A 117,625-nucleotide genomic window follows, 5' to 3' on the forward strand; every position below is an offset into this window, starting at 1 on the left:
GTAGGTAAAGAACTTGGCAGTTGGTTCTCCGAGCCGCCTTATTCCACGCTATGTGGGGTCGGGAGTTGACATCAAGTTCAACTTGCAGACGTATTGTTGTGGATTTGGTATTTTTTTTACAACAACATAAAATATTCCTAGAGAGCAGTGGTGTATAGAGGGTATGCACAGGGTATGCAGATGATATAAACTGAGTACAAGTTATTAATACTGAAGGGTAGGCTTTTAATAACTCATACAATGCCTATCCTTAAGTTTTTCATAAATTTTACTGAAGATTTTCTTCACTTTATATCATCTGCATAACCTATGCACGCCACTGCTAAAGAGGATTGACGTTAGCCCCTAAAGTCAACTCTCTTGAGGATTAGTTTTTATTCGTGCATTAACCGCCACAATTCGGTTCAAATAGTAAATAAGTAACAACTGCGTAATTAGGTGTTACCTTGTACCACTTTTATGTAACAGCAATAAATTCGTGACTAACTTCAATCCGGTCAACAAATTGAACGTAGGTGCTGTCAGGGACTTTTGTGCCCTTGTTTTTGGATTCAACATTTCTAGTAAACTCAAATATGATTTCTTGTAGAGAAGTTGTAGTATTTCAATTTCGCACCGATATGGCAGCTTAATTGAATTGGTCATCATCATCTCCAACCCATAACCAGCCCAATTTAGAGTACCAGCCTTCTCTCAGAATAAGAAGGGTTTAGGCCGGAGTCTACCATGCTGGCCAACTGCGGATTGGTAGACTTCACACGCCTTCGAATACTACCTATGGAAAACTCTGAGGCATGCCGGTTCCCTCATGATGATGTTTTAAGTTGTATTTACTATTAAATATTATATAGGACGGTATACCTACCTATTTTGTTTAATAAGAAAGGCCTTCCTTTAATGGTTTCACAACTCTCCATTACAGAATCGCTCGGTCGCTTGTATGCACCCAAAAATCAGGAATGCCCTTCTAGCTTCCGTTTTCCGTGGTAGCTATAATATCGGTACCCACAATCTTATCAAGAGGGCTGCATAATCACATTCATATCGCTTGTCTATCTTATTTTGTATTCAGTTTAAAAAATATTTAAAACTGAAATAAAAAGACCTTCGAAATCAACTACCGAATTGTATGCAAGCGATACCAGACCCTAGTTTAGTGGTTAGGCTTAGGGCTCCAGCCTCGTTATCGGGGGACCGAATTCCATCCAAGACACGCACATCTAACTTTATTTTTTATTACTTAATTAAGGCGATTAAATGTCACTTGTTTTAGGAAAGCGTCGTGATAATACCTACTTGCATGCGTGAAAGTTAAAAACGTTCTCAAAGATGTGAAAAGGCTACCAATCCGCAGCTTGGCCATTGTGGTGGACTACGGCCTAAACCGTTCTGAGTGAGGTAATGGCTCTACAAGATCCTTATCAATAAAAGCTCCTAATGCTTACTTATATTAAATGCACCTTCACACTAAGCGATCAATTAACTTGATATTTGGCATAGAGTTAGTTGAAAGGACAGAGAGTAACAAAGGCTACTTTTGATCCCAGGAAAACAAACGGTTCCCTCGAGATTTGCAAAAGACCGTTATGGGTGTGAACCATAGAAGTGAGAAATAGACAAATAATACGGATCAAGATAATAATATAATGTATTGGTATATACCTAAACCATTTAATAATTATCGCCAGAACCTGACTAATATCAATTCATATTTAAGTAGGTACCTAACTAACTTACCTAACCGCAGGGCGTGCACAGGGTCCTTGACCGTGCTAGGACTAGACAGACACGGATAACCAATGGAAAAATCCATCCAGGTTCTTTTAAATAACAATTATTTAATATTATTTTAGACCGGTGCACACTAGAGCACGCGCACGTGCACACGCTGCTATGGACGCGTCACTTTAGAACGCATATTTATTATACCATCTTTGTTCCCATTACTGTTATCACGAAGTTAAATATTACAACTAACACACGAATCGCTCGCGATCTCATCCACACTAAGAGTATGTTTTTACGGTGCACAAAAAACGACGTGGGTAGTGCGCGTGCGCAGCTGTAGATCCATCTATGGACAAGCAGTCCGTTTGTGCATGTATGCACTGCCTGCCCCTGCCTTCAGGGTACCTACCTAAACTTATTCCTATGGTGTGGTAATATTTTAAATGATTTTAAAACTGTATTCGCTCTCTTACCTACTAACTTTTGTTTTTATTGCTTTTCTGTTTTTTCCAGTTAGTGCTGTACAGTGGTTGGTGTGGATTTAACGGAGTTCTATAAACATAAGATAATGTGCTGTTCAATTTTTATTTTATGCAAATTGTTATTAGCAAAAAAAATTCACGAAAAGCCAATGTTTTGTTTGTATTCTCATTGGACTAAGCGTAAGAGGATGACGACAAAAACCCAAGATAAAAATCAAATGAACCACTATTTAGAGCTCCACAATCTACAGAAGATAACAGTAGGAATTATACTATGCGCATACGCTTGATAAATTTTCAAACTGTTTAGAGAATATAAACAGTAAGTTAAACTTCTTAGGACTACTCGAAGACCAAAAAGCAGTCTTTAAGTGAGCTGCAATTGCTTAACTGGATACGAAGAAAGCCTATCTTCTCGTCTTGAGCGCTACTTACAATGAGATGTTTAAATAAAGCAATAAAACATTACACGTATTTTTATTTTCCCTTGGCCGGCATTATTATAATCTCCTAAGTCCAAATTACAAAAAATCTTAAATGTAGAGAATTCGACCCGTTACAGTTCTATAGTAAATATAGACTACCTGTAAAGCCGAATCATTTCAAACTCTTGGCCGGCAGCTCAACCTTAGTACAGCATCAATGCCATGCTTGTATAATAAACATGTAGAATAAACATTATATAGACACAGTTGAACGTTTTTGCAAAATTTCGTGTTAATGCTCTTAGCCGTTAAAGAGTTCTTCGTCAAGAGATAACCCTGAGGGTAGCAGCCATGTCATGTAGGTTCTTAGAATGGACTGTTATAATTGAAAGCATAAACAAATTTTGGTGTCTGTGCTTTTCGCCGTTAAGGAGTTCTGCACCGGGAGCAAACCTATAGTGCAGCATCAACGCCATGGTAATATCAGGAATAGACTGCCATAATTGAACATTATTGCAAAATTTCATGCGAATGCTCTTAGCCATTGAAGAGTTCCTCGGCAGGAGACAACCCTAAATGCTGCTGACATGTCATGGTGGTATCTAAATAGATCGTAGATAAGATCTCATTGTAACTAATAAACGAGTTTAAACTCGATACACATTTCCAATTAATGTCATATGTTTTGAGGTAAACTATATTTCCTTGTCAAAATATTGCAGTCACAAACTAGTTTAGTCTAGTTTAGGCATTCGACTAAAGTATCATTTTTTTTGGTTTGCTTTACTAACTGATATTTAAAATCAAAGTCAAGCCATGCCTTTAATTTTTTTACGCGTCAACATTAGTTTGTAACAAACTAACTCTTATTGCATTGTGTTAAAGAATTGAGGGCAACAACAAATTGTATCAAAGAAATACAGACGATTACTTTGACTAAGTTGCTTATCACTCTAAAACTACCGACGGGAATATAAACACTGACCTGTATTACATTGGTAATAATAAAGGTCAGTGTTGCAAGTAAAATGAACTGCCGGGTTATGTTAAAGACTTTGACATTTCCATTTGACGTCAGTCTGTCATAATGAAAATGTCAATGTATCATGTCACATGTGACGTTAAGTTGTAAAGGTTTAATTTTTATAGGTTAGCAAAACCTACAATTGGGATTGTTATTAAGTATTTTGTTTTAGTATCGTCATAGCAAAATGGAGCCAACGGAATTCGATTCCGCTCTAGGCGGAACAGAACTTCTGCCACATTCGGCAAACAGCTTAAAGTTCGCTGCATCTAGAAGTATAGAAATTGCAGCAATGACCGAAAGTATCGTTAACCCCAGTAAAACTAAGTTAATATTCCAATGCTTACCGGTACATATGCGACGAAGAGTTATGAGCCACAATTGTAAACGCCTTCCACGTCGGTTACGAAAAGGTCACTTAGAACAGCTTAAAAAAAGCGGACTGCCTCCAAAACAGAAACGTCCTTCACGTAAATACAGACGACGTGCTACAAACATGTTAGACGAATACAACAGGAGGCAACGGAGACATGTTTGGTTAGAAACACACATTTGGCATGCAAAGAGGTTTCATATGATAGAGCGATGGGGGCATCGGATAGCATACAGACCTTGTGACAAAGCCTTCAGAGCTTGCTATAGAGCAAGCTCTGCACACTGTCTCATTCAAGATATATCATATTACACACCATTTCAAATTAAAGGATCAATTGAAACTATAAAAGATATGTTTAGTAGCCTTACAAGTAGTCAGTGTGGGCTGGGTATTTGTGCTAAAGCTTATTTAAACGGGAATAGAAAAGGAATAATTAATTTATACATGCCAGAATCATATCCATTCAAATTTATAGGAAGAGTTGAATTTATTTGGATCTCAAACAGTTCAAATAAAGAGCTTTGGTTGTTTTTACACCCCTCCATTGCAAAACAAGTGGAGTCAGTGTTATCTGACATTATCAACAAACCAAAATCAGATGCACATCATGAAGAAAATGAAGCTAACGCAATTGCTAAAAAAAGGAAAATAGCTACTAAATATTCTGATATACAAATCAAAGTAATGGCAGGAATGTACAATAGATTCAGGTTAACTGGTCCCAGAAGTCATGCTGTTTTAGTACAAACTCTAAAATGTTTAAAAGAAATAGGAAGCTTTAGAACAAATGATTGGTTACAGCACATAGATACAGAAAAAACACAATTATTTTTAAAACCAAAATATGATTACTGGGATAGTATCAGTTCTGTGAATTCACCATCCCAGTTACCACCTGGAGTAGTTATTGGATTAGTTGTGAAAGACCCTCGGTTGAGTCGTCCAAACAAAAGAACAAAAGCACAAAACAAAGCTACACTAACTGAAACCAAGTCTTTACTGAATATACCACCTTATGTATCTTCTTCACCTATATGGGATACTTCATTGTGTGAAATAATAAAAGAAAAAAGGATTACAAACAGTCAATACATTGAACACATAACAAAAACACAGTTAGTACCAGGAGAAGTCTATGAAGATGACCCTTTTCTTCAAACCATTCCTATTGTCTTAATACAAAGACCTGGATCTCAAGACTGTAGTTACAAAAAAATAGGTAAGTAGTTTTAATTATATGAATATATTTTCAATAGATATCTCACACTTCAACATAACCCTCATTTAAGTCTGAGATCTATATCCCTTCCTTATTTAAACATTCTCTTCATAGCACAATAAACAAAGCTAATTTATAAACTCCTGGTTGATTTGATAGTAATGCTTGTCAGAAGACCAGGATATCAAATCATTTAGGCCTAATTTTGGATGTAAATCCATACCCTTCTGCTTCATAGCAAAATATGGTATCTACACACACACTGCTGTTAGACTATAAGACAAGTTCCTCTAGTTGCAAATGCACTAGAGCAACTATTTAAAGTAATAAGGCTATAATAAACCATCATCAGTGCTTCATAAACTACAGAGTTACTGACTTTCTATTTTAGGCTATGGCAGTGGATGGGATATAATCATACCTTCAGGATATGGTTTACCTTTCTGGTTAACTTTTATAATGTTTGGAGCAAGGTCAGGAGGTCTTCGTGAGACAGAGAGCCTTGCTTTTGAAATGGGCGACTCTTACATGCCACCAGACTCAGAAGCAGGAGAAATAGAAGACAAGAGAATAGAATTAGAGCTCAAGGAAAAATATTTCAAAAGACCACCCAGCAAAAGAGTGAACTATGTCAAACTTGCAGTTCCTAGCCCTTTTATATGCCCTTGGAATGTTCTTTTAAAAGAATGGAAAAATGTAAGAGAGGAGAAATTATTTGTTCTACGTGATAGAGATATATTACATAATTTACAGGTAATTTTATTAAGTGATTCATCCACTTCTACAATTTTTACCATCAAAGTTTAAACAACATTAAATATGGTATTGTTACAGAATTGCATGGAATTGAATAAGAAAGTGTCTGAAATGGAAAATTCTGATCACTGCTTGGTTCCTGTTTACATACAAATAATAGGTAAAGGTAATTTAACTAAACATGCAATGATATGTATTCCAAATAAAAGAGATATATCTTTATGTGAAAAACTTATGGAGCCACATCACGAAGATGGAAATACCAAATTAAGGAAACAAAAGAGAGCAGAACAAAAAATTTTACTAAAACGTATGCAGAAAAAAAGAATAAAACTACGGAAGAAAAAAACGCCTATAAAAGAGGTAATTTTCTTAGTCTGTAGTTTGTCATTTCCATTTGAAAGTATAAATGTTTCAAACAATCAATTTTTAAAAGCTTAGCTGTAGCCTCAAGCAAGATAAGTTTGTATGGGATATATATAGAAAATCATGTTTATTCACAATCTTGGTCTTTTCTTTTATTTTCGTTTTACAAAATAAAATAACATGTTTCAGGCAAATGGACCAAAACCTGAGGGCAAAAATAAACATGAGCCATCAGAATATGTTAAAGCCATGAGAGAATTGTGGCTTCCATCAAAGATAGAAGCAGTTCGTAATGTTGGTTCTAGAGAAGTGATGGGATATTTGTCACAAGGAGCATTTAGCTATTCAGAAGCAAAAAGTTGTGGAGTTGGCTATGTGACCTTTAACGCTATCACTAAACTTCTTGAATGTGGTTTAAATAAAGTACTTGTTCGCAATACCACTTCAAGAAAATACAGACTAGCAAATATACAAATAATAAAATAGTGTGTATTTATAAACTTTTCGAAAATTCTACCTTAATTCGTTAATTAGGACCTTCTGTCTGCCAACAATCGTTAACCGTTACTTGTTATAAATATCACAACTGATAAATTAAAGAACTTCTTTCATTAATCTTAAGTTAGATTAATTAAACGTCTGAAAAATAGTGTTCTATAAATATTAATATGGACAAGATATCTTTAACATTCGATGGCGACCGATAGTTAACCCGGATTAAGCCGTGGGGAACAGCTTGTTATTTATAAATCCATCAACCGTCTTTTAAGGCGCATAGTAAAAAATTCCCTACGCACACAAGCATTCATTTTGGTAGAAAAATAATAAGTTTTTTATTTTTACAAAATTATGTTTATTTTTGCTCATCGTTAGTAGCATAAGTTCCATTAAACCTTTACGTCTATTTCCTTTGTGTTGACAAATAACATCCAGTCCGTCCTAAACTAAAGACTTATAATGCAGAGCAACAAACATTAACGTGAGAATTATTTAGCAAACGCACAAGTGCACAAATACATTTCTCATTTGAAAAAGCAAACATTTGATACTTACATCGAATCATATGCATAAGAAAAAGATCAAAGGTAAGTAAACCTACTCGAAGACATATCAAACGTAAATTTCAACAAGTTCATGTCACGTTTTGTGTAGCAATGGTCTTTTAGACGTGCGTTCTCCAAACAGAGGCGGTCGCGGTCATTTCGACCGGGAGGTATACGAAGAAATTTCAGGGAGTGAGCACGACGCGATCTAAGGACGGGCATCCGCAAATACAAGTTTCAGCCCGAGTCTTAAAAAATAAAAAAATTCAAACTTGTCCGAGCTACCATACAGCTCTCTTTTAAAGATGAAAATAGACAGGTTACCATACAGCTCGGTTTTAAAGATGAAAATAGACGAGTAAAGGGGCTACATTTATATATATACCTAGCAATATTATTTTATTGTTAATTCTTATGGCATACCTTGTCCATCTAAAATACGGAATTCTGAAAGAAAACGTCAATAGCATTAAAATAATATTATACGAACTTCTAATAAAGATAGTGTTAACACTGCATCAGCCACTAGCTTGCTCACTGAACCAATGTGTCCGCGGGGACAGGCCGCCACCGCCTGTTTGGAGAACGCTTTACAGGGTTAATTAAAAAATACCAGAAAGCTCTGCCTGTAGTAATTTTACATTAAAAGTGACAACTTTTGTTCTACAACTTTTTTTTAACTCTATAGTTTGTGAAAAATGAAATATTTTACATGGATACCTCTACTTGTTACTACTCTGTAATGTAACATCGCCAACTGCCGCGCGAACCACGAAACTATCGCGCGGTCACTGACCCAATACATGACCAAATATGTGATTCACATTTTACGGTATAATGCTACTTTAAAGAAATAACATGATTTATAAACTTTTTTGTAAAAACTAAACTGCTTAATATACTAAAATAAAGCTTCTATAGCTTTCTGGTACTTTTTATTTTACCCTGTATGGACTCCGCACACCTTACCAGCACCGACTCAGTTGGAAAGAATGCATCAGAAAATCAAGATTTATGTTTTGTATCATAAAACAAAGTTTTCAATATTATTTTGAAGAATAGCATCGCTGTACGCGGTGCTATTCGCTTCAAACTACAATACATTACATTAGGTCAATTGATATAAAATTCACATTCCAATGCTTTTATTTCAGTGGAGTTAGTGTCGAGTTTACGGTTAGGTTATTAGGATGATAAAGTTTATAATAGCAATCTCCTGGCATGTTTCATTTAGTGGTAAATCTGGACTGTCAGATAATCGAACACTTCACCTTAAATTCTACATCAAAACTACATCCACACAAGAAAAACAGTGTTCAACGATTACAAACACTTCAAGGGTGTAGATACACATTCACGAAACATTACAAGTTCCGTACCATAAAACATTCTCACACGCATAATTCTTTTTTTTTCATTCAAACAATATTGTAACAAGAACTTTTGAACATCCATACAAACACGAAATAAACCGAAGGTTCTTCATAAATTGTTTTTACTTTAAATAGCAAGGATGTAAGAACAACATAGATCCTTTTTGTCCCTTGTTTATCTCGGGCCCATATGTGGAACGTCAACCATCGTATACAATGCAAAGTTGTATCCAATTTGGTAGGAAGTGATCGCAAAAAGAATACTTTGTAGACAAGTAAGTATTTGAAGATGAGACTCAATATACAAAAACTAATCACAAGGGAGCAAGTAAGGACTCCGTATTTTGAGAGTAAATTAAATAAACTTATTTACAATCAATAATAATGCAATAACACTCTTTGCATTATAATTATTCATTGTGACCTACACATAATAATACTACGTGACTTTGAAATATGAAGGAATGTTTTCGGACATGACTTTTAAATTTTCCTACCCTCACCTAGGCCTAATGAAGAATTATTCCTGGGATGAACCGCTCCACTTACGTTACTTTATGGCAAGGTTTTCAAATAGCCCTTGTAGAGTTGAATGTAACAATGCAAACTTATAATAATAATGATTAGAACTAGTTATGCGAAAACGATCCACCTGACAAGTTACAAAAAAACGGATATACATTGATTGGTCAATTTTTCTTACACTGTGCATAATTTTGAATATTTCAGCCCTCGAGTCACATTTTTGTATTTATTTTCTCACTGTTGCTTCTAATTAACAAAAAAAACTTTTATAATTTGACAACAAACAAAAAAAAAATTTTTTCACGTAACTGTCCAAATTATTGTAAATGAGACGCCTTAAACTCTTTACCCACTACGTTAGCGAACCTTTAGCACTTCGTCCTTTTGAACTGCTGAAATAAAGCCGTGCGGCCGATACACAAAAGTATGCACCCTTTTGTGTTCATGAATAATCTACTAACATACGAACTACACCATGTTTCACGGTCTTATTTTTAATCTGCGACGCAGAACTAAAATCATCAGCTAATTTCCTACTTGACAAAAGGGTATTGTAGCTATTACGGTTCCAATAGTTTTTAAAAAAATGGAAAACTCGTACTTCGGCGATATTTCTAAGTAATGTTAACCTTGAACTGATGTTGCAGCATCAAGTAGCAAATATAGCGAGTTTGGGCTCATTGGTTTAGGGTCAATGAGTAAGTGCAAATTCCGTTGTACAAAAACCTCTTAATTTATCTAAGTGCTAACTCTTTCTTCCGGAAAAAAAAGACCGCACGTCTTTCAGACCTGACAATTCAGAGATTTATGTATAGTCATTTTTATCTAGACTTTTCAGGTTAACGTTTAATTTAGTATTATTCTAGAATGTAGCATTAAGGAGGACTCGCATACATAGGGAATACGTAGCATAATGTACAAAATACTCTTATAAAAAATTTAATGAACACTTCGAAGTAACAAAAGTTGGCGTTACATGCCCCGATTATGAATGCAATGCCTGCAACTCGCAGCTATTGTTCGCCCAGCGTGTAGAGAAGTTCTCAGAATAAATTGCTGTCAATGTCATCGTACATAAAATTCGCTGCTCCTAAATGTCTTTTGCTATAAAGCACCACAGCTACGCTGAAATGAAATGATCGTCAATGAGAATGTACCTATTTGTTAAATAAAAAAAATATACAATGATTTAAATAATGCCCGCCATTTTTGAACGGTAACTTACATAGAATCTAACTAACCTGAACACCTTTGATTTAGATTTTAGACGTAACATTTCGATCTAACTAATTAAATGCATACTGTTTGATGTCTCTTATTTCTGAGTTTTGTTATAATCTAGTATATATAATATATCTACTAGTAATTAAATAAAAAGACATGATTTCCTGACGATATAGATTACAGATTTTTATGAAACTAGTTGCATTTGATGCGACAATTAACTGTGAATACGTATACTATCTTCAGGCGATAGCGCCATTTGGCCCCCACGGCATTTTAAGAGTCCTGTAATAACAAAATATTATCTACCCCTATATCTTGGATCTCTTCCTAGCAATGGCGTCCTCAACTGCCTTCAGTTGCTTCAGTAGTTCTTCTCGTCTTGAAACTGATTTCTTTGCAGGCGCCGCTCCGCCGACGGGTGATGTCGCTGAACGTTTCTTATTAATTAATTCTGTTGAATAATAAGTTATTATAATTAATTAATTACTGTGTAACCTTTATTATCCAATAAATTATTATTATTATTTAGGGTAAAGCAATAATTAGTAAAATAAACACTAAAATTCAAAAACTTCGTTTTTTGGATTTATTGGAATTGGGAGAAAGAATACTGATGACACTGGGTATTGCAGCCGAAGAGTCGCTTGCCTACAGATGCTACAGGGTTAAATAAAAAATACTATAAAGCTCTCGGCCTTTTAGTCCCTACCAATAAAACTAATAACTTTTGTTCTACGACTTTTCAAAATTTAATTTATTTTATACAAAAATACTAAGCTATTTCTGTAAAGTGACATTGCACTGTAAAAACGAATACCCTGTTGCAAAGTCGCTGCGAGCACTCATGATTAAGTCGTGGTTTGCGCGCGATTAAACATTACAGAGAAGTAACGAGTAGAGTATCTATGGTACATTGTTGAATGTTGAATATTTCACAAACTATCGAGTTAAAAAAGGCGTAATACAAAAGTTGTTAGATATACTACGACAATACACACATCGCCATCTAGCCCCAAAGTAAGCGTAGCTTGTGTTTTGGGCACTAAGATAACTGATGACACTTTTATGAATGATATACACAAATACTTATAATATTGAGATAAACACCCAGGCACTGATAAAACATTCATGTTCATCACACAAACATGCTCCAGTTGTGAGAATCGAACCCACGGCCATGGACTCAGAAAGCAGGGTTGCTGCCCACTGCGCCAGTCAGTTGTTAATTATACTGTGAACAACTACAGGCCGAGAGCTTTCTGTTATTTTTTTATTAAGCCCTGTATACATTTTAATTCATGAAACAATCCAAATAATTCAAACTAACATTAGTGCAATCTACTGTAATGTTTTTTTTATATTGCCTCTGGTTAGTGACCGGCCGCGATATATGTTATACATAACATAAATGAACCTAACATATTCCCCCATCTTCAATGAACTCGTACAACAAAAAATCTTAAAGCGGTAATTTTAATTCAGTAACAAAATATTTATTTTACGGGTATATGTATATATGCACCACCTAACTAATTTATTTTTTCAAACCATTTAACAAAAGGGCCGCCTCTGAGGCATTAGCACTCAACAGAAAAAACCTATGCATACTAGTGCGAGCGCTTACGGGGCACTGTGGACTTAATAGACACATGTTCAACCTAAAGCTGCAGGATACAGATCTATGTAGACTCTGTAAGGAGGCTGCGGAGACGCCGCTGCATTTGATCTGTTCCTGCCCCGCGCTGATGCATAAACGCAGCACTCTTTTGGGGAAACACATAATGCAACCAGTGGATGCTAAATCTCTTTCAGCAAGGAAAGTGCTGCTTTTCCTGAAGGCGACCAACGCTTGCTGGGAGATCTAGACAGCGGCGTCACAATAGATCGTAGCCGGTCGACGTGACACCAGGGATCAGACGAACCTGAGCCGCAAGCAGAAGAAGAAGAAGAACTAATTTATTTATTTGTTTTCTTGCCATTGGTTGCCTGGAACAAATCGCTATGAAGCGATAAGGCCGCCAAATTGTATGCGTTGTTTTGTTATACTTTTTTTTTTTTTTTGTACTTTTTGTGGTGTACAGCCTAAATAATACAGAAATAAATCGACCCTCGATATTGGTATGAAATTTTCTAAGTAGCTAAAGTTTCTTACTTGTCCATCGAAGTTTTTCTCTACATTAAGATATTTTTTTAAGAATTCAATGCCGTTTACATAGACACGATAGCCCCCCTATATCGTGTTTCTGTAAACGGCATTGAATTCTCTAAAGTGACGTGAATGCAAAAAAGCGAAAGAAAGTAGGTAATAAATAACTATCAATTGTCACAACAACTGAGTATCTGACTCATAGATAATGGGTAAATAACATGTTAATTGAAAATAAATTAAATACCTTTCTCTATCGATGGCTCCTTTTTACTAGTGGCCGTTGATACTGAAGCTGCTAGGCCAGCATTAGATTTAACATTCATCCTAAAAAATAAAGAAAATATATTTACCTCAGATTATCATAATCTCGGTGAAACTTAAGTTGTGGTGCAAAAAAAAGGAGAATAGAATTGGGACCTCGTCGCCGCGTTGGAAGAAAGAAGAATCTAGTGATAGTGGTTTAAATTGACAACTAAATATTTTATTTTCATCTGTGACAGTTAAGTTGATTTTTATGCATTAAACTTTATCTTTTGTAACTGTCTCATGACTCACTATTTTATTAGCGCGAATGGAATTGAATAGTCACAAACACGGTTTCTTTAGTATAATTTGAGCATTTTCATTAGCTAAAAAACCAATAAAAATATCGGTAATATATAAAAACCTCATCAAAAAACCTAAGCAACATGGTGTCAGTGGTTTTACGGATCATGTGATCATTCAGCACACTACGTTTTCAGCTTTAGGGATTGTTTGTGCTATGGTCGCTTGTTGTGTTTTGTGTGAAATATATTTATTCACGCACCTCAGAGTGCCTAGTATGTGATTTTCGAACTACATTTACTTATTCGATCGTGTGAAAATTAACTACGATTTGTATGAAATCGAAAGAGCGCCATCTAGTTACAATACTGGGGGAAACAGAAGTGTCGATAGATGGCGCTCTAACAGTATCCGTCTCGTACCCTGATGTGTAGTAAACAATTGCCATTGGCACGTCAGTCAAGTCGCCGCCACTGGCGCGTGTAGTACGATTAATGAAAGATCGGCGCTGTACTGGTTACTTGACTGATGTGTGTGCGTGAACACTCACCGAGGCCTCGCAGCGGCGTTGAGGAGACGTGCCTGACGAGCACGTCTTGCTCCTGAGCTGCCTGACGATGATGATGACCGTGACTCGCTCTCCGATTCGCTCGATGATGTTGACGACTCTGTCAACAAATATACACTCATATTTATGTAGTACTAGCTTTTGCCCGCGACTTTGTCTGCATTTGGTTTTTGATGTGGCATTATATTTAGTTGCAGTTCTAAAAAAAATTTAAGTATTCAGTGTCGCTAAGCCTTAAATGAGGGGTTTGCTGCTGTCAGCCGAGGAGTTCTGCCCTCTATATCGAACCACAGTTTGGGCAAATTTTAACATATATTATAACTTCTTTAGTACAAAAAAAAATATTTAAATCGGTTGTAATTTGTCGGAGTAATGGTGTAAAATCGACAAACACTCATCCCCTCTCCCGAAGGAACCGAGCTTAATGTCGGGATAAAAAGTATCCTATATCACTTCTAACACTTCCAAGAATATGTGTACAAAGTTTCATGAGGATCAGTTAAGTAGTTTTTGCGTGAAAGCGTAAAAAAACTTACATTCACATTTATAATATTAGTAGGGATTTAAATATAATAATAATTAATAATAATTTGCTTTTTGTTCTATGTACTTTTTGTGGCGTGCAATAAAAGTATATTCATTCATTCATTCATTCATTCATAATAATTCTAGCCGTAGCCCGCGTTCTTTGGCCACGTTCATTACGGTTTTTGCTTATGCCGCTGGGAAACGTTTGTTTTCGTGGGATAAAAAGAAGCCTATGTTACTCTAAATCCGCTCAACAGACACTATGCAAAAAATCATGTTGATCAGCGGCTTAATAAGGGCGTGTAGGAAGGACAAACAAGTAAACACATTGTCGTATTTATAGTATTTGAAAGGATGAATTATCATTTAAGTCGCGCTTTTGTTGGTCAGTTGAGAACTATAATTAGGCTACACAAAGTTGCCCAACTAGAAAGAAGGATGCACTGATACCAGTTCAGTCCATAAAAAGTTTTTGGTGTTTTCAATGTTATAAGACGTACATAAATATTTAGAAAGTAGAGACTAAAGTGTGTCTGTTTGTTTGTTAGCTGGATAGACAAAATTTGGCATATAATAATTTTATCTTTATGAACCAATGTTTTATTGCAAGCCATAGAGTACTTTTGCTTGGGAAAGCATCAGGGTAACATTCGCAGAGATTGTTTAATTATTACCTTCGTTATCTATGTACGACTCGACAACTACATAATCCTTGCGAAATTTTGCACGGATGTAGGATGCACGGATTTTGCATTTATCCTGGAGGATAATTTGTCGCATAGGATACTTTTCATGCCGGGAATACTAACGCTTTTCGCGGGATTTTAGGTAAAAACTAAAAAAAAAGACTTGGAATAAGTCTTTGCCAACTTAGCTCGCGTTTTTGTAGTACTAAATAAATATGACTATATCATATTTAATATTAAATATTATTAAATACTATCGTCTACTACGATGACCAACCCAGCTTGGTAATAATGGGCGTACCTTCCCCTTGGAAGAGGCATTTAGCACAGCTATGGACAATACAAACATACAAGCTTCTGTAAATATACTAAAGAGGATTTACTTATTTTACCTATTCACATTTTTACTTGCAACTGTCTTTTATTAACACCATACCTGAACCAGATGAAGATGATCTCGAATATTTTTTCCTATTTCTACTCCGACTGGATTCTTTGCCGCGTCCGTATGGATCTAGTTCCTCCTGTGAATTTTAAGAATTATTTCAAGTTTAATGTTGGTTTGTAATTCTGTAAGAATTTGTATGCTTACGCGTTTTACGAGAAAAAGTTGTGACATGTCAATATGCGATTTTTTTTGTTTACCCTATGAGCACTTAAAACGTTTGTGGGTTTGTAGTGATTAGCAGCGGTTCCTTAGTACACTTACGACGAGAATAAGCCGGAATTAAACTTAGCAGTTGCTGTTATTGATAGTCTCATGACTACCAACATGGTGGTAGTGGAAGACTGCGTCGTCACATGTCTTAGACAAAGTGTTTTATGGTTACTATGTACCTTATGCCGGTGTAGTACAGGCGGAGGTGGGTTCGCACTCATTTGCCTCGCGGCCGCCGGCGAGGGTGCACGTCTGCGCGGCGCTGGTGGATTCATGGCAGTAGCGCGTGCAGTCGCCAATCGACGCTCTCGCACGATCACCGAGGGCGACAACCTGCGCATATTTCGTTTTTACTCTGAAACTATTCACGCGTTATGTGGAAGCGCTTTTAAAACTTGTGAACATAAAAATGACGTATAATATGCAAGACACTAATTTACCCATTCATTTATCAATACTACCCATTATTGGTTCAGAAAAAAATCCTTGATCCACATTTCTATTGAGGCATTAATTTATTTAACAAAACCAGCTGTAAATATCACGATTAACGAGTATGATCATCAATATATCGAAATCAATATTGAGCGTTATTCAAACAAAAAAGATCATATCTTAGTAAGACAACGCTTTCTTCGGTTGTCTAACCAAGCGGGATAATCTATCGTTTAAAACCTTTGCTTTTAATTTAGTACATAAATGCTTTTTGAGTCTGCTTTTACGTAGTGTGAAGATTAAAACAAAGTGCATTTTATTAATTGTCCTAACTAATCCAGTCCATTTAAACGATAAGAACGTCATCAACTCATCAAGCCATACAATGAACTATTATATCAATACAAGAAAGTGAATAAAATACTATGCATGCTCACTACTCTAATATGCTCACCTCTGTCGTGAAGACGACGACGCCCGTGTCTTACGCCTCGCTCCGGGGCTGCCTGTACTACGCGAGCTGGAATTTGAAGAGCTGTGGGCTCAGAAGGAAGCCAAGGGGATAGGTGGAGGCACACACACACACTCGTGCAAACACGCGCTCACACGCACACGTGCGGCGCGTCGACACGTACCCATATCACACACGCACACATTCACAACCAGTAGCAAACCAAAGTGAGAACGCATGCAGAAGTTAATGAAGAGACGGGATTCGTGAGAACACACACCACGACAACAGTTATGAAAGCATAACCCAGCCGGGGAGAGGAGAAGCAGAAGGAAAGTGATTCAATTAATCATTTATACATCAAAAATAAAATTTCGTCTGTCAATCGTTGGGTCGGTAAATTTTATGCAAAATATTAATAACATTTTCATTCGTTTGGAAAAATAATGCTATCTTTAAACTACACTTAAAGTTTTTTCTGAAATCAAACTAAAATAAACTATCTACTTAAAAACAAAATTACAGTTACAAAAACAAAATGTTGTGGCTGTCATATAACCAAAAACATATATATCTTTGTAGTAATTACAATACAAATACAAATACAAGGTGCTCGAAAGCGCTTCCCATTCTATGTACTATGTTGCTATTTAAATTCGATTGATTCAAATAAAATCTGTCTGAAACTGCGATAAATTCATATCATGCTTAAAAAAAAACATTTCTTTTCTTTATTCTATAAGTGGTACACTATGTGCAAAATTGCAATCTATTGTATTCAATATTTAAATGCATTTTTTGTCTCAATGAATTTTAAATACAATGGTTTATTTCATAGTGTGATTGGAGTACTCATTAAACATAACATTATATTATTTTATTACCCATACTTTTTTTACTGTACTGCTACTGTTTAGACATCTCTTATATGTATTAAAATCAATTCGTACATTAATAAAATTCAGACAAGTTTTATTAGATATAGATTTGGGTTACCCTTTTTTGTTAATTAAAACATATCTGAGAAATTCAATCCTAAAAAAATTACGTTTAAATACATTGCAAAGTATTCAGATGTGTCTTAAATAACAAAACAGGAATATCCCTTAGTAACTATGCATTCATATTATCTAGCTATGAGTGTAAGAGTATTCAAATACCTAGAAGAGGAATAAGAGTCCTCAGAGGACTGTGGCTTTCTTCGTCGAGCGGCGGGTTCAGCGCGCATCCAGGGATCGGCCCACTCGTCCCCGCGGCCGTCGCGACCCTCGCGGCCGTCGCGGCCGTCTCGAATCTCACGGCTATCCCGAATCTCCCTCACGCGGCCTTCGCGAACCTCACGACCTTCTCTGCCTTCACGGGCCTCGCGTTTTTCCACCTCCGCACGCTGGACTATCACCTCGCGTGATGAGCGTACCCGTCTCTGTAACAAAAACATTTCAATCATTCGAACGAACATCAGTTTTTTTTTTAGCTACATTCGGTTACTACCGTAACTAGTTGCCGCCCGGAAATGACTTTATTGGCTGAGATGTTATGTATACACAAGCCAATGACATTTCAATTCAATTCAATTTTATTTATTTGCTGATACAGGTAAATAGGTGTTACAAGAAAAAAAATATATGCAGATCTTAACTGTACCACGCCAAATTGGCATGCAAAATATTTTCAGGGTAGTGTTTAAAATTTTAAATTGTTACTACTAGGTACAATTAAAATATTGGCAACTACAATGTTTATAATAACACAATACAATTAATAAGTAAAGTAACATTTACAAGTAAAGGAAAAACTTAAAAGAGATTACGATAGGCGGGCTTATCACTTCATTGCTTTTTTTTCCTGACGAACACAAAATAGCTTTTCAAATTTATCGAATGTAAAAAACCGGTTTTAGAAATTTAAAAATAATTGTAGAATAATTTTAAAATAATTTCGACCATATAGCAATGACCTGACGGGGCTTTATGTTTTTACCTTTATATAGCTTCTTACAGTATTACATAACTACAATCATAAAAAATTTAAATGATACATTCACGAATAAAATGACGTTTTCTAAAAATTAATCCTAGCTAGATCGATTTATCGCCTCCGAAACATCCTGTATCCTAAATTTCAATAAAATCGTTGGAGCCGATTCGGAGATTCCAATTAAATAAACACAAGAATTGCTTGTTTAAAGATATAAGATCTAAAAAGAACAGTCTAATCAGTATCAGCTCTTTCTATCACTTACAAAGAATAGTACCTAATCGTTAAAGGATGAATCGAAATCGCATTGTTAGTTGATTCGTATGCTAATGAAGAAACATTTAGCACAGCATGCAAGAAACGCCTCCTACAAAGTGCCGCCCTGTATCCATTATTCGGAGGGTCCTCATAAGCCTCATGTCTCTGTAATTGCACCGGCAGCACCGGCCTTCTGACCGGAACCCAGCAACGCAGCTTGGCGGCAGAAATAAGCAAGGCGGTAATTATTAATTATTATTGCTGATTTCTATAACGTTGTTTAGTCCTCCATACCTTATGGTAGGGAACATCTTCAGGGGCAGGCATATGCTCGTCGTAATACGGCGGGCGTTCGTACGGGCGCTCGCGTTCAAAACCACGCTCACGTTCGTAGTAACGTTCGCGCTCGTCCATTGGAGGGCGCGGGAAACGCCCTCCACGGTAGATCATAGCGCCGAATGGACCTGGCCTGAAAAAATGCTATTCTTATATCTTATTACTTATATAAATAATCTTTTCATTATTTTGTAGTATGTTTTAAAAATGTAAAATAATAAAAGCATGCATCCATAATATATTTCTTTTTATTTTTTTTTCCACAAAGTATTTTAATATGTGTATTTTATTATACATACAACGTGTAACGGTATTACGAAATACTATTGAAAGGTGCATACGTATATTTCATAAGGAATCACCCTTTAAAAGTATTAATTCCAAAGAAGCATATTAAATTTTCCACACAAACTAATTCTAAACATTCTAAATGTTTACTTATGACAGCTCTATTGAAGATAAAAGAACGACACGTGTATAGTACCTAAGCTTACCTAAAAAATTGACAGGAGTCACCTGATTTTACTTTTGGGTGTGATGTTAGGGCTGTATCAGATTTATTTCAGTAAAAACTATGGCATTACTCAAAAACTGCTGGCGTCTCTGAGACAGTAAATAAAGCCTCTGAAGCAGTGGCGAGCACGGGGTTTCTTACCAGAGTATGCGTACAGCAGGAAAATTGCATAAAAAGCAGAAATCCTCCTGCTATAAGAGCTATATATTCATTTTAGGGTAGGCAGTGCTTTTGTGCATATATGAACTGTACGCCACTGCTCTTAAGTATTATTTGGGTTTTCTTTTACAAGTTATATATAATTTAGTATGATGGTTATCACCAAAATTATATAAACCATCACCTATTTATTAACTGAACAAAACTTCGCTGGGAATGCAAGGAACACATCCTTAAAACTGATGACTGCCAATCAACCTGAGATGTTAAGCCTCATGTGCAGTTAATAGAACCGGAACACAGAAATTTTGCCTGGCGCTAGAAATAAACCCTGATCCCTTTCTCCAGTCTGCTCTTGTCTAATATCTCACACGTTACGTTTTACATTCACTCATTGGATCTAACCTATTATACATCTCGGGGTCGCGGTGAGCGGGCGGCACGTCGTGTGGAGGCGACGCTCCCACGGCCGCGGCCGCGTACGCTAACTCTGCGTCCGGATCGTGAACCACCCCACCCACTGACAAGTGCAGCTTTTTCTCTTCGAAATCCATATCCTGCTCTTTACGTTTGTTTGCTATTCTCAGCATCTGTAAAAATATATTTTCATATTTATATAGATTTGATTTTATTTATATAGATAAGAGAGTTTATTGCACACAAAATAAAAACGACACGAATGACAACTAAATAATTATATTTATTACACAAATATATTGGTATGCAAAGGAGGTCCAATTGCTCGAGCAATCTCTTCCAGACAACCCTATATAAATAGTTGGCTAAAATACAAGCAATTATGTTGGTTGTACCTGTTTTATCTTAGAATGTCAATCTAAAACCACATTAATTTATCAATTATTATATTATGTTATACCAATAATAGTTATGTCTAATTTTGGATAAACTGCAACTATGGTGTTTAGATGAGCAGGAATAGTAAAGTTTTGTTTTAAACTCTATTAATTATTGTCCGTGAAAATGCTCCCCGGGTGAAATGACCGCAATCGTGACGACATAGGCAAATTAAAGCTTTTGTAAGTCCTTGTTCCATATTGTATCATATATAAAGATTATTGATTTTAGTATTGATAACAAAAAACTTAGGAACTGATAGTTTGAAATCACAAAATAATTGTTATACACAGAGATTTTCAATGTTCACGCTGTATAAAATTATATTTATATAGACGTGACGTCATAATTTTGAATTTAATTTTGAATTTCAGTTCACCTATCATGGTGGATTGCTATATTTTGCAGTTTTATTAACGATTCTTTGTTACTGATAGGATGCCTATTGATAGACCGATATAGGATTGTTGAGCGAAGTATTAGCTAACAAACCTCCTTAGCCGTGCGAAGGCCACGTTCCCAAGCGGATTCGGGCGGCGCTGTGTCTCGGGGCGCGGGAAAGGGTCCTGTGGGTGGCACTCCGCGCACCACGTCAAACATGTTGTAATTACCCTTGTCTGTCACACCTGGATGCAGAAACCTGTACAAACGATTAAATCTAATTATCATCAATTTCTTATTGTTTTTTTAGGGTAAAGTATTTTTTTTAATGTTAAAAAAACAAGTGTGATATAATATATAAATATACACACGATAAAATGAGATTTGCTTTACATAGTGTTACAATTTTCATAATAATTTGATAATAAAAATAACACTAAAAGTAACAAAAAGATTTTTTACAAGTAAGAAAAAGTTGACTTTACTAGTGTACCAAAAACCTCGCATCCCAACAGGAGGGTTTGCTGTAGATATATTGTAGTGGTAACATAAAGGAAGATGCGGCCTGATAATTCATCAACAAGGCATTTAACAACTTTAATTTGTATTAGTTTGATCTTTGAATAGCAGATTTTTAAGAAATACATCTTTAACTTTCTACACCTTTAACTTAATCATGACATCCTCTGCAGCAAAGTTACCTTGTGGATATTCTTTATCATTGATATAGCTGTTAAATTTATTACATAATAAAATAGATAAATAAAATCTTTTTATTAAAAGTCAAAAAAATAAATATGAGAACTATAAAAAACTAAATTAAAAATACGCAAAATTATAAAATAAGGTGACTGATTATTTTTATGTTTACAATACCTGCAACTATTTCCCCATGTGCATGCACCTCTTGAAAAGAATCTGCAAACAGGTCTTGGTTCACTTTCTTCTGGTCTCCGCTCTGCCTCATCTGATACCTCCCCTTCTTCCAGTGAAGAGCCTCGTGAACGACGAATAGCTTTCACATCCTCTGAACCAAACAAACAAATATTTGACTATATGGAAAATATAAATACAATAAATATAATACCAGTACTCCTTTTATGGCTTTTCTGTTAACTATTTTCTGACAGAGAATTTATATACTGTGATTGAGACTTTGATGGAAACATATTTATTTTTTAAGACTAGATGGGTCATGTAATTGTTCTAAGAAACTGAATAAAGTTTTCATTAAAATATATGCAGTAACAATCTAAAACTATTTTAAGGATAACTATGGCAACAGAAAGAACACCCAAATGCAAAGTCAAGTCATAAAAATTAGTTGTGATTGCTTACATTTTATTAGTATATGAACTTTTTCTAAAGAAAAATGGTTGTTCCAAATGACCTGGTAAAAGTTTCGACTATACTAAACAGCGCAAACAATCTAGTGAGTATCTCTAAATCCTAGCCTATTACTACTTATAGTAATTGCTCATCTTATCCATTCTTGTCACACCAAATATCCTTCTCAATTTTGGTCATGTATAAAATATTCTTTAAGATTATAACTTATATTTTGTACAAGTTAAGTTATAAATTATTTCAAATTTTAAAATAAATTATGTTACCTTTCCTAGCTCCCTGTGTTTCAATATCTCCATTTGACTGCTCTTTGGTTTTCGTGGGTTCAATACATTCACCTTCTTCTGCTTCAAAGTCCAATTGCTCCTCTCCGTCTTCAATGTTGCTGGTTTTTTCTTGAGGCACCTTGTAAAATACTCATATAAATAATACTGACAATGTGTAATTTATAACTACATGTATTGTTTAGTCTACTATTCAGTAACTTTTCAATTGATGATGATAATTGTTCACCTGGTTAGTGGATCTTCCATCTCCAAACAGTTGTATTGTTGTCAAATTATGTTGTCAATTTTGATTCAAGCAGTTGGAAATGTTTCTAAATTAGGTATTTGATTTACACATACTAACATAAAAAGGCAATCAAATATACATACTTTTTCTAATTTGGGAGCATCACTAATCCCGTTGTCAGATTTTGGTGAAGACACTAAACTTGTTGCATCATTACCATTGCTTATATCATTTTTTGTATCAGGTGATGGTGTTTTTGGTTTACTCTAAAACAAGAAAACAAGTTCTATAATACAATTTATTTATCATGTAAGATGGGGACCTAAGATGCTATCTTCTAGTGTCTAGAGGTAGATTCAGTGCAGATTTTGGTTGGAGATTGGTGCATGAAAGTTTTGTAACCATCTAACTCAGCAGCGATAAAGTTTGTCGCAAGCACCATCAGCAAAATTCCATTTGATTAGCCCAAAATGATACCTTCCATGCACCATCTACACATGACCCAAAAAAAAAAACATCAAATAAAATGGAAAATAGCAGTAATTCCTCTCCAAATAAATGGCAGTATGAAGAAGGAAACCTATTTCAGAAATGACAAACAGTAAGAAACAGAAAAAATACAAAAAATATTTAGCGTAAAGTAAATCTACGACCCATTAAATATTTATCTAAGTGGAAAAATATACTCTCCTATTGTACAAAACCCACAGTGTATGACTGTGACTTGGAAATTGCAGTTCCTACTATTATTAAAGACATAGTAACCTTTGCCAGTTTGTCCATGTTATCTGGTGCATCAGAGTCATCAGATACGTCAGATAAATCTTCATGGCTAATGTTATGGTCTTTTTCCTGTTTATCACTTGCTGCTGATTTGCTTCGCAGTTTATCATCCTCTTGATCAGATTCCATTTCACCTAAAAATAATCAATAATTATAAAGGTATAATACTTAGATATAGATAGATATTCTATATAATTATTTGAGAAATGTTAATAATCAATTTGCATTACAAAGTTTGCCACTCTGAAGTCAGGCTTATTGCTCCAGTATACCTGCCTAAAATAACCTTATATATTTTATTGATATGAATCGGACCAGACCCATATAAAAAAAATATAAAAAATACCATAACAAAATCACTTTAAAGTACGTATTTGTAATTTTAAAAAAATCTGCTATTTATAAATTCAAGCACAAAACTTGACTTGCTTCCTTAACCCAACACTACACTATGGCATCAGGCCTAAAGTCCGAACTGAGGACCATACTTTCACTGGGATACTTTAGCTCCTATCAATATGTTTTTTCTTGTAAGCCTTCAACTTAACCAGAATCATCTCTACAACAAAACAAATTTACCCAAAGATGATTAATTTAAATACAACTACAAAAATATTATTTACCATCAGAAATTGCTTCAGTTGCTGGATCCTTATTACTTGGCCTTTTATTATATGATGAACTTCTACTAGACTGGCTTGATTCAGATCTACTCCGATTTCTAGGCATAGAGACCATTTTTTGTTCAGCTTTTGTGTGCCTTCGCCATTTTTCTTTAGGACTCCAATCATTTTTTTTAATTGGTGATCTAGGAGGTGAGGATTGAAAAGATGCTCTATCTGGGGATGGACTAGCAGAAGGTGATCTTGGTTCACGATTTCTAGGTGATGTGACTTGAGATGCAGAGTCTGGAGAAACTGGTTGCAATGGTGAAGCTGGTGGGGATTTAAGAGAACTGCCAGGAGAATGTGGTGTTTTAGGGCCTTCTCCGCCTGATGGTGGGGCTGAAGAATACTGCTCAGGGTTTTCTGGCGAACCAATATTTGACCCAACTTCACTTGGCGACTTTGGACCATCTGGTGATTTAGGGTCTATGGGTGATGGAGGTATAGAATTTTCAGGTGAATTTATGTCCGAGTGAGCTTCACTCAAATTATCGGGCGACAATGGAGGTTTACCAGTAGTAGTTGATCTTTCAGAAGTTTGAGACCGGCTGTCAGGTGAGGGGGATTTCGGACGATTATATCTTGGGGATGTAGGGGAATGGGGTGGGGACTTTGGGTCCTTTTTAGAACTATCTGATGATGAACTTCGCCTACTTCTTGAACTGGAACTACTACTGCTTGATGTTGATTGAGCATCTCCAGATGCATCTCGAGAGTCTTCAGAATCCATTTCTGCAAATAGACAGCGTACACTTTGCAATATTTTAAAATGAGTTCTGTATAATCCTTCCCAAAAGCTTGTTATCATATTATGTTAAAACAATAAAGCTGATAAACAAAAATACATAAAATGTCTACATATACAACATAATAATTAATATTATTAAAACTTAATTTCATGTTTGTATGTCCAATAAATACCTAATTCTGCTAGTGTCCTCTGTACAATATTGTGGATATCAATCATTACCTGTTTTTGTTTAAGAGCAAGTAACTCCCATATCTTTTAACCTAATATACTGAAATTAGGCTATGCTTGATATAAATCAAACAGTTTAGTTAGAGGAACTACGTTCTGATGTATATTGAAGACACATCCAGCCTTACCTTGAAGATGACGCCTCGACGCCTGAATCGGTAGCACTTTAGATCACTTTTCATTTTGTAAAGACTTTTCAACTTTATTAACACAACACAAACAAAACTCGTGTCTGATCACACGTACTTGTGAACTTTAATAAACTTTAACTTTCTAGTAAACGTTGAACCGACGTAAACTTATTAAAATCAACACTACTTCAACATGGCTGTGATATAGGAGAAATATATATGAACATAATAAATAATCACTTTTCATAACTTCCGTTGGGTAAACTTACGCCCTTACCTTAACTGAGATGAATAAGACGGTAAATTCTTGAAGTATTAAAATGAATAATTAAAAATCTTCAATTTGCGCCGCATCAAGCCTTTTCATCGCATCGCAGAAATTAAATTCATAGACTCAAGAAAAAGAGAGTAAAGGCACGTCATAAAAATAAAAAGTCAATGATTGCCATAGACCACACACATAGACAAATAATATTATGGTTTTGCACAATAGTGAGAAATATATAGTAATAAATATGTAACTAGTTAATTTAATATTTATAAAAATAGATTTAATAGAATTAATAAGTTATTTAAATCTATTATTAAGAAATTTATGCTGCAAAATAATGGGAAAATTACACGTCGCTGCCATGGTTTTCTGCGTAAAATTAAAAAAATATTTATTTTGGCGGCAGTTTTGTATTACATTTTGCAATTTCAGTATTTGTAAATTTAAATAAAAAGTTAACAGTCAAGTTTCAGATATGATAGAACAAGCGTTAGACGATAACATCTCTGAAAATGATGAGGAGGATAGTTGTTTCCAAGACGTTGATATTTTACAAAAGCATGGTATAAATGTCGCTGATATAAAAAAATTAAAAGGAGCGGGAATTTGTACAATTAAAGGCATACAAATGTGTACGAAGAAAAAACTTTGTAACATCAAAGGATTTTCCGAAACAAAAGTAGACAAAATCAGAGAAGCGTGTTTAAAAATCATTACTTTAGGTTTCATGACTGCCCTAGAAGTAAGCGATCGTCGCAAGCATGTATTTAAAATTAGTACAGGAAGTACTGAATTTGAGTGAGTTACTATTTAGTATTGAAAATTATAATTAAATTAATATTAACACAAGCATTCAATTTCGCATTACACCTACTTCTTTGCTGCTGTCCGCGACTTTGTCTGCGTTTGATTTTGTTTTTTGATGTGGCATTCAATTGAGTGGTAGTTCTAAAAAAAATTAAAGAATTCAGAATCGCTAAGCCTTAAATGAGGGTTTGCTGCTGTCCGCCGAGGAGTTCTGTCCTCTATATCCAACCACATTCAGATCTACACAGGGTTTGGGCAAAATTAAACAAATATTATAACCTCTATAGTACAAAAATAATTATTTAAATCGGTTATAATTAATCGGAGTTATGGTGTAAAATCGTCAAACACTTTCACCCCCCTCTCCCAAAGGAACCGAGCTAAAAAAATCGGGATAAAAAGTATCCTATATTACATCTAACACTTCGAAGGATATGTGTACAAAGTTTCATGAGGATCGATTGAGTAGTTTTTGCGTGAAGTGCAACAAACAAACTTACATTGACATTTATAATATTAGTAGGGATAGGGATACAGACTGGCGTACAAGTTAAAATAATATCCAAATAATAAATGTGTAGTAATAAACAGGGGTAAACTTCTCCTATTCCATATTCCCTTGCTTTAGCAGTGGACACGTTAATTAGGTATAATTGTCAGGTGATATAATTTTTATCTCTTGGCCGCCCTGCCCTGCTAAGGATAATAAAAATATGTTTATTATATTTTGCAAAGAGTGTGATGCAATAGGTATTTATCTAAAATTTTGTAAACAGTTTTTGATTTTTCAGTAAACTCCTAGCCGGTGGTATTGAATCAATGGCAATAACAGAGGCGTTTGGAGAGTTTCGGACAGGAAAAACACAGTTATCCCATACTTTATGTGTTACAACGCAAATACCTAATTCGTCAGGTTTCAGTGGCGGAAAGGTTATGTTCCTGGACACTGAACATACATTGTATCCTTTTTTTATTCCACTAAAAGTTAGCCTTGACTGCTATCTCGCCTAGTGCCTAGTAGTAAGTAAGTGAGGATGCAGTCTAAGATGGTACCGGGCTAATCTGTTAGGGATACGGCAGTTATATCAAACCCATACCCCAAGTCGACTTTTACGCGACATCATACCGGAACGCTAAATCATTTAGTGACATGTCTTTGTTGGTACCAACCACAGCCGAAGTCTAGAAGACTTTTAGATTAAACTAGATAAATTGGTGACCACCACTGCGCCACGGACGTCGTCCATAAAACGGCCTCTCATGATCCCCGCAAACCTTAAGCATTGGAGCAGGGTGCATAAAAGAGGAGGCCTCTGCCCAGCAGAATATTAAAATACTGACGTTGATGTTGATTCATAATATCTACGCATTACACATTAATTTCGCAGTAGGTATTAAGCCAAAAATATCGATATTTATATTTGGAATACTTTTGAAAATAAAACGCAATATGTAATTTGCATGTGCAACGTAAATTGTAAACCTATACGGTTTATTTATTAACAGACTTCAAAAAAGAGGGAGTTTTCAATTCGATTGATAAGGTTTTTATAACTTCACTAGCTGTTGCCCGCGACTTCGTCTGCGTTTGATTTTGTTTTTAAAGCATTCAGTATCGCTAAGCCTTAAATTTGTATAGTAGTATTATATATATATAACATGTGACTGTCAATTAATTATAGAAAAATAATTTGCAATAAAATAAAATTGCGACTATAATTAAAAATCTAAACTATCCTATCTCTTAAGTTGGAAAAGACTGCTCACGGTGTGCCAATTTAATTTAAAATCGGTTAAGTAGTTTAGGAGTCCATCGCGGACAAACATCGTGACAAGAGATTTATATATATTAAGATGTATTAGGTAGGTAGGTATATTGTTGTAATACCATTATGTGCATGCTAGTAAAATTTATGTTAAACAAAATGAAGTGAAACTTCTATTAACATGTCTTCAAATCTTCAAAATGAATGTAAAGGAATGTAAAGTTAGCCGTGGTAATTTTATTTATGGGAAATGGATATGAGTTACTAAATCATTAATAAGTGATACACTTACTCATTCAAAACTCCCTATTCTGTAGGTACCTACAAATATAAAATAGTCAAAGAGCCCACAACAAATAAAACACGCGTTAGAAGTTATACTTCTTTGGCGTAACAAGATAAAACTCTTTTCAAAAATATAATCTTCCGCCTTATTCTACGTTTGTAGAAAAACGACACTAATAAAAGAAAAAAGGTATTTAATACATTGAAAGTTTCATTATAACGCATTAAATAGTTAAATAAAGTTTATGTAAATATCACAAAAAAATATTTCTACATAATTAAAGAAATGGATACCTAATAAACATAATAACATTTGGAATACTAATAGACTCATTCTCAAACAACCAAAATTCAAAAAATTCAAAATTTAAAATTCATTTATTTCAAGTACGTAATACAAGCACCTTTTAAACGTAAGTCTGTCCGTGTGTAGTGACTGTACCACCGGTTCGGAAGGCAGATTCTACCGAGAAGAAGCCGGCAAGAAACTCAGCAGTTGCTCTTTTCCAACATCAAAAATTTACATTTTACATTTTAACATTCATTTTTCTATCTTGTGAGAGATGAAAGCGGAGCCGGATGCTTCCAAGCAACCTTGTCATTAAGAAACTCATCAATTGTATAATAACCTCGCTGTAATAAATGTGTTTTAACACATTCTTAAAACTTATGCATTGGTAGGTCCAAAATTACCTTAGGAATCATATTATAAAAGCGTATACTCAATCCCACAAATGACTTCTGCTCCTTTCGCAGACGATATGCAGATGTCACTAATTTATGACCATTTCTTGTAAGTCGACTGTTTATATCCACTTTTTGTTTATAAAGGCTATAAACAAAAAGCCTTGTGGTCTTACAAATACTATATTGTTATAAATATATCGTGAGGCTACCGTAAGTATACCTAGTAATAGTAATTTTTCAAGTTTCACTCAACATTTAAATTTGAGATTGCTGTACAATTGAATCAATTAAATTACCGCAATGATTCGATGGATATTTTTATCTTATATATTTCTTGTATGCGATTTGAATGAATTATTTGGTATGCGTTTGGGTGGCACCCTGGATGGTTTAGATTCACAAATCAGCCCGGCAGATGGCGCTGGGGTCCGCTAGTGATGTATATTATTATAATGTATTGTGGTGTGACGACCTCCCTGACGCAATGGTAGCGCTCTGAATTTAAGTAGTAGGTTTGATATGAATGTAATATAAGATCTTCCTAAATTGCATGTCAGTCGCCCCGACAGATTGCGCCCAATTGCTGATAGATTTAATCTGGAACAGACTGCCGTCCTTGATAACGTGTTATATGCAAGAGCATATACTTCTGAACATCAGGTAATATTCGCCATAAAGACTAAAAATATAATTATTAAAAAGTTCCTCTGCTTATTTGTTATATATATATATGCACGGCTGAACGGCTGAATAAATATTTTTGGAAATCAGGCTAGTTCTAACTATGAATGAATGAATGAATACACTTTTATTGTACACCAAAGAAAAAAGTTATAAATACAAGAGAGTACAATTACTAACTATGTTACATATATGCGGCTAACCGATTCAGTCTACAAATTATCGGTCGCTTACAATATTATTTAAAATTTCAGTTTATGGTCATACCTTGGCATTCTAAAAATAAGGATTTTAATTCGAAAACGTGAACAATATTAATATAATACCAAATACCGCCAAATTGTAAACTCTTTGTTCAATTTTTTATTATATTTTTTACTTTTAAGCGATTTTAGTAAAGGGGGCTGTTATGAATAAGTTGACGTATGTTGATTATATTTCCGTATACGCATTGATAATGATATCGATTGATCTTTGCCTACATTCACGTTTGATTAAAGTGCGTTGGCATTCATAAGATTATGCAGATGACATTACACGCGCATTTGATATCTGCTTTGTGTTAATTATGTTGCATTAAAATAACATACGTTGTACATTAAGCCATGTTTACAATGTTTTTTAGATATACTACATCTAATGTATTAGGTCAGCCGGCTGTTTGTGTGGCGATGCATAGTCCCCGTGAAATCCATCTTCACTCTCATAAGATAAAATAACCTTGAAATATAAATAACCATATTTATAAAAATATTTCGATCTTAAATATCCGCTAGGCCTCCTAAAGTGAATTTTCTTTATTTATTTAAATGTTTTATTTACATTTACTGAACAGACTGATTATTTGTTAGATTAAAATAAATAGAAATTTTGACAAAATTTTAACTTAATTCATTCCGAACGCAAGTTGATCGTAAATTATTTATTAGAAATAATTAAAGAGTGAAGTTTTATTTTTTGAGCTCTCCAAGCTCTCCAAATAACAATCCATAACTGAAAGAAACGACAAATGCGCACGACATTCTCTAAGTACACCCTCTCTCTTCTCTCTCGGCAGACGTTCCCATTCTCGGCAAGTTGTATATTGTGTTTTGTCAATTCCTATTTATCTATATAATTTGCCAGTATCCCGTGGTTCCATTATCATAAAACATAATGATATACGTACATACTTTCAAACTATATATATATATATATGTATATACCGTCCGTCAAATCAATCATTTATGTATATATATATATGTATATATATATATATATATATATATATAAATGATTGATTTGACGGCCGACTGGCGCAGTGGGCAGCGACCCTGCTATCTGAGTCCAAGGCCGTGGGTTCGATTCCCACTACTGGAAAATGTATGTGTGATGAGCATGAAAGTTTTTCAGTGTTTACATGTACAAACAACAACAACGTGTAAACACCCATAAAAACCACTTCATAAAAATATTCATCAGTCATCTTAGTACCCATAACACAAGCTACGCTTACTTTGGGGCTAGATGGCGATGTGTGTTTTGTCGTAGTATTATTTATTTTTATTTATTTAATTAATTATAAATGCGTCTGTTTGTTACCTATGTTCGGCTCAAAAACTACTCCGAAATCCAGCAATAATTTTCATAACGGTGGTTAGTTATAATTATTGCTGAAATTTGGCATATATACTTATACGTTGTATCCTGAAGATGCACACAGGGTACTCTTTTATCTCGAGAAAAAAGAGTAATTTAAACCATGTATTTTCGGGAAAGCAAACTGTTTCAGCGGGATTGAAAAAAAAAACGGAAACTAAGGTGTAAGAATGCGAGGGCAAAACCTAGTAGCTAGAACTTAATGAATATTTTATTCAGGCAGAACTCTTGGACTTTGTCGCTGCTAAGTTTCACGAAGAAGCCGGCGTGTTTAAGCTGTTGATCATAGATTCAGTGATGGCGTTATTTCGAGTTGATTTTTCCGGACGTGGTGAACTTGCGGACCGCCAACAGAAGCTTGCTCAAGTCCTATCTCGATTGCAAAAGGTAAAGTTACAGGATAAAGATAACGTTAAGATATTATTTTAAATATGCAACTTTTAATAGTGTGGTGCCCCTTTAAAAAGTTGGCTTTGTTGGTTCGGCCGGGTTTCTAAAGTGTCATTAAGTTAATACAGTACGATATCTATATGAATATATAGACATGGATTTAAAGGTAGGTAAATTGACAGATGCAAAATGAAACTTAATTATAAATATACTAAATAAATAAATAAATATACTACGACAATACAACACATCGCCACCTAGCCCCAAAGTAAGCGTAGCTTGTGTTATAGGTACTAAGATGACTGATGAATATTTTTATGAATTATATAAATACTAAGAAAATACATATAAACACCCAGACACTGAAAAACACTTATGCTCATCACACAAACATTTTCCAGTTGTGGGAATCGAACCCACGGCCTTAGACTCAGAAAGCAGGGTCGCTGCCCACTGCGCCAGTCGGCCGTCAATTCAATCAATCGACAATCAAAAGGTCTTCGTAATTCTACTAAAGGTTATGGATTGAAGTTTGAACGTGGTTTTGTGTACGAAAATCGTTGCCTTAAATAGGTAATGTGTTTGTATTACTGCCACGGTGAAAAAGCTTTACATATATCATATAAATTTGAAAGTAAATCTACTCAGCATGTCCGAGTAGGTGAGTATACGTATCGGTGGAATCAGCATTAACTTGTATTTAGGTCAACGAGTTTCCCCAGCTAAAAAGGGAATTCTGGAAAGAAACTTGTTAAACGCTATGTGGCTTGACTGTTTTTTTGAATAAATAATTAACCTAATTTCTATTTCCTCTTTAATATCTACTACAGATCTTTAGCAAAAAAATTGTACTGAGAGGATAAACGGTAAACCTCGTGTACTTTTTCTTAATTCAAATATATATGAAGTAGCCGAATCTGATATTACCTATATCGTTAAAAACCTAGTTAGTAGAAGAGTGCGTTCGAAATTCGAATGCATTGTTAATATTAAATGTTATAAAAAAATTGTACCTACTTTTTTAATAGTTGTCATTGTTTCGTGATAATAGAAACAGCTCCGCTCCTAAATGCAAGTTCACTAGGTGAATAGATAACTAGCATCCGGGTCTACCCTGGATATATGCATATCAACATCGCCTGTTTCACTGGTAGAGATAAGATAAATTCAGAAGTATTTTTTATCTTTTGAATGCCATGGGTCAAAGCTGAAATGTTGGTGTCTTAATTAGCGATTTATCATATTGGCCTTATTAAAACACGGCGCACCACGTGGTAGATTCATCGATGGGTCAAAAATGCTATTAAAGTTTTAATACCTATTCATTATTCATGTACAGATTTCGGAAGAATATAACGTAGCGGTTTTCATAACAAATCAAATGACCGCTGATCCTGGCGCTACGTTGTCATTTCAAGCTGATCCCAAGAAACCCATCGGTGGGAATATTCTCGCGCATGCTTCAACAACCAGGTTATATCTTAGAAAAGGTCGGGGAGAAAACCGAATCGCCAAAATATACGATTCACCAGACTTGCCTGAGAGCGAAGCAACGTTTGCTATAACAAACGGAGGAATTGCCGATGCTAAAGATTAAATAATTGTGCTCTATTAAACAAACAAAATTCAATAAGCTGTTTTTATTTTTAAACTATCTCCGAAGGAAAATCGATTTTTATTTTTGGTCGCTTTGTTTGCCTGTGTTTTTTTTTTAAATAAACAAATATACTACGACATTACACACATCGTCATCTAGCCCCAAAGTAAGCGTAGCTTGTGTTTTGGGTACTAAGATAGCTGATGAATATTTTTACGAATATTATACACATAAATACTTATAATATACAGATAAACACCCAGTTGTTGAAAATCGTTCATGGTCATCACACAAACATTTTTCCAATTGTGGGAATCGATCCCACGGCCTTCGACGCAGAAAGCAGGGACGCTGCCCACTGCGCCAACTGGCTTTTTATCCCAGTGCTCAATCAAATCGATGGATCTATTATAATGAAGTTTGTGCATATTTTTATTCCTTACAATATTTTAAATGATTTTATTCACTCAGTAATCCTAATGACACTGCAATAATATGGTCTTCATATATGTGTTTAGAAAATTAGATCAATAAAAATGCGCTGTGGATGGTTGTCTATTTTAACAAGGGTTACATTAAAATAGATGTAGAAATAAATAGGATCTATTAACAGAATTAACATTTGTTAATTTAATGAAACTATTATTATGGTTAATATCAATAGGAACTCTAAAGAAAGTACATTTCTACGGAGTGAATGACCTATTATAATAATTGACAAGTTGCGTTGAGATAACTTTATACCTAATTTGTATACTTGGGAATTATAGATCAAGAGGTAGCCTAAAACTTTTAAAGTTATTTCAGTCCTCAATCCAATGTACTGTATTGCACTTTAATAAGCCAAAGGTCATAATTCTTGCTGAAAAGTCTAAATTTCTTGCTAGCCGCTTTTTTCGCAATTCGCATACCAAGTCGATAATAAATTCAATACAAACAGAGAAAACTGGGGTTTTAAAAGGAAGAAACTTCTTTAATTATAATCACTGTCACTTCTGCGTCTGATGCTGACACGCGTTTTCTTTAAGTTAAATGTACGTTATAATTTTCTTATCCCTCATGTAATTGAAGAATGCGCCTAAGCGAGACCTTGAAATTTAACTCTACATTCTCGCCCAAAAAGAATGGAATCGCCCTTATAACAACTTTACTATAAAAAACATTGATTTGCAGTCGTTGTTATAAAATCATTTGTCTAACCTTAGTAGGTACTTACCAAAGACCTTTGTAAACTATGAAATAGAAATTCCGCCATTGACTCTCGTACTACCAGAAAAACGTTTATTCGTCAGTCGTCAGAGAGTGGCGTGACTCGCGTTAGCCAATTATAAGTCGTTCACGATTAGATAAATCAATCATGTCAAATGAATATATGTACGTATGTTATTTAAAATGATAACCGATTTTACGAAATTGTTGTATTAATTATATATGAATATCCGGTATATTTACATACCTATATATCTCTGTGTAGCATACAATTAATATATCTCTGTGTATCTAAAGTGATATATAAACCTATATGGGTACAATCATTTGTTAAAAAATGTCTTGTTATACCTACTCGGACTACGGAACACTAAATTTTTTTTACTGGCTGTGCTCTGCGGTTTGACCCGCGTCAACTATGGATCACAGCGTAGTGCTACGTAAAACAATGTCTATTGTAGTCTACAATTTCCTCAATATAGCCTGCCAAGATTTTTCATTCGGACTGACAGTTCCAGGCGTACAAACAATCTGTTAAGTTAGTAAAGACAGCGGTACAACTTTTTAATCGACCAACGTCTACGGGCATTAAATACTTATCGGATCTTCAATCACATAAACATTGTAGCCATGGTAGTAGAAGTAGGTATCAAATCTTATTCAAGCAAAGTTGTCATAAGTCAGTATATAGAAAGGTGAGCAACTTTTTTTTCAGGTGCTTAGCCGGGCACGCCCTTATTCACCTGGGAAGCCTGCATGCACTGAGGTCCTAAGTAAGGGGTTTGCTTTCCGATCGCTTAAGGCATGGCGGAGTTATGGAGTAAAAACGACAAAAACATAAATCGTAGGTATGTCCCGCGCGAACCCTAAAGTTTTTTCTGGATGAAAGTAGGTAGGTATATTTTATTTTTATGCAGAGTATCAGCTATGAATGTACCTGCCTAATTGCATTGCAAAAATTTTTAATGTACAAAGACGGCTAGTTAAGATTTTGATTAGATTTTGTTATCTATGTATAGATTTAATTGTTTTTCTTTAACCTATACTTGAAGGAAGATTATAAAAAAATCTTAATGGGCAAGGTTTCAATCGCATAGCTTATTATAAATAGGGGAATTAGTTGAGTATCGACGGATGGATAGTTTTTTTATTTACTTTTCTTACATTATCTTATTTTATAAATTGCTTTAAACGTTGCTAAAAGCCGAGTCAAATGGCACAAAATCGTCCAAAAGGTTTCGTGGAGTGAGAGATGACGTGTAAGAATAATATGGACAACCGCAAAAGCAGAAGCCGCACCCAACGTCCATTTTCAGTAGGTAGCAACAAATTCAAGTGGTACCTAGGTAGTGAAAAAATTCAATGACGTCAGTACTTCAGCAGCACGATTCACCCGACCGACGCGACGCGACGCACGCGCTAAAGAAAAGCGGTTGACCTTGTTTGGTTTACATTTTCAGTAGGTACTTAAAAATGCGTTTATGAAATGTTCATGGATGGTAAATAAATTCTTTACTTGCATCACCTGTAATTCGCAGTTTTTTAAATTAACTTGTTATGGAATATTAAGCTTTCGTTATTTTATTCGAATAAGATCTGGCACGGCGCGCGGCGTCTTGTTTTCCAAAAATATTTATTTAAATGAGAAAATCGTATTACCTACGATGTTATTTAAAACTACTACTATCGCTTCTTGACGACATCGTTCATATACCACTTTTGTCTTCAATAAAATATTTTATGAAACATTATGCCATCAAGAAAAACTTAGGTAGATAAACCTTGTCCACAGAATTAAGAATTTACAGAATACTATTTCATTCATTATTGTATGCAGTGCATTGCGCCCACAAACAATGAAAACATCCCGCGCACCTTCACTTTACTCCCGCGGAATGTTGCTAACTCACGAACTTTTTCTCATTTTCCCATATTATGATAAATGCTTAGAACATTAGAGGTAAAATAATTACTGTCAACTGCTTAATGGTATGCAGTGACAAACGTTGTTCGAGAAACTCTACTAAAGCGGAGTGGTTTTTGATGCTTCAATATTAGATAGTCGTGGTTTCTGTATATTCTTAACTCCCTTTGCAGTATTTTATTTCGATGGATAGTAAAGGAGGTAATGAAAAATTCAAATAAGTTAGGAAGCTTTACGACATTTAGTTAACGCGGGGATTAACTGGTCATAAGATGCAAGACAGTAGGCAAAGGGGAGTTTTGTTCGAGTGTTACCACCGTACCCTTTGAAAAAATATACTACACACTGTTTCGTAAGAAGATTATAAAAAAAAATTAAATCCACCTTTCCATCGAAATGATAACCAGGATACGGCCTTAGTAAGATCTACAAGACTAAAGGATTCCATCAGACCCCCAGAGTACGTTGAAATTAGTAAAATCATGAGATACGCAAACCATGAGTCACAATCAAGACCATGATTCACCTTCCTAAGATTGAACTTCAATCATTCAATTTAAATTCGCGCCCTTTTGTCAGCTCTAGCGTCTAGTGGCTCAGCTCATCAATGCCTCACACGTACATAATGGTTATATACTCTTTGTGCCTCATTCATTCAGTTTTTCAAATTCAGAGTGTCAGTGTGAACGTCAATAGTGTTGTCAGTTTGAATAGCAATCTTATGTGAATATATTTCTTGTTTATTAAATTTTAAATTGAATACAATCAAGACAGATTTATTTTTAAAATTATTCTTTACTAAATAATACCTGGAACATGAGTGATAATAAGGAAGATAAAAAGCAAATACGCGTGTGGTGTGATGGCTGGTAAATCATTGATTATTTTATTTATAGTTAAAATTTGTGATTCTAATTAGACCACCTAAACTTTAGTAGAATATGTAAAAAGTAAATAAAAAGCAATTTACTCTTCTTATAATTCATGTGAAAATTGTTAAATTTTCTATTCCAACCTTCAAAGACCGCGGTTTATTGATACAATCGCTATAAATCTTTTTATTTCGATTTGATACGTTATTGTGCGTCTTGATATGTTTCCACGAGTGAAACTATACTGCGGTTCAGTTCCCAACATTGTTAAACTATTAATAGTTCAATAGAATGTAGAGTTTGCAATCAATTAACATGACTTCACAGTAACGCAAACTAGTTAAAATTAATGTTTTCTTATTGTGGTCTAATCTTCCAGAAAATATATCTAACTGAAGTAGCTAATTGAACTCATTAAATAAATTTTTTTAGGCAATCAAACAAAATATGGATTATTGCCTTTTTAGATAGATAGATAGTAGTTAACATATCCACAGATCCCATGCTCCTTCCTGGGTTCAATGCTAATTATAAATTAAAAATTGTTAGATATTAGGTTTTTCTATAAAGGAATTCTAAATCTGCCCACCCTGTTTAATGGGGTTGTTACACTACAGCTACAAAATTATATAAAATGTACATTATTAAAAACTTACTTATAATGTCTCGTTAGGATTTGTTACTTGTTGTCTTACTTATGAAAGCGTGTTTGTTTGTTTGTCCTATCTTCACACCCTAACCAAGCAACCAATCAACTTTATTTATTACTAGTTGAATGAATGAAGAGTAAGACAGGTTACTTTTTATCCCAGGAAAAGAAGCAGTTCCTATAAGATAACTTAGAGCCTTTGCTACACATGCTGACCCTGTAAAAGACTCATAGTCCAACTCAAGAATTAAAGCTGGGTCCTCGTCCATAGTCAAATATATTTACAACTAAAACCATTGAGGCGGGAATGGACGATAAATAGATTATTTCATTTTTAAATTTCAGTTACGATATGGTCCACTTTGGTCATGCCAATTCTCTTAGACAAGCCAAAGCCCTTGGTGATGTCTTAATAGTGGGTGTACATACAGATGAAGAAATATCAAAACACAAGGGCCCTCCAGTGTTTACGCAGGAGGAAAGATACAAAATGGTTCGTGCAATAAAATGGGTGGACCAGGTGGTGGAGGGAGCACCCTATGTCACAACATTAGAAACATTAGACAAATACCAGTGTGATTTTTGTGTGCATGGAGGTGGGATATGGTTTTTTAAAACTTTTTATATAACCTAATATGTATAAGCATGATTGAACCTGATTGGGTTCAAAGCTTAAAGTATTAATAGATCCCTGCTGTTATCATCATAGTCTTAGTTAATCAGTCTTGCTCTCACTCATTACAGCACAATAGTAAAGTACATAAGAGTTGATGAATTTTAGCAATGTGACTTGGATGATAACAGTGATAGTATTGTAATAAACTGTTGGCTGATTAAATACTAGTAAACTTTTAGACAAACAAACATAATTAAGTGATTTGGCAAGTTAGTAATGCAATGGTTCTGCTTTGTACCATTTATTTATTTCTTATTTTTAAAATCTCATATTTCTTAAGTCATATAATTTTTTTAATTATTATATAACAGTATTATTGAATGGTAAACTTACATAGCTTGTACAACAAAAAATAATAATCATAAATTCTTACAAAATCTTGTAATAAAAAATGTAGAGCAACTAACAATAGGAGCACAACAGTCCCATTTATTCAATTGTTCTCGAACTAGAAATCAATAGTCATTGTAGAAGAACATACCTACTGTAGTTTTGTGTAATGTAGAAAACAATAAATGCATGATATACCTAATTCAATTTAGCATAGGTTGCTAATTACTATAAAAGTTAGTATATATAGACAATAAAATATATTAAAGAAAGTAAGTTAATTTTTGTTTCATTATACAGTCACATAATAGTAAATTTTTGAAATAAATTATCTGAATTTAATTTGTATTATTTAGATAATGTATATTAAGATAACAGATATTTTTTTAAATGTCTGGATCCATCACTAAATAAAGATTATATAATATGCAATATGTTATACAATATGTTAATTGTAAAATCTTGTGAAAAACTTAACTAATAAGTAGGTTGGTAGTATTGAAAAAAGTTTCTGGTTATAATGGCATTTTGTGTTGCAGATGATATCACAGTAACAGCAGATGGAATTGATACATATCATTTAGTCAAGGAGGCTGGAAGATACAAGTATGTTTTTTTATAATATGTATGATTTTTTTCAAATTTAAATATGTAGACAATCAATCTAGCTTTCCTGTGATGGGGCCTGCTTCGGCGGATGCACTTCGACCATTCAGAATCTTTTGTATTCCCTGATCCTCCTCACCCTGAAAACCTTTAAGTAACCACTCCCAAGTAGTTTTGGTAGTTGGATGACTAACTTGATTGAAGCTTGGAACTTGGAAACAGTAATGCTGAGGTTATGGATAGGTAATTCCCAAAAAGAACCATTTTCCAGTTTTCTAGCCAACCTGTCACATTCGCAAGCATACCAAATGCTTCTAAGACTCAACATCCTCATTGCAAGCCATACAAGTATCCAAAGGGTCATCAATAATGCCCATTTTGACTAACACAATCCCTGTACCATAATATCCTGTTTAGGCTACTATTTCATTTTTTTGGAATACCTGACTCAATTGACGCCAAGAATTTTTTGGAGTGCATAGACATTTATAACTTGTTTACATAAACCAAAAATAGAAGTGTGTATTTAAATTACTAATTCTGGTTTATGCTAAGAAGTTTTAATTATTTTCACAGCTATGGTTTCTTTTATTTCAACATAACTATAACCTACCCTTGATCAGTATTTCAGTAATTTGGCTGACAGTTGCTAACTGTGGGCATTGTGTCACCTACTGGCTGGATGGGTGGTTCACAAGACAGACTTTTAAATAAATAATGCTATTTGCATGAACAAGTTCGTTTGTTGCCAATTGGCAACTCATTAGAAAAGCTACTGAATATGGTAGAAGTTATTCTTGACTATTGTCATTTTTGCCACTGTCATTCTTGCTAATTGTCTCATAACACAGAGAACAACTGTCGCTGTTAAATTATTCTCGAGTTTGTTTGTTGGCAGTTGCCAACGCATTGAAATAGTTATCGAATTTTTAGCAGTTTATTGTCGATTAAGAGAGAGAAGAAAAGACAAATTTTTGGCCATTATCATTCTTTTCCGCCTCTAAACCATACCCACTATCAGTTATCATCACAAACGCTTGTATATATTTTTTTCGCGCTGGAGGCTACTACAGCAGTACTATTCTAAAAAAACAGTTTACTTATTTTTTGCCGTCTGATATCATAATTCTATAACAAAACGACATCGATATTAAAATAATACTTATACAATGCTAGTTTAAATTCAATTCTATATGTTAAATTATATTCTATTATATTAACAAAAGTTCTTATAATATTGTAAAGCCAACCGGTAACACAGTAATACAAATACATTGACATCGTTTTTTATGGACTGCTATACCCCATATTTACCAGGAGGCATAGTTTTTTTTTGAGCAGTATTGCTCTGTTCTGGTCTGAAGGGCTTAACCCAGGCCCCCGTTTGATGGACACAGGGCGCAACATTGCTGGACGTGTTCAGAAGTTAGTAGGTAGAAGCGGTTATAGCCCAGTAGGTAGGATTTTGACTTCACTTTCTTGGGCGAGTTCGAATCCCAGCAATTAAAATATCACTTGCTCAACGGTCAAAAAAAATTTTGTCGGGAAACCTGCATACCTGAGTTCTCCATAGTGTTCTCAAAGGTGTGTGACGTTCAACCTTGACCCCTTCTCATTGTGGGCGGAGACCCGTGCCCTTTAGTAGGCCGGCAATGGGTTTATATGGTAAGGTACTGTTAGTTAGTTTTGCTAGTTTACCACTAAAAAACAACGACTACGATATTAAATATAATACCAGTAAATACATTTTTGTATAAATCCAGCTCGAATACTAAAAAAATTGCAACTATTACTAACTGATAGAAAATATGTGTGTACCCCATAAACTACGTTTACTTTGTACTACTATTACTACTACGTAATAGATACGTTTGCGTAGCCCTTTCGAGTGTACAGGCGTGATTTTATGTAGTGTGGTTGCGTAAACAATGCATATTTTTGCGACAGCAGCAATCGCGGTTGATTTGCTGTAATTTTTTCCGTTATCGAGACCATTTCGGAACAGAAAACGAATTTTGCTAATTCTTTTGTGAATGACGGAGATATGCACGAACATATTTATTTATTTATTTAAACAACTTTATTGCATATAAAGGAAATACACACTGGAACACTTACAATAACATAAATTATATGCAAAAGGCGGCCTTATCAATAACAGTGATCTCTTCCAGGCTACCTTAACTATTGGAATAAGGCAATGAGAGACGGGAAATCGCAACATACATAAAACCAAAAAAAAACCGAATTAATAACCTCCTCCTTTATAATGCAGTCGGTTATAATGCTTCTCTAGGCTCGTAATTGGCTGGTAAATTGCGATAAGCTCTAATAATATTACTTATTTCAGAGAAGTAATGCGGACAGCCGGGGTGTCAACAACGGATCTGGTTGGACGGATGCTGCTACTCACACGCGAGCATTTCAAGTAATATCTTTACACATACTACTTAATAGATATAATGTAGCACATAGTATTTTTTGTTATAACGTAATAAATCATTTAAGAAAACATAAACAAGGAAATAAATTTATTTTTATGGTGTTATGAAGTTGTTTAAAAATTTAACATTGATATTTTTTTTTTAAATTGTAATACCTACTGTTTCCTTCGACTTCGGCTTCGACTTTTATATATGGTTTTTAATATCCCGCAGGAAACCTTATATATTTGGGATAAAACGTATCCCTCATGATGCAAATTAGAAATATGCAAAATTTCACCAAAATAAGTTAAGCTGTGCGTAACAAATGCTTTTTTTTTAAATACTGCGGGTAGCTTTTACTAGCTTCTCCGGGATACATTTTTATCCTATGCACATCAAGATCGGTTCCACGGACCGAACTGACAAACTATCGCATTATATTATTATGGAATTAACTATTACAATTACTAGTATTATTTTGTTGGTTTATCTTATTTAACCCATAAAATTGCACACTTTTAAGGATAATGAACCCTAACTATGTTAAAAATAAACTTGTAGAGTATGTCATTTTCAGTTTTGTAATAGTAGTTTGAATGTGTCTCAGATGTTACAGAAAATTTATTCAGAAGTATTCATAGAACTTACTACCTCAGTAAAAGTAGTTTTTATATTAGCGTTACTATATTAAAATTTTACTAAGTAAATAATATTTCTAGGGTGCCTCACGAACATGAAAAATGCGAGTCGAAAAAAAAACTATTACGTATCCTCTCAAGTCGGACACAGTTGACTAGGTATTATCATTATGAGGTTTCCATAAGTGTTCCGTGACGTAATACCGTGAGTTAAATGTCCTCCACTAACTCCTGAATGACTATTGAAAACCCTTTAAAAATCTAGATTATTTAGCTAAAAAACAAACCCAACAAATTTAGCTACTTATAGGTAATCTAACAGGTAACCTAAACACTCAAAGTACGAATATATAAGAAAATATTAACAATACCTTCGTATGTAAAATAATTTGTAGTAACACCGACGTCTACTTGCAATAACTTATATTAGGCCTTATTTCAAAAGACGTAGTCGGTATAAAGTCGTATTAGTTATCCACCAAATGTTACACTTTAAAAGAGAGCACCTTTCAAATGTCTGAGAGTCAAAGAAGACTGCGCAAATACTCCGTTTCTATATACTATATACACGTTATGCAATGAAATAATGAAAAAAAAAGAGAATGCATCTATTTTGTTTCCCAATTATTCCTGTTTTTGATATGAAGACTTGTGTACAGAACAATACTTTATGTGCACTGCCACGCAGTTCACAAAAATTAACGTTACGTTACCATTCTGACTGCAACACTTAAGGCGTGTTATAATTTTCAGGAGAGGTGACAAAGAATACACAGTGGCTCTGGAACATTCGTCAAACCTCGGAACAGATTCGACTGCCCGATCACCTTATACTGGCTGTTCACAGTTCTTGCCTACGACGCAGAAGATTATACAATTCAGTAGCGGTCTTTCACCTAAACCTACTGACAGAGTAAGTAATAAACATAGCACGTTTTCAGTCTTTATTCGCACTCATTTGACTGGTGTGTAGGAAAAACTTTTGCAACCAATTAAACAAATTATTTCTTTAAAATATGAAAAGTAATGGTCAGTAAAAAAAGATTAAATACACACATATGGATTTATTTTAGTAAAAATTATGGCAGTCGTTTATTCAAAAATTATTAGGTTTTTGGTTACACAAATAAGTATAGGTTTTCACTTACAAGCATATTCATTTATTAGTGTATACTAGTTGTTTTTCGGTTATTACCGGAAAACACAAATAAAATTACATTTTCTAAAAATGAATCGTAGCTAGATCGATTTATCGTTCCCGAAACCCCCTGTATACTAAATTTCATGAAAATCGTTGAGCCGATTCCGTGATTCCAATTATATATATATACAAGAATTGCTCGTTTAAAGATATAAAATATATGTATATATATACGTGTAAATGAAAACCGAATAATAATAACTATAGATTTTAAATTAATATTACAAAATATTATTTGAATACGTACATGCGTACATATTTTCTTACCTACCTATATTCCGCTCGCTCGTTCATTTGAGCGCTAGTAGATTCATCGAAAGTATTAATATAATTATTATTTGTAATCGTGGCTAGCTCACGATTTTAAATACTACTCATAGAGGTCATAATAATTTAGCATTTAAGTTTTTTCTCGCTTGTTAATATTGAAATTAAGTATTTCTAAAAAAGATTTTATCTACGAATTTCCGGTTCTTGAATATTAACCTTGAACATACCAATTACAACGTTTGTTATTATATAAATTTTATCTTACAATGGGACCTAAAAGGTTAACTGGCTGCGTAAACGTAGACTTTTTTTTAACGTCACGGGGAACAACAAAAGGTTCTCAATTATAATTTTTTTTTTAATGCATATTAAAATTTTGGAACCTACAGGCTTTAGTGACTCTTTTTAACATCTAATTTTGGTACTGGTGGAATGAGAGAGCCGTAGCTTAGTTGTTACGCGCTCAGGCCGCCATTGCCAGAAAGTCTGGCAAGTATTAGTAGGAAAAAAGAACTTTAGGAAGCGCCTATAGCCCAGTGGGTAGGACTTCGACTTCACATTCGGAGGGCCGACTTCGAATCCCAGCTTTTCTTAGTTATGTGCGTTTTAGGCAATTAAAATATCACTTGCTTCAACGGTAAGGAAAACATCTTGAGGAAACCTGCATGCCTGAGGGTTCTTCATATTGTTTTCAAATGTCTGTGGAGTCCACCAATCCGCTCTGGGCCAGCGTGGTGGACTAGGGCCTAAACCCTTCTTATTCAGCGAAGACACCCTGTAGTGCACCGGTAATGGGTTGAGCGGTGTGGTGGGTCTATGCTCCAAAACCTTACCACCATGAGAATTTACCACTATGAGACGCGAGGCCTGTACCCTGCCGTGGGACATGACTACGCTGCGGATGATAAACTATTAATAAGAAATGAATGGCCCCGCGTTTGTTCCCATTCGTTGAGAAGTGTTTGGTGTAAACAACTAGAAACTAAAAAGTTTTCAGTACAAGTAACATAGGAAGTTGGACTATCAATTTACATCCCACTTTAGCTTCAAAGTGGATTCACGTTTGGTTTTAATATTTGAAGATTATCTTCTTACTAGCGGGGACCGCGACTTTGTCCGCGTTCGGACTTTCATTAAGAACATTTGAAGAGAAACAATTCTGTCATATATTGTCTTGGCATCAATTTAAACGCTTAAGCATCGCACGCATCGGAAGTTCTCAAAAGGAATATTATATTCATTGCTGCTCCGCTCCTATAGATCACAGCGTGATTATAGCCTCTAGACTTCCCTGATAAATGGACTAATCTTCCAAAAAAAAAACGAATTTTCAATTCGAATCAGTAGTTCCTGAGATTAGCGTTTAACCAAACAAACTTTTTAGCTTTACAATATAATTATAGCTATGTTAAACCTTATGATCAACATTCCTTTGTACCGTCAGGTTTGAGAAAAGTTACATTCAACTTCGATATAACTTATATCAAATTTGTAGGCAAAATCTTATTTTTTTCAGGTTGTATACGTAGCGGGGGCTTTCGATCTTTTCCACGTGGGGCATTTGGATTTCTTAGAAGCTGCGCACGCGCAAGGCGACTTCCTAATCGTTGGTCTGCACACTGACCTTGAAGTGAACCGTTACAAAGGGTCCAATTACCCTATCATGAACCTTCACGAACGGGTGCTCTCTGTACTTGCTTGCAAGGTAATTATTCACATAATCTTAACAAACATCCTTATTAATATTATAAATGCCAAACTGGTTTGTTTGTTTGTCCTACCTTCACGCCCTAACCAATTAACATGGTAGAGTTACGAAAATTAAGCTTCATTTGCTATAGTCCGCGAGAAGCAGGAGAATCTGTATGGTGTAATTTATAATTTCTTCAACCTTTATACTCCACACCATACAGAGCTTGGGCAATGTGCCCTCAACGCACGTTTCGCTCCGAAACCGGAGCATCCTCAGGAGATGTTGACTTTACAATTGATAATTGTTTGGATTTAGTTGAAAGAACGGAGAGTAGCATGGGCTACTTTTTATCCCAGAAAAAAGTGTTTTTACGGGATTTGTGAAAACTGTAATTATTTCCGGTCTTTCCCCCTGCTATTTTCTTAGGGGGACAGATAGGAATAGGAACTTCGTCCCTTTGTCGGGAGCAGGGGGACAGATCCGAATAATCTTTCTAGGTTTTTATTCTTATAAGCTGTGGTTATTGGTTGGTGGTCTCGGGTTCGATTCCCGGCAGGAGCAATAGGAAAAATTATAATTTTTGAATGTTCTCGGGCCAAAGACTTGCCGCCGATCACTCACTACCAGGTGAAATGACAGTCAGAGCTAGCTTTGAATAAAATAATAAATATTGATATTTTTCCAGTATGTTCACGAGGTAGTAATCGGGGCGCCCTACAGCGTGACAGCGGATCTGATGGAGCACTTCAAAGTCAAAGTTGTTTGCCACGGAGTCACTCAGATCCCTCTTGACGCAGACGGCTCGGACCCCTACCAAGTGCCCAAACAACGAGGCTGTTTCAAGGTACTTCAATACTAATAATAAAACTGAATGTTTAATATCCGTATACTACGGCGGGTATCCTCTAAGCAGCGGAGAGGAGATACTACCACGAGCGGTGTGATACGCAGGCAATGGTCTGCACAGGAATTTAGACACGGAGGGTGTCATGCGACGCGGTGCGCCCGGGTATATTGTGTAGAAAAGCGGAATTTTTAAATGGAAAAACGTTATTAGAAGTTTCGGGGATATATTTCGGATCTGATACAACACATCCAATAGGCATGATTTTGAAAAACTGTCTTATTATGTTCGGAAGTAGACTATATCCAAAATATATGTTATTTTTGCAGAAATGAAAGGTTTTTCTGATATATGTTGCAAATTATGTATCTATATATATATATATATATATATATAGATACATAATTATGTATCTATATATATATATATATATATATAGATACATAATTATGTATCTATACATATATATATATATATGTATAGATACATAATTTGCAACTTTTTTCTTTTTTATATATATATATATATATATATATATATATATATATATAAAAAAGAAAGTGTGTGGGTATGTTCCGTATAGGCTCCGAAACGGCTGGACCGATTTCAATGAAACTTTCAGGGAATCTCCGGATTGACCTGGAAAGTAATCCTGTAAAGTTTGGTGACGATCTGAGCACTCCTATTTTTGAACTGTCAAATACAGCTTTTATTTACTATGATGATATTTTATTGTTGGGTGTACATGGGTGTAGATAATGGGTGTACATGGGTGTGATCTTCACCCGCTCGAGAAGAGAATGAATACGGAGAGAAATAAATGATTTAATATATTATGAGACCTACATTAAAAATTTAATGATGAAGTTTATTGTTTAAATAAAATAAAGCAAAATCTATCACAAAACACTTGATATATGCCAAGATTTCGAAGTCCAAGCGGTACAAAATTATGTTTATGTAGAAGTGACGTCATAAATTTGAATTCGGCGTTTCACCTGTCATGGCGGGTCACTATAGAATGTAAGGTAAGGTAGAACTGCATACAATTCTACAATAAACTACATACATAAATTTGAATTCGGCGTTTCACCTGTCATGGCGGGTCGCTATAGAATGTAAGGTAAGGTAGAATTGCATACAATTCTACAATAAACTACCAATTGACATCTTGGAGATGTCTCTTAAAAAGTTCAAAGTTTGTATTAAACGTAAGCTTATAGAAAAGTCCTATTATATTATACTATATAAAGGACTACGTAAACGATAAAAAAGCTTGGGTGTAAATTATTGCTCTAACCAGGTTGCTCTTCTAATAATTTAAAATGACATTGTGAGATGGTGATAACAAAAAAAAAAAACACCCGGCTAAGTTTGTTGTGGGCTTCTTCTTAGACCAGGACGCGTTTGGAACCCTCGTAGCTTTAGTTTTAAGTTTACGAATGTGGTTATCGCCATCATCTCACTACCGTGCTATTCTTATGTACGCATCAAAAGTGCCACCTATGGGCCTACTTGAATAAAGATATTTTTGACTTTGACTTTGACTTTGACTTTATATTTTGCAATTTTACGTATTGAAAATAAAATACCAATCTCTCTAAAAATATAAAGAAAAATACGTTTTTCATATTAGATAAATACAATATATTAGCGATTCTTTGCTACTGTCATCATGCCTATACAAGTTGTATTAATAATATATGTTATGCTCGTTACTTAACCCTACTGATATATATTTGAGCATTGTCGTGGAGCTAACTTCTCAATAAACTCCCAAGAGAACGAAGGCAAGCTGTGGAACAGTTTAATTGAGGATGACGAAATTATTAAAACAATGATTTATTTTTACAGGCCTTAAATTCTGGCAATACAATGACCACAGAGGATATAGTACAACGGATAATTCGCCACAGACTAGAATTCGAAGAGCGAAATTCACGCAAAGAGAAAAAGGAGCTTGTCGTTATGAAATCAATACAGAAAGAGCATATCAAACAAAATGGTAACTGTGATGGTATTAAGGGGTATGCGGCTTAGTCAAATTTATTGTTTAAATAATATAAAACCATAGACTATTGGAAAATTATAGATGGACTTTAAATCTTAATCGTGATGAAAATCCAGTTGTATGTATGACTAACACGTAGGGCTAGCATGCGTGCCACGTCATAACTTACTCTACCCATTACTCGAATTTTTCTATAGTGGTAGATAGCAGACATAAATATCTTGTGATTCGCATGCTAGCCCTATTGGGCACAGGGAGAAGTCATTACCTTTACATCTTGCGTCAATAAAGTGGCCCTAATCGTAACATAGATATTTTACTGTCTCGTTTAGTCGTTTCAAATGACTTAAAATAATTACTCACTAACTCACTTGAAAAATAATATCGTTGATCATTTATAATCAGATTAAATATTCTTACGGGACAGTAGAGTTTCTAGAATTCATACTGCTCGGATATGTTATTGCGTTAGCGTCCATTAACTCAGGACCTTTTCATTTACCGAGGGTCTGTTTACCTTCGTTTTCCTATAAGGTGTATACAGACAAACTGCATTTGAACTGCAAGGAAGTTGCTAACCGGTGTTGACACCACTGCACCAACAGTCCTGTTCAGTATGGTGTGCGCAGGCGTACACGCTTCTAGAATTACACACAATTATCTAACGCAATATAACTAACTCGATGAAGACTGCAATTGCGCTGTTAACTTGCAATTCAAATTTATTCCGTCTGTATAGACACTTAGTCTGTGTATACATAATAATATATTGAAATTCTTGTCTCAGTACATAGTACATGCTTGTCTTTTAATGTTATGAATATAATTACTGTGAATAATAATATTATGTATTGTCATGCGTCTTTTAGACTTCAAATGTAATGGTCTTATATGTGGGAATTCCCGGCGTCGATCCACGGCTGGGGCATTTTTGTAACTTATGTGTTCTGAATTTTTTCTTGTCGGATCTTGTTGGAGGCTCTGGCTTTGACTGGTTACCACCCTAACAATAAAGACGTGCCAAGCGATTAAGCGTTCCGGTACGATACTGCGTAGAAAGCATTAGGCAGCGTAGAGGCATGGGTTTAATATAACTCCTATAAGGTAAGCTATAATCTTAGACTGCATCATCACTTACCACCAGTCAGGGGCCGAATACAACAATATTCTTTTATGTTCAAGATTATACTCCGGCATGATGAGCCGTAATGGCTCAAGTGTTAAAGCCATGGTAACGTTTTGGTATTATGTAAACAATCTTTTCATTACTTTTTGATGTAAAGTATGTTTTAAAAATAGAAGAGAAGAAGAAAAAGGTGTAAGAAATAAAAAAAAATAAATTAAAAAAAAATTATTCTTTATGAAAGTATACTTTTAATATTTATTAATATTATCAAAACTATCTTTACACTGAAAAGTAATTGAAAGATTTTTTACATAATAAGACATGGAAGAAAACTTGGAGTGTAGACTATTTGTGTTGGAGTGTGTACGTACATTGATGCTGGATTAGAAGGATGAATGCAAATCTACCAGTGGCGTGCATAGAGGGTATGCAAAGGGTATGCGGATATAAAATGAAGAAAATTGCCAGTACGAGTTATAAATACTTAAGGGTAGGCTTTCTTTAACCCTTACAATGCCTATACTTATGTTTTTTATAACTCTTACTAGAGATTTTCTTAATTTTATATCATATGTATACCCTGTGCATACCCTCTATGCACGCCACTGTGGTCCACCTATTAAAGTAGATTAATAGTAATTAAATTATAATTCAGTTCATATTATTATTCCAGTTATTTCAAAATGTGAATAAGCCATGACGTAAATTTAATAAAAGTTCCAAAAATTTACTCAATAATGGCAATTAAGGCCAGGAGAACGTTTCTTTTAGGGTATTCATCCTAATATTAGATAATCAAATTCTACAGTAAACTGTTCAGAATTATTTCCACTCTAGATAAATTTAATAATATTATATGTATAATAATGCACAGCCGTATTAAGAGTGCCAGGCAGGCCTGGGATGTACGTTACATAATTTTCTTCTACATTTCTATACATAACCTTATACACTTAATATCCTTCACATTTAGTTTCTGGGTATTTAAATTAGACAAACAAACATTCCACAAACATTTATTATTTTGGTCACATAAATCTTAATATAGTGTTAAAACAAAAAGGTCTTAAAAACCCTTAGTTCCATTTCTGCCACTGTTGTTAAGATAAATTGATTGCATAATGGAGCTCTTTTATATCTGTCATAATAAGTGAAAAAACAACAATTTCCCAAAAAAAAAAAAAATATTTCTTTACCCATTGTTTGTTGAAATTATTATCGTATAGCGAAGAACTTCAAAAATAAAGAGAAAAAATCGATTAGATGGTTCAGTAGTTTACATGTTTTGCAATTACGCAAATTGAATAACCTTAATCTCGTATTATATATTACGTGTTTATAATAGGTAAACTGTAAAATAATATTTAGTGAAGGTTTTTGTGGTTTTGTTATATGGTATAGGAAATTTTAAAATATAACAAATTTATGGTTGGTATTAATCTGTTGTATTTATTAATTGCATTTCATAGTATTCTATTATCTCATTCCAAAATAGACTCAACTTTCATTTTTTTTATGTCATGTTTTTAATGTTTGGCGAAATGGTTTAAGCTTTTAATTTTTTGGTTTAGTTTTTTAGTCTCTAGGTCCGCCTTTTTTTTATAAATTGCGGTTAAACTTTTTTAAGTATCGAACAATAGCTGGAATCAGTACAAACAAGAATAATAGTAAAAGGCAAATCTTTTGTCCATTCAAGTCTAGATTTACCTTAAAAGCTTTTGATTTTTTTAGGAATACTAAATAGCGATATTTTGGAGAATTTTAGTTTTAAACATAACATTTTTAAACATAACATTTTTTGACATTAGAAAACTTTGTTAGCTTATATCTCGAATACCTGACGCTCATATCAATATACTCATTTGTATTGAAGCCAGCTAGCCGCCATACTAAAATATTCTAAGCTCTGTTAAAAAAATATTCCTAATAAGATACAAATAAATTTGCAACAATTTCGAAAATTGGGAAACGAAATTGTTTTGACGTGTTGAATTAAATTAAAGCGTAGCGGATAGTCGAAAATATTGTATATAAGGAAATAACTACGGAGTAATACAAAAAAAGATTTACTTTAAAACTGAATATAAATAAATAAAAAATAAACGAAAGAGCCAGTCTGACGCAATAAAATGTTCATATCAATAAAAAAGTGCAGCTTGCAGCGATTTACAAAAATGTTTTTATTTATTTATATTTATTAGCAATCACCATAAAAATGTTTGTGTTCCTACCTACCACAGATACAAATGTTTTCTTTATTTATGTCTCAAAAAACCACCAGTTACAGATGTGTTTTGTTTTAAACAAATTAAAATCTTTCTCATTCTCCAGTTATAAACTGCGTTCGTTTAAAGTTTATAGGATTTGATCTTAAGATTCTTCAGCAATATTAACACTTACAAAATTGTATAGTAGTTGTTTAAGTTTTGTGTACAAAGTTTATGATTTTTTATTTATTTTAGGATTACTTTTACCCTGTGAATTCAATAATTAATTATGATGTTAAACTATATTTCTTGTAATAAATTTGTGCATTACTTAATATAATATGGAATTATAAAAATTACTAAGATTAATCTTGCCTTTTATTTATCTTAAAATTGTGAGCAGAGTTATTGGTGTAGATATAGAGTATTTGACCACCATACTATGCATATGTATTAGAACTGTAAAGGGCTTGTATAATTAAACTCTTCGAAAAAGTTGTTGTGAATTCTCAATATGCAAAATCTACTTCGTTTATATTATAGTTATCGGCGAACCATCAAAGAAGCAGGCGCATCACTCCTTAGTGCAGTCACACGGGCTACTGGCCACAACCACAGAACGCCGCGCGCGCCACCGGCATAGTTTCTGTTTTCATACATTTTATATGGCGCACACAGTTGACGCTCAAATCTTCGCTGTTTCTTACTACAGAAATGTGCCGGTGGCGACATTTTCTGATAGTGGCTAGTAGCTCGTGTGCGGCTTACTTAGGATAAGTAGCTGGCGTATTTTGAAAGTATAATCTGAACCACCACAGTAGACAGAGTGCTACACTACACTGCTATACGTATATATATGAACTTGTCCAAGATACAATGCATTCTCGTACGTAAAATTGTTGAAAACTTTTATGTGTATAAGATATAGGGTGTTACCAGGTAGACAATCTACTTTATGAGATATGCCGACTGCTTTAATGTATGCGAGCTGCTCGAAGAGAGGATCACTGGCTACTTTGATGGTAAGCATGCTAGTTTGGTGAAACGTTACAATTAGCAGTGTCTATGAAGGTTAACGTAAGACCTACTTTACCTTCAAGGTATAATAAGTATAATATAACATCACGTAACTACATTAGTCCTTTGTCTGAGCTACTACAAGAAGAGTAGGGCTCTTCTTAGTTCTTGCAGTACCTAACCTAGTTTGAGATGATACAATCTGGGTTCAAAACTGAAAAGGCGCTTAAAAGTGCTTAGAAGTGCAGTGTCAGTTATAGAAGTACCTAATAAAAATCAACGAAATTCATAACTGGTGAACGGTCGGCATGGACATTGAAAATGTGAAAAAAATGATATTATTTATTAGGAATATAAGTGAAGCTGACCAATGATATATCTTTGCATTTTTCCTATGGAAAAGAGTAAAGAAAAAAAATTACGCTATACGAGTCCTGATCTTTAAAGTATAGGCATTGATTTAATATGCTGTGATATTGTCTCAGAACAATAATTAATAATTTTCAAGATATTTTTATTCAAATTAATTTTGGCTTTGAAGACTGCTTCTTGTGTTTGTGGTCATCAGGTTTTTTCATGCATCGTGGTTTTCTCTAATCAAAAACACGTAGAGCTTGTATACTCAATGCCCTACACAAGAATTTTTTTGTAGTGGCAACAAAAATCACATGTGAATTAATGTATGGCAATAACAGATCAGGCAAAAATTCAAAATGGCAGAAAAGTGTTAAGAATACCTATCCTTTCTATAATCTTGCGTCAATAAAATAGTGAGTGACGTGGTGTAACGGAATTTCAGTGAAATTGCAACCAAAAACTATGAATTTAGACAATATTGTTCACACAGGGAAAATATTTTGAATACTCTGTTATCAGGTATGTTATATTTTTTATAAGCCGCATACTACAATCTGCTGACTTTTATCAAAATATTTTTGTAAACGAAAGGTGTATTGTAAAGCAAAATCTTTGGATAATCAGCAAATCCATAAATAAATCAATAGGAGTTATGTTATCCAAATTAATTGAATCATCTGTCATATTTTGATCGGCGACCTGACTGCGTATTAGCGCAAGTTATTATTATCGTCTTGAGTAAATCTTGCTTAGAGTTTTGTTAATTATTCCTGTAATTTTGGCCGTTTGTGACATTATTTGGCTTGTGTTCATATTCTTTAACAGGTTTTTTGTAACACACCGGCCGTTTTCTACCTTCAAAACAATATTTAAATAATATTGCTCAGTAATGACAGTAGGTACCTACACGGTTTAAAAACAAGTATCAGTTGTCGTAAATTAGTGATATGAACCAAGGAGTATGTTTAATCAGTCAGTTATTTTTTTGAATCTCACTCAAATAGGGCATGTATTTGAGTGAGATTGTTATTAGTAGCTCCGACAAATATTTAAAAAGTCAAGTAATCTAATAATTTACAATTTTATAATAGAATAAGCAAATATTTCAAACAACCCAAATATTTAAGAGCAAGAGAGTTGTACTTATTATTGTCATTGCAGCTCGGTTTTAATTAAAAGGGGGAGTAGGTTTGCACAATTGCAAATTGAATGGTCATTGGGAGCCACTAGTTGAGAACCACCTGTGCAAGATTTCAATCTCAATTTGTGTTAACAAACAATTGCAAGGCCCTGAGTATTTTGTAATTTACAAGCTTTGATATTAGAACATTTAAAACAACTTACAATGATCTCTCATTAGTAAATGTGTTTCAAATACAGTGATACTATTGCCAATTTTAATTTTATATTTCAAAAAATCTAACTTTTCAATGTTAATGTCACTACACATCACTCTCATGAATTGTTAGGCTTTATGATTTTATCTTTTGGACTATGTTTGTTGGGTAGCTGTGAATATGGACATCTTTTTTCTTAGTTTTTTTTATAGTCATAATTGGCCCACTAGAAGGTAAGTTGAAATCCATTGCTTATAAATGGAGCAAAACACTGCAGGGCATGCAAGGAACAACGATAAAGTGCGACCCTGGATCCATCAACCTGAGGTATACCATAGGTACTAAGCCTCATGGGTCTGTAATTACATAGACATCCAAGCCCCTACACACCAGAACACAGCAATGCATTATCATTACAGGAGCATTCTCGCTTGTGCAATATGGAAGGTTAAGGTTATATATACTTATTTAATAGAAATAGGTTTTTTACAATATTTATTTTAAAATTGAATCTTGTCTTTCAATGTCATTACCATTATATCAATAGCTGGAAATGCAGTTGTGATGCAGGGTTGACGCGGGCGTCATTTGTCGCAAGCATTCACTAACAGCCTACCTTAGAAATTTTCCTTGTATGGAAGCCAGGACGTTACTTTAGTCGCCGTGATACTAAGCTATTAGACACATAGTGAGATCGCTATTAAGCGATAAGGCCGCCTTTTGTATTACTACTTCTTTCGATGTTTCTGTTTTTGTTATATTTTAAATATGTTAATGTTGTGGTATACAAATAAAGAGTTTTAATAATAATAATAATAGTGGAAATATACTGCAAAGATTCCTCGTAAATATAAATAGGTTAGTTACGATTTTGATCCAAATTGGAAATAATTTCTACCGACGTCATTCCAATAAGGTGGTTGTGAAGCAGAGTGGCATAGTTTAAATAGACTGTGCATCTTGTCAAAAACACTGCAGTTCAACTTATGTCTTACAATGAACGAAATATATAGTAGGATTTTCTCTTAAATATAAACAGGTTACGATTTTCATCCAACCTGCGAATCTTTCAAACATCATTCCATTAAGAAGGTAGGTTTATCTGCCAGAGAGACATTTTGTTTTTCATACATGCTGGTATAGTTAACATTGAGGTACGTAGGCTTCGATCGCCTGACGTTCTGTCATACTTAGGCCCGACTATTTGGGGTTCGTACCCAGGTCGAGCCCTACACGTAGTAGACGTGATATACAGTCGAATTTTTGATACACATTTACTGCATAGCTTCCTCATCCATAAAAATAGGTTAATTACGATTTTGATCCAAATTAGAACTCCTTCCTAACGACGTCATACCAATAAGGTGGTATTTTTACGGTAGAAACAGCAGTCTAGTCGGTCGTTAAGGCAGGGTGGCATAGTAAAGGCTGTGATGCGCGGGCGCCGCTCATCGCGAGCACTGCAGTTCGAGCTGTGAGTCACGGGCGCCCAAAATAACTTGCAAATGGGCGCCGCCTATCGGCCGGGGCGGGCGGATTGATCAGGCTCAGTGGCTGCCGAGCCGCTACAGACGCGGTCGACGAGCGCGTGAGCCCCGTTCTAACACGGGTCGTGGCGGCGCTGGCGCGGGATGCGCCGCCATGCCGGTACGACACCGCGAACTCAGCGACGACCTCGCAGCCCCGGAGCCCAAGCGCTGCAGGCATTGCGACGGTACGGTACCTATAATCATGTGTGGTTACCGTATGATCTTCGATAATTTTTTTTCTTTACAAAATATACGTTACTGTAAATGTACGATATTAGTGGACGTTAAGAAGTCGATTTACCACTTATCAGTGAAAATTGCTCTGTTGTTTGATAATCAAATCGATAGCTAGGTTAGGGTGAAAGTTATTGCCTCTGGTCTTCGTTGTTACTTTTTTATGACGAAGGAGCATAGACAGTTGTCACATAATAAAATAAAAGCGAGCAATTCTTATCATAGGTACACCGGTGCACGTTAACAATCCACTAATGTCAGACATTTATAGTAAGTAATACATCAATAACATAAAATCGTTTAACGATGACCTAACTCTCAAGAGCTCCTTTTATCACACATAAAAACTTTCCAAATGCTTGAGACTGTATATATAATACGTGCTGTTGCTGTATTGGGCTCTAATTCTTAGAAATTGTTGTGTTTTTATCATTTCGTGATATCAGTTTTCCGAGCACTGGAAATTTTGACCTATATTCTGTCAATCTGTCATTCAGTGGTTCATTGGTTTAACAAGTATTTTCACGCCGCTGGAAGCCCACGTGGCACCTGATGTTTACATGGGATACCTGTTACAGTTTACCAATTTACTATTGCGAAATCATTCGGTCACAGATAAAAACCAAGGTGCAAACAAAGTTTCCTTGCGACTCCTGGTAGTGGAAATAATACATGTGGAATGCCAAAATCGTATCAAAATCGGCTCAATAGTTCGCAGCATTCGCGTGTGGCCTATTGCCGTTAAACAGTACTGAGAACCTACCTAGAAGTAATATTTACCTATGTTTAAAAAAAAAACATACGCCTCTTTTTCATTGGGGGTGTAAAAGCGCATTTATTTTAGAACCTTTTAATTTTTTTATGATTGCTGGTTTTGTTATTTCTTTACTAGATAGCAAAATGTATATAAATACGAGTTTGATAAATCTCGTATGTATGCTAAATAAGAGAAAAAAAAACGGTAGTAACAATTATTTTTTTAACAACGTAATTAGTATCGCTACAGTATTCTTCTTAATTTTCTAACTTAGCTTAAAAGGTGAATATTTATTGTGTAGAAAAAATCTGTGGATTTTAAACGGTAATATAAAATGTCTTAAAAGAGTTTATCTGTACAACTTTCATTATGAATATATATGGAATACTACGAAAGTAACTATGTCAAAATTCTACTTTACAAAGTTGTAGCAGTATGTATTTTAAGAAATCTTGAAGACAGGGTAAATTATTAATCAAAAAGCCTGACGTTGACAAATCTGCTTGCTTTACTAATGACCATTAAACACATTAGTAGTTAATGATAATATTCGTTTAGTAGCCTTCACCGAATTTCATTTTACCAACTAAACTGTGTATGAAAACATCTAAAAAGCTTGCAACATTTTTTTTTCTCTCTTTATCTCGCTCTTCTAGTAAGTTCTACTATATACATTTTGACAAAATTTAGAGAAGTAAATAAACCAGTCAAACTGGCAGTTTGAGAGAATCATTAAGGTATGAACTAAACATAAATAAATTTTATGAAAACGGTATATTATTGTTTTTTATTTTATTTTGATTAAACTTATGAGCTTGCATATATATTTCTTAAATTCTTGTAGTTTTAGATATAATTGTATTAAGGTTTTATATAGTCTGTAAGAATGGACCTGACCTGTAGGTTTCCTTTAAAAGTCCCTAAAATAGTTACGAGAAAAAGAAGACAAGTATGGCTGTCTCTATACTTTCGAAATTAAAACTACGATAGATAATTTTACGTGTTGTGGTTTTTACATTTTGATGCGCTTGAAATAAATAAATAGGCATTTTTTTTAACCCTAAACGCAAAAAGAAGGGTAAATAAGTTTGACCGCTTTCTCTATTTTTCGCTAACATGGTAGCTCTCTTACCGATAGATAGAGTTCTCTGTGGTAATTTAATTCAAAGTAGCGTTTCATCTTGATAGTTCTTAGCTATTTATGATGAATATCTGCTCAGCCGTTTGAAGATAATCAGCTGTTTTCTCAACTAGTGCAAAGGCTGCGAGAGTTAATGCCTAATATTTTTTGTTCTTACGTGTTGTCTCATTCTTTTTTGTTATTGCGTACAGCAAAGTGTTGTCTAGTATGGATTAAAGTTATTTACAGTTCAGATATTTTGTTACCCGGTTATTGTTGTGTAAATTAACGACTGGTCTCAACGAACATTTTTGTCGGGGGATGCCCGACTACTATCGAACCCGATGAGGAACGACACACACTGAGTTCGAACAGTCGTTCAAGTGACAAAAGTTCAAGTGAGTCCATCAGCCGTTAGTAACTACAATAGTAAATTTTGCTGACGATAATTGAAACTATATTATTCGTTATGTTAATTACTGGTTGGTCTAATGGTAAGGCTTGCTCAATTCACAAGGTCCTGGGTTTGAATCCTAAGTCTTGCCAAAATCTGTTAAGTTAGGTTTCTGTAAGAAAGTCTGAAAGTATTTTAATCCGTCGCTCCCAGTTTTTAATTATTATCATAAACTAATTATTATAATTGATACAGCCTGTCCATTGCAGCAACGTAGTTGGTTTACCGTTCACGTTGCTCCAAAACACTCGAAAGAGTTTGGCACCGCCGGTCGGACATTCATAATTCGTGGATGACACAGGATATGACACAGGTATAATCTCAGAGAAGAAGTCATTAGATATGTTTTAAGGTTCTAGGAAAACGATTGGGAGTTTTTTTCGCCGTTTATATATTTATTTTCATTACCGTATGCTCATACTTGCTTCCAATTTTTTATTGAGTTAAATAGGATTATCTAAATAGTTGAAGGCAACTGAGCATAACGGGCAACGTCTTTTAATTAAATTTTCTTTTATCACATCCGACCGGAGATTGTTCACAATTGTAGGCGTATTTTAATGGTATTCCATAATTTCAAATTTTAACAGATTCCTATAATTATATTATTTTTTAACCCTTTGGACATTTGTGCTATTTAAATTTAACAGTTTCGGATGTTATTAAGATCATCGGCAGCCGAACTGACCTTTGTGGCAAAAATTGTGGAGTTATTATACAAGCTTTTATTTTGTTGTTATACATGTAAATCGATAGTCGGATAGTACCTATATGATAAATGATATCCTTCCGTTGGGAGAGGCCTTTAGCCCAGCAGTGGACTGTTAAGGCTATTGATGACATAATATAGATGATGTAAATGTGATAACAATACTATATTATTATGTCTTTATAAAGAGCCAGCCATTTTGTCTAATTTTCAACAGCTGTTTATTTAAAAGTAAAGCTTACCTTGACATACTAAACGTTTTAAGGAAAACTTAAGCGCCAACATGTTTATAACTTCATCACTCAATGCGTTTAAACATTTATCCATACTTATGCATATCATAAATCAACTTTTTTTACCTATGTACCTAAAAGCGGTGGTAGCCCACTGGGTAGGACTTCGGCTTCACTTTCGGGAGGCTGAGTTCGAATCCCAGCACGCACCTCTTACTTTTCTGAGTTATGTGTGTTTTAAAAAATTTAAATATCACTGGATTCAACGGTGAAGGAAAACATCGCGAGGAAACCTGCACGCCTGAGAGTTCTCCATAAAGTTCTCTATGTTGCGTGGAGTCCACCAACCCGCAATCGGCCAGCGTTTTCGGCTAAGGCCTTAACCCCTTCTCATTGTGGTAGTAGACCCGTGCCCTGCAGTGGGCCGGTAATAGGTTGATGTGATGATGACGGCCTATGTACCTACTTACACCAAAGTTTGGCTTAACACAAAAACCGATTTTGACAAAATTTTAGCTTAGCATAAATTAAATTAGCGTTAACTATATTAGCATGTGGTATAATTATGCGATTAAATGTGCAGGCACCACATAGTGAAATTTAAACACCTACTTAAGCTATTTTTAATTGCATTACGGTAATCTTTTAACGGGAACGCGCTGCAAACCGTGAAAAGTAGGTACAATAAAATGTTAATTTGACGGGCGTCCAATCCGGCTAACGGCTTAGTTCAGCAGGAAAATTATCTTTAGACCGCCCTTAGTCACTCGAGTAAGTATTGTTATTGTTATGCCAATCAAGACGGGAAAAAGGCATATAGAAATTATGCAACTGTAGCTTTTTTTCCGAAGATGGATTTCCTACCATAGTTTGTGTGATTTTTTCATTCGGTGGCATAAGCGAGAACGTCTCATTATAATTTCGATAACTAAAGAAGTTTTTGAATGTTATTTATCTGTGCCAAACTCTGTGAATACATTTATTGATTGACATTAAATAAAAAACAGCATAGAACTTTGGTTTCGTTTTCCCTCAAATCTAAATCAGCTTTGTTAAAGTACAACTTTGAAACTCGTTAGCTGTAATTGTCAAACGTATAATCATTTGAGAATAACATATTTTGCGCCTGTAGTATAACGAGAAAAATGGTTTCCAACCTGGGGAAAAATCATGTAATAAAAAGTTCGAAACTATGAAAATAAAGCTTAATTTTATTCCACGAAATTCAGCACATTCTGTATGGTGTAATTTATTATTTCTTTTAATCTTTATACTCCTTGTTCTTAACAATTTATTCATTGTGAAGTCAACATCTCGAGTCGTTGCTCCGGTGTCGAAGCTAAAAAAGCGTTGAGAGAACATTACTGAAGATGTTTTGTGTGGTGTACAAATATAGAAGAACTTATAAAGTTCACCATACAGAGTCTCCTGCTTATCGCGGAGTATAACAAATTAAGCTTCATTTTCATGATACAGAGGAATTCCGCAAAGTAACGCCTGCTTCCATCCAATAGTTCGTACCTATACAATTAGTAACGGTTTATAGTGTCTTAATTTCTATAGGTCAGCAGTGCCTCATTGTTGGTGAGGAATGTACGCAACGGTTTCCAAGGCATGGGATGAAAGTGAATATAAATAGAGGGCAGGACGTTCCAGACTTGAACGCCTTATGTAACCGAAGGATCGTAAACAAATGCCGTGCATTTCCCCGCATCGCATACTTGTCTCTTGCATAATTAGGGCGTGCGCCGTGCGCGATTCACCTCTCGCATGCTGGTTTGAGTTATGTATGACCATTCTGTTATAATATTCGTATCTTAGTGGGCAGTGTGTTACTTTATAAATCGACTTCAAAGAGATGTTATTAAATTCTATTTTAACGGTATTGATTGGTGGAACACATTGCGCCATTCAAGTTTCATTCGGGATACTCATAATAAGGCTCTGAAACGTGGTCGCCATAGAATTTGATACGGCGATAAACCGAGTTATGCTCGGTTATCAAATAAATAGAGTCACTACAAACAAACAGACTTACTGACTCTCAGCCTACTTGCAATAAATGAAATTTGAATAATGACAAAGATACAGAATAAAAATCCGAAGTAGTAACATAGCTCAAAGGATTGTTGAACGTCCTAAACTACGTCGTGATTTTGGATTATAAAGGGCAGTATTGGTAGGGCGAGTTGGCTAACAGGTGGGCAAGTTAAATGAAACGCAGGTTCTTCTTCTTCTTCTGGGCAGTTTCCGCACGTAAGCGCTTCGCTTGTTGTACGTGAAATTTCCCAATGTTGCTCGCTACTCCAGCCATCCAAGCTCGTTCCAGAATCCCAGCATGCCGCCCAGGTTGCTGAGGACTTCTGGGATAGTGGCTGGTGATCCCAGGTAGATCTCGCGTTGTTCTGTCACGCCCGTGCACTCCAGCATCACGAAACGCAGGTTGTACAAACGACATAAAACGGTGGAGTATGGAAATCTCCACTAAACTGGGGCCAACGAAAAGATTATGTAAAAAGACTGCCGTTAATTTTCTTTTTTCGTTTCGCTTGTCTTTCCCCGCTGAAATCTTTATCCGATTTACATTTGCAATTTATCCATAATCAACTGTTGAATGATTAAAAAAACATCTTTTATTTTTTATTTACTAAATGGCCTACGTGACGTTTATTCTCTGCTGCGTCAATGAAGGTCTAAACTTACCTAAAAGGACCTTGATCGAGTTTGTCGACCACAGAATATTTTCATAATATAATAGTTATTTTAATACTAATCCAGACATTTGTCTGGTCATTTGTCATTGGGTTAGTCTAATAACTTTTATTTACGAGCCAGCTTGTTTTTAAACGCATTCGAACTTATCATTCGTCACAATTATAAAACTTTTGCGTTACGCATTTAGGAGCCAATCCAAGGCCTTGTAACCTAAATGCTTGGTCTCGCTGTTTATGGCTTACGGTGAACCATCAGCCATCCTTAATAGTAACTTTACTGACTTTACTGAGAAGGGTTTAGGCCGTAATCTACCAAGCTAGCCAAGTGCGGATTGGTAGACTTCACACGCCGTCGAGAACATTACGGAGAACTCAGGCGTGCAGGTTTCTTCACAATGTTTTCCTACACCGATTAAAGCAAGTGAAATATAAATTGCTGAAATTAAAACGCACATTACTCCGAAAAGTCAGTGGTAAGCCAAAGCCCAAACACCGGTTCACATATCGGGAGTTAATTCAAATTGAAAAAAAATCTAATTTGAAATTTTAATTTTCAATTAGGCTTACTCTAAAAGCATTACTGAAATGTGAAGTCTGTATGTTTAAGTGACTCTACTACCGGTTCGGAAGACAAATTCTACCGAGAAGAAACCAGCGTGAAATTTGCTCTTTTCCAACTTTAATTTTTTTTTTTTATATCATAATATAAATACCACAATATTAGATTAAGCCTTTACACGTGGGGCGTGGTATATAGCTGGGCGCCGTGTGACGATATAGGTCAAGTAATCAGAAGTTCCGTTATTGGGGAAAATTATTAAAAAAGTCAAGTTATGTGACGCGATATATAGATATCAGTGTTCAGTTGCCTCGCGATATACGCACACTAGTCAGGTTGTTATGACGGCGTGAAGCAATGTTGTGGCAGGTGGCGATGCACGATGATCTCAATGTCAGGCGCTGTTGGAGCCGATAATGACCTGATCGTTCCGTGTCACACCACTTCAATGCTGCTTTTTATTAGTTGCTCTATTTTTGTAGCCGATCTTTTATCAATTTGGCTTCGATTATTATTTTTCTCTTTTCCTCTCTACATTATTAAATGTTGTTATACTGTTTTGGTTTATTTGTTTTCGCGCGTATTATGCAGGTGATACTGAATACAATTTTTACGCGGAATTTGCCATTTAAAAACATGACATAATCAATATAACATACTGTATGTGCTTGATATAAATCTGTTGGGTTGAAGATAGACTAATGGCTTCACCCAGTAATTCTGTGCAAGGGTGTGCTTATTAGAAGCAAAACAAGTAGTAATATTATCATTAGGTTAGTCAACGGAACTGTTGGAGATAAACGGAAAACAACGTTTAGTTGTTTATATTCTACTGCGGATAAGTAGTTCTTTATTACGTTTCCCGGGTCAACCCGAAATGAATAAATAAATATACTACGACAATACACGCATCGCCATCTAGCCCCAAAGCGTAGCTGAAGAAATGAAAGAAAGAAATGATCAAAGGGTTTAAACTTCAAATCCACTGTAGCACATCTATAGGATGAGGACGATTGCCCGAGATACTTACAACGTAATAAGCCTTATCCGTATAAGCACAGTCGAATCAACCCTTATCCTTGCCTTATATCATATTAATGGCATTTAGGTTCGATGCCTACAAAATAGACTACAGTTAGATTATACAATACCTTTTACAGTAGTACCTGTTTTTATCCTCATACAAAATTCCCGTGTTTTTATGCAAACAGTTGTTTTGCGCTTTCGTCAGCATTTGTTTGGTTTAACGTGGAACTTTACTACCCTATCCTGACAGTTATCTGTTACCAGAAACGAGAATGTTTTCCCTTCTCGTTTACGGAATGAAATACTCGTAATACAACAGAAGCCACTGTTTAACGCAATAACATGTTTCTTCATTGACATCATGTTTTGTCAGATCATAAATAGGCCGTGACTGCGGTGATTTTCACGCTTTTGATGACGGCCCTATGTATTAAAAGTAGTGAATTTCCATCCAAGAAAATGAATCTATTTATGCAACGGGCGTTGGCGTATGGCTTGTAGGTAATTCTGTTGTACATAAGAACGGAATGTTTGTTTTGAGGAATCGCAAACAAACTCATTATTATTCGCAGAAATGAAGCTGGGGTACATATACATTGTGTAATTAAATCGCTGATGTTTTAGAAATACGATAACCAACTATCCCCTTCTTTAAATTTACGACGAGATTGAAAACGCCGTCGCGTCGGTACAATGACTTTGTCTGTAGGCAGTATTTTAAAAATTGTTTTTGTATGTGATTCATCTGGTGACGTTTTTAATTTAAAATCTCTAGAAACATTTAGGTGATTTGTCCTCTGCACTGACGTGTAACTTCTTTTGACATAGTAATCACTTCTTCTTGTTTCTTGCATATCCAGACATATCAGGGTTAGTGTCCCAACTCTGTTCCATCGGGAGGCATACACATAAGAGGGGCATTGCCCGTAACATGTCCTGCCGGAGGCAAGAACGCAGTGATCAGTGCTTTTGAGACCATCTGAATGGCACGGCTGTGAACAAACGTTCAAGTTCCGAACCAAAACAATAAATTACAGATGCTGGTTTACCTTATGTGCGTTACTGGACGCAACTAACTAAATGTTTCTTACGGATTTGCTTGTTTCACGTAGCCCCAAGCTGGGAAATCTCATCTCAGTCTATATATACTTATATATACCCTTATTCTCTTCTCATACCCTATAAAATAGTTTCTGTTTACTATTTTTTATGTGACGCACAGAGAAAAGCAGGAAAATTTCGATTAAAATATTTTGGGCTCACAGAAGTTTAAATTCTTATGCTATTCCAATGCTTCCATTAAATAATGGGTTTCAAAATAGATAAAGGTTCAAACAAAATGAAGTTATATGCATTTAAACTTGCGATCAATTAAAATCGTTTTAAGACGTCAAACAAAGTTGTTGTTTATATTGTTGTGATTCTCCGGTGTTCAAGACAGTGTTGAGCAGTTTATGGGTGGCAGTTAAATATACCCGTCTCGGTTTGTCACAAATAGAATTTTGGCACTGACTGTCTGTTGTTGTGTAATTCATATGTAAACCACTTGTTGAATTTTAACTATGTTTTTGTTCACATTCCTTTGCTATGATTAATAAGGCGTACCTACTTAGAAGAAGTAAAATAACATGTAGTAGCATCCTGCTAAAATCCCACTGCTAAGATAAAAACTGTTTCCAAATCTTAAATAAAATCTATAAATGTCTCCTAACATTAATTTTAATTAAAAAAAAAATATCACTAGCCACGACAACAACGGTCTTTTTGAGAAATTGAAATTGAAATGGAAATTTATAAGTTCCAGAGTTTCCTCTGGTCTGGTCTGGGGGCGCTGGAAGCTTCGTCAGTGGCTAGTTACCACCCTAAAAATGAATAATACCTAATACTATCTAGACGTACTTAGATCTTAATCAAAGAACAGGTGTACCGATAGGTTTTCTAAATAGCATAAAACAGTCGATTTTATATGCATACAATGTATTGTTTAGGACGTTAATTAAATTATTCATCAAAGCGGCCTTTATTGTATTTGCGGAAATATACCTACATTTGTACGTAAGGTAAATGATATAAGTATTCAAAAATGCTTACAAGTTGCCATATAATCGCAAATAAACCCTATATATTGATAGCCCAATTTCTGAGGAATCGTCTTTATAATTTTTTAGTCATATTTACTCCTAAGGGTTAACCCCCTTTTGAGAGAATTTGAGATGAAGTTCATAAGGGATGAATTCATATATAATATGTTGTACTCGGACAAAGTTGTGGTTAACCGCAAGTGATAATATAATTGAAATACTCATAGGTACTGTCTTACAATGTAATGTCTTGGCTCAATCAAACTGCATACTTTTACAGAGAATTAATTTATGACCTACCGGCAAGCCATTAGGTTAGCGTATCAGCACTAAATATCCGCACATACACATACACCTAAATATAATTATATTTTAAATAATATATATATATATATATATATATATTATATATATATATATATATATATATATAGCTTGGCGAGCGAACTGGTTCAGAGTTGAGGGTGGGGCAATTTGGGTATGGGCAACGGAACCACAGGGGTCAAATGTTGGCTGACTTCATGGAGAAGGAGGGCCTTTATATGATGAACTCCTTCTTCAAGAAGCGGCCACACAGGAAATGGACCTGGATAAGCCCCGATGGTTCCACGAGAAACGAGATCGACTTCATCATGTCGACCAAACGGCATGTATTCAATGATGTCTCTGTGATCAACAGGGTTAAAACCGGAAGTGATCACCGTATGGTAAGAGGCACATTGAGTATAAACGTTCAACTTGAAACAGTCAGACTGGTGAAGTCTACACTCCGGCCTACTCGTGCCCATATTCAAAACCCCGAGAGCTTTCAACTAGAACTACAGAACCGGTTCGGTTGCCTAGCAGATTGCGACACTGTGGACGATTTGAACAACAGGCTGGTGGAAACTGTCCAAACAGTCGGGTCCAAATTCTACAAGGCCCACCGTAGAAACAAGGCCAATAGGTTCTCAACCAATACACTCAAGCTTATGACGGAGAGGCAAGAGATGAGACTACAGTCTATAGCAGACGCGTCCGCTTACCGGCGGATTAATAGGCAGATCTCTAAATCACAGACTCGTGATATGCGGCACTTCAATACAGAGCGTATTAAAAATGCCATCGAGCAAAACAGAGGCTCTAAAGTGTTCGCTAGAGATCTGTCTATCGGTCAGAGCCAGTTGATGCGACTGAAGACCAATAATGGTAGTCTTGTCTCTTCCAAACCTGAGATCTTGGGTGAGGTTGAGAACTTTTATGGACAGTTGTACACCACAGTACAGACGCCTGTTGAAGATTTGGCTAAGGATCCTAGAGCCAAATTAACTCGACATTATACCGAAGATATCCCAGACGTCAGCCTATACGAGATTAGTGTGGCTCTCAAGCAGCTTAAAAATGGCAAGGCGCCGGGTGATGACGGAATAACGGCAGAACTCCTGAAGGCAGGTGGAAAACCGATACTGAAAGTCCTTCAGCGATTGTTTGATTCCGTTATTCACCAAGGCACAACGCCAGAGGCATGGCACAGGAGTGTGGTGGTTCTGTTCTTCAAAAAAGGTGATAATACCTTGTTGAAGAATTACAGACCCATCTCGCTGCTGAGTCATATCTACAAGCTGTTTTCGAGAGTCATTACGAATCGTCTCGCTCGTAGGTTTGATGACTTCCAGCCTCCCGAACAAGCCGGTTTCCGTAAGGGCTTTAGTACCATAGACCACATTCATACGCTGCGGCAGGTTATACAGAAGACTGAAGAGTATAACCGGCCACTTTGCTTAGCGTTTGTGGACTATGAAAAAGCCTTTGATTCGGTGGAAACTTGGGCTGTGTTTAGGTCACTGCAGAGATGCCGAATTGACTACCGGTATATCCAAGTGTTGCAGTGTTTGTACAAAAACGCCACTATGTCAGTTCGTATACAGGATCAGACTACGAGACCAATCCAATTGCAGCGAGGCGTGCGACAGGGAGATGTTATCTCCCCGAAACTATTTACCGCTGCGTTGGAGGAGGTCTTTAAGCTTCTGGAATGGAACGGACTTGGCATCAACATTAACGGCGAGTACATCACTCAACTTCGGTTTGCCGACGATGTAGTCATAATGGCAGAGACTCTGGGAGACCTAAATACGATGCTCGATGGCCTCAGCAGAGCTTCTCATCAGGTTGGCCTACGAATGAACATGAGCAAGACGAAGATTATGTCTAATGCTCATGTTCCGCTTCAACCAGTAATCGTTGAGAACACTGCACTCGAAATTGTTGACGAATACGTATACCTAGGACACACGATCCAGTTAGGTAGGTCCAATTTCGAGAAGGAGGTGAACCGCCGAATCCAACTCGGATGGGCAGCGTTCGGGAAACTCCGTGCCATCTTTTCGTCAGAAATCCCTCAGTGCCTGAAGACGAAAGTCTTCGAACAGTGCGTGTTGCCAGTGATGACCTATGGCTCTGAAACATGGTCGTTAACTATGGGCCTCATAAGAAGGCTTAGAGTCACTCAGCGGGCGATGGAGAGAGCTATGCTCGGAGTATCTCTACGCGATCGAATCAGAAATGTGGAGATTCGTAGAAGAACCAAAGTTACCGACATAGCTCAACGAGTCGCGAAGCTTAAGTGGCAATGGGCCGGGCACATAGTTCGGAGAAAGGATGGACGTTGGGGTCCCAAGGTGCTGGAATGGCAGCCCCGTACTGGTAAGCGCAGCGTTGGTCGACCCCCAACGAGGTGGACAGACGACATTAAGCGCGTCGCAGGTAGCCGTTGGATCCAAGCGGCTCAGAATCGTGGAACTTGGAACTCCCTACAAAAGACCTATGTCCAGCAGTGGACGTCTATCGGTTGATGTGATGATGATGATGATGATATATATATATATTATTTATAATATATATATATATATATATATATTATAAATAATATATATATATATATATATTATTTAAAATATAATTATATTTAGGCGTATGTGTATGTGCGGATATTTAGTGCTGATACGCTAACCTAATGGCTTGCCGGTAGGTATATATATATATATATATATATATTAAATTAAATCTTTATAAAATTGGTTACAGATTATGCCACTCAGTTAAAACTTAAAACCGGTAGTTAAATTTGAACTAATAATAGCCTTTTCCACCACCTTCTGACAATTATTAAGGATTGCCTACACGTAGGTTTTTGCCACTTGCTTACTTTATGTCGGCAAAAATAAGCATTACGGTAGTATTTCCCCAGACGAGTTGTCACAAAAAGCTCTTCCACTACCGTAAATTATTTTCTTTACCATAATATTATATCCTCTAAGCTGGCGCCTGCGCTGGTTTTTATATCTTTTTAGATCTTGTAGCAAGAATTATTTTTAGTTATTCAGAGATATAAGCTATTTTTTTCTCCAACTATACATACCTAATTGTTTTCAACGTAGAAGTGTAATTAGTAAAGTCGTCCTCATTCTATCCACCTTGACCTCGTTGAGTTGCGTTGCTTTACGATGTACTATCTTGTTTTATACCTTTCTTTCTGAACACAACTCGTAAAGCGACAGGTGTTAGTTAGGCCGGAACATAATAAATCTTCGTAAACAAAATATTATCCGACATTGATGGAAATAATGGAGTCGTTAAGATGACTTCCAATTTGTATGATTAAAAAGGAAGGCCTTTATTTGCAGCGTACCATAGCCACTACTAGAAAATACAAATGTAGTCTCTAAGATAGAGGCGATATGCATAGACTGCAGTCAAAAAGGACTTCCTCACCACTATTTTTATAATTTTTATAATATGCTAACCACTGTTTGTTAGCATAATATTATAAAAATAGTGTCCGTTTGCGAAGAAAGAACATAAACAGGAAATCTATGTCTAATGGTCATGTTCTGCTCCACACAGAACTTGGCACTCGAATTTAATAAAAAAGCCTAAAATCCTCCACCTGGCAAGGCAATGGATTGATTTAAATGCGGTTGTAGATGTCCAAGATTTATATAATACCAGCTGTTGCCCGCGGCTTCGTACGCGGTTTTTTTGGTTCAATCCAGCGGGAACCGTACATTATCCCGGGATAATCCAGGGTATAATCTATCTATCTCCGTTCCAAAATTCAGTCAAATTGTTTCAGTAGTTTTTGCGTAAAAGACTAACTAACAAACATCCATCCATCCATCCATCCATCCATCCATCCATCCATCCACCCATCCATCCTTCCTTCCATCCATCCATCCATCCATGCATGCATGCATGCACACATCTCTCCATCCATCCATCCATCCATCCATCCATCCATCCATCGATCCAACCAACCAACCATCCATCCATCCTACCATCCATCCAACCAACCAACCAACCATCCACCCTACCATCCATCCTACCTTTACAAACATTCTCATTTTTAATTTTAGTAGGAAGATGGATTAGGATTATAATAATATTTATTTCTATGTCCAATAATTGTGAACGTCCAAGATATCTTAGTTATACTATGTACTTAACCCAAAAAAAACACTAAATTAAACTGGTATATTCCCAACATAGTTTCTGGTAAATGCCGTCTATTCGTGATGGTGGTGGTGTTAGGTGTGAGGTGGTCACGGTGAACATGACTTATTAATTCTTGGCTTACTGAGTTATAAGGAGGCGAGACTAGGCCGATGGACTACGATGTCATACCCATTTCTTAAAGCAAATGAAGTATTCACGGAGTAAGTAGTAGGTACTTTATATCCAGAAAAGTGTTTAACTCGCACGTCTAAATGTCAGCATTAAGTCCATATAAAACCTTATCCTACGATGATAAATATGTACACTATAATCTTTTTCTTTGCGAGTAAAACACTTTTCTGTATAAGAAGTACCTACTACTTTACTACGTGAATACTTTATTTGCTTTAAGAAATGGGTGTATATTATATACCGCTGAAACTGGCACATTCAAACGGATGCCAAAGCAACAGACGTCTCCAGAGGGCAGTGACATTCTTCCGTACTATGAGAGACTTAGGATGATGATTAATCTTTATTATTATAAATCAAAAGGCTACCGCCCCAATGTCTACGTTTCCCGACATTCCTGGTTCTAATATTTTCAGATTCTAATTTATTTGAATTATAATATTCTCATGATGATAGTGTTTTTTTTTTGTAACAAAATATCCAAGAACGTAAGTCCGTCCCATCTATTGGCTGCATTTATACACGCATGTTGTGGAGAACGGCTAGTTTTATTTTAATTGGTTGTTGTTCTTATGTTTATGTTTTGTCATGATCTGTTTTGTGTGTTAAATAAATAAAAATAAAAAACAAAAGCCCTGCTTTATAATATAACTGGAAACTTCCGAAAATTTAAACAGTTAATTTGTTTAACTAAAAGAAACATCGCTTCTAAAAAATATTTGAAAATAAACACTGCTTTTATAATATAACTGGATATTTTTCCTTAAACTGTTTCTTTCAGTTAATTTAAAAACTGAAAGAAACTTCGTTTCAAAAATCTTGCTACTCTAAATCGCTCGCTCGCTTGCATGCCATATTTTCTTTGAACTTTGCTAGAACGCTGAAAAATGAGATCGAAATTTGGGTACGAGAATGTTTCGACGCCCTTCGCAGTCCTGTCTTGAAATTTATACGAACTTTAACACGTTGCATTCGAGGTGTGACCACATACACCCTATTTACCGTTATCGTCGGCAGCATCTTGGATCTGTGTCAACTGGCCACTGACTAACCACTTTCAGTTTCTAGCCATGCCCTATCTCGTTAGTCCTATATTACTGTCAAATACGTCTAGACATCTAATTATTGTGACCTTAGCACAAGCCGTCTTAAATTCGTTTTATTACCAATAGGCGCATATGATTGTTTGAATGAGGGCTTTCCAACCTGGGCGCCATAGACAGTACAGAGGTGCACCGCAAGAAATATTTTTTTATATTCTTTGTGAAGCGGTGTCACAGCTTGTGCCACACTTTAAAAAAAATTGTGTAGATAACCAAGCTCAGTCATCCCATTATTGGGGTAGTTTTATTTTTCTGAATTCTTTGTTAAAATTTATTATTTATTATGGTTTTACTAGTTCCATAACTTGTAAGTGAGCCACTGGCTTAATAAGGTTGGGAACCCCTGTTTTAAATGATGGCATACATTCAGAAAATCCTCCACTGAAAGCCTGTTGATCCCCCTAAGATATCTGGGAATCTAGAGGGTACGCCATAGACCCATCACGCTGCTCTTATGCGGGTTAGCGGGTTTTAACAACTATTATCTGTTAGGACCGACGACAGTAACTGAGACACGGAGGTGGTTATGGTCAAAATATAATTTCTGAACTCTGTGCTGGTACTGTAAATTTGTTAACAGAATAATCCAATACGTAAAAATTTGTGCCCTACCCAAGACTCTAATCCAGAACCTTGTGATCCATAGTCGAAAATACTTACCACTAGGCCAAGGCAGTTTATCTAACTGAATATTAGGTAAAAGCTTTTGACAATATTGAAGTGGAACATTTTGAATTAGGACGAGATTTTGTTATGACATCCATTAACAATGTTACACGGCCACTATTGGGTCACCATTAAAAATAAAAATAGTAGCAAAGTTTCAACATCGTAGGCTAATTTTTGAATCACGTTAGGAAACAAACAAAATTCCTTTGCTATGAATTTTATAATTGAGATACATATTGAATTTCGCAAATCTGAAATATCTACCGTTAGTTATTTAGGACTCCTGAAATTCTTTATTACGAACATACTGTTATTGAAGAGCTGCTATATGAAGATCATAGTAATTTAAACTAGCTGTGACGCGAGGGTTTAATCTCGTTCAGCGGTTCATTGCGCGACTTACGAAATAAATTTAAATTTTTATTAAAGGCTCAAAGGGGACTTAAATAAGCATCCCAATAAACGCGGAATTTCTTGCGAAAAATGTTTTTTTTACACCAGTACTTCCAAATGTAGACGCCTTGCTGCATGATAACATATAGACAAACGAATCATAGTCTACGGTTTTGTAATCCTTTCTAATATTATAAATGCGAAAGTGTGTTTGTGAGTTAGTTTGTTTGTCCTTCCTTAACACCCTAACTAAGAAACTAATCAACTTGATTTTTGGCATAGAGTTAAATGAAAGAACGGGAGAGTGACATAGGCTTCATTTTATTCCAGGATTTGTAAAAATCCGTTATAAACGCGGACATAAGCGCGGACGATGAACGCGTACAGCAGCTAGGTTTTAATATTATAATAATAGATAAGAAACTATTATTACCATTTATTACATTTTTATGACTAGATTTAATATGTCATCAATTAAATCTAGTCATAAAAATTAATAAATTAGATTTAGAAAACACAAACATTAAAGCAAGAATCTAATTAAATAATTGACTATCTTTAAAGATATAGTTAAAGTGAGACTATAATTAAACTCGCGTTTTTACAGAACCTGTAATATTTCATTAACTGAAACCGTCATTATAACTCGTAGATAAGCTGTGACGTTAAGCTTTTCCAAATGTTTATACGCTCGGCGTTCTAAAATAAAGACAACTGTTTATGTAACGACATTGAAACTTTGTGGTCTCAGGATAACGACTAACTCTATTGTATAATACAAAATAGATTTCTTGTTTCTATACATATTTCTTTTATGAACTCATAATAATTAAAAGTTTGCTTATGAAGCAGTTATAGTTTATTACGTATTTCGAAAAGCGTTATGAGTTATAAAACTGCAATCAAGGTTGCGCGATAAATATGTACCTACTGATTTTATAGATCGTATTGTACAAGGGAGCATATGTGTTGGCTGCCTTAACATATATACGAGTAGTATCTACCTTATACAGAACTAAAATTTTTGTTTTAATTAAGTATTTTATATACATAATGAAATTCCAGCTCGGCTCAATTTAGGAATTGATAATTTCTATAATGACTATTTTATATAGTCTGGTCTAGAGGACTAGGATTATCTTTATATTTGGAATAAATAAAAACTTTTAGATTGTTATGTACTTCTTTATGTAAAAAAATCCCATTGTTGACTTATCTCAAACAATACCTCTGCACGGCTAGCATGGGAAGGAGACAATTATCTCCCCTAAGCTTAATCAACTCTCAAAGCACTGGCGCACAAGTGGAAATAATATCCAAATAATATATGTGTAATATTAAACGATGGTAAACTTCTCCTATTCCATGTGCCCGTGCTTTAGCAAGTTGACACGTTAATTATATCCCTTGTCAGGGGATATAATCGTGGAATATAAAATTTGTCTCTTACCTGTGCTATAATCCAATGTGAGGTAATTTGTGTATAATTTTCTGGTACACAAAAACAAATTTGTATTGATTTGATTGGTCGTCATTAATAAAACGGTACACAAATTACAGGTTTATTAAATAATGTACTTTGGTAGCACCGGCGTAGGTATCGCAGTAATGAGAATATACTACCATACTCTGTCACCTATTAAGGATGATTCCAGTAGTAGCGCCGCGTGATAATTATCTCTAACCGTTACCCGCATTTTTTCTAAAGAGATAGACGTTATAATAGACATAACTTCCTAGTGGTGTGCATGCTAGTCCAACTGGGAAGATAATGTTATTCTACATTCTTCATCAGTTTTTCGTAGTTGATGACAGACTCCATTGTCGTCCCTTGGTAGGTAGGCAACAGAGAAATATTTCGCATGGCATGCAAGGAACACTTCCTACTTACTATCACGTGTCAATTGTTCAAGTTCACGTAAAGTGGTGTCGAAGCTAAACTTGCGTATAGAGTTCAATGCCGGAAATCCGTTTGGTGTGGAACATAAAAATGGAAGCAATTATAAATTACCTACACCGTACAGATTCTCCTGCTTTTCGCAGTGTTAAGCTTGTTCATTTTATACTATTTGTATGTAGTTACTCCGGTATTCAGCCGCAACACAGCCAATCCTGCTTGGTGCAGACATAAGCAAGCACTTAGTACTTCCCCGTGGAGCTATGTAACAAAAAGCTCTTTTACTACTGAAAAGTAATAAGAGTAGATGCTCTACTCTATGAAAATGTTCTGCTACATCAATGATGAAATGTTGCCGACAGATTCCATTGATCACACGTAATCCTCATTCTGGCAATCGCCATGCCGCCGTAGTAATTATTATTCATACCGTACCTAGTACCAACATAGTGATAATTTACACGTTAACAAATTCATGCATTGATGCCAATTATTGGCGGCACATTCTCGATTCGGCTCGATGTACATGATACAAAGTTGATTTGACGATTAATTGTTATTTAAATAGTTTAGAATGTGGTTCTTGACGGACGGGTGTATTGTGTACCTGCGTACTAAAACTGCAGTGTTATTGCCATTTTACGCACAATCCTAAGTAGAATATTCCAGTTTTCACAAAACAGTGATTATATTGTATAATCCAGGCACCTTACTACTATAATAGTTTAAAGCAATATTTAAAATTACAGTATATCATACATCTGTTGATGTTCTTAAAATTAGGATTATAATCTTGAAACAAGACCAATATTGAAATAATACTGGTTTAATCAACAGTAAGAGTCCAGTGCCCTAATCGTGTCACATAGAATTCTGATATGGCGTGAGTAAAAAAAATAATATCGAATTAGCATTACATAAAGCAAGGTATAGAAAAAGACAAAATGATATTTAATAAAAATTACCAGTTTTATGAATATAACTTACAAAATTGAAATACGTTTCTACAAATTTTATTTATTATTTTATTGAACCCATCGGCCGCAGAGTTCTGAAAAACTGTTGAAAAGATATAACTATATTTTTAACCGAAAGCCAAAACATTAATTATGGTCGAAATAACTTGAAAAATAAAAAATCAAGCACTGTTAATATATATTTCACATTTTTGTTTGAAATACACTATTTCAAACTCTATTATATTCGTATAAAAAGTTTTTAATTGTTTTTTTAAACAAAATCCCAAATATAAAGTTTAATTGATACAACTTTTTTGTCTGTCAATCAAAAGCCTTTAAGATTATAGAATATTATTTGTGTTCCATAAAGATCAATTACACGAAACACTAAAAACAACGCAGAATTTGTTCGTTCATGAGTAAGGAATTATGTAAACCTCCATTTAAGGTTCAAGAAGACATTTAATAATTCACTAAAAATTAATAAGGAATCTTTACTTATAAAAAGCATGTTTGCTTTTGAAGAATATCTTTAAGTCGCTAAATTAGGTGATTATAGATGTAGTAACTAATAACATTTGCATTTTAAATTATGATGCACATTCATATAAATATCTAAAAGCTTATAAACGTAGCTAATGCCCTACTAAATATTACTGAATTACACATACATAAAAGATATATTATGTATGACTATTTATTCACTATCGTACCTATAAATATTATGTATGTAAGATATAAGCAGGTGTGAGAAATCTGACCAATTTAGATACGATAATTTCAGACATCTGACTCAGGTTAGTAGACTAACCGAGCTTGTACGTAATAATATAAATACCAAGATATAAGTGTCAATAGCGTCATCGTTTTGCATATATAACGTTCAAAAATAGGTCAATAATGCAAATTATATAAACATATCACTCCATGAATATCCCATTCATAAGTAACGCAGAATCTAAAGTCGACGTGGTGGGGGATTTAAAATTAACTGTATTATTGGGGTAATATGGATTTATTTCGCCACCTGTAAAAGCTTTTTAATGAATAAAATGTGTGCATACAGAAGCATTGAAAAAATGTTTCTATATTGATGAAACGCACGAGAGCTAATATATAACATCCACAAAGGAAAATTCTAATAAGATTAGAAATATTATGTGCATAGTAGCAAAAATTTAATGGCCACTCCGCATTACGAAATTAGACTAAAGAACTTCGAGATTTTTCAAATTTCGATGCAGTTCTTAAACGGAAAATAGAGTTGCAGTTCTAAAACGGAAAAAGGTAAATTAAGTTAATTTACCTGTTTCTGCTACTTTCGTAAAGTAAGTTCCAAGAGGCCTGGCTGACCTAATTAAGGCCTGGAGACTTCTATTTAAAATATAATGACTTGCGTAAATGCATTAAGATGTTTAAAAGATTTTACCTTTTATATAATTTACTATGTTATACCTACCAAAGAAAAAAGGTTGAAGAAAATCGGCAGCGAATTAACTAATTAATATCTGCTAACTTTATTCATCCATAGCAAAATATTCTCACAAATTTAATTTCAAAGCACCGCATCAAATTAATATCAAACCGCAGATTTATTAACTCCGGGTATTTCAAATTGCGAATACATCATATTATACTCGTACATTACCATCCTATACTATCGAATTGCAAGATAGAAGATCAACAAGAAGTTTACGTTATGTAATTCAAAATGTTGTTCGAGACATAATATGCAAAAAAAAATTTAATTCTGCATCAGGTTTAAGGATTCCTTTTTAATTGTGTCAGTGCACACGTGTCTGCCGGAAATGCTGGGTCTGTTTAGCTTGCAGATTTATTTCTGTCTGCACGACGTTGTCATCTGGGGGCGTCATCCTCTTCGGTCATACCGGAGGGGGCGTTTGAGTTTCGCAATCTTCAGCACTACAGCGTACACATGGATCGATACAAATAAAGCTCTACATTCAATCCAAATCAGTAATTTAGAATTAATGTATAGGTACGAGTCACTTAATGGTGATTGGTTTGATTGCTTGCCAAAAGAACTAGTCTGATCTGCTTATAAAATAATGCTTTTAAAGTGTTCAAAGAGCAGAGTGCGAGTGATATTTGACAACAAAGATATATGATTCTGTTGTAAATTATTTTATAACGATCGTAATATTATTAAATTAAAAAAGAAGCATGTAGAAATAACGTGACATTTTTAGAGTGATGAAATATTTGGACTATACGAACAAAACATGTTTTTGCAACAACTTTTGCCAAAAGGACGATTCATTCGATTATCTATGACTAGGGACTTGAGCGACTAAATTGCGATGCCTCCTTCCTAATAAGCGAGACCTGTGCCCAGCAATGGGATGTTGGTGATAATGAAGATGCCAATAAGTGCATGTTTATAAATCTTGCTCAAGAAGAATCATTATCAACAGACTATATGCATCCACGATATATGCAGATATTCTTTTCTGAAAGCGCTCCTTCAAACACGAACCCCGGTCTTTCATATCTAGACGCATTCTTAAGATTGAAATTCTCGCTTTAACAGGCTGGTACGAAGGGCACCCTTTTTCGGCACGCGTTCTCAACTCCAGATCACGTGTACCTACAGCGACAATCTGTTTTGCGACCGTCGTGGCTTAACCTCTGCCACTTCACCTTGCTAATCATTTCAAAAATATGTTGGTGACTCGTTGACATGTTTCTGAAACGGAGAATTAGGCTCAAAATTAAATTTTTAAATGTTATATTGTAAAACTAACAGAACGCAGAAAGCCTAAAAGATTAGAGCTCTAAAATAACAGTTAACGGTTCCGGCACTCGAGCACGTCGCAAAATAGCAAGATATTGTATGGATTGATTCAAATTCTGAATGAATTCGCTACGTTAAAAATAATCTCCAAATTAATCGAGTCATCGGGATTTACATAATAAAGTATTTCATTAATTTTGTTAATGTCAATTTCCATCTCAAAATATGGATTCTATTAAATGGGGTATTATGTATTTATCATTGCAAAACAAATTGGATATATGATTTGATCTGTTTTTGCATCTTCAGCGATTTATCAAATATCACTGTAGCTTAAGTATCTCAATATCAGTTACTCATTTGAGCTCTTCATATTCGGTGCTTTCTACTGCTAAACAGGGTTTTACATATTTATAATTGCTAAATAATGCAAGGTTATCGATCTTTTTCTCCTTTGTATCTTCCGTAATTCTTATTTAATATTTTAAATGCGAAATTATGTGTGTTTTTTTGTTTTGTAGGCTTATCCTTTACGCCTTAACTGGTCCAAGGAAAACTAATGCTTGCAACGGGATTTAAAAAAACCGAAATAAACGCAGGCAACAGCTAGGTTATAATGTATCACAACAATATTACTCTAGCTCATCTCTATATCATCTCTTTATCTCTATATCTTTAGACATATTTGGTTGTTTTTGTCCTTTATTGTCTATTCTTAATTTGGCATTGGTATAGTAGTAATAGTAATTGTATTTACTTCAAAATATTTGTTCAGAAATTTCTATCATTGTAGAGCAGTATTTAATTTCTCATTAACACAGTTGCATATATAATTATATATATTCATATTTGGTTTATAATTATATATATTCATATTTGGTTATTAATTCCTACTGTTAAACGGGTTTTGATTTAGTAATCAATAATTACGTAAAGATCAGTTTTTTGAATCATCCGTGATTTATAATGTATCACAATAAAATCACTAGCTTATCTGTATATCAATTCTTACTCAATTGAGCTCTTCATATTAGGTGATTAATTTCTCTTATCGCCTATTCTTAATTTTGCATCGGTAATTGTAATTGTATTTACTTTCAAATATTTGTTCCGGAATTTCTATCTTTGTAGAGCAGTATGTAATCTCTCATTAACACAGTTGCACATTGGCGGCGCGACGCTACCGTTCAAAATGCCAACTTGGGTCTCGTAATGCACATTAGTTAGACCTGAGTTCGCGTTCCTTGGTACACCGCCAGAATGACCGATCCTTTTGGCTTGTCGATACACCGGTATAGCTAGACGCCGAAATAATGTCAGTTCAGAGATTAACGAACTTGAGTCGCATGACCTATTAAATAAATGTAAGTGTAATAAGCAGTTTTTCTAATCTCAGAGGCACAGATTGACGTATACATATCACCAATTCATTGCTACAGTTCGCTATATGCACAGGCCATTTGAATTGAAATGCATATTAAACCATATATACAAGTTATTTAATTTTGCTGGCTGTTTGTTATAACATAAAATTCAGCATCGAACATTTAAAAAAAAAACCTTACCTACATATGTCAATGAGTTGTGTAGATAAAGTCGCAACCTGTGGGGTATATAGCTCAGAGGAGCGTTTGACTCGTTGAGGTCCAAACAGGCTCGAATTGTAAACAATACTGACGGCCTTGGACAGGTGACATTAAATCAATGTCAGTGAACTAGATACTAACAAAACAAAGACTGAAATCCCCTAAAAATCTTACGTCCAGTAGTGGACCTCCATTGTATAAAACATAATATAATGACGATGATATGGTCCAATTAACATTTTTACTATACGCATTGCATCTCCCTCTGCATACCCTCTATGCACGCCACTGATTAGTTACTCTCTGTACGTTCAGATATGTGCCATAATCAAGTTGATTGGTTGTTTTGTTAGGGCGTTTAAGAAGGACAAACAATCAAACACACTTTCGCATTAACAATATTTGCATGGATGTATGCTAGGCGTTAAGTCCGCCTCAGCGATTACGAGGGTTAGTGAGGTTTACGACGCAGGGAGCGTGGGCCGCGGCCGTACTGTCGATGTTGGCGTAGCCGTAGTGTATTTGACGCCGCTGTCAAACTTGTTTACGCGCTATTTATCTATTTGTGTGCAACTCGTAGCCTCGCGCTATTGTAATAGTTTCACGGATTTTGAGTGCCTTATAGAAAAAGTATTACTACATTAGTGGGGTTGCCTTTGACTTCGCGTACAGTATAACTATTATAAATAACTAGCTGTTGCCCGCGACTTCGTCTGCGTTTGATTTTGTTTTTTGATGTGGCATTCAAATTAGTTTAAGTTCCAAAAAAAATTTAAGTATTCAGTATCGCTAAACCTTAAATGAGGGGTTTGCTGCTGTCCGCTGAGGAGTTCTGTCATCTATCTCCAACCACATTCATCAGATCTACACAAAGTTTGGGCAAAATCAAACACATATTATACAAAATAATTATTTAAATCGGTTATAATTTGTCGGAGTTCTCTCCCAAAGGAACTGAGTTCTCTCCCAAAGGACTTCCAACACTTCCAAGAATATGTTTAAAAAGTTTCATGAGGATTGCTTAAGTAGTTTATGCGTTAAAGCGTAACAAACAAACTTATTTTTATAATATAAGTAGTGCTACCATCCCTACTTATATTATAAAAATAAGTTTTAGCGAAATAACTGCATTGTTTTTAAAAAAAAAACCTTATTAAAAACCAGTGACAACCACAACATCAGCTGTGCTTACGTATAATATGTCAAATGAGGACACGTATCTTTTTTTACGTGAGAATAACAAAGTAAAAGATTACCCAACAAAGTAAGAGAAAATGTACTCTATACTTTGTGAAATGTGTTGATAAAAGCTTTATTTATTTTATTAAGGAAGTCGTGGAATCTAGATCATGGAATCTCGTACATTATTAATGCAAATTAAGCTTCATTTCCTTAAAATTGTTTCAGTTGTTTGTACGTTAAAAGATCGCATTAATGGCCTTCCGAAGGTATCATAATGAATATCACGAAGGTATCGTGCCGTTATGTAGTCCGATGGAACTTTGGCTATAATATTAGATTTGTATAAGTGAAGCTTAAAATACAGTATACTTGAATAACTTGACAACATTATATTTTAATGAACTTTAACTTATAAAAATAGGACTTTCGATACTTCATCTTCGAACATCCGTTTCATCACCTTGGGAATTCGTAAAATTATTATTTAGCTTATGTCTAAACTCCTACAGATATTTAGGACCAATACGTTTTTGTTATAGGGAGGTATTAAGACCAGTTACCTGAGGAAAGTTCGCTACTTCTACTGAGCTCTACTTAGGTTATTAGACGTAATTCTCCTTATAATTAGTATTTTTTTTAAGATTTTAAAAATATCAAACAAGGAAACCACATCAAAAGTTTCACTTCCAGTTTCACAAATTTTCGCAAAACTTGGGGCTGGGCTACAAGCCCACGCAAGCAAGTTTTGCAAAAAATGGTCGTGTGGTATACCAGCACATAAAACATATAAAGTCACAGCTAAATCTGTGAAAGTTGAAAAGAGATATGTGATGGGTTACTAATAATTACTTAAAATTCGGAATCCGTTTTCTTGGAACCAATACTTTTTAAGGAAAAACTGTACAAAGTTATCAAAAAAATTGCTGTTCAGGCATGTTATACTCGTGTCACGTATTAGTATTGCGAGAGAAACAATACTTTGATCCTAGATATTATTAGAAAAATAATTCACACACACACACATTGACACACAATATTATGTACGTGTTAATGCAATTTTAAGTTATAACAATTAGTTAGGGTTGTCAATAATTATTTTCTAGATTACTTTATACTAAATCTTATGATGGGATTTTTTTATATTAAAGTTTACCTACCTAGAATTATAATCTATTATTAAGTAGAAGTTATACTTTTTATAACGGAGAACTGGAAGCAGCATCTTCTTTGCTATTGATGAATACTTTTTCAATAATATATTAAATAATAATAATAGATGTCATATTAACTACCCCCTTTTCAAATTGACTAAAGTAAACGATCTTACATCCGGCCAACCGACGTTTGTATTCTAATCTGATATTATTGTTTATTCTTAACATAAAATAATATTTGCTTCAGTATGGATTTCACGCGTTTACATTATGTAAACATATTGTTTTGGCAATGTTTTACTGTACTCACGTTGTAGTTAAAGTTGCACGCGTTCTAATGGTTTATTTTATATTTTCAGGTAATTAACCTTCACGTTCCTCTTTACCCGAACAATTAAATGCTTGGCAACAATGGTTCGGTGAGTTAAAAGACAATTACAAGCTTCACTATATATAAGAGTTAAACAGTTGTGAGTGATATAAAGCGTTATCTATGTATTCTCCATATGATGTAGAAGGTTCGTGGCCGATCTCCAACCCGTTGGTCAGATCAACTCAAAGAAGTCGGTGCCCATACGTTTTACATGGCAATACAAATGACTAAGGACAGGTCCCGATGGAGGGACATCATATATTTTATAAGGTTACTCGCCACAGGAGTCACGATCCTCAACTCATGAGGGACCGACTAAAGAGAGAGATGTATACTTAATATTAGGTTCAAGAGCTGAAGTAAATACCACTAATATACAAAATATAGTCGAAGTCAAAAATATCCTGCTCTCATTTCACGCTTCAAAAATGAGATGTCCACTTATAATAATTAAAATGTATATGCCTGACCTATCTCCATCTCCGACATGGCTAATTGCTAATGTTTATTTTAAGATTTTGCAATTTTTTTCGTCACATGCAATAAAGATGCACCGAGTGGTGGACAGAAAGTGATATGACTGACGCACGTATCCTGTTTTCATTAGGGAATGGGCATAAAGAGCACCTATCCAGAAGTTTTATTTTTAAAATGTGACAGCCGTCAGACACATACTTTATTTTCAAGTCAAGCTTTATTTATTAAAATGTTCTTACTGAAGGCACTTTTGATGCTTCAATAAATTATTCAGATGATGGTCATAACTACAAACGTTTAATTAAATCTGAATCTACGAGTTTACCAAATTTATTTTCTCAATCTTCAATTCCTAAAAATTTTATAATCGAAAAATGGAAACACTTAGTCGAAAGTCTGTTTATCAGGCCGTCACCATTTTTTTCTCAGAAATCTTGGGTATCAAATTAAATCTTATACCAGATACTAAAGCTATATTATTCACACTTGGCCGTTTTTTTATATATATACCTTTACATTATATATCCTTTACATCTTTATAAAAATAGAGCTGAAATACGAAAACGTCGTTGTAAATTCAATAAGATTTTTATTTCTCTAGTTGCTACGTAGGATCCGTGAGATTCGGTGAACGCCTACGCCCGAACACCAAAATCAGCTCTTACATGTGAACTATTTTTGAAAATGGTTGAAATTATATTATTCTTCGTTTACATTTACAAACGTGTTTTGGGAGTTCGCTAGCACTAGAAATTGATTTGTATTCTGTATGATTGTCGTATCTGCGTTGTTGTATGTGTGTGTGTGTCTGTCAGTGGCATTGTATTCCCCAAAAGGATTAACTGATTTTGAATATTTTTCATATATATATATATATATATATAAAATTTCTGTTCGTTAGTGTCGCAAAACTCGACAACTGATGGTATTGTAATATTTATTGCAGTCTAAAGAAGGTTTAAACGGTGAGAGTATAGTGAGTGAGTATATATAATTCGTCTGTACGTATTTATCACCTGAGATGTCAACTAAGTCCTCCTAAACAGCTGGCTGATTTTATATTCTAATGGGCTTCTTCTTAGCCTGAAAATACTGTTAGACCCGGTAGGTGGACCTGCTGTAGCGGGCAGGACGACGTATGCTAGGTCCACTAGTTTTTAATAAAGTTGAACAAGCATTATTATTAAATACTAGCAGTTGCCCGCGACTTCGTCTGCGTTTGTTTTTGTTTTTTGAGACACATGGACATTAAATTTAGGTATAGTTGTACTGAAATTTTTAAGTTGTGTATTCTTATTAAAAAAAAACCATTCGCAATATCTGAAAAGAACTGCCTGACCAGTCTCAGCTACTCCTATCAGTTACAAAAATAGCAATCGTTATAGGACGAATCGAAATCGCATTGTTATTTGATTTATATGCTTAAGGTTAAAGAAGAGCATTTCTATCATTTTTTATATAGTCCTTGTGTAAAATCGGCAAACTTTTTCATCACCTCTCCCAAAGGTACTGACCATAATTTCGGATACCTCCAAGAATACGTTTCCAAAATTTCATGATGATGGGTTCAGTAGTTTTTGCGTGAAAGCGTAACAAACAAACTTACATTCACATTTATAATGTTAGTAGGGATTTAAAACTACACAAGTTGATAGTGGTAGGTAACTGAAGTATGATGACCCTTATCAGCTTCGCCCCTTAAGACCATTTCTTTTTATTCTTGCACACGAAACGCATTAAAAATCAAATGATAAAAAACTAAGAAATACAAAGATATTTCATCGGGCATACCCTTTTATGTTTATTCTAAGTGCTGGCTTCTATAGGGTGTTAAGGATACGTCAAAACCCAAAACATACCTCCTCCTAGTCCTGATTATGCATTGGTCAGGGAGAATATATTGTGGGTGCTTGTTTTTCGCGTCTCAAAAATAGACCCGTCCGCTACTTTGCTAAATAATAAGAAAAAGCTCGGGATTGGTCGTGTACAAAATGACCATCCTCATCAATCAGCTGCTTGGAATGAGTCCAAGATTTTTTCCACGTTTAGGTTTCGTAGTTTAGTTCAATAATTCGACTAGCGCTTGTCGCCCTCGCATAGTTATATTTTTTTTTACATATTGTCTTATTTATCTTTGTGAGTTATAGTATCTACGTATTCGTGGTTCTCTCGTTGGCACGTGTATGATAGAGTTTTTTGTTTTTTAACCCCCGACGCAAAAGCGACGGGTTGTTGTAAGTTTGATGTGTCTGTGTGGATGTGTATGTCTTTCTGTCTGTGGCATCGTATTTCACGAACCGATTTTAATTTTTAAATTTTTATTTTTATTTGAAAGGTGAATAAGTCGCGTGGTGGCGGACCACAAAATGGCGGATAACATATTTTTTCACGACTCCCTAAATATGGGTATCTAGTGAAAGGGCTTTTTTAAAATTCCTAATGTAATTTTTTTGTTTACAATCTTATTTTAATTTATTAAATATAGATGAATATAAATACCTTAAACTATACTTTATAACATTTCGAATATATTATGTTGCACGCGTTTGCCCTCGAATTCTTTCGCGTAGATTAAGTTATTTAAAAATACGGTAGACATTCTTTTTTTCGTAATAAAAAGTAACAGAGTTTTTTTTATTTAAGTATCGTTGTTTTAAATTCTCGGTGTAAAAGAAACATCCTACAACCACTGCAAGCGGCGCAAAGCGGCGATATCCATCATCGTTCCGGTTATTCATTCTTGCAAAAGAATATTCTTATTAATACTATGTCGATCAGCTGTTTTTGAAATTTAAGACAAAAAAAGTCGTGTATGGACATCGAACAAGAATGACCATGTTTTGTATGTTGTTCTTCTATTTTTAATGTTGTTAAGAGACGCTAATGGTATTTCTGCATTATCGATGTCATGAAAAGTTCTGAGACATTCAGATGAAGTGTTCACGACACCTTTACGCAATTCCTGTCTCACGCCTATGCGCTTGCCAAGCCGCTACGTCATCGCGATCCTTCGGCCAGGCGAAAGTATCCCTCCCGCCTTTTGATATTTAGACTAATTTTCTAAGAAAATTAAACACACATCGCGAAAACACCACAGATGACAGGTATACTGACCTATTTCATGGCATAATACTTGTTTTGCGGCACGTGTTAGCTCCGCGACGGAGAGCTAATTGCCCTGTGAATTATATCTGGTTTAGTTTTTGGACCAATTTGTTTTACTAATCACGAGCGACGTGTGGACTAGGAAGGGTGCCACGGCTACATATTTATCTATATTTGGATTTTGTAACATTGAAGCAAACGACTATATCGTTGGAGGATTATGAGTGGTTACACTGATGTCTTTGGGCTTTCTGACTACTGGTAGAAAGAGGCCGTTGAACTTTTGCTCCTTATTTAGATTATTATAGAAGTGGAGACGACGACCGACGCAATCGGGCCACACCCGCTCTGCGAATTCCAAATGATGGCTTCCGCAATATGCTCAGAATCGTTGGCCAAATTTAAGTGTAAAACTACATTAACTTGTTCAATCTATACGTAAAACTTTCGCTTAAAAGGAGTGCATTAAAAGAAGATTTAAAGAGAAGAAACGAAGAGTGAAATTTTGTAGTAAGAACCTGTTAAACTTGAAATTAAAATAACAAATTACTCATTTTTTAATGCATGCTGTTGAAGCCCATTAAAATATTTGCAAACCAGATTACTTTTTCAGAAGTCCTAATTGTTCAAATGAGACACTTAAATCAGCATAGACCCACAAAGTCACTCCCGGGCAAAAAGTAGTATATATGTATATATATCCTTGTAATCCAATCAAGATCTATAAAAAAAAAAAACAATTGAATAATTGAAACTGACCGAGGTTAGTTTTGGTAGTCGAGGATCCATCATAGTCTGCACTCATTTGATAGACAGCTAGAAGAAAATAAAGATTTATGATGTCCAACAGTCGCGAAACCCGACAGTGCAATACTCTGCGTCGTTTAGATGAAGTTCAGAAATAGACCCCCGGAAGCGTCCGAACGACCCGTTTGGTATTTGTTCAACGTTGACCTAAAACAGAACTCGCTTTGCTCGTTTGTTATTCGCTTGTGTCCCGCCCAGCCGACTAGCAATCCATGTGATGTGACCATGCTACTTCGTCATTTTACCCTTTTTTAATCAAGCTAAACCAGCAGATTTTGCACTCGAAACTCATGTTTCATAGTTGTTCTCCTTGGAGTTTTCTCTTAAAGTGATCTTTGACTGTAATCACACCCGACGCGTTCACACAATAATGCGTTTTTCGCATTTAGCAAACTTGTTAATAGAAACATTACAAGAACGTTCTCTCAGGACTATAACATCTTGTTGACGCGCCAATCTCGCATCACTAAATCACGGCACACAGGGACGCTCGCATTGTTCGCTCTCATAGTATACGAGCGGTTTTCAGGGTCTTATGCTGAGATTTGAGATCAGAGTTCTTTGTTCAGACTTAAAATATATTTAAACAGAAACAAAGTTATGTGACTTACATAAAACAGTTGCACTATAACGTGAATGTTGACTAAGCAATGTTGAAGTGCGATATAGATCTCAGCCTGAAACCATGTGAAATTTCTGATTTTCAGTAATTCTCCTGCCGTAGCTTATCGGAAAACAGTACTGGGTTTTATGCAGTAAAATGGATTGCCTTTGGCTTTCTATCGATTATTAAAAACAATTTCATAATATAAGCTTCATCAGATAGAACTTTTTCCGCACCAAATTATCATCATTGTCCGTTAGTCCGATGTGTGAAGTATACAAATGGTTAAATTGATAAACTAATACCTCGATACCTCATTACTATAATGCATAAAATTCCTCCTCGCTACTATAAAGGCCTTATAAGGAGACTCAAAAGTCACTCAGGGAGCCATTAAACGAGCTATGCTAGGAGTATCTACGTAAGTACGTCATACAATCAGAAATGACGGCAACCGAAGGAGAACCATAGTTAACGTTATAGCTGAACGAATTGCGAAGCTAAAGTGGCAATGGGCGAAGCACAGAGTACGGATGAACAAGGCTCAAAGGGTACAGCACTGTAAAGCGCAATGCTTTTAGATACTAGGTAGACGCGAGTCGCAGGAACACGCTGGACATAACCGGCGAAACCTAAGAAACCTGTGATCTGCAGTGGACGTCCATCTGCAAAAATAATTTGGTAAAAGTTAACAAAGGCAATATAAATCTACAATATATAATATCTACAGTAATAGTTACCGATTGTTTTCAATGTCTAATTAGTTAGCCTAGATCAAACTCAACTATGCCTCACCTAACTAACACTTATTTCAAACAGCCTCTTAAATCCATTTTATAAGTTTTGACAAAGACACGTTAATAATATCTCATGCATTTAACACATCGGCAGAATTTTATTAAGATTGAAGTGTAGATAATAAAATGAGCCATAAAAATGGTTTTCTTTAAAACTATTCGTATTTTTGCCAATACAAATAGGAGTATACCGGCATATCTTGCGGCACTATGCCAAAGCGTGGAGAACCGTGCAACACGTAGAACATGACGGATGAATGGAAGGCATCACGTGCGGACAACCAACTACCAGATTAGGTGGAACGGCGACAATATTAATGAAAATTATGACTGACTCGACATGTGGACTTACAATTTAACTAACGTCAGTGATGCTCATGATTCAGAAACAATTTGGCTTTATTCACGCGTGTTTTGGTCGGTGTATGCCCAACATGTTTAAAACCTGTCCAGGGTCCTAGACTAATGCTGAAGCGAGTGCTGTGTATTATGAAAGGCTGTAAAATGATTTCTGAAATGTGCATTATACTTTGACAGAAAACCGTCCTTTATTCTGTTTCTTTCCGATTTCAAAATGAGAGGGATGTATTCAATTTGTGTAATTATACATTTTCCGACTTGTACGATTTGTACTAAAAAATTTTTTACACAGCACATTGCTAAGAAAGATGAAGTGTAGTTGATAGTAGACTGTTTCAATATTTGTTTTAAATACTACATCGTAGGGGCTAATAGAAAAGTCCCGAGAATTCTTGTGTTCTACATGTTTTTATTTAAACCAACAAGAGCTGTAATAAAACAGATTTGATTTAGTTTAATCATCTCTTTCATGGAAATAATTACACTGTATCAATAAAAACGTTATAATATGCAGTAGTCTTTAGTATGTAGATAATGCAGCATTACTTCACCATTGCCGTTTAAAAAGGCGCCAGCATAATGACCTGATGACGTAAATTATGCAATAATGCTACCTTTCGCGTACGCAAGTATTTATGTTACTTATCTTGTTAATAATTTATTATTTAAAACGGATCGTTGCAAATACTTTCGTTGTATAAGGTAAAGTCGATTAAGGTATTGTACTTTGTTGTTGGTTTTCTTAGATATATGCTACAAAAGCGGTTATTGTAATTAAATATAATATTTCTTGTATATAGTATATTAGTATGATAAATAAGTTAGCATTAATACGCTCCAAGTTAATATTGTAAATTGTCAGTCACTAATAGTGATCGATGATTTGATTAGACAAAACAGTGATTTTTAACATACCTGATAATCTCCTTACATACTCCCAGTTGCTTAAAATGCAGAGCACTAATCAGGTCAAATAATCGGCGATAGAATCCATATCGGTGTGTAAAGAGGGCGATATATTAATAAAGTTAATTTACACAAATGCCCAATTAATCAATTTTTATTTTGCTTGAATATGGTACATGCAACATGTTTACATGGTGTTAATTTTTATAAGTGTTACATATCCTGCCAAGATTGGCTTGCAAAAATTTGTCCTTCATCATTATATCAATTTTCCACTTCAAATTATTATTAGAATTAAACAACAAGTCAAATTTAAATAAATTAAAAGTAAAAACACAAAAAAATCAAAAATAAAATGTATTCATGAATTCCAAGTGAGCCTTTTGTAATTTAACTCCGACAATGTAGTTAGAAGTCATAAGCGTTTTAGTATTGCTGCAGTATTCGAGACTCTGTCGTTATGAGCTGATACCATAGGGGTCAATGGTTCCATGGTAAACCCTTAAAAGTGTTATCGTTTGGATATAAGTTTCTGCTATAAAAAAAGTATTTTCATATATCTGATCATATGTCATTAACGTATAGTTAATAAAAAGAAGTCACGTTACCCGAAAGGTTATTGATTATGACAAGAAATTCTTTAATATGTTAATTGGGCAATTTGTTCTTGCAGCCGCGACATCTTAGTTGTTGCCAAGGAAATGTATTTTATTGTCATGGGCAAGAGGTTTTGTTGTGTTGGAGAATGTAATTTACGAAATCTGTAACAATAGCGTGTGTTGCTAGTTCCGTTCGCTTGCCAATCGGTAATTCAGTTAAGCCCTGATCGCCTTGGTGCTACGGCAGGAAGGTCGTGCAATGTTACGTCTAAATCTGAGAAATTATGCTATTTGTATAGTAAGTAGTATTTATTACAATGAAACCGCCAATAAAAAGTATGACTACCACTCGGAATAGAGAAATGTTCATAATTTAACTTTCTGTATAAAATGCACCCCTAATAATTGAACTTGTCTAACATTTACACGTATGACAAGCGTGTTTGTGAATTGGTTTTGTATTACCTTAGGATCTTAATCTTTTTTTCTGTGGCCAGTCAGTAATCCGTGAGCCCATTTGACCTTTAATGTTAATATCTTGTGTTTTGGTTGTCACCGCGAATTTGAAAATCTGTATACTTATTTCTTTAATAGGAAAGCATTGTGAAACAAAAGTTTATCACTGTGCAGTCTACATTGAAAACGCGTTTGTGTATGTTAAAAGCTTTCGTTTTCATTAAACATTTCTTTTGGACACGTACTCTTTTAAATAAGCCAAGCCATAAATTACTTTTTATTGCACTCGCACATTATCGAATTGAAATAGAAAGAGGTAGTTTGCGACCAGGAAACATTTTGGTATTTTTACCAATTTACGTCAGAGTTTCTCTCGAGTAATAAAGTTGGCATTTTTAATTATTCTATATCAAGCTTCTAGATTGTGCCTTTTGTATCTTTTGCCGTTTGATGATGTCAACATGCATTGTCGTAGATGTTATACGTACCCATTAAAAAACTTCTTTTGTATATTATACACGGTGATTTTCTAAAGCCCTTTAATTTATACGATCTACAGTAGCTATAACCATGTATACAATAAAAGAATTTAACTTCACCAGTCATACAAAAATAACCATTAATATCGCATTTAGAAATTTTAAAGCAGCTGATCAAATTAAGTGAGAAATTCGTTTTCGGAATCGCATTTTCTCTTACTTTACTAACTTTAACTAAATGTTCACAGTTCGAACATTGACAGTACCTTTAATTAATTTATTTATAAGTAATTTATTTATTTACTTATTTATCTGATTCAAAGTAGCTATAAACATGAATTAAAAATAATTGAAGTTAACTACACCAGTAATACTAAAATAAATATTAATTTCTGCATTTAGGATTTGGAAGCAGCTGATCAAATCAAGTACCTAGTTGAATATTTTTTTCTATTGCATGTAACTAGCTCAATTGAATGCATTGATACCGTCGCTGCAGCTTTTGTCTTCATATATTTTTTAGGTTTATTGTTTTTTAATATAAAAAATAATAAATATAATATGTTCAGATTATTCCGTGGTAATTTTTTTTGACCAATGAATATTTTTGGAATGTACATTGGACAGATTACCTGGTTCACTATTGTAAGACGACAGAAAGTCACTGTATATATTGCTTTATATTACGAGAAATAAAAAAGATAAATTATTTTAATTGTGATGCCGACTGTTCGTTATCATCATCAACTCATTAACGGTCTACTACAGAGCACGGATCTCCAACTACGAGTACAATGAGAAGGATGTAGGCCGACTGTTACTTCATATTAAACTCAATTTTTTAGTAGCATGTTAGTCGTATAACCAACAGATTTCCAAGCGAATTTCGCCGTTAAGTTTTTTATAAAATAATATTTAGAAATCTCCAAAAAGTCATTAGTATATTACTTTTCGCTAAATGTTTGAAAATCATGATTAGGTACATTATACATATCGCTATGATTAAACTTGTGCCTGACTCTGTATTAGTTTCAGAACACCATTTTCATCGTATGTGCGGCATCTTAAAAATGCTGGATAAATAATGCCTTCGGCTTTCTTTGCGCCCAAATTAAACTCGCACGTAAATCGAGATTTTATTTTATAAATCCTTTCATACCATCCGTTCGTAAATTTTTATGGCCAATACAATATATTGATCAAACCATTGATATTTATCATATGTACATATGCTCTGAAGAATTAATCTTCATAAAAATATTTTTTTATTAAACTTCACGAAGATTAAATTCTTCTGTACCTGATTATTTATTAAAACTCTTCTTTTTTTAACTTTATTAAGACGTCACCTGTTTCTATAGAGAAAATGAGTCTGACATATACTTTATTTAAGCGAAAGTAAATTTAGTTATGTGGGCGAACTATTCGTATACTGAAAATATTATAGAATTAGATAATATTATGAGGTGTCGAGAAGTTATTTCTGATTTTTACCCACTGTTACATAAAATCTTTTTTCTAAGATGGCAGCACCTAGCCATTATTTTTGCGAAATTCTAACATTGTTGGCATAAGAAATCGAATTAAACCGATTTATACGTCGTGCTCTTATAATAGATTCGCATGTTTCGTCTGCCGAATACAAAGAGGCAATTAAACTAAAAGTAAGTTGAAATGAATGAACTGCAAGCATATTCATAGCCTTAATTGAATTGGCAGAGATTATGATGTGTTGGCAATCTATGGAGCCGTAAACAAGAACAATACAAACCGTAATTGACAGCCGGTGTTTTACACCTATGATGTAACAATTTCTTATAATTAAAATCACTACATAGTAACAAGTCAGTCCACCGCGCTGTACCTGCCAGTTTGAAATTGCCAATCTTAAAAATTATTAAACTGTTTTTATTGAAAATTTCACTTTACTATATAAAATTTAGCTTCTTACAGCAATTTAAATTTAGTACTTAGGTACTAAACAATTTTTACTTTTGAAAAGAATACAGAACGGCCTTTGTACTGCAGGAATGACTGAACTGATTCCAACATTCTTTTGTTTTACTGATCTAGGAAAAGTAGGTACTTTGCAAGGAATGTTGAAGCCCATTTTTTACCGCAATAAAACTAAAATAGCATTGCTGCGCAGAAAACCTTTACCTAAAAAAGTGCTACCTAAAGTACCTTCAGTATATTAAATGTAACTAGCTTTATACCTAACTAATATATGGAATATAAGTACCGATACAGACAGAAAATGGTAGGCAATCCAAAAACCTATCGACAATTTTCCTAAACCATGCAACTAAGTTACATTTATCGGAAACCATAATCACGTTTCTTGACCTATTTAATCATATACATACATGCGAGAATATATCCAAATCTCTACATTAAGCGATTCAAATGTTTAACCGCCACTCATTGCAGGTGGAAAACATATCCTTTAGTAATAATCGTTACAGTGTTGGTAGGTAGGTACGCCTCTGAAGCAATTTTTTATCGTGAGTTATAAATCGTACCCTGTGATAAATTAGGAAAATATGTTGGAGCTTTTTCTTTGTTTATAATCTGTTGTTATGTTTCCATTTACGTGGGCGCCGCGTTCCGCGGTGTTACGTAACGAGCGACCTATCACATTGTATGTACATTTATTGCGAATGCTAGAAGTGGAGTAATTCTGTGTGTTTTTACAGCTGCAATACGGTATAGGCAAATCTGGGTATAGCTTTAACTGTGCCTCGACGATAAACAGACGGCTGTTGCCGTCTCGCTGAAAACATCCTTTTACGTCATCTTTCCGTTATGGTTCCTGCCGCGAACTAATATACTATGAACTATCTATCTAGAAGACAATGCTGCTATAATACGCCGTCTTGTATACAAATACCTCGATGTTATGGCCCATGAAATTTTCAATATCGCATTAACGTAAGCTCACTGGAAATTATATTTTCGCTTACGTCAAATTTACGTTGTAGGTATATTATTGTAACGATAATATACATGATACTCATACTCATCATCGTCCTCATTATTGTCCCATTGTTTTGCGCCGGTTTCCGCTATTATCTACTATGGGAGAGTGTTTTTGGATTATTATACCAGGGCTACAAAACCAAAATGTGTAATCTTAAAACCTTCTCCGCTCGCAGGTGTAGGCTAGCGGGTTTAAACGATTATTGTAAATTGTTTGTGATATTAACAAATTAAATCTTTTATTACTTGACTACAGGCTGGGGTATGAGTTTTTTTTGGATAGAAAACATAATACCAACAATTTAATCCCGACCCGGGGAATCGAAGTGACATCTTGATCCTTAGTCGAATAATCTCCTAGACTAGTTCTAGACCGTGGCGATTATAATTTATTTATTAATCAGTAATCTTATAATATACAAGCTGAACCCAACCTGCCTTCACTTAGCTAAGTATGATATACAACTATTAAAACAAATAAAAACCAAGACGTTATATGAAAACTTCAAGTCTGCTACTTTCAAGGTTTGCAAACCAACGCAATGTGAATTTGTAAATTTATAAGTGCACGCAATTTCGTGTAACATTAACACGCACCCAATTTTGTGTTGGAAAAAAACACGGGGATCTTATTTTACTAATAAGAATCCGACAAGAATTTCAGCAGTCATTTTTTGAGAAAATGAATGGTCGATGCTCTTCAGATGTTTTCCAGCATGGTTCAAAAGGTAAACTTCGCTCTCTAGGCCTCCCTCTTGAATTTGTGGTAAATTCTCATCTGTGGTTGTCTCCTGGAGGCAACCACTGATGAAATATGCGCTACAGGTTTACCGTTACCGGCGATTCATTCATCGACTTAAAAAGTCAATTGAGATCCGAATTTAGCCTAGCACAGAAAGCCAAACCTATATTTGTTGTGCAACGGGCATTCAAACAGCTCATACTATTCCAAATGTCGATATATGCAACGTTGGTAATTTATCACTCTTGAAGATGCATCCTCCGACGTCTACATTCCTACACTTCTAATCGTCAAGTTGTTTATCCCGTTTCTATGAATGTAGGTCATAATTTTTTTTTAAATTTATCACCAACTATTTCAAGAGCTCTTTTAGTTTCATAGTAAAGATTTGGTTTTTAATATTTCAGAGTAGTGTTGTATTCAACAGCGTTCACGTTAATTTTCAAAGTAAATAATGATGTTTGAACTCTTCGCTAGTTAAATTCGTTTGCGTAATTCTGTCAATGCTGTAAATTAATCGGATTTTCACATATACAGTGGCTTAATGCTGTCTCCGAGGTACAGGTGCGAACCACGCACTTTATATGGTAATAAACCCGGGAATATTCCTTGCATACTTCAAATATATACTTAACAAGCAATAGCAAATAGCATGCTTTACACGAATTTTCGCATGCCCACAAAATTCTGCCAAATAACATCACTAGTGTAGAGCGACAAGTGTAGCGACGACGACGGGCGAAACGCAGAACGGGGTCAGGCACACGTTTTTGAGATCTGTCCCACAAATCATATTTAGCCTAGCATTTGGAATAAATGAGAGTATTGTTGTTTGTCTTGGAAAAGTTTTCTTAATGATAGTATATTTTTCTTAACAACTAACGACCATCATGTTCCTTCCCGGAAATGCTGAAAACTTATTGAGCTATAACACTTGTTGTCACGTATCCAACGGAATATGAACACAATTTGTAATTAAGTACGTATGTATGTATTTAACAACTAACATTTGAGATAGCGCGGGTTTTGCCCTCATTCGTTCTAATTCCCAATATTATTATTGGGCAGCAAAGCTGCTGCGTGAAAGAATAAACCAAGATATATTCACACGTAAGGCGGTTTTTAGGGATAAATAAAAATCCTTGTTATTTATTATTCTAATCCCAAAATTCGTTGAGCAATAGATACCTACTTACGAGTAAATCCATTATTAATATTATTATTGTTAATTACAATGCGCTATAATATTTTATTAACCCCCGACACAAAAAAGACGGGGTTATAAGTTGTATGTGTCTATGTTTGCATGGCATCGTAGTTCCGGAATGGATGAACCGAATTTGATTTTGTTTTATTTTTGTATGAAAACGAGAATGTTCTTAGATATGTTTGATGAAAATTGGTCCAAGATGGTCGCCGACACAAAAAGGCGAATTAAATTTTTTTACAACTCCCTCAATATGGATAATATGTACCTAATAAAAAGACGGATTTTAAATTTTTAATAAAATTGATCTTATTTCCTATTTCTTGTAGTTTCGTAGCTTGTATCTACCTCGGGCCCTAATTGCGTCAGAACGATGAAAAGAAAACACCAATTTCTGTGTTTACTCAGATCCCACGCATGGATCTCGTTGTAAATGTACTAACATTTTTGATACATTTAACATCGATAAGTCTAGGTCAGTTACAAAACTTCTTTTTAAGTTCCGCGAGGTAAAGGTTTGTTAGAAGGCTATAGGGCTGACGTCACGTGTGCACGCGGCACTCGCCACGTGGGCGCAACCCGCCTACAATAAGGCTAGATTGTTTATTAGTTACTACGAATTAACATATCCCACTCACCCAGTTACCTACTGTCACGTCATACTGTGATAAGGAAGTTGCTTAAGTTCCGTTTCATTTGTATATTAATAGTATAATTAACTAGCTGGTAACTTCGTCCTCGCTTGTATCGTTTTTCATTTATTTAATACTCCGGCAATTGATTTTCCTGGACCAAAAAAATATCCATAATTATGTTTGCAGGAGGCAAGCTATCTCTATTAAAAATTTTGCCCAGGTTGGTTTAGCTTTGCAGCACTAGGAACCGTTTAAAGAGATATGCCCACATCTCCAGGATGAAAAATAAATAGTTCTGTGTCGAATTTCATCAAGATCGATGCGGAAAACATGTCTCATTTTAGGCAGCAAAAGGGATAGAGAGCAAAGGTCCACCACGCTGCTCCAATGCGGGAACTTGGGAAACGAATTGAGGTTTAACTCTAGCTAAAGATTATAATTAAAAAGAAGAGTCTTAATCATTACTAACACGTGCTAGTAGAGATAATGACTGGGATTGACGGAAACGAGGACGGATTTGTTCACGAGGACCTCTCCACTCCACTCCTGCAATTGATTGATTTGCGATGTCACAATCAGGCCACACCCTCTTGATTAACGCCCTACATTAAGAATAATAATTAGTGAAAACAAAAATGGAGTCTATAAATTTTATTATTGATTAGAGGCGTTAGTCATCACAATTGCTGACATTGTAGTTTAACCAAATATTTAGATGAATAGGGCTGCGATTGCGTTAACATTGTTTACATTTACTAGTGTTGAAATAAAAAAATACTAGTTTAAATTGAGATACGTAAGCAAAGCGTACGCATGATGATGATGGCGAACGCGGCGTCTTGTATTTTTGACGATGACATTTTGATTGACAGGCTTCACGGGGAACGGATGAGTGTTTTTCACCACACTTTCGTAATTTGCCTCGCAATATTTATTCGAAGTTCCAAAATGACTAGTTTATAACATTCGGCTTTTAAAATGATAATAAAATTAATTACTTGCCGGAGCATCCCTCAACACCAAAATTATTTCTTTCTCTTCTTGTTTTGTTCAAAAACAACCTTCTGTATTTATATTAAACTATGTAGGTCCTATTCGTAATAAATTGTAACGTGAAAAATATCGTTATTCCTACGGGAATTTTGAATTTTCCGCTTTGCATTACATTCAGATATTCAGTTTTGCAATTACGGTTCAACCATTGTGGCGTGAAAGAGTGATAACATCCAAACATAAACTTTTACATTTGTAATATTTTTATAGGTATAGGATAAGACGCGGACTCGTGTATTTTTTTTTTTAAATAACTAGATATCCTTGCATGTGCAATCAAGATTGGCTATAAATATTTTATACTATGCAGCAGGTGATTGAAACTTTAATAAATCACAACATAATTATATAATCCAGATAGTAAGCTAAATGAACTTAAGACCGAATAACGAGAGGTAAATTCGTGACGCATGACTAATAATAATTTTATTTCTACGCAATAAAAAATTATATTCATTAATACAATTAAGTATTTTAAGTATTATGTCATCCACATTGAATGATTGCTCAAGCGTCAAGATAACACAAATCAATTATTTCTTCTCCTAAAGACTACTTCTTAAATTTTTTGATAACTTGGGGCTCCGATACATGATCGGATATTTCGACCTTGTTAAGAATGCTCGTAGATTCCCAGCGGGCGATGGAGAAATCTGTGCTAAGTTATATAGTTATATCTCAGCGTAATCACATCAAATAAGATAGGTTTTCATATACCATTTCCATAGGTTTTAGGTTCGAAGAGCTACAATGGCGACCCCACAACCGCAAAACGCAACGTTGTTGGAAATTTCCCCCTTAGGGATACATGAAAGCACTCAAATGAAATTTTAATATAACTGCTATACCCTCTAACAGATGAGCCTATTACCATCTTTGAAGGAATTCGAATGCATCATTACTTACCACCAGGTTAGATAGCAGTCAGTGGTGAAATAAAAACAAAGTTTCACATTGTGATATTCTGGAATAGTAATAATCGCCTAGTATGTGAGCCTTATAACGTAAATAAGGTGCAAACTGGCGCCAAACTGTTATCTATATCTAATAATGGATATTATCGGCTTTGTGCGTTCAAACTGGACTAGTAAATTAAATTATAAGCTTATCAATAACAACGTCATACCACTCCTTGTTCTTATCCATACGCCCGGTATAAATAAGCAAGACATTTAATAATAAGTAAGAGTGCATGAACATTTAATTTGTGTGTGATTTAACCGTTATATGAAAAGATAGTAAATAATTCTTATTATTACACGGATTCCGGCCTTATATTATAGATCAACTTTTGGTAATTTTAAAGACTCTTACTACGAACTTTTTAAAACTTGTTCCTCTTGGACACAACTTTTTTTCCGCATGAATACATTCCTTTTCCTCAAAATGCAACCATGGCAGTGGTTAAATTTTGGAGCCTGTGATCTTTCATATTTTTTTTTTATCCTTGTAATGCTTTCTGATTATGGTTATGAAGATAATGCATGAAAATTAATTCAAAAGATTTTATGATGCGGGCTTTATTCGAAATGGTATTATTGGCAGTTTTTATTGTACTAAATCTTGTACTAAATTTCAAATGCTATTAATATTTTTTTAACATGTACATAACCAACCTGGACAAAGCAATGGGCTTTATACCGAAATTTATATTTGACAAGCGTACCCAGCCCGCTTCGCCGGGCTAGACTTTGCTTTATTTTATTTAAACAATAAACTTACATCATTAAATTTTTAATTTAAGTCTCATAATATATTAAATCATTTATTTCTCTCCGTATTCATTCTCTTCTATTCTCTTCTCGAGCGGGTGAAGATCATTATCTACACCCATGTACACCCAACAATAGAATATCATCATAGTAAATAAAAGCTGTATTTGACAGTTTGACAGTTCAAAAATAGGAGTGCTCCGATCGTCACCAAACTTTACAGGATTACTCGCCAGGTCAATCCGGAGATTCCCTGAAAGTTTCATTGAAATCGGTCCAGCCGTTTCGGAGCCTATACGGAACATACCCACACACTTTCCCTTTTATATATATAGATTACTGAATCTTTTGGTATTACTAAAACGTACAATTTTCTCCATGAAAAAGAACGCTATCATCCTACAAAACCATTGTAACGACGTTTTTTTAGCAACAGCGAGCGGCTCGTATAAAAATGGCTAAAACATTTCTTATAGGTATATGAATAGCATCTCCTCTTATTAGCTAAACAAATATGTATGAACGTGACTAGAATGCGTAGACATCTACGTTTTGTAAGTAATAATGCGAGAGAACGATTAGAAAAACGAGGAAAAATAGATTTGGCATCGTTAAAAGCTATGCTTTTAAGTAGGTAAGTAAATCGAAGGCCACTCCGTAAATGTGGATTTATTCAATGCTATTCCAGAAACGCACTGACTGACCACTGAAGAATTTGCTAACGTCGTATTTTAAAATAGAGGTGATGAGCGATGTGGAAAAAGATATCCTTGGCGCTAAGGACGGGTGTTTTATTGTACCTAGATATAAGTTTTTGTGGTAGTTATTTAGTTCCTAAACAAATGGATCAAGCGTTGGTAATTGTTATTAACACTTACAGATACGGTAATTACAACACTGCAACTTTTTACTTACAAAATTGTAATTACACATTACATTATGCGCAGATACATTTTGCATGCAAAATATAAGGCTACCTTATTTCACTGATCTTTTCGAAAATGTTGGAATAAAACAAGCTTGTTTAGCGAGGGTTCATAACACATTCTTAATGAAAACAAGCTTTATTTGTTATAATCCGCAAACATATGGTGCACAAGCCATATTCATAGAGGCATGCACTTCATGCATCGTTGTACTATTTATTATTAAGATTTATTTTATCATTCAGCCTGTCTTTTTCTAGTGGCTGGGCTAAAGGCTTTCTCGCGTAGGAGAGAGTGTACTTGAGGATAGTCTAATTATTATCACATTTAAATAAAATTAATCAGGCACAACTGCTTAAATGGTTCTCCGAGACTAGACGTGCAGAATGCTTAGCACGAATGGCTTAAGAGTATATGTAGCCAACAAGTAGTAAAGCAAACAATAGATTTGAACGTACGACATCTACAGTACCTAAACGGATATCTCAGGTTTTTGCGATATTTTTATATCACCAATGGCATAAACGTCCCAACACTGCTGGGCACAAGTCTCTTCTCTCATGCTTTGGAGCATAGACCCTCAAGGCTGCTCCAATACCGGTTTGTGCGGTGGACTTTAACTTGCTCTCGGAGGCACGGTGGACAATGCTAATTTACAAACTCTGTGATGGCACTAAAAATTTCTAACTTGGCGATTTTACTGCATTTAAAACATGTTAACTTTGTCAAGCTCACACACACTTCACACACTTCCTTTAACCTCATGATTTTTATGATGATAGATGATGGTGATGAATTGAAGAGATTCTTAAATGCATGCGTACCTACAACCAAATTGGCACCTATAATAGAATACATAAAACCAAACAGCAATTGTGATAATTCGTGCCACGTAATGCCACGAACCCGTTTAGCAACGTAAGGACTACAAATTATTTATTTTGTGTCGATATTGAGAAAGTATAATTCGAAACCTCTGTTTAGAAAGTCTACTTATCTGATCATCAATAACGCAACGTGTTCATCTAGTCTATGCTCATGTTTTATTTTGTACTCAACAGCAACTCTTTTACTTTATGTCAACATAAAAATGTTTCGTACATGGGTTTTTTTTCTGAAAAATCACTCATATATTATAAGAAATAAATACATGTTTAAAAAAATATATTCAAGTAATAAATATAATTTTCCTATCATATCCGTTTTAATTAGTTAGTTCGAAGTACATACATCTGCCATCGTAATTTGTTCAAACTTTGTGAGTCAGCGGCTGTACGCACGTGCCCGTATGTTTACAAAATTGAATTCTGTAACATTTTAAGAAGTGTAACACATGATTTATGTGTTACCGCTCTTGTGTAACGACTGTCAAGGCCGTGCCACATCCATTCAATATGGGTAAAATTTGGTAAAAGCCGATTTTGATGACATTAAGAGTGACTCTGTCATTAAGAAATAACAGAATCGTTTTAAACCTAGATAATAAGTGACTTTTATAAATAATAACTAACGCTTTGTATGTAATTTTTAGTAATAAACCAATTTTTTAATACATGTAAGGATGTGGGTATATGAAAAACTAACTATAAAGTAACAGATGGCAAAAAAATTATGCATATATAAACCCGCTAACCCGCTGTGGACCAGCATAATGGGTCAACGCTTTAATTGCCACTCTCCTATGAGAGCGGAACCTTTTTCCCGGTAGTTGAACCTTAATAAGCTGAGGATTATGCACTAGTATAATAATAATACTTTCAATAATATACATTATCCACAGTAGTAATACTTTTACAAAACATAATATTATGTCTCAATTATTATGGGTTACTTTGGTAGTCGGGTACGGTTATAATATGTTTACACAAATTTTAGTTTTACAACACATAACTCACGGGGGGAGAACATACGTTGTATTTATTTGTAACCATATATTATTCTTCTTTATTGCCAGTCGGAAACATTAAGCGATGCTCGCTCTTTTATTATTTTCTTTACCTTAAAGTAATTGTTTGATAAATTTGGAAATGTTTAGTTTTCTTAACGTTACATCCTGCGAGCAGTATTTATTGTACCAGCTAACACATAAGGTGAAAATTTTAAATCAAAAGCGAACTCCAGTAGGAGAAATAATATACCTGCTCTAAAACTTTTAAATTTATTGTATAGCCTAGCTATTGCTAAATATAAATGAAATTTTCCCAGTTTAAAATACATTAAAGGGAAAAATTCACAAGCAAAGACTCGGGCGCAACAGGTAATATGAGTTTTATTAATTAGCTGTTATCAATTCAACTATGGAATGCAACTGTCAAGTACCTAATCGTTGATGGGAATGCCAATTTGCACTTCAGCTTTAGAACTGCACTATGCATCCGAGAATAAAGAATTTTAACGTAGGTTAAGTGCCAGAGTGCCTAATGTGAGATTTTCTACAAAATCGCAAGAGCGCCATCTAGCTACAATACTAGGAAACAGTATTGTCACTAGATGGCGCTCCTGTGATTCCATACAAATCATCAGTCAGTATCTAAATTTCACTCGATCGGATAGGTAGAGTTAGTGTAAGAAATCCCACACAAGGCACTCTGCACTCCGAAGCTGACTTTCTATAAGAGATTTGTTTCTCCATTATAAATCAGTGTAGATTAGCAAGATACAATAGTCTAATGCTGACTTTCTATCTTAAGATTTGATTTTATTTGACTACCAATGATAGCTAAATTTTATTAGCCTGGCTTACCTCCTGGAAAAAAGGGAAATTCTGTCTTATAAAAATACAGCGATCCTATTAGTTATGCAGCGCTCTCCTTCTTGTATGTTATCTTTGGTGGAATGCACCCGTTTGGCTGTCAACTAGTCAGTAATTAAGTACGAAAATAGCTAGAAATATCTGGCCACAAAAAATGGCGCCCGGTCAGTCAGTCAGTGTGACAATGAATCATTGGAATTGCAATGTTGCATTTCTTGCCAAAATCTCAACGAAACTGCTTTTTAAATTACTACCCAACACAAACATCTACCGTTACTATGCAGCTGTGTTAATAGTTCTATGACGTTAGGTTGCTGCTTATTGTCGGAGTTTTCATAATATAGTTCAGGCCATTTTGTTTTTAATTCCTCTCGGCAAGGGCCCTTGACGATGCAGTCTAATATGGTAACGGGCTAACCTGTTATTGGCACGTTGTTATTGGGGTATGGCAGTGATATTAAACCCATATGTCTTATCGGTTTTTAGGCGACATCGTACTGGAACACTTATTAATTGACTGCAAGTCTTTGCAATTAATTAACCCAGGCGAATAGGAGTTTGAGAAAATAAATAAATTATAAATTCCCAAAATGATGATGGGTTCGATGCCCGGCAAGGGCCGGGCATCGAACCCAGTACCTCCCACTTAGAACAACAGAGCTCACTGCTACGACAGGGAAAAGTTGACGAAAGCGTAATATGGTATACTCCGTATTCCGACAGAAGAACCGTGCCCGCGACACCTGTTTGCGATGAGAATGATGACAAATGCTTATTTACCTGTTAACAGGGCTAAAAATGATGCTTTTGTATTATTTTATTAGGTTAGGGACCTTCAATTTGATGATTTTCACTAAATCAGAACGATTCCGGTCCGCCTCACCCAGCCACACCTATCTGTAGTAGTATATCGAAAAGGCGTAACTTCCGAATTCCGACAATAGTGCTTAACTATTTGTAAAGTGTAACTAGCCCTGTCCCGCTTAAAAACCGTTAAGGCGTTTTTGCGTGATTGAGTAACAAACACCCACACTTTCACATTTATAATATTAGAAGGATAATCGCGAAAGTAATTTCAGATTTGTTTGGTAAGAGGCTTCGGCTTCGGCTTGTGGCTAGTTACCACAATTAGGGGTATAGTTTTAATATAACCTTACAGGTTAGCCCATACCATATTAGCATCAAGGGCTAACTTCTAGTAAAATGAAAAAAAGACATTCAAACATAAAATTAACCTCATCGTCTTTGTAATAATATGAGGTAGAGATAGGAAACCAGACATTTTAAGCAGTAATAAAGACGGCAGACTGGCGCATTGGGCAGCGACTCTGCTTTCTGAGTCCAAGGCTGTAGTTTCGATTCCCGCAACTGGAAAATGTTTGTATGATGAACATGAATGTTTTTATTGTCTGGATGTTTATATTTTACATTATAAGTATTTATGTATTCATAAAAAGTTCATTAGTCATCTTAGTACCCATAACACAAGCGACACTTACTTTGGGGCTAGATGGTGATGTTCGTATTGTTTTAGTATATTTATTTGTTTAATATGTTTTCTGTACACAATCGCCATCTGCTATTCTGGATATCAGACCGTAAACTAAGCTTTCTGTGTTATGATTGCAGAGAGTCGTTCGTCGTGTGGCGGAGGCGGTGGGTCGGAGGGCTCGGAGGGGCGCGCGTCGTGGCGCGTGACGCTGGACCACGACTTGGTTGAGACCCTCAGCGCGATATACCCCGAGTGGTTCAAGCAGCCGCGCCGCGACCGCAGCCGCGCCGCTTCGCCCGCCCACTCGCCCGACCACTCGCCCGCCACGCCGCAGACGCCCGAGACGCCACCCGAGGACGATAACTTTAGGTAACTGAGGAATATGACAGACAAACAGACAGACATAATGGTTCAGAAACCTTATTTGCTACCAGTGGCGTGCATAGAGGGTATGCACAGGGTATGCAGGATGATAAAAAATGAAGAAAATCTCGAGTACGAATTATAAATACTTAAGGGTAGGCTTTTATAACTTTGACTGGAGATTGTTTTCATTTTATATCATCTGCATACCCTGTGCATACCCTCTATGCACGCCACTGTTCGCTACATAGCGCAAAACACTCCTAATAATTCACTCTCACTAAGTACTCTCTACTTCTGCCTTCCAAGCTTGCGCCAGAAGCTTAGCTGGTTGCCCAAGTTGTCTAGCACTTATAATCATTATATATTTTATAGTTTTTATTATAAAAATATGGCGGTTCAAGTTTGCCCAATCACATCTATCATGTGAAACCATTTGTTGAGTGGAAAACCATCGCCTATACACAGAGGAAGACTTTACAGGGTATGCAAAGAACACGTTCTGCAAAATATCGCCCTGTATCCATCAACCTGAGGCGTAGGTATTAAGCCTCATGCACTTGTAATTAAACCCTTCAGTCCGAAACAAAGCAATGCTCCTTCCCTGGGTCTATAACAAAAAACTACTAACTAGTACGTTACCGCCTCGTTGGTCTAGTGGTTAACATGTTCAACTACTGATCACGAGGTGGTGGGTTCGGTATTGTTTATTTTCCATTGAAGAATTTTCAGCTAGTACCAGCTCGGAGTTAGAAAATTTGCAGTCAACCCGAGTGTCTCGGAAAGTCGTTAAAGCCCACCAACCCGCTTTGACGTGTTGGGTCTACGCTCTTAAACCATCTCTGCACAGGGTATATAGATAAAATGAAGAAAATCTTTTACAACTCTTACAATAAGTTTTGTATAACTCATACTGAAGATTTTCTTCATTTTATATCATCTGTATACCCTCTATGCACGCCACTGCTCCTATGAGACAGATGGCCTGTGTCCAGCACAGTAATAGGCTGCGGAATATAACCCTTTCTTTCAACATCATCATTAACAACCGATTACCGGACTACAGGGTGCAATGATTACCTCTCAGAATGAGAGGGGTTTATTTAGGTCGTAGTCTACCACGCTGGCTGAGTTTGGATTGGTAGAGTTCACACGCCTTTGGGAACATCATGGAGAACTCTCAGGCGTGCGGGTTTCCTCCATATGTTTTTATTCACCGTTAAAGCAAGTGATATTCAATTGCTTAAAACACGCAAATTACTTTTACAAAGTTTAAGGTACGTGCCCGGTTTCAAACTCAGCCCGCGGCTTGTTAACACTTTCGTTAAAAGTTACTTATTGTTTTGATGTTTTTTTTTAGTTCGGGTGCTGAGGAGATGGCCGGCCGTCAAGCGAGTGGTAGCGGTACCAGCGAGCCGCCGAGCTCGCCCCCGCGCATTTCGCCCCCGAAGGTTGTCGTCGACGACAGTCCACTTCAGCCCGCAATGGGCAAACACAAAGAATGTGAGTATTGAATTTTATTTCCACTACGCTGTGGTTTCAAGTGTGAGCGGGAGCAATTTTGGAATTTATAATTTCTGAATATCCTCTTGTTTGGTCTTGAAACTGAAAAGCTTAGTGGCTAGCTAGCTAGTGGATGTAGTAGTATGTGGATGGACTCGCTATCGAAAAAAATATTTTCTATTGGCTTCCAAACTTTCATTGGAAAACAAGATTACCTAACGCTTTCAGTCCAAAATATGCAAAACGCTCAATCGAATGATTTCTTAATCCTGTCGCAACTTTGTCACACCTTATATTTATGGCATCAAATTACGAAGTTTTCCTTTAGGTATTAGTCAGCTGATCCAAATTCATTTTTTAACGGCGATTTTTCTGCCTCTTCTTAGAATGCTTTGCTCAGACATGCATCGCAAGGAATTAGTGTTATACTTATTTTTTGTTCTTTTGTAGTGAAATAAAATTCGCAAGAACGATCTTTTTTTATTTTTGCCCCCATTGTATTGAAAGATAAACATTATACAGCTTTTAGGATTTCAATGATAGTAGTCTGAGGTGACATTTGTACTTGATACATGCGCGACCATCTCGTTGAATAAACTCGAATGTTGGAGACAAAAAAAATATTCGCCGTTTATATCCACTGACAAGGGATAAAATGTACTTGTCTTATACACGGTCACAGGTAACAGGGTAAGTTTAACATTACATTATCCATATATAATTTGGATATTATTTCCACCCGTGCGACCATGTTCAGAGAGTAGAGAAAACTGTGAGAGAAGCTTTTGTTCATTTTCCGTGGAGAAAATGTTTCCTAACTAATGTTCCTAATGCTAGCCGTGAAGCCTGGCTTAGATTGTATATTGTGCTGTCTTCCATACATATATTATCATCTGGTTTTGAAGAAGAATCAATATGGAAATCTGAGTTCACGGCTCTAAAAAATCTTACATTATAAAAACGAGATATTGCTTTATCTTCAACGATTATTATTTTCCACTATCGATCATTTATAAAACAACTCTTTTAGTGCAAAGAAGAATTGTGAATCGAAGCAAAGCAAAGAATTAGGTACTTGTATATAATTGATACATCTTGTGGTAGTGGTAGCCTAGTGGCTATGTTTCAGAGTTATGTGCGTTTGAAGCAAACAGTGAAGGCAAACAGCGTGAGGAAACCATGCCTGAGAGTTCTCCATAATGTTTCCAAAGGCACGTAAAGTCTACCAATTCGCATATTGTGACCAGCGTGATGAATTCCAGCCTAAACTCTTCATTCTGAGAGGAGATTTGCGAGCCTAAACTCTTCATTCTGAGAGGAGATGTTAGTGAGCCGGTAATGGGTTAATAGTGATAAACTATGCTGTTAAGAAGAATTATTACGATAATCATGGCATTCTTGAGTCTATAGCTCCTTAATATAAAATGTGACATCAGACAACGAGATGTTAGTAATTTGTTTATCTTCACATAGTTACTGTCAGGTCTCCTACGATACGCGCATCAGAATGCGGCGCGCGATACTCACATCCGGTCATACTTGCGTCTCCGCCTGTCTGCGCATACGTCGCCAATAAACAACCCGCCATACCAAACTGTAATATAAACACAAAATATAATCAACTAGCCAAAATTGGCATCCTGTTCTTAAAATATTCACTTACACTCTTATAACGTCACGCTTTTACGAAAGACGATAAAAATTTCAAAAAGTTCGTAAAACATTTCGGGAATACACGAGAAATATTATAGTCGAAAACGACATCGTTAAAATAGAATATATTTTTGATTGCGACTCGCGTCATTTAATACGCGGATAAGATTATTGAAGGTACCTCTTGCGAAGTCAGATTTTTAAGCAGTACCGTGCACCGGGTTTTTGACTAAGAAAGTACATAATAAGATTGAAAAAAATGTGAAACCGTAATCGTTGAAAGTAATTTAATCTATGAAAATGAAAAAGAATATAATGTTTGTCTGTGATTTCGAAATAATTCTTATGATTATTGGGAAAAAAATTTTTAGTTGAAAAGGGGATAGGTCAATTTTCATTAAGAGTTGAAAAACATTTAGCGCTTTGTACTTGTGTAAAGCATCCTACTCTTTTGGTCTGTATTAGTGCGAATGTATCTGATATCATCATAGTCATCGACCTATTAAGGTCCCATTGTTCGCCAAAGGTCCCCTCCCCTATGCGTCTTTACTTCCATACTCAATAGGTGAAAATTCTCAGCTTCACCCGAAATCAAACACGATCCGTATTTGAAATTACCACTAGACCAACATGGCTATTAAAAAAAAGGAAAGGGGATTTGAGATAGTGCTCGATCCGCCTAGTAACCCACAATATTCGGCCCAGTGGTAGTGAATGTTGCGTCTGGAATACGGTCGCGGCATAACACTAGTTTCCTTGTGCAGTGTTTATTTATGTTGGCGCTGCGCCAACGTTGTCCGCTCGTCGCTTCTCGCTCTCTCGTCTACGGCAAACAAGAGTGTATCTCTGTATTCGCCTACGCCCATCTGCCTTCTCCATCGATACTATCTTAGTGTATCGATCGACGTATCGATACACCACGTCGACATCTATATTACTCGGCACGTTACGTCGAAATTCGTCACCCTGCGTCATCGCACCGTGTTCTTTAAACGTTATAACAATTCTTATTGTTATAGCCTAAAAGGCAATGGGGGCATTCAGTGCCTTATTAATAAATGTAACATAACGTCGGAGTAGTTATCTAGTGACAATACCTACTGCACTGCCAGGACATATTTATTTATTTATAAAGGACAACCAACAGTAGATACATTAAAACTTGGTTTTTTTTTTTTTGGAATGAGTCACATAGTAAATGTTCAACTATTTACAGGTTATCACAGCATGCATTAAAATGTAAAAAAGTCATTCTTATTAAATATTTACAATTAATTATTAGTCAGTTAATATAAAGCTTTAAAAGTATAAATATTTAAAGCTAAATTACAATAAAAAAATTAACATAATCAATTATTAGGCGACAAAACAAAACAAAAATGAATTAAATCGGATTAAAATAATTAATATTGATGTCTTAAAAGTAATAAATAAAATTAAACTTAAACTTAATAAACTAAAATGTAAGTCAGGTTAATTAGTAGAACAAATATCTATAACTTTCGTCTAAATTCAATGTAACTGTCATGAAAAATAATAAAATAAATAAATGAATAAATATACTACGACAATACACACATCGCCATCTAGCCCCAAAGTAAGCGTAGCTTGTGTTATGGGTACTGAGATAGCTGATGAATATTTTTTTATGAATATAATACACATAAATACTTATAATATACAGATAAACACCCAGACACCGAAAAACATTCATGTTCATCACACAAATACTTTCCAGTTGTGGGAATCGAACCCACGACCTTGGGCTCAGAAAGCAGGGTCGCTGCCCACTGCGCCACTCGGCCGTCGATGTCTAAGTCATTAAGCTTAATCACACACTTATTATAGCAATCCGAGATACGAGGTATAGGGGACAATTTTCCTAATTTGGTTCTGTAACGCCTGTGATGTAACAAATAGCAACATATAAATCGTACTTAACTTTCACGTGATAAAATCACATGAACTTTTAAAATTTTAGCGTGACAGCGTGAAAGCAAACTACATACCTAACTATTTCGTAAACGACAGAGCACGTTTATTATTTAGGTCTTCAAAAACATTAAGAAACGCCCTGATATTTGAAAAGTTCCGACGCTAGGGCACTTTATAAATACCATGTCCTCACCGTTTTAACATTATATCACTCTCATTATCACATACGGAAAATATCTATTTGTGCATTATTGAGGAAAATGCAGACATAAAATAAACAATATTCGATTCAATGTATTAACTAAGTGTGTCTTGTAGTAGTTGTCGCCATCCTACATCTGCCCTCGGGTTTCGTACGAAACGACTACGGGAATATAAGGGAGACCGAGCAGCTTCCATTGACCTGATATTACTATCTGCTGCGATCAACCAACCCGTCTGCCTAGCGTGGTGATTAAAGGCAAACCCTCCCGTTGGGAGAGGTCTTTTGTCCAGTATTGGACTGTTATAGGCTTATTAATTATGATCAATGTTTGTATAATTGTCTAATTGTTCCACAGCACTAAAGGTGAAGCTCATGATGAGGCGTCCTTTCAACCAGCTGGTGGCGCAGGGAATCATGCCACGTAAGTATTTATAAACACTCCCGTCTACAATCACAAATAGCTGCTTAAAGGATATAAGCAGAACAATTGCTAATCATCTAATCATGTAAATGAAATGTTGGTGAGGCGCCCAAACGCCTGCGCAGCTAAACGTCGCATGCGTGGGTGATGGAATTTTATTTACGGTCTAAACGCCGCGGTTAATGAGATTCTCTGACCGTGTTCATTCCTTTGCAATGGAAGTTTATTTTGTAGTTATGTAGTCAATAACTACAATAAAAAAAAAAAACTACTTGCTACTTTTTTATGTTGCAAGCTTTATAGCGTCGGATTTAATAAATGAATTTATGTATACCTATTACTATCGCAACACATGTCGTCATCAAAAGTGGCTGCTGTTATTATTAATTGAATCTTAATTTTACTGTTCTTGTTGCCAAATAAAAAGGTATTTTTTAATATTTGATTTTAAATATTATTAACTTATATTATAACTGATTATTTTTATGTTATCTTATATTAAGAAATAAACTTATTTATAATATATTATTAAATATAACTTATTTATATTTGTAAATAAAGGTTTTTACAAGATTCAGTACAGTTAGAATACGTGAGGAAAGTCTGCGCAGTATACAAATAAAGTAACTTGGAATACTCACTTTACGAGTACTTTACCTACTTATTATGTTTTTTTTATAGCACTAAAAACGCCGCCTGCGTATTTCAAGCAGCGAATGCAGTTGGAGAGAGCGAAAACAGGCGATTTGCTCAAAGCAAAAATTCAAAGTCGACCAGATCGTCAAGAACTAGAGCGAAGACACATATTGGAGCAAGTGCGTAAAATTTATATTTTTTTTAGTTATTAAGCCTAAATCTAATAGTGATAGCCCAATGGGTAGGACTTCGACTTCACTTCCGGGGGGCTGAGTTCGAATCACACATCCAACTTTTTGTTAAAGTTGTGTGCGTTTTAAGCAATGAAAATATCTCGTCGTGAGGAAACATACCTGAGAGTTCTCCATAATGTCCTCAAAGGCGTTAAGAGTCCACCAATCCCCACTGGGCAAGCTTGGTGGAAAACGGCCTAAGCCCTGCACATTGTGGGAGGAGGTAATGGGTTGATATGATGAAACCCTAAATGTGTAGTGATTAACATTTTCACCGTAATGATAGAAACAAATAGCCAACACTTGAATTGACGCGATTTATTGACGTGACGTGTTGATAATTTGGACCACGCGGGGTATCATCATCATCATTTTTATTATAATCTTTTTTATTATTTTCTAAAGTAATTTTATTATTTCAGGAAAGCCATGTAGATCCCAGTTTGGCTGAGAAACAGCGAATGCTAAAGAAAGCCCGCTTGGCGGATCAGTTGAACGACCAATTGTCGCATAGACCCGGTCCGCTCGAGCTGATAAAGAAGAATATACTACATACTGAGGAGAACATAGAGACAGCTGTAAAGAGCGGAGTCCTAGAGTTTAAGGCTACTAGCGAAGGCGCGTCGGGACGCCCACAGCACCCGTCGGTGTACTGCGGGCCGCCGGAGGAGGTCTCGCCGTCACCTTCACCGCCCTCGACACTCTCGCCCGCGAGCGTCACCCCCCACGCCTCCAGCCCCCAGCACCCCGCGCCCGGCAAGGATAAATATCGCAAGAAGTGCAAGCAGAAGCCTAAGTCGCGGTTCAAATTCCACGAGTACAAGGGCCCTCCGAACGCTCAAAAGGCTTGCACGCCCCCAGATTCGATGGAGACCCCGTACGAGCTGCTCCTTCAGCAACAGCAGCTGCTCCTTCAGCTTATGCTGCCCGCGTCGCCCGCGCCCTCTTCGGCCGCGTCCGTTGCCTCGGACTCGTCGGACGCGCTTTGTGCGCTGGCCGCACCGCCGCCACCACCGCTGCCACCCGCGCCCTCGGTCACGCCGGTCTCATTCGCCGCCGCTCGCTTCGAGGATATGAAGGTGTCTGACCTGCGCGCCGAATGCAAGCGCCGCAACCTGCGCGTCTCAGGGCCTAAGCCGCAACTGATTGATCGCCTTCGTCCCTACCTTGAGATGCAGGAAGAGTCGCCGCGATCTCCCGTCTCTGTCGCGTCGCCCGAATCCAAAGCGGATTCGGAACCCTCCGAGGATATCGTGCAATCGCAACGTCGACTTATAGAGGAGCTCGAACGCCAGCTTGATGAGTCGCGGCAGCAGTTGGAGGCGGTCCGTCGGGAAGCCGCCGGAGCGGCGGCTAGTGATCAGAGTAGAAGATTGCTGCAAGCTCACTTGTGCGTCACGCAGTTGCGAGCGAAACTCGACGCACTCCAGCAGCCGTCTAATCCTGTCCCTGCGCCGCAGCGGTACGTGATAGCGACACCCGACGCGACTCCCGACCGCCTCGTCCGCCTGTTCACCGTCACGCCGCCGTCCGCAACGGGAGACGTGAGTTCCGATGCGACGAGCGCGAAGTCGAATCAGGCCTACATCCTAAACGGTGTCAAAGTCGTCCCGATAGCAATTCTCCCAACGGCGCATTATGAACCCGAACGCGTACCGCCTCCACCCCCGCCACCTCCGCCGCCCCTGCCGCCCGTTACACAACAGCCCGGGCCTACGATGCTCCACGACAACACTGAGGACAGTCAAATCATGGACGACGTTTTAGAGATTCTCGTCGAAAATGGAGAGCTTCCAGCGTCTGCAGTCGGCGATGGAACGCCGAATAGATCTCTCGATGCCGGTTATCTCACGGCTTCTAGTGAATTCACCCCTACGGACGTATTGAGTGACGATATTCTCGGAGATTCGCACGTGCGTCATTCGCTCGCTGCGGACGAGCTACAGCGGGAGCTAGACGATATTCAAAATGAAATCATGAGCCACGCCGACTTGAACGCTATCAACGATCGGTGCGACATGGATTCGTCAGTCACCGATATCGATCATGATCTAAACGTAGATTTACTCGCGAATAATGAGTTTAATGCCAACTTCGGTGGTTCGGATTCAACTTCGGGTAACCATGACGACTTTTTCGGTAGATTCCTTGGGGACGATACTCATGGCGCGATGGACATTGACGACGAAGTGCCCGAAAGAATGAGTATGACACCTCTCACCAATGGAGACATCTTGGATCATTCGCGAACCGGGTTTGTGGATATGAACGAATTGTCGTTGCCTTCTTTCCACAATGAGGATACACGACACAATGATTTCGAGGATCGCACCTGTGACTTCGATTTCAAAGATTTCGATCTCAGTTCGAACATGAATGTGGACGGTGACACGTACGACTACATGAACACTGAGCTGATACCGAACATATTCGGACGCGGTCACATGCCTCAGTGCGACCCGGTGCTTGGAGGCGTACTGGCGCGGCCGGCGCCGCGTCCAGCTCGGAAGCACTACTCGTGGGACAAGATCGAGTACGACGCCACCTGACCCACGCGAGCTTGTTTGGGACATTGAGTGGCGCTCTCTAAAGATACCTACACATAACACATGATCTCTTAGTACTCGTGTCGCCGTGTCACCTGCGCCTCGCCCGTCGGGAGTTCGCGACGAGAAACGCTCGGAAAATATGTGCTCCCGTTGTCGCTTTGAAAACGTTTGCGTGGCGTTAGATTTAAAGTGAAATATTAGTTATTACAATACCGGGTAGCGGTTGAAGTAACATGACGCTAGTCTCGATGCGGTTACGCGATCCACGATGGTGACTTAGTGAGGACTAGACGTAATATTAGATTTAATCTCTTGAAACACATAGTGTTTGCAGTGGTGAGAGGACCGGGTGGATATTATTTGGTACTTAATATATGATACGTATGTTTGTATCGCTAGATGTACTGTAGTGTAAGTGATTTGTGTTCTATTTATTAGTGAGTGTTGAGTGTCCGTCACCATCGTGTGTGACATACTCGGCTCACGTATCTATAATTAATCCATTTTATTTACTGAGGCATATCTACTTATGTATATAATGAAAGTGTTTAAAAAATACTCAACATAGTTGTGGATAAACTGCATTCCGCCCTATGACTAAAACTGAGGGGAAAAAAATAAGGGATACCTGCGCTTGATGAGATCTAACTATCATAAGACACTGTAGACGTGTTGTTGAAGGTCTATCTATGCAAATTTTGCTTATTTCCCGAATCAATAAGTGACATTCCAGTCTTGTTGAAGTGCAAATTGTGGCACATCTGTATTCTCATCTCCCTTTTACGTAGTTCCATAAAAAATATGCCAATTAACCTCGTAAAGTGGAGTTAAAAGGGAGAGAGCAAATGCATATTCACAAGTCATCGTCATGGGTGGGACCAGCTTGGGAACAATATTAGATATGATTCATTTAGTAGTAAACGTAGGGAGCCGGCTCCGCACATGCAAACAATTATGCAGGCATTCTTATTCCATTGTTTGTAAATTGTACCTACATCTTCCACTTATTGTTTAAGTCTATAGACCCTTCGTAAAGTTGTGTTAGTGTGGTGTAAATGATTCAACACAATGTTCTACTAATTTGTTTAATATTTATTTTAATCTTAATAAATTATTATAAATATTGTATAAACGTAACATTCTTGAAAAAGTATCATTCCAGTATATTGTCTAAAGCTTAGGATAGGTGCACCTTTATGGATATTTTTTTTTCACAATGTAAGATTGTTTGCATAATTGTTTGTTAGGTAATTTAAAAATATTTATTTATCCTTTATAGTACCTATTTGATTTTAACAAGTTTATCGATTCGTATTTTTCATTTAGAAGGTATGTGTTTTTTGTGTTCACAACTTTTGGCTATTTATGAAAAACCATACATGGGAATGTATATGCCATTATTTGCATTTATATTGTTAATTTATAATGTACCCATAGCGACAACGAATGTGGCCTCACTGCCCCTATGTGCCAATATTACAATACATATTACTTGAAAATTTCAAATGCATATTTCCATAAGTAGTTTATTTATTATATTTGATAAGGTTTCTTTCGCCAGTGGTCTGAATGTTAACTATGTTGGTAGAGATATGTGTTAGTACTTTAGGATATAAACCAATAATTCTAAAGTACATTCACATATGGTTGGTGCTATAAGTATGTAAGTAAAATATTATATTGAATTACGTTTATATAATAAGATAATTAACAACTTAAAAAAAACTTAATAGTCATTATTATTTAAAAGTGTAAACATAAACTTGATGAACAGTTCAATCTGAAATGTTTAATTTCACATATTTATTATATCACTGAAGTATGTTACAACTAAAATAATTATTGTGAAGTTATGTTTTGTTTTTGCTTTACTAAAATTAAGTGATATTCCATTATCTAAGTAAATTAAAACTAATTAAATTTCTAATTGCTCAGCCAAGTTGTACCTATCCATTTTAGCCAATTATACTAAACCTTTAAAGGTATACTTGTAAGGAAGATTTAAATTACTCTCTGTCTTGGAAGACTTCCCTAATTGAGTGTGTTGTAAGCTTGGTATACCGTTTTTGGAGGTGTAAGGAATAAGAAGTGAGATTAAAGTTGGATAATAGTATACCTATGTATCTGCATATTTGTTATTGTTGTAATTATTGTAGGAGAGTTTTAACATTTGTTTTCTAATAGTTTATATTTGGAAGTGATATACAGTGCTGAATTTGAATAATTCATGCGGTTTACAATATAACTAGAATAACTGGCTTTGTTATATTGTATAGATATTAACCATTATATTTCTTTTAAAATTATTTTTGAAGCTATCTTCATTGCAATAAACAAAGCAATAATAATTAAACAATATTGGTAAACAGTATAAGTATATTTGAGTAAACGGTATTTATTCTATGGCTGAGCCTGGTATGCATAATCTTTGTGATATGGTTAATCTTGATTGCAATTACCTGTAAAGAACAGTTTTTTACCTTGCCGTATGATGAAGCCTTGTAAATAATTACCAAGCCTTTACTAGTATGTGTAAGGAATTGTTGAAACAAAAGTTTTGATATAAATGTTGTTTTATTTATTTTTCCCATTGACATTGGCTGATGACCTTCTCACAGCATATCGTCGCACTCTACCTAAATTAAAGGATTGAATTTTGAGGTTAAGAAAGGCGTGGACAGCGATTCGCCTACTCATTTTATACTCCTAATACCAAAATATTGAAAAGCTTGCTATGTCGCATATAAAAAATCTCATTAAATTCAAGATTATGTTGAGGCGATATGCAAATGTTCGCAGTGTGCAAAGGCTGTCTGCAAGTACGCGCCAGATTAGGCATAGTAATTAGCACAGAGTTATGGGTTAAATAATGGGGAGGAATTTCCATTTTAGAATTCAAAGTGGAGTCC

At 35.5% G+C, this 117,625-nt stretch overlaps 5 protein-coding genes across 10 annotated transcripts; 4 read left to right on the forward strand and 1 right to left on the reverse strand.

Annotated features, from left to right (window-relative positions):
• Nucleotides 1-3,730: 3,730 nt before the first annotated feature.
• On the forward strand, nucleotides 3,731-7,217 carry LOC120630703 (ribonucleases P/MRP protein subunit POP1). Its single transcript, XM_039899991.1, has 4 exons — nucleotides 3,731-5,254; nucleotides 5,646-6,007; nucleotides 6,089-6,373; nucleotides 6,566-7,217. The coding sequence occupies exons 1-4, from the start codon at nucleotides 3,847-3,849 to the stop codon at nucleotides 6,860-6,862; spliced, it is 2,352 nt and encodes a 783-aa protein (XP_039755925.1). The 5' UTR covers nucleotides 3,731-3,846; the 3' UTR covers nucleotides 6,863-7,217.
• A 3,026-nt stretch (nucleotides 7,218-10,243) lies between these two features.
• On the reverse strand, nucleotides 10,244-25,847 carry LOC120630702 (zinc finger CCCH domain-containing protein 18). 4 transcript variants are annotated; one of them, XM_039899989.1, is made up of 17 exons: nucleotides 25,741-25,847; nucleotides 24,312-25,085; nucleotides 23,671-23,822; nucleotides 23,049-23,171; nucleotides 22,659-22,797; nucleotides 21,922-22,072; nucleotides 21,157-21,304; nucleotides 20,215-20,399; nucleotides 19,095-19,269; nucleotides 17,726-17,988; nucleotides 16,569-16,634; nucleotides 15,859-16,012; nucleotides 15,458-15,545; nucleotides 13,790-13,907; nucleotides 12,938-13,017; nucleotides 10,851-10,995; nucleotides 10,244-10,442 (listed from the first exon to the last, which is right to left on the reverse strand). In XM_039899989.1, exons 2-16 carry the CDS (start codon nucleotides 25,081-25,083, stop codon nucleotides 10,853-10,855), a joined length of 2,757 nt encoding a protein of 918 aa, XP_039755923.1. In that variant the 5' UTR covers nucleotides 25,084-25,085; nucleotides 25,741-25,847; the 3' UTR covers nucleotides 10,244-10,442; nucleotides 10,851-10,852. The 4 variants fall into 4 exon arrangements, with proteins under 4 accessions (XP_039755923.1, XP_039755921.1, XP_039755922.1 ...); XM_039899987.1 differs by having other exon boundaries at nucleotides 16,569-16,649; XM_039899988.1 differs by having other exon boundaries at nucleotides 16,569-16,649; nucleotides 25,461-25,841.
• Nucleotides 25,848-26,183: 336 nt separating this feature from the next.
• Nucleotides 26,184-33,585, forward strand: LOC120630512 (meiotic recombination protein DMC1/LIM15 homolog). Its single transcript, XM_039899761.1, has 5 exons — nucleotides 26,184-26,532; nucleotides 27,333-27,500; nucleotides 29,837-29,939; nucleotides 31,818-31,985; nucleotides 33,328-33,585. The coding sequence occupies exons 1-5, from the start codon at nucleotides 26,210-26,212 to the stop codon at nucleotides 33,583-33,585; spliced, it is 1,020 nt and encodes a 339-aa protein (XP_039755695.1). The 5' UTR covers nucleotides 26,184-26,209.
• Nucleotides 33,586-37,322: 3,737 nt separating this feature from the next.
• Nucleotides 37,323-50,238, forward strand: LOC120630534 (ethanolamine-phosphate cytidylyltransferase). Of its 3 annotated transcripts, XM_039899785.1 has the most exons (9): nucleotides 37,323-37,587; nucleotides 38,585-38,835; nucleotides 39,785-39,851; nucleotides 42,202-42,279; nucleotides 42,997-43,074; nucleotides 43,669-43,828; nucleotides 45,903-46,091; nucleotides 46,765-46,923; nucleotides 48,778-50,238. In XM_039899785.1, the coding sequence occupies exons 1-9, from the start codon at nucleotides 37,535-37,537 to the stop codon at nucleotides 48,961-48,963; spliced, it is 1,221 nt and encodes a 406-aa protein (XP_039755719.1). In that variant the 5' UTR covers nucleotides 37,323-37,534; the 3' UTR covers nucleotides 48,964-50,238. The 3 variants fall into 3 exon arrangements, with proteins under 3 accessions (XP_039755719.1, XP_039755720.1, XP_039755721.1); XM_039899786.1 differs by lacking the exon at nucleotides 42,997-43,074; XM_039899787.1 differs by lacking the exon at nucleotides 42,997-43,074 and having other exon boundaries at nucleotides 43,672-43,828.
• A 6,279-nt stretch (nucleotides 50,239-56,517) lies between these two features.
• Nucleotides 56,518-117,283, forward strand: LOC120630234 (proline-rich protein 36). Its single transcript, XM_039899382.1, has 6 exons — nucleotides 56,518-56,692; nucleotides 105,356-105,587; nucleotides 106,942-107,084; nucleotides 111,233-111,298; nucleotides 111,980-112,113; nucleotides 112,590-117,283. Exons 1-6 carry the CDS (start codon nucleotides 56,620-56,622, stop codon nucleotides 114,714-114,716), a joined length of 2,775 nt encoding a protein of 924 aa, XP_039755316.1. The 5' UTR covers nucleotides 56,518-56,619; the 3' UTR covers nucleotides 114,717-117,283.
• Nucleotides 117,284-117,625: the final 342 nt, after the last annotated feature.

Source organism: Pararge aegeria, chromosome 16, assembly GCF_905163445.1.
Source record: "Pararge aegeria chromosome 16, ilParAegt1.1, whole genome shotgun sequence".
Classification (NCBI taxonomy): Eukaryota; Metazoa; Arthropoda; class Insecta; order Lepidoptera; family Nymphalidae; genus Pararge; species Pararge aegeria.

What these genes read in the sequence shown, in the direction of transcription:
- LOC120630234 (XM_039899382.1), top strand. Translation starts at nt 56,620, where the DNA reads ATGCCGGTACGACACCGCGAACTCAGCGACGACCTCGCAGCCCCGGAG. An exon ending in GCGCTGCAGGCATTGCGACG is followed by an intron (nt 56,693 to 105,355) that starts GTACGGTACCTA and finishes TTATGATTGCAG; the next exon opens with AGAGTCGTTCGTCGTGTGGC. An exon ending in GAAGACACATATTGGAGCAA is followed by an intron (nt 112,114 to 112,589) that starts GTGCGTAAAATT and finishes TTATTATTTCAG; the next exon opens with GAAAGCCATGTAGATCCCAG.
- LOC120630703 (XM_039899991.1), top strand. Translation starts at nt 3,847, where the DNA reads ATGGAGCCAACGGAATTCGATTCCGCTCTAGGCGGAACAGAACTTCTG. An exon ending in CTGTAGTTACAAAAAAATAG is followed by an intron (nt 5,255 to 5,645) that starts GTAAGTAGTTTT and finishes TTTCTATTTTAG; the next exon opens with GCTATGGCAGTGGATGGGAT. An exon ending in AAAAAACGCCTATAAAAGAG is followed by an intron (nt 6,374 to 6,565) that starts GTAATTTTCTTA and finishes AACATGTTTCAG; the next exon opens with GCAAATGGACCAAAACCTGA.
- LOC120630534 (XM_039899785.1), top strand. Translation starts at nt 37,535, where the DNA reads ATGAGTGATAATAAGGAAGATAAAAAGCAAATACGCGTGTGGTGTGAT. An exon ending in TGATTTTTGTGTGCATGGAG is followed by an intron (nt 38,836 to 39,784) that starts GTGGGATATGGT and finishes TTTGTGTTGCAG; the next exon opens with ATGATATCACAGTAACAGCA. An exon ending in AGTCGGACACAGTTGACTAG is followed by an intron (nt 43,075 to 43,668) that starts GTATTATCATTA and finishes TATAATTTTCAG; the next exon opens with GAGAGGTGACAAAGAATACA.
- LOC120630702 (XM_039899987.1), bottom strand. Translation starts at nt 25,083, where the DNA reads ATGGATTCTGAAGACTCTCGAGATGCATCTGGAGATGCTCAATCAACA. An exon ending in GCCTTCGCACGGCTAAGGAG is followed by an intron (nt 20,400 to 21,156) that starts GTTTGTTAGCTA and finishes ATATTTTTACAG; the next exon opens with ATGCTGAGAATAGCAAACAA. An exon ending in GACCCCGAGATGTATAATAG is followed by an intron (nt 19,270 to 20,214) that starts GTTAGATCCAAT and finishes GCATTTTTTCAG; the next exon opens with GCCAGGTCCATTCGGCGCTA.
- LOC120630512 (XM_039899761.1), top strand. Translation starts at nt 26,210, where the DNA reads ATGATAGAACAAGCGTTAGACGATAACATCTCTGAAAATGATGAGGAG. An exon ending in ACAGGAAGTACTGAATTTGA is followed by an intron (nt 26,533 to 27,332) that starts GTGAGTTACTAT and finishes TTGATTTTTCAG; the next exon opens with TAAACTCCTAGCCGGTGGTA. An exon ending in TCCTATCTCGATTGCAAAAG is followed by an intron (nt 31,986 to 33,327) that starts GTAAAGTTACAG and finishes ATTCATGTACAG; the next exon opens with ATTTCGGAAGAATATAACGT.